The following is a 144,179-nucleotide window of genomic DNA, read 5'->3' on the forward strand; positions in this document are numbered from 1 at the left end:
GTTACAAAACATAGCATATTAGCAATTTGTATCAATGTATCCAATAATGGTAATAAAGTATTATCCTACCAGTATAGTGTCAATACGTTCTATGCAGTATACGTGTTATGTGTTAGTCCATGTATAATCCTTGTTATATCTGAAAGGAAAGGAATTTTTTTGTAAAAAGGTTCCGAAAAGCAATTACACAAACATTTGTAACTCATAGCCTCATTCATTCCACGAGGCTCCACATTATCCATCCTATTTATCCATCGTGCCTCTGTTTGTAAGAGTAGGCGTTTCTGTCACCCTGTCAGGCTTACCAGTATAACCCAGTCGTAGAAGGAGCTGGAGCAGTAGATAATGAACCCACAAGCGCCTCACACAACCACTACCCACCTGGAGAGGAACAGGGAGCAGGGTTGTGATCAAATCAAATCAGTAAGGTGCCACACTCACACAGAATCACCTTTTGCAGCGTCGGGTGCACAGCTGTATTCCTCTCTGCCCGAGGAGAAATTCAAATGAAAAGCAATAACTCCAGCAGCACTCCGATATATGAATCAAAGGTTATTTATTCATGCCATTAGCAGAGCGACGTTTCGGGCTATTCCAGCCCTTTATCAAGCTACCCTCTGGAGTGGAACAGGGAGCAGGGTTGTGGAGAGTAGCCAGTGAGACGATTAGCGAAGTACAAGGGATTAAGCAGAGTCGTGGTCAGGAGGTCTAAGGTCAGAAGGCAGGCAGCCAGATCCATAAACGATGAGGCAGGCAGATAAGTCGAGACAGGCAGCAAGAATCACAGTTCAGGTACAAGCAAAGGTCGATAACAGGAATTCAAGAAGTGTAGAACGCTAGAATTTCAGTTGAAACAACCTATAACCAGGCAATGCATCTCGGTCTGAATCAGGTTTAAATATTTTTGCTTTGGCGCCAAACTGGCGTCATTCCGCTGGCGTCGCAGTACTGACGCCAGCACGTCCGTCTTAGGCGTTTCCGCCTGCGTCCTTGCGCCAGCGACCGTCGGCGGCGTTCCGCGTCACGCGCCGGCGCGCATTAGCGCGCCCGCGCCGGACAGAACGCTGACGCGATTCCTCACATTGCCCCCCATCAAGGAGCGGCCTCAGGACGCGACAACCAGAAGGCTTACCAGGGTAAGTTCCATGGAATTTTTCCAGCAACTCCGGAGCGTGGATGTTAGAAACTGGTTCCCAAGAATTCTCTTCCGGACCATAGCCCTTCCATCTCACCAGGTACTGGAGCCGCTTGCCTCTTAACCTGGAATCCAGGATCTCCTCAACCCCAAATTCTTCTTGACCATCAACCACAACAGGAAGCGGAGGAGGAGCCGTACGCCCAGGAAATCGAAACGTTGAGGCCGGTTTCAAAAGTGCAGCATGAAACACTGGATGAATGTGCCAGGATGCTGGAAGTTTAAGCTGAAAAGCCACAGGGTTAATCTGACGGATAATAGGAAAAGGATCCAGGAAACGTTGACCCAACTTCCTACTGGGACAAGAAAGCTTGAGGTTAATAGTTGACAGCCATACACAGTCACCCACCTTGAACTCTGGGTCACCTCTCCCTCTTCGATCAGAATAAATCTTAAAATTTTGTTGAGCCTTCTTCATGTTTTCTTGGAGTTTATGAAAATTATCAGACAGGAAAGTTAACCGGTCCTTGACTGCGGGAACTAAAATGTCAGCAACAATGGCAGAGGGAAAAGTTACTGGATAAAGACCATAGTTTGCGAAGAAAGGGGACTGACTGATGGAAGAATGGTGGGAATTATTATAAGCAAACTCTGCAAGAGGAAGAAGATTCACCCCGCTTGTCCCAGAGTCAAGAATTGCTTGAAGTTCGACCCGCTTGTCTCCCCACTGCAAAGATAAAGAGACTGTCAGGAGAGGCACAGGAACATGACAACCAGTAAAGTCCTTTTCAAAAATCCTCTTACCCGTTGGGCGGGTCGGACAACCCCGAAGCAGATGACCTGCTTGTCCACAATAGAGGCAGAGGTTAAGTCTGCGACGTCTAATACGCTCCTCTGGGGTTAATGCAGACCTAATGGCTCCAATCTGCATAGGCTCTGGAGCTGCATTCAAGACGGATGGAGGAACAGCTGGAGAACCTGTGGAAGGCATTCGGATAGGAGGGGGAGCGGATGGTAACAGCCAAGTCTGAGGTGGAAGGCCTGCTTTCTCAGCCTTTTCTTCCTCTCTGCGTTCCCTGAGCCTCTGGTCCAATTGGATAGAAATGAGGATGAGATCCTCCAAACTATCAGGGATGCCAGTACGAGCTAACTCATTTTTTAACTCGGGTGAAAGTCCAAAGCATTACTGGTTCTTTAGTGCTGCTGGGTTCCATTCGGTATCATCCGCCCATTGCCGGAATTCCAGCGTGTAATCCTCCGCTGGACGGACCCCTTGCTTCAGAGCACGCAGGGCGGCCTCAGCAGTGGTGGCTCTGTGTGGATCATCAAAAATAACCGCCATTGCATCAAAAAAGGAATCCACTGTGGCCAATACAGGACTTTGACGATCCATGAGACGGAAGGCCCAGGTCTGTGGTTCTCCCGTAAGAAAGGAAATAATAACCCCAACCCGGGTTTGCTCAGTGGGATATGTGTGGGGTTTGAGCGAAAACAGCAGCTTACAGTTGCTCCTGAAGTTCCGGAACATCTTTCGATCACCAGCGAATTTCTCTGGAAAGGCCACTTTAGGTTCAGAGATTTCTGAAGTAATCACCTGGACTTCCGTTGGAGCAAGAGGAGTTGCAGCGGCTGTGGAGGGGAGTACAACTGGCGGATGGGTTCTAATATGCTCCTGCAGCTGCGAATAGCCACTTTGCAGCTCCCGAACAGCTTGCGTTAATGAAGACAGCTATTGAGTTAAGACAGCAAATGCTGGATCCATCTTTTGGGCCTGGTTATACTGTCAGGCTTTCCAGTATAATCCAGTCGTAGAAGGAGCTGGAGCAGTAGATAATGAACCCACAAGCGCCTCACACAACCACTACCCACCTGGAGTGGAACAGGGAGCAGGGTTGTGGAGAGTAGCCACTGAGACGATTAGCGAAGTACAAGGGATTAAGCAGAGTCGTGGTCAGGAGGTCCGAGGTCAGAAGGCAGGCAGCGAGATCCGTAAACGATGAGGCAGGCAGATAGGTCGAGACAGGCAGCAAGAATCACAGTCCAGGTACAAGCAAAGGTCGATAACAGGAATTCAAGAAGTGTAGAACGCTAGGATTTCAGTTGAAACAACCTATAACCAGGCAATGCATCTCGGTCTGAATCAGGTTTAAATATTTTTACTTTGGCGCCAAACTGGCGTCATTCCGCTGGCGTCGCAGTACTGACGCCAGCACGTCCGTCTTAGGCGTTTCCGCCTGCGTCCTTGCGCCAGCGACCGGCGCCTTCGTGCCCGCGTCCGTCGCTGGCGTCCCGTGTCACGCGCCTGCGCCGGACAGAACGCCGACACGAATCCTCGCACACCCCCTCGTTGGGATGTCTGTGAAAAAGAGAAGGACACAGCAAAGAACACCACTTACCCTTAATAAAATATGTTATATGAACCCTTCATTGTGATGGAAAACAGGAACAATATTGAAACTTGCTCACAAAATGAAATTGAACGCCTGTAAGGCAACAGGTGAAATATTTTCATGGCAGCTGCAGTTCCTCTGATTATTTACAGTGTAAGTGCAAAGGCTACCAGAGGTCAGAAAGAACTAGGCATGTACAAAGGCAGGGACAGATACCTGATCTTCCCCATCTATTGGCCTAGAAATGACAGACTACAGAAATTTTAAAATTCCAATGGAAAAATATTTTTGTATTTATTGATTACATGCTGGTAACATTCTTTATTAACAAAAACATCAAAAAGCATAAATAAGAACTAATGTAATAATGCACACAAACAGACCAACACCCACAAAACTCACAGCCACCATCTACACAGAATCAACATAGTAGTTGTCAGAAATCCAGGGTTATAATTTCTCTGCCCTCTATAACAGATAATACTTCACTGTACTTTAATTTCACCACAGTTAGGGTTAGTTTAGCAGAAGTGTTGAATCACATTCAAATGCACTTTCTTCCTGCCAGCAGTCAACTGGTTAATTATCATACAAATGCACAACTTTTCCCTTCAACACACAAACACAGAGTTAGGGTGATGGCACACTAGTAGATTAGTTACCCACTGTAAATCTGCACTACCAAATAATCTACTGAAAAATATGTGTATCGCTTTTGGTTTCTCAAGTGTGCCAAAGTGTATTTGCAATGCAGCTTGAAAGCTAAAATCATCATCATCATTTATTTATATAGCGCTGTCAAGATACGCAGTGCTTTAAAAATGCCCATATGTTTCCCCATAGACCATTTACATTATTACCAATGGGAAGGAAACTAGGGACATTTTGGTGCACGCTCTAGTGCAGTTTTATCATGGGCGACAAAACGTTCCATGTGCAAGGGCCCTCAAAATACACTGGCACACACTTTTTATACAGGCAAAGGTTCTTTTAGACTACAGCAACAAGGACAAAATGTATTCAATTTTATATTTCATACTACCAAGGCAAAAAAGTGCATGAATATACAAGAAAAATATTACATACAGTACATAAATATATAACTGTAAACAGTAAAGAAACTAAAAAAAAAAAAACTAAAAAACACTGTAATTGGCGTTCCCTTGTGACCCAGGACAAGGTTTCGAACCTGGGCATACAATCCAATAACTTGGAGCCTCACTCAAAGCACTGGAACACTCCCCATTTTCTACTGGGACATTCTCCTTCATTAACTTACATATTAGGCAGGATTGTCTAGGACTGTATAATTTATGGCCCCTTGTAAACTAGTGCTGGTTCCAGGCAATACTTGCCGTGGGGCTTGCTGTGGCCCATACTGTAGGTGACCCATCAGAATGATACCAAACAAGTAGGCTGTCTCATGTTCCAGTCCTCCAGAAACCATCCCTGTTGGGTATAGGATGGTCCTGTTTGGTAACATTAGGAAGCATGTGATTCACTTATAGTAAGCAATCTGTAAATTAATCTGTAAATTAATCAAAAGTCGCGCAAAATCTTTCCTGCACAAAGAAGATCGCCTTGATGATCGCCTTGACACGGCGACTTTTTAAAAATTGGGTGCAACTAATCTCCCATGTGCTCCTACCCTAAATAGTCTCATAAGCCAGATAAGTGTATCATCTGTATATAGCCTCCTGCTGGGAGTGAGTTGCAGGGAGTTTCCTGGTGAGGCAACTTCGTAAAATGAAGCACCGCATGTGCCATGCCACAGGCGACTTTTCATTATAGCCGGCACAAGACAGGGGGAAGCTGTTCAGGGAGATTAGTCGCCCCAAAGAAGAGGCGATTAGTCGCCAATTGACTAAATCTCCCCGAATCGCCAGGTGTGCCCTTACCCTAAAGGTCTCTTGTGAGACAAAATGTTTCCATTGTAACATTTATCCTGCTAGAGCACTTCTACTCTTACATGAGTAGAAGTGAATTCATGTAAATAACTTTAACATTTAACTGACTTGAGAACATTGCACCTAGGAACAGGATCTCTGGATCCGAAACATGTAGTGCAACTTATCTAATAAAGGATCACAATTTGACTGAAATGGTTCTCCAGAGTGATATGTCGTCATGGAGGTGTGGCGGTACCTTGCTTTGTTTGATTAACTGAATACATTGAGAACAACAAGGGAAGTCTTTACCTATATTTGATGTATTATTTGAAATATTGCCACCGTTCTGGGCACCACCCTCAAGGCAGACAACCTAAGATTAGAAATGAAAGAATGTGAAAAATGGCTCAACATCCTACATACCTTTACTTCATTGTGAAGCTTTTCCCATACCATCTCAGGGTAAACAAACTGATTGTATATTCTTGAATTCAAACTAATCCCCCCTTCCTTGAAATCGAATATAAAAACCAAACCCAAAAACTTTCTTGAGGTTTATGGACCTTTTAGGGCATCTATCTAACCAGGACCTCATCGCCCTGTCTACTTCCCCCTTGTCTCTGCTTCTTGAAGCACAGGGTAAAAGGGTGGTTATTTCCTCCAAATCCCAAGTACTTGTGTTTCCCTCAACTTACACTGGCTGTCATTAAACTGCTAGCAAAACCCTTATTGTTGATTCCATACCGGAAACAGCATGGTCCCCACACCTGACAATGTCTGCGCTCTATGCACTTTAAATATAAGCATCCATAAACGGATATCCTTGTGATCACATTGAGAGACTGACTGACATAAACCGCTCATCATATTCTAAACCAAGAAGTCCCTCCACACATTTGAATCAAATTATCACATGTAGTAAAACCTCTGTGGTCTCTCAACACTTTACGGAGTGCAATGGGGGTAACATTTCACAACTAAAAATTCAAGGAGTTGAAAGAATTAAACCATCAAGTAGAGCTGGAGATCTGACAGCTAAGTTTCTTCATATGGTGGTGTTTTGGATCTTCACTTTGGGTACATGTCAGCCAGCAGGTTTTAATTTGAGATTTGACTTTTCTGGTTGTGTTTAGATCCATTATACATTAATATTCCTAATAATAACATGTTTCTCTGTGGTTCAGTCTGTTTCTCTACGGAATTCTCGTTCAACATTGTCCCAATTTTCCTCTTTTTAAAATATGTACACCAATATATTAATAACAGAGAACGATGGAACTGCGGCATATTTAATGCATTTATGAGAGAGCATAGAATTTTCGTAATTTCATACTGTACATATTCATATATTGAGGCTATGGTTATTTACAAGATGGTTATTAAATGTAAAATTCTTAACACTGTATCATACTTTAAAAACAAATTAATTTGTAACAATATGAAATGACTAGTAAAGATCATGAGGTTTATAAAGAACAAATAAGTACAAGTAAATAGTTACTAGTTATACTTATATTATGTTACGGTCTCTCTCGTATTTTGACACAATATGTATCGAAATGAGAGATAAAAACAAAATGTTGCACTATGCTTATGTTTAAACAGAAGATTTTTATCTTGTATTGAAATGAATGGACTTAAGGTTTTTAGGCGAAATTGCACATTGAAATATATGTAAAGCTGTTTGTCACATCTGAGTACTATGCCTACGACTACGTATTGTGGATACGAAACTCTTCAGTATGTTTGCTGGTTTTACCTTGCTGAAATAAAGTTTATCGTTTTAACTACAAGTGGACCATGGAGAGCTTGCCGATTTTTGTCTCCAAGTCCCTCCATTACAAGTCCCTTCATACACCCTATATGCTCCTGATAGAAAGTCTAAACAACAGAGTAGATCTACCAGTGTTTCTCCACAGTCACCCTAGTCTTTACAGAAAAGGCTTGAAGCCAGTTTCCAAATGTCCTAGGAAGCAGCCTGTATCTCCTTCTGTCCTCATTTTCTTCCTTATGGTGCTCTTTACCCTTCTCCTATTCTACTTTAAAATGCTCAAGGGGAAGAAGAGTAAAGATATTAATGTTCTTCCACTTTCTGCTTCAAATGTGCCCAGAGGCCCTTTGAAGCAGATATAAGTACTCCCTTATACTGCATGAGACATCAAGAGGATTTTAGATGCCTCTTCATTCTCTTTACCCTCCTCCTTAACCTGCTTGCTTGTCCCCTCTGTAACTGCCCTACTAGCCACTGAGCTTTGTCCTTGACTTTCTATTGCCCCACTGGCTGCTTCCAGCCCTTGCGTTACCACTAACCCTGTCCCTGAGTCAGCCACCAAAGCTCCCACCCCAGAGACCATGCTAATGCTGGTCACTCCATACTTGGAGCAGACTGCTTCTGCTACTGGAGTTCCCATACTGCTGCTGGCATAGGCTGTTATTGTGATGCCCTGCTTACCATCTAGCGAACAGTTTTTTCAAAACTACCATGAAACCCCTCAAATCTTGTCCCGGTGATCCACTACCCCACCCACAATGGTGCCCTCTGTAATAGACTCACCCGCCACCTGAGATGCCACAAATGCTGCAGACAGTGTCAGACGACCACCGGGATACCAGGAAAGCTCACGGTGGGCCCAGTTGTCAGTGGGTCCTCATGCTTCTAACCATTTTGCCTATTTCATGGCTATTCCCTATTTCTATGAGAACAAATAGGCTAAATAAATTGAATAATAGATTATAGTATGTAAAAAAAAAAAAAGGGAATGGGAGAATAGAGGTTGAGCGAGGAGAGGAAAAATGGTACAGAGAGTGGGCCCCTGGTGCCCCAGTCCAACACTGGCTGCAGATGATAGTAATCCTGATACTCCTGCCAAAGTTTGCTGTATCCTGATGGTCTGCTCCCAATGTCCCACTTGTAGAACCCATTGTCCTGGTCCTGTGTGATATCTCTCTGTCCTGTGCTCCATGAATAGCTGTGGGGCATAAACACAGAACAGAATATACCCACAGGAGGTGCCGCCATACTCACTCCCTGACTTCATCCCATGTCACCAGACCAACTTGCTGCTGAGCTGATCATCTGTCTCCTTCTTCATCTCCCTCCATGCTGAACTCCTCTATTCTGCTGGCTGTCTCCCACTTGCCTGCACCACCTCTCTGACCCCTCCTCTGTGCTGCACTTGCTGGGGAAGCACTTGTGCTGCATCTCCTGCTCCATGGGATGCTGGCCAGAGAGCAGCCATTGAGGGGGATGGGACGTTCTTGTGCCAGTCGCACCTTCTGAAGGTGGAATGTTAATGGGCTACCGGCTGCTGCTCAACCCTCTGCCTGTGCTGAAATCAGAGCCTGAAGCTCCTATAATATCGCCAGAGGAAGAAACTCTCTCTCCTCTATTTTCTCCACAAAATGGATGCATTTCCTGTCACTGAGTAATTCAAATTCCCCACTAGCTCCAGCTCCACCCGCTTTACTACGTCTACTAATCCCTCTAAACGTTTAACCCCTCAGAAGCCAGGATTGTGCAGCCCAGGATTGTAACCCTGCCCATGCAATAAAGCTGTCAGTCAGTCTCTGCTGGATATCAGCTAAACCCCTGCTACCACAAAGTCCTCCTGTGTATCATTAAGTGTGGGAGGCACATGTAGTAAAGCAGGGGCTAAATAAAAGCTGCAGTGCTGTGTAAATAGAGGGGAAGCCCTCTTGAGTGCGCTGGCCTGCATCCCCCTTTCTAATAATAAAAAAAAAGAAATTATCTGGAGAGAGAGAGTGACTGAGGAGGTGGTGGGGGAGAGAGCAAATCGCGCTGCAGCCAATGAAAGGCAAGTCTCCGGCTGTGACATATGCAGCAGTAGCAGCAGCAGAGAAGCTGGAGAGCGAGTAGGGAAAAGAAAGATGGCAATGTCTCTCATCCAAACATGCCGCAGCCTCGCTCTCTCCACCTGGCTGCTGTCCTTCTGCTTCGTACATCTGCTGTGCCTGGACTTCACGGTGGCCGAGAAGGAGGAGTGGTACACAGCGTTCGTCAACATCACCTACACGGAGCCGCTGAGCCACCAGTGGAGGACGGAGAAGAGTGAGTGCGGGAGGTACGGGGAGCAGTCTCTCAAACAGGATGCCTGGGGCTTGGCGGTGCTTCCCTCTTCCCAGCAGGACAGACTGGCCTGTGACCCGGCCACCAAGTTCTCAGTGCCGGCTAATGGCAGCCGATGGGTCGCACTTATTCCCAAGGGGAACTGCACATACAGGGATAAAATAAAGCATGCCGCCTTACAGAACGCTTCTGCTGTGCTCATTTATAACGTGGGCTCCAGTAATGCCAATGAAACCATCACCATGCCACATCCAGGTGAGTTCATGGCTCCTTCCATCGTCATACACCTGTCATGTGACACCTGCTCCATGGTATGTTTACATGTCAGCTGCAGCATACACATGGGGCACTCTATAGCCTCTCCTGTCATTCACTGCTTTGTGATAAATGAAAAAGCACCAGAAACATTAGCAAACCCTTGTGCTCCATCTGTGCATTGCTCCATACCCACCCTGGGCCTAGGGACCATTTGACTTTTGTACTAAGTGGAAATACTTTACCTGTAAATTGGTTGTTACAACTTTATGTTTTCAAAATGACTGGAGTAAATCCAGGCCAGGAACCCCTCCAGTTGTTGTTGGTCCAAATGCCTTGTAACTAGGGTTGCCACCTTTTCTGGAGAAAAATACCAGCCTTCCTATTTATCTTTTTTTCCCTTTTAATAACATTGAGCTTAAGCATAATTTTTACTGGCCAGGCCGGTAAAATACTGGCCAGGTGGCAACCCTACTTGCAACCAGCAACTAATTCTGGTAGTTGCCATTCAGAAACACCTGGGGCCTGCAGGTTCAACCTGCCTGTTATAAGTATGCTTTCCATAAAGCATAGCTGTAGCTTAAAGTGGGGGTGTCCATTCTGTAGCTCTCCAGCAGCTGGAGACTGAAATGTAGCTTCTTGCTGAGAAATGTATTTAAATAAAAGCTGCAGGGGTGCTGGTTGGGCATGCCTGATATATACTTTGAACTGTGACAGTTGTTTTCTGGGCATAGTAATATATCACTCTGTGTAGATATCAATTTCTACAAACGGGATATTTTGAGAGTGAAACATTTCATACTCAGCAATTAAGACAATCCCTGGAAATGAGAGATGTTGGCACCTTTGCTTGTTACAGTGGCACGCACAGGTGCAGTGTTTTTTTTTGGGAGTAATCTACACACTACAGTGGGCTTATTCTTTTAGCCTGTACTCAGGGGGAGACCTGTTTAAACAAGGAATGAAGGGCAATTAGCCTGCCGGGTGCTAACCTTGAGGAGACTGTTATTTATATGTGAATGGACATTATGCAGCATGCAGACTAATGCAGTGCTTACTTGGCTAATGTTGTCATTATTTTTAAGGATTACTCCACTAAAACACAGATTGATGTGCAAGGACAGGGCCTTATTGACTCATTCATTGATTTATTTACTTTTAAAAAGGCAACTGTTGTAAAGTGTGTATGACCTGCTACTTTTGGCAACCCTGATTCTGCTTTTTGGTCATATAGTAGCGGATCTTATGTTTGGCTATTGCAAATCTGCCTTTTACTTGGGTGCTATTTCATTTTTATTTAAAAAATGTCTCTTTTGTAATAATCTGGCAATAATAGCAAATTCAGGGTTGCCATTTACTAACTTGAAAGACTTGATTAAGTGTAAATGAACAGAGTTTCTAAAGGGGTTTTGTTCTCTAGGGCTGCACATGCATTAATGAGCTCAATATGTTGCACTGGAAACATTAGACATCCGTATTCCACATGACTGACGATTTATGTAAGGTCTGACAGTTATTTAGGTTCTCAGCCTGTTTTATAGAAACAACTGTTTAATGGGTTAACGTTTCCAGCAACTGGACACTCAGTAGGGGTAATCTTGCAATACTATTTATTTATTATCCTGAATGTATATAGCTCTAACACTGTAAGACAGTATTTTACATAAGCATAAACATGCCCTCATGGTAAGATCAAGCATCTCAAGAGTGACAGTATCTTTGCATTGCTGGTTATAATACTGCAGGTCATTATACCCAAAGTCCTCCATGTAAGTGGCAATGACAGATAAACTTTGCCAATGAAATTATCCTTAATGGGACCCAAGTACAAGAAGTTGTAAGGCATGGATCTCATTCCAGGAGACTTTAGGTTAAATAGTGAGGCTTTAGAGGAAATCTGGGTGGTTGGCAACACTGAGTCTGCCTGGAAACTATAAACATTTGGTGCAGTGAGTAACATTGCTTCATCCAGTGAATTCCACTGATAATTTTACAGTTGTACATTGCGTTATTCTTACCCTGGATACAGTAGAATAAAGTGACATCAGGTGGAATGTGTGTTGCCTACATAAATAGACATTTAACTTAATATTCTTAGAAGCAAAAGCAAGTTCCTTCTCTGCTTTATGGGTACAGGAATGTATTGTATGTATACACTTACTTGGCTTTCTGTTTTATCTGCCACAGGAAAGGTTATTGTTTTGTGTGTGCAAGGAAAGGTCAGTCTGACTGAATAATCTGTATGTTAACTGAGCACAACCCTGTGGCATTTATAAAGGGGCTGATAAACATCTAAATGGCATCCAGTTATTAAAAAGATCTTATGTTTGTTACTATATTTAACACGACTGTAAATGCTTCTACTATAATTAGAAGGAAAGTTAGAATCTTGGTTAACACATCCATTTAAAATTCAAAAGTAAAAAAACACCTTCATTTATGCGGACAACAAATCTCCTGAAAATGCTTTCCCACTGGCAAGTAAATCACCAGTGGGAAAACATATGTGGCGCTTTGTTTTCCTGAAGTTGCCTCACGATAAATCTCACTGTCTGCCATAACCCTAAAGACAGTGAGACAGGGTGGATTCCACAGATAACAAGTGTTGTTGCTTTCCAGGTCTGCCATTCACCTCCAGTGTCGGACTGGGATGCCAGGGGCCCACCAGAAAACCTTAGGCTGAGGGTCCACTTTCCAATCTATTATACCTCCTCTCCTCACTCAACCTCTTTATTCTCCTAGTCTCTTTTTCTCTACATACTATACTCAATTTTTCTGTTATTAAGCCTCTTTGTTCCCCGAAAGAAATAGGGAATGACCATGAAATAGGCCAAATGGTTAGAGGCAAGAGGCCCACTGACAACTTTGCCCATTTCCTGGTATCCCAGTGGGCCATTCCTCCCATGTGCTCCAGTACAAAGCATCTGCCAAAAAATGTTCAGTCATTGGCAGCCTGACTGCCATTGCATAAAGTCACATGCTGGGTCTATTGAACTCCTGCCCAAGTGGTCCCAACAGTAGGGGCCAGATTAATACATAGATGGATTTTATGGATTGTTAGAATTTTGTATATAAAACATAAAAACCTACCAAATTCATGAAGATGGGATTGGATGGCAAAGGATTTTTCTGCAACAGAGAACTGGAAAAAGTTATTTGTAGCTTCTGTTAAATGTAAGCACTAGTGTTGCCATCTTTGCCAATGGCAAAATGCAGACAAAGAGGATGGACCAAAGATGTTTGGGGCAGAACTGTGGCAATATAGTGCAGTGATGTTTGGGGCAGAATTGTTATGTTGTGGGTGGAGCTATAACATTACAGGGATGTGATTGGGCTGATTTTTGTCAAGACTTCATAAAACTGAAACCATGACAGAGAGTTCTGAACTGGACAGCCCCTGGAAAAACCAAGCTGTCCATTTCAAGACCGGACAGTGGCAACCCTAATCAGCTGTAGGTCTGATTAACAGCACATGCTTCAAATTGGAAACAGCCCATTGACTGCAGTATCAAATGCACAAAGCCCTTTTTACCAAATTTTACTTTACCAATAATTATAACAGGGTGTTTATAAAAACTACAGTTTGCTTTTTAGAGATGGATTGCTTCTATGAAAAAAAGAGAGAACAATAAAATTGTGGAACTATATTCCAGTGAAGGTTTACTGCTGATAGCTGTCACATCCTCACAATTGTGTAGTGTATGGTATTGAAATAAATCTGGGGCTATTTGTATTCATGTGTGGTTAGCAGTGAGGGCTTTTTATCATAAAAGGGTTAGTGGTAATTTGTGAGTGGGACTCCACCTATCAGCCATTCAGCCATCAGCCATCAGTTTTTGATTCTATTGTCAAATTGGAAAACACAATTTAGAAAATACCTTTGAATACAAAACTGTCACTGAGTCCTAAGCTGGTTGTTCATGGGCTGATATTAGCTTTCAGTGTGGCTCCTCTGGCCTGACGCATATCTGGCTGTTAAAATGACCAGATATATCTGTCACACAGGAGAGAACCACAATGACTTGTTGATGCAGCTCTCTCCTGGTGGGTCTGCCTTGGTCTCTAATGTAATTGTTGGCCGAGGTATGGCCTATATAAGCTCCAGTGGGGCAAGGACCAATGTATATGATGTATAATTTTCATAAAGCTCTGAAAACATGCTGGCACTATATAAAGATATAATTATAATCAGCCAAAGGTCCACTTGTTTGGCAACATCACCAAACAAGTGGGCCTTTTCCTGTCCAGCTTTAGGGTTCATCACCTGAAGAGTATGTATAGAGAATCTTCCAGACTGACAGGTAAATGCAATTTATCTGTGCTTGTTGGCAGATCAGTAATCAGTTGTTTCATGTGTAGACACCTAGGGTTAACGTTTTAGACTCTTGCAGTGTTGCACAGATTTCTGAAATGCACTGAACATGGCTTGTAAGAACATGGGAACAAGAGCAGAACATGCTACAGTAAACCCTCAATTTTATGTCCCCTGATTTTAAGTTTTCCCTCATTTTACATTGTTGTTTTGTGGTCCCACCTATGGATTATGCATAATACATTTCCTTGATTTTACAATTTCCTGGATTATACACCATTTTCTCTGGTCCCCTTAAAAACGTAAAATGGGGGTTCTACTGTAGTACTGTACCCTGTATATAATACCTAGGTTGGAACAGAGCTGAGGACACTGGTGCAGAAAGGCAGTAGGGCTAAACGCTGAGATAATGTGTCTCCATAGTAGAACACTCAGTGACACCTTCCATCATTCCACAAAGAAAAATAAAGATATTTAGATCTTTTGCATGTGGCCCTCACCTTGTCATGTCTTGACACTCGCTAAACCACCAAAAACGTCTTCTGCTTTAGGGTAAGGCCCACATCTTTTGAGACAGTTTCAAAGTGTGCAGTTGTACTGAAGAGTGTGCACCTCTGTCTTACTATGGAATTCACCTCATTTAGCCAGAAGGAAATTTCACAGCTCTCTTTTTACTCTAACTTTCACCCTTCTATGGATATGCCTCTAAAAATACCATGCAATTGTGAATAAAAATTGGTAGGATTTCCATCTTAAGAACCGTTGTGTGTTCTGTTTCACCTTTTGATAAATATCCACCCTTAGAGTTGTGTTGAGAAGCACAGCAGCATAGTATTTGGCAGTGGGGCACATTTTGTAAGAAGCTGCTACCAAATTGGAGCTTGCCATGTATAGCATATTAAAGGTCCCCTGTGATGATGCTCATTTTGAGACCCCACTTGACATATAACTTAATTTTAAAAATCTGCTCCATCTGTGGATAACTGATTTGAATCTGCCTGTGCATAGTAGTGGGAATCAGTAATGAAATTGAAAGTCATATGTCAAAATTGCAGCTTCTCTAAACAAAACTGTTTTGACATTAGTTGTCTGACACGTTAAAGGAACAGTTACGTCAAAAAATAAGTGTTTTAAAATAATGAAAATATAATGCAGTGTTGCCCTGCTGTGTTTGCTTAAGAAACACTACTATTGTTTATATAATTAAGCTGCTGTGTAGCAATGGGGGCAGCCATTCAAAGGAGAAAAGGCTCAGGTTACACAGCAGATAGCAAATAAGCTCTGTCTGTCTAATGGTGTTATCTGTTATCCATTTGTTAACCTGTGCCATATAGCCGTTTTTTAATTTCCGCCATTGCTCCACAGCAGCTTGTTTATATGAACTATAGTAGTGTTTTTGAAGCAAACAGATCAGTTTTACCAGTGCAGGGTAACACTACATGATATTTTCATTACTTTAAAACACTTAAATTTGTGGATGTTACTGTTCCTTTAAAGCTCGATGACAACATGGCCTTGGTTCGAACTCTGCTAAAATCTAAATACTACTTAGTATCATGGCCTTTGAAGGATAGTTCTTTGACCTTTTATCAACTGTCCTACTTTTTAGGCAAGTTTAAACGTTGTATTTTAGGAAAAGGTGCTGTTTCTATCTGCTGAAGGATACAGTAACATGATTAAAGTTTGTTTTTACAGCAAGTTAGCCATAACTAGTCTATTGCATTTGCAATGTGAAAAATAAACTTCTGATTGGTTGCTAGTCATTAGTGGACTAAGGTAAACTTGGATCTTGTCAACCTGTAATCCCTAAACTGTCCCCTGTTGCTTATTTCTAACTTCATAACTGTGTAAGCTGCACTATAAGGACTATGGGCCATACAGTGGGTGTCACTCACCCTTAATGTTTCCTATTCAATTAAATATCAAGTCCCTCACACCCAAAAATAGCACTTGTTATTGTGCCACAACTAATCAAAACACCATGGGGCTCATTTATTAACAATGTGCATATTTGATCATGGGCAGTAACTCTTAGCGCCCAACCAGTGATTAGCTTTTCAGGCAACTGCAGGTGGAATAATTACAACAATAAACTGATTGCTTGCCTTTGGTTACTGACAGGTGCACATTTGCTTGATTATTAATTGATAAATAAGCCTTATGTGTCCCAAACCCCTAATGGAGCATTTATACTCACTGTTGGTCAGCTTACAATGTGGGCAGAAATAAGAACTGCAACATAAACAGCTTAAAAACAATATATACATAGTGCATAAAATGGCATATTTTAGGATAATAGTATCCCTTTAAATTTCAGTCACAGAGCAAAAGCATCAGCATAAATCCTCATGAAACAAGGATACAAGTCGCTTTTCCCTTTATAAATTTAATGTTTTTCTTTTGACAATAAGAAGGAGATTTTATGAAGTCTTCCCTTTGTTTTGCCAACTGTAACTGATTGTTTCCCATTTGTCTAGTCACAAGCAGACGTTTCACAAGGAATTTTGTTGCAATTTATTGCTATAGTCTTGCAGTTATAAAAAAAAAATGCTAATGGTGTCTGCAGACAGGAAAGAGTATGTGTGAATTTAATTTGAGTGGACTTCACTTGGGAGAAGCTCTGCTTGACATCTCATAAATCATATATTTATAGAACAGGGACTCATAACTCCTGCCCTCAGGACTCTCTAAGTGAGTTCTTTTTTCAGGGTAAGTTCACTGCAGCATAGGGTTTTCTGTGTAACGCCCTTATACACCAATTTAAATATCTGTCAGCTTTGATAATATCATGAAGTCTGTGTCTGAGAACCATTAATAGAGCATCAATGGATCTGCTCTTCTCCAGATGTCTGCAGAGTGCTCAGTCCTTTGATGTACCAAATTACTTAGAATAAGGTACCTTCTTTTTATGATGTTTAGCGATCATTCAAATCAGGTACCTTCTTTTTTATTATGTTTAGGGATCATTCACACCATTTTTTGTGTTTGTGGCACTTGGTGAGCACTTAGTGAGCACTTCATGGCTTCATGCTACAATCTAGACTCCTCTGGATTTTAAATTCTTCATTGCAAAGTGCCGATGGTTCAGCATGTGACTGATTGCCTTTTTCTATGCTTTCCTACAAGAAAGTCATGTTGTGCTAATGGTCTGTGTCATGTGATCAACGCAAAAACCCTGAAGCCCTCTGCCTTCTACCTATTTCTCTTCAGCTCTTGTAAGGAATATACAATCAGAGCATTGTACTTTACATGTGCACTTGAATATGTCACAAATCTAGTTCTAGTAGTAGGACTCCATGAACGATCTGACGCGCTGCGACAAAACGCATGCTAATTGTCGCATGCAACAAAAATAAGGTAAGAGATAGAATTGTCGCATGGTGTCGCAGCGCGACCCGACAGTTGTGTCGCGTCGGATCAGTGCTGCGACACCAGGCGGCAATTCTATCTCTTACCTTTTTATATCACATGCGACAATTAGCATGCGTTTTGTCGCAGCGCGTCGGATTACTCGTGGAGTCCTACCCTAAGAAAGGAACTCCACGATGATTTCATTGCGCAGGCGTAAAGTCGGATGCGATGGAAATAAGGTAAGAGATGGAAATGACGGATGACGTTGTAACATTCATCTGACGAGTCTCATGCGTTTTGTCACAGCGCGTCGGATCGCGACAAAATCGCTTGTGGAGTCCTACCCTTAAGGGCTAAACTCCACAGGAGAATTTTGATCAGATTTTGTGGGTCAGATTTTATCTGATCTTGTCATGCAATTGCACACAACCTCACACAACAGTACGAGATTTGCAGGATGCTACAAAATCTGATACCCCTATAGGACTCGGATCAGATAAAGTCGGATGGTGTAGTTTATTCATGCAATTTTCCATATAGTTTACAAATCAGATTTTTGGACAATTTTCAATTAATTAAATTTTTTATTATTTCTGGTTTTTGTGTTAGCTTTTTATTGCGAAGTTCTTAGTTTTCAATTTCAGCAGTCTGGTTGCTAGGGTCCAAATTACCCTAGCAACCATGAATTGATATGAATACAAGACTGGGATATGAATAGGGAGAGAGCCTGAATAGAAAGATAAGTAATAAAAATTAGCATTTGTAGCAATAGATGGGGTCAGTAACTCCATTTAAAAGCTGGAAAGAATCAGAAGAAGAAGGCAAATAATTCAAATATTATAAAAAAAAGAAAAAATGAAGTCCAATAGAAAAGTCGCTTAGAAGTAGCAATTCTATAACATACTAAAAGTTAAATCAAACATGAACCACCCCTTTTACACATGCGACTACTTCCGACTTGTAGGAATCGATCTGTCGATCCAACATCATCCTAAAAAATCTCCAGTGAAATGTAGCCATAACACTGAGCACTTGCTGGATACCCCTAGAAAAAAACTGTTTTGTAACATTTTGGCTAAACGGTGTTCTAAAATTTCCACTTGTAGATGGAACAGATGTACAGCATTTTCATCAGGTAGTATGCAATCTGTCATATTAAATCACCTATTCTATACCTCCCAACATTTTTTAAATAGAAAGAGGGACAAAAAGATTTGCCGCGAGTACCGAGGTGAATTTTTTTGACCACGCCCATTTTTGTGGCCGCCCCTAATTGCCATGTTCATTTTACAAAATTTGGCAGGTTATGAAAGTTTGAACACATTTCTGTGGTTTTTATGTGTTATTACAATTTTGGTAATAAGGGTGCATTGCCTTTAAGCTGCAAGCCAATTTCCACAAGAGACCTGTTTACCTTAACTTGTTACAATTACTTATTTGCTTATCTTAAATTGTTACAAAAGTATCCAAGTGCACCTGGTGGCTGTTGTGGGCTCTCTGCCAAAAGCTAATTAAGTTAGAAACTTTGTATCTTTTTCTGACTGTTCAGTGCAGGAGATAAAGAGAAATTTGGGACATTTCAGTAACAATCCGGGATATTTCAGTAACAATCTGGGACTGCGGGCTGAGCTGTCAAAATTAGGACTGTCCTACTCAAAACGGGACAGTTGGAAGGTATGCTGTATATTTTTATGAATCATATGTTGTACTCATAAGTGATGTAGGAAAGTTGCACATATAGAAGGTCTATAGAGGACAGTACCATAGAAAAGATAAGGGAATGTGCATTCCATGTGTGCAATCACTCATCAAACCGTTACCTCTGGTACCAGCCAATGTTACCGACTGTTCCTTAAACATATTTCAGTATAAATAAATATCACTTTTACTGTAGATAGCATTATAAAGTGCATGAAAAGTACAAACCTAGGATTGGCAAAGCAGGAGGAAACAGCAGGATTGTCTGTGTTCGTTTTCAGAGACTTCCGCTGACAGAAAAAAAAAATGCTGTGGTATTTCCCTTTCCATAGCCAACACTTACATGATCCGGAAAGGCACTCTCACTGAGATCATCTCTGCCTGGGCTATAAATTTTAGCATCTGTCAGTGTATTAAATTTGGTATTCTCACAGACACTGGGTTTGGCTTTGGCTAAGCATCCCAACTTGGCTACATACGATGGTATATATTCTACAAACAGAAGTACTCCTCTTATGGGTAAACAAACTGGTCTTTCATAGTCCCTGTTAGACCACAACCAAAAATATTTCAAGAGGTGTCCAACCTGTAGCACTCTACCTGTACTCAAACAGCAATGCACAAATGATACAGGATTAATTGGAAGCCCTAAATATTGATGATGGGCTGAGTTTTAGCTAAGCACCTGGGCAAAGCTCTCACAAATGATAGTAGAACATATTTATCTTTCAAACAGAAAATGGCTGAACTCGGCCCTATGTTGTGTTTTTGTTTGAAGGTTTATGTGAATAGATTGGCAAAACATGGGCATTGTTCTTAATCTAACAAGTATTCGTCATATAAGGCATCTCCCCTCAAATGTATTGATTTAGTGAATACTGTATCAGATTAAAACTAATATATATATATATATATATATATATATACTGTATATATATATATACTGTATATATATATATAGATATATATAGATAGATAGATATATATATATATATATATATATATATATATATATATATATATATATATATATAGATAGATACTGTATATATAATATTTTAATAATTATATGTTATTCTTATTGTTATTCTATTCTATAAGCTGCACATATAAAAGGTCTATAAGGGACAGTGTTATAGAAATACCAAGGCTCAAAGGCGCAAGTGATTCGATTTTTTTTGTTTGTGTGTAAATTATACTTGGAGGTTTACTTGCTTTCACTAATATAATGCTTAAATGCTAATAAAATGCTAAAATAAAAAAGTAGATGGTCCTGTTTCAGTCTTTGAAATTTTTCAATTTGTTAAAAAAAAGTCACAGTGTGCTGGTCTGATAAATTTTATAATAAAATTAGATTTTTCTGGGCATTTGAGTATAGATGCAATAATAAATGAGTGTGAGTTCGCTAGCAACTTCTGGTGCCACGTGTGCAGTTCTGGCACTCAATGGGTTAATTTAGTGATTTACTCAATGCATATGTGTTAAATACTTTTGGAACAAACATGTATTAACAAGTTGTTGAAAATGTAAGGGTCATTGACCTTGGTGGTCAACAGGGGCTCATTAATGAAGTGTTGAATAGCACTTTTCTATGATGTGGCCCTGCTCTGACAGCAGCTATTATCAGGAGTCTAGTCTCCAAATGGTATATCTTGTGAAGGACACTATGCACTGATTTGCTTAGTAGATTTCTGGCAAAACTGAAACATTGAGTCCCTTGCTGTCACCTGCCCAGGCAACCTATATTTGTCAAGCAGTTGTAGCTGCTTTAATAATGACTTAGGGGATTTGTTGTATTAATGGAATCTTTGACATTTTTTTTTCAAGCTCTGACATTGTTCAAAGAAATCTTTGGCCACAATCCCAGCAAGCGCAGAAATATAACATAATTTCTGTTTCTCCATATTACAAAGAGCATTTTCGCTGCAACACATATATTTGGCACCTGGCTTTACTAGCCCCATAACAGTGTCTTCCAAACTGTGGGGCTGTCCCCCCCATAGGGGCTTGAAGCAGTGCCATGGTAGCCGAGCACAAAGGCCATTTAGTGATTGCCTGTGGATTCTGTCTCATTTTCCTAACCGTTAGGATTTCTTTTTAAAAACCAACATATTTATTAAAGGAGAAGGAAAGTTACCTAAGCAGTTTATTGCCAATAGATTAGCCACAATAGTGCAAGCTATAACACTATATTTATTCTGCATAATGCTTTACCATACCTGAGTAAACAGCTCTAGAAGCGCTCTCTGTTTGTTTAGGATAGCAGCTGCCATATTAGCTTGGTGTGACATCACTTCCTGCCTGGACTCAGATACATCAGGGAGGGGGAGAGGAGCATACTGAGCAAGCTCATGCCGTGGCCCTAGAGGTTTAAGCTGAAAACAGAAAGTGTGATACAGAAGCCCATGTGTACACAATAGAAGGAAAGAAATGCTGTGTTTCTTTTGACAGAGGACTCAGAGCAGCATTACTTTGAGGGTTTACTAGTGTATTTATATAGACCTTTCTGATAACGCTTACTTAATTTTAACCTTTCCTTCTCCTTTAAACCTGATTGACAAAGGCTTGTAAAGTTATCCATTTTTCTAAAACAATAGCTTCATTGCAGTGTAATATACAAGTATGGGATCCATTATCCAGAAAGCTCTGAATTACGGAACATAATCCAATCTTTTCAAATGTATTTCCCTTTCTCTCTGTAATATTAAAACAGAACCTTGTACTTGATCCCAACTAAGATACTGTATAATTAATCTTTATTGAAAGCAAAACCAGCCTATTGGATTTATTTAAGGTTTACATGATTTTCTAGCAGACTTAAGGTATAAAGATCCAAATCTGGAAAACCCCAGTTCCCAAGCATTTTGGATAACAGGTCCCATACCTGTACTGTAAAGTGTAGCCCCCCTCCCAACATTTTGTACATTAAAGAAACAAAAATTGTTAAAGTCATGAAGCATATAATGTGCACATTTCTAAATTGCTTGCAAATTGCAATTGTCGTTATGGGTATTTTCTGGAATCCTAGTTATCCTAACATTCTTATACGCAAGCCAAGACGCATCCCTGTCTGACACTAGCCTAATGGCTAGGGAAAGCATGACATGTCAGACTGAATTGCCTGGTCTTGGGGATGACTTTGAGTGCCTGTCATTCATAATTTCTGTTTATTTACTCCAACAAAGACACCACATCTATAACCAGGTGCCTGGTGTAAAGTAGAGAATTTCCTTGTGCCCATAGCACTGTGCACCTCATATTACATTTTCCTCACAATATAAAGATACAAAGGGGCAGATTTATTATGGGTTGTAAAAAACAGCGGAATAATTTGCCACACATCGCAATGGAAAAAAACCTTGTAAAAATTGAGTCATTTTTTAATGCGCTATTTCTTTCCGCCGGAACTTACTTACAAAGGTCTGAAGCAGCGTAAAATAACGTTGGCAAATCTGCTGTTTGCATAGGGTAAAATAAAACATGACTTGATAAATTCGCCATTTATTTTACAAAGCTTTTTAAATCACCTGTACATCTTAACTGCAATCTGTCTACAATAGACAGGGCCCATTTTAGCCGATGATGTGTTTTGAGTTAACATTGGTGTGCATTTCTGCTTTCCAGCCTTACAGTCCTTTGTGGCACTTGAGTTATGGAATAACAGTATGCATAATATGAGTTGTGCAGCCTATAATATCAGTTGATGGATTTGGGCCTAGCAAGTAATAAGAGTATTATTTATTTTAATATTTATACTAATTCTACACTGACAGCCAGTTTCCCAGTGTAAGAATCACTTCATTGTTCTAATCTGATCAGTCTACTGTATATCCATTCATACACTTTGCTTTCTACAAGGCTTCCTTTTATAGCTTCAACCTTTCTGCTTACCTTGTCTTCCCAAGGATCTGGATGTTTACTATGGCCTCTCTTTTTAGAAATCAGTTTTTGGTGTGCGAATGTCTGACTGTTGCCTTCCTTTTACACATATTTGTGGTCACTGAGAATCACTGACTCCCATAAGCATTTTCTATTGACATCAAAGTATCACAGTGCAAACACAACTGCTTGCTTTTTTTGGTAAACTTAAAATACCACGACTGCCAGGAAGCATTGCAAACATTACTCTCTTTCTTATAGGGAAAATGTATATTTATGAGGAGGATTTTCTTGTCAGGGGTGAATGTGCAGAGCAGGACTCTTGTAATCATTGTTAAACTATGTTGCATATTTATCAACATTCAAATTTGCCTTTTTTCTCCAGTTGAATATTTTTGCTTTAAAAATCATGAATTTAAGTGTCCTAACTCAAAATTCCAGATTTATTAAGCTCAAAAAATTCAAAAACTGTGAAATAACAATTCAGCAACTGAAAGCTGGCTATGTTCATGAAGAAGTCATTGGGTCAAATGTGCAATCAATCTTGAAAATGGAAAAATATCTTGCATTTTTCTAATATAACCTCCGAAGTATCAAATGTCGTGAGTGTAAATTACATAGCAATCTTTGTACAATAAGGTGTGGTATGTAACAGTATGTGGGTGATTTTCCTTTTTGGCCAAATCAACCAATATCTTGACTCTGTTCTTAAGTGGCACCAGGCCGATACATACAGTAGTAGTGTGAAAAAGCTGACTTTTGGCTTTATAATTTCATATAACAAATCATAGGGGCAGTATAACAGCCACAAATCTGTAACTCTGTGCTTGGCAAGACCTGATGTGACTGATGTATAAATTCTGTAAAGCACCGTAGCAGGATGTAGAAGCTGTTTTAGTGACCCATAATTACTAATTAAAAGGTAGCATTTACTGGTCAGCTGTTTAAAAAGCAAACTCTTCATCTACATTACTAAATTTGGCCAAGTTTTGTGCCTCTGTATATGAATCATTGATTCTTTGCTTTACATGATAATGCCCCTATAATCTACTGTTCTTACACATTTTTAAAAATTTTCTGAAAATGTCAAGCAACTTAAAGGGGCAGATTTATTAAGGATCGAGTTGTGTTTTCCACGGAAAATGTGAGTTTTCTAGGTATCAGTTGTGGTCTCTTCAAGGAACACATTGTTAAGTTAATAATGCAACTGAACTTTTTACCTGGTAATGTATAGTACTATTTTTGGTTACAATGTTGCTTTTTTTTCCTGTTAGTAGCTGCATTGGGGTGTAACATCCCATCACTTTTGAGAATTATTTTCTTGATACAACAGAACTATAAGACAATATTGTTTTAAGAATTTTTGAGAGTACCTTGTTTCCCTGTACTGCAGACAAGCCTAAAATAGAACATTCTCAATGGGAATCTGAGACTTGGAACTTAAGAATGTTGGACACCAGTTTGCTAATTCAATCAGTATTCTGTTGGCAATCAGATAAAGCCACATAAAACCTCCAGACAAGTTCCAATTTCATTGAGTGCACTAAATGCTATGCCAAAATGTCAAAGGGGGAAGAAGATTTAGTTTGTTTTATATAATGTTTTTCTTGTGGTCTTAACAAACATGGCATGTATTTACTCAATCATTAACTCACTTGTTTAATTGGAATATGTAGAAGTGAAATAGCTTTTTATTGTCTTGTTGGCACTGATTTATCAGTATTCTGTGCCTTAATACTGGGTTTCAAATGGAAATGTGTAAGGGTCAGATTGTTTCATGTGGTTAATTAAAAAAAGACTATTCATTAGTGCTGCAAAGTGCTTAGGTCTTCCAAAAATTCCAGTTTTCATTATAATATGTGCAATGCTGTCTTGTATTAGCAATGCTGCCTTTCAGCACAGTGGTTCTAGGTTTGATACCAGCCAAGGCACTCTTCCAATTTGAACACTGGCATTTTTTCTTGATGAGGGAATTGTTTTCTCAGTTATGAAAAGTTTACTGAATATTTTTTGCCTTCTTTTTTGTGTATTTTTATTTTGCAATGCCTTTTTTCCTACTATTTCTTATAATGGACACCTATTAAAAACTTTTGCTCAGTAAATATGTTTTTCTTCACATTTTGCATGTGTAAAAAAAAAACACCACAAAAGAACAAAAAGGGAAGCTATTGTTTTCCCTTAGGGGAAAGAGATATGTTCCTCGTTTGTTTCAAAAATATGGTGAACAAGTGTGTTTAAGCCTGTTAGGTTTGTATTGTTTAACTTCAGCAAGCTTCACTTGATTAACTAGGCTGCTGAAACTGCATATTCTAGACCAGTGGAAACAGCAATATTGAAATCATATCTGAAATCCAGTATTTGGTTGTGCCATATATTCAAGTTTCAATGTTTCACATTTGCTGTGCGCTGACCATATTCTAACCTACAAACCAAAATTAAATGAGAAGCCCTTTGTACCAAATGTTAATGATAAACTTTGATCTATTTCTATAGTTTCTTTACTTCACTCTCACTTTCTCATCCCCAATAAAACAACCAAAAAGGGATGCTATTGTTTTCCCTTTTCCCATTTGGTTTAAAAATATGTTGAACAAGTCTGTTTTAGCCAGTTAGGTTTGTATTTGTTTAACTTCAGCATACTTCACTTGCCTGTTGAACCTGCATATTCTAGACCAGTGATCCCCAACCAGTGGCTCATCAGCATCATGTTGTTCACCAACCCATTGGATGTTTCTCCCAGTTGGCATCAAGTCAGGTGCTTATTTTTTAATTCCTGCCTTGAAGGCAAGTTTAGCTGCAAAGCAACCATCTGTATTGCCAAATAAGCTCCTGTAAGCTGCCAGTCCACATAGATGCTACTAATAGTCAACCATTTGGAACTTTTTGCTTGCTTTAGATGCTCTCCAACCTTTTTTCCCCCACATTTGAATGTCGCTCATATGTTAAAAAAAGGTTGGAGACCCGGACCCGTTTTCTAGACTCTACCAGTTTAAAGGAACTGTTCAGTGTTTATAGATCACATTTTTGGCTAACTAACTATATTGTAAACAGTTTTATTATCCAGTTTTGTTTTTACACTGAGCTGTTCCGTTAAGGGCATTTTCCTTAATAGCGCTTACATATGAGTATTTCTCTGAGCGTTTCCTTGTAGTGTCTCTTTTATGCATATTGAAACTAATATTTTAAGATACCCCCAAAATACAAAATTTTAAATGTATTTATTTATTTTAATGACCACACTGAGCTGAACAAATCTTTACCTATATACCACTACCTCCATCAGGTGTGTGAAATCAGTGGAATTCACAACCTGGCCTGTATACATTATAAATAGTTTGCAAGCCAATTCATGAAGTATCACAAAGGCTTTTTATAGGGACACAGTCAATGATGATGGCAGAAAAGGGACCTTGTCTAAAAATCTATACAACTTGATTTTTGTTTGATAGAAAATTTAATGTTAAAGGGGAACTCTGGCTTCCAAGCCAAAATTGAAAAAGAGGCCCATTTAACACAGAAACCCCTAATATATCCATCACAGTTACCTGTTTCTTCAAAAAGCACGAATAAATGCCATTTTCTATGCTGAAATCCAGCTGTTTAACAGTTCTTCTCTTTCTGCATCATTTGAAATCCTGGCAGGGAAGGAGGGACTAAAACACTGATGTTACAACTTCTCCACAGCTTACAGGCAGCATACAGGGACTACCTAACACAAAATGCATTGCACTGTGATGTTCCTTTCCTTATGGAAATCATATGTGCAAGGAATTGTGGGATTTGGAGGATGCAGGCTAAGGACAGCTGGCTGATACAAAGTAACAGTTGTCAGCCAGCTCAGCAAAGTAGTCAGACAGATCAGCATGAGAGCAGGGCTAGGCTTAGGGAACTGTCAGAAACCATTATAAATCATGAAAAGTCTGCATATTTTTTAAATTAAGTATATTGTAAAGTTGCTTGAAATTATATTACTTTTCATGTTTTTGTGGAGTTCCCCTTTAAGTAATGCATTTTCTGTAAGGTTAAAAAATCAGCCAAAATAGAGTGTAAGAAAATAAAGTAAAAAGTACAGAGCTGTCTGACTTCGGACTCTGTTCCTCCTTCACTCTTGGTAATTTTATTTGGTTGCCCTAAATTATCACTTTTTTGTTTTGTAATTCATAAATTATTAAATACTTTAATGTCAGACCTATGGAGTGTAAGTATAACCTTTTTACTTCATTTTTGTTTCTATAAAACATTTGTATACACTTCAGTTCTGGTCTCCCAAATTAATATTAGTGAGCCAAGAAAAGTGCTTTGTATAAACTAACTATGCTGGCAAGGTGGTTTTATGGGATATTTCTCTTTGCTAGATCTAGAATGCTGTCTATTGCAAAACTAACAGAGAAATTACTCATTGTGGGCCAACTCCAAGAAACATGGCTGCCAAATATGTAATGGAAACAACAATATTGAAATCAGATCTAAAATCCAGTATTTGGTTAAAACATATACTGTATTCAAGTTTGTTTCACATTTGCTGTGCGCTGACCATATTCTAACCTAATATTCTAACCTAGTAAACAAAATTGAATGAAAAGCCCTATGTACCAAATGGCAATGATAAACTTTGATCCATTTCTATAGTTTCTTTTCTTCACTCTCACTTTCTCATCCTTCTTTTACCGAATTTACTCTTTACTTTCCTCCTTCTCCTAAATGCCCACTGTAGCATTGCTTTCTAATATTCTTGGCCAAGTCTTTTGCACGGGACAACTGCATATTATAAAAAACTACAAATAAAGAGGTGTGTGAACGACCTCTAAATCTGTGTCTCATTCCTATTGAATAGACTCACAGACTAATGTCAATAAGCACATGTATTTAGTCTGTTCAAAAATACTATTCAGGGGGAATTAAAGATTGTGTTGGTACCAGCTGGAGAGCACTTGTATGCATAGTTTTATTGCTTGGTGGTATGAGGCAAGGCATGTTACTGATTCATAAGGGATTTGACCATTACTGGGTGTTTGGATTATAAAATAGCTTTTTAGATATTAAAAAAGAAAATTTGTTGTAAACTGGCAACAGCAATTTATCAACCACTCAGCATAGAAGGACTTCTGTATGTATGAACTATTTTATTCTATTAGGTCTTAACGTTGTTATTACGGTATAAATATTAATACATAAAGGTATAGGATCAGTTACCTGGTAAACCATTATCCAGAAAGCTCCGAAGTACGGGAAGGCCATGCCCCATAGACTCCATTTTAAACAAATAATTTATGTTTTTAAAAATTATTTCCTTTTTCTCTGTTATAACAGTACATTGTACTTGATCCAAACTAAGATATAGTTAATTATTTTTGGAGGCAAAAGAATCCTATCCGGTTTATTTAATATTTACATTTTTTTTTTCCGTAGGGGGCTTATTTACTAAACCTTGATTTATTTTCTGGTCGAGGTTTCTTTGTCAAAAACTCACATTTTTTAAAGGGAAAAAAATCGATTTTTTTTTTTTTTTTAGATTGGGAGGCACATTTATCAAAGGTTGAATTTCTAATTCATGTGAGTTTTTAAAAACTCCCCTAAACTCCCATGAATTCAAAATTCGACCAATCAAAATGTATTAAAAATCAAATTTTTTAAACTCGGATTAATTAAATCGACCCGAAAACTGAATATGATTCAAATTTAAAAAACTTGATTCAAGTTTTTTCTCCCAAAAAAACTCAAATGTCAGGAAGGCTGCAAAAAACTCAGAAATGGATCCCTGGATGTCTCCCATTGACTTAAACAGCAATTTGGCAGGTTTTAGGAGGCGAGTAGTCAAATTGGAGTCCTTAAAGGACCAGACTATAACAAATCCTGAAAATCGAATTTTTTTAAAAAAAACTCGAATTTGAATAACTCCCTAGTTGAATTTAGTTTTGACCATAAAAAAATTAGAAAATCCAAATTTTCAATTCGACCCTTGATAAATCTACCCCTGCGTATACATCGAAGATGCAAAAAGTTCATATCCTAAAATCCGTCATCTAAAACCTGTCACAGTCATCTATAAGTCAATGGCAGATGTTCCTTTTAAAACTTGAAGGTATTGTGATCTGCACATGTTGTCAGATGGTTCGAAAAATTGGGCGTTTTGGGCGATAACCTGAAAAAAAATTCAATTTGAAAACTAAGTAAAAAATTGAGCGATTTGGGAATCAAATTTGAAAACTTCGTATGATTGGGGTTTTCGCTTGGTTTTATCAATTTCTTCCCCTGACCTGACTTTTTTTAGTTATTTTATTGATAAATTAGATAAAATTGCGTATGGGAGTTTGGTTTAATAAAAATATGAGATAAATTAGATTTTTAGTAAATAACCCCCTTAAAGCGTGGAGATTCAAATTATGGAAAGATCCCTTATCTGGAAAACCCCAGGGAACCGAGCATTCTGGATAACAGGTCTCATACCTGTATTTATAAAGTTGCATTATATTCCAAAGTGCTATAAAATAGATGGGTGTATACACTGGACGTACAGATTACATACAAAAATACAACCAACCCTGCAGTTAATACACAACAAGCAGGGTTACAGTAATTTGCCAATTTTACAGAATAAAAATAGAATCAGACGGTCCTGCTCACAAGGGTGTACAATCTAACAGGTGATGTGTGGGGATGGGCAACAGCCATTGTCTGCTACTGTTTGTTGCATATGCATTCATTTTCTAAATGCCTAGTGTCTTAGTCACAAATAGCAACCCCTTGTTTTTCATCTTCTCAAAGAACTTTATAACACAGTGACTATTCTATTTTTTGATTCGTAATACTAAAGATAGTGAAGGTGTGAGGTGCAGATTTGTCATGTGGAATATTAATTTCTAGGCTAATCTTTTTAAAGCATCGGAATGCATTGATTTGTTTTAATCAGGTCATGTGATTAACAGTTGATCCTAGGCGGCTTTAAGGGGCTATTTATATTTATATTCTAACTTTAGGGCAGAGATGCTTTTGGAATCGCTTAGAGTTTATTATGGGCACAGAATGAGACACAAGTAGAGGAGGCGTTTGCAACCACTTTGTAACCTTTGCTGAAGGGTTCATACAGACATGTAAAGTAGAACATACATTTATGTATCTGGCGCAGTGAGTACATTTTAGATGCAATTTGCCATGTTTTTTTAATCACCTCATATAAAGGACCAGCAGCAGCATGGCCCTGTTTCTTTTGCTCTTAATTCAAAGCCCTTTTTGTAGAGGTCATGACCAGACAGGAGAGATTAAGGGTATAGCTGCCTTGACATTCTGTAGTTCTGAACTTCACTGTAAAGGAACAGTAACACCAAAATATTAAAGGGGTTGTTCACCTTCCAAACACCTTTTTCAGTTCAGTTGTTTACAGATTGTTCCCCAGAAATAAAGACTTTTTTCAATCACTTTCCATTATGTATTTTTTACTGTTTTTCCAAAATCTAAGTTTAAAGTTGAATGTCCGTCTCTGGTGTTTGAGTCTGGCAGCTCAGTAATTCAGGTGCAGATTCTGAGCTGTTACAATTTTGCAACATTTAGTTGATACATTTCTCAGCCGGAGTATTAGCAACTATTGTATCAATTCTAACAGCTGCCTTTAATGAAACTCAGGGATTCTGCTCAGCGGGGTCAAAGATAAGAAAAGTATCACTAAATGTATCAATTTAGAACAGTTTACAGGGTCGGCGACCCCTCCCTCCCAGAGTGGCTTTAATAGGTGAAAAATAACACTTAGCACTTCAATATTAGAAAAACGGTAAACACATAGAAAATAAAAAATAATTGCAAAAAGTAGTTATTTGTTGTGATCTATCTGAAAACAACTAGTTGTTTGAAGGTGAACAACCCCTTCAAAGTGTATTAAAGGAACGACAATATAATGTACTGGTGCACTGCACATGTAAAACTGGTGTGTATGCTTCAGAAACTCTACAATACTTTTTATAAACAAGCTGTTGTGTAGCAATAAGGGCAGCAGATCAAGCACAGGATACACAGTAGATAACAGATAAGCTGCTGTGTATCCTGTGCCTTTTATCCTTTTTCAGCTTTGAATGGCTGCCCCATGGCTACACAGCAGCTTGTTTATATAAAGTATTGCAGAGTTTCTGAAGTAAACACACTAGTTTAACCAGTGCAGCACAACAGTAAATTATATTTTTTCCTCACTTTAAAACTTTTTTTTGGTGCTACTGTTCCTTTAAAGGAGAATGAATGGTCCAATTGATGGGAGACAGCAATGACCAATTGCTGTGGGTTGCCAAATGTTAGGGCAACCCCCAAGGATTGTAATTACCTGATACCCCAGGCCGGGCACTAGTGAGTGATCCTCTTCCTTCCCTCATATTTCTTCAGAATCTAGTGGCTGATGCATGTGCAGCAGAGAGTAAACGCCGTCTTTTTATTACTGTGCATGTGACCCTGAACGAAGTAAGAAGGAAAGAAGAGTATCACTGGCTCACTTGTGCTTGGGCCAGTGCAGTTTTCTGCTAACAGGAGCATGGGTCCAGGGTATCAGGTAAGTCATTATAATCCTTGGGGTATACCCTAACAATTTGGTACCCCCATCAAGTGGAGCTTTCATTCTCTTTCAACTTAACTTCAGTAAAGCTTGTCCCCATGAAAAAAGCTTACAAACAAGCACTTCAGTTATAAAGGCACATGCCCCAGCAGATAACATCTGGGGGACATCCCCATCAATGAATTGTCTCCAAACCTACCTTGGGACAGGAGTTTGGAAACTATGGAAGTGATCTCTGCTTCTGTATCAAAGTTGACCAATTTCTAGAAATGAAGGTTGTTTGTATCACAGAAGACAAGACATGGAATAAATATGCATGAATGATAACAATGGAATGGAACACAGTGTTATATACGACTTAATGAGTCAAGAAGATGAGTCAGAAAAAACACAAAACTGGTTATTTAGCATAATATCATGCCCTTTACTTTTATATTGCAGATGATCATTCTAACAAGGCAGGAGGCATCTTTAATAAGTTGGATTGGACAATATTATTGGTTCCAGGGAATCCCATCCATACATATTACAGGTTTTACAGTTATTGCTTGTTTACATTTTTTTTCATAAAGGAGTAACACTTGTAGCTATAATTTGTAGTTATAAAATTTGGGTTGTCAATGTGTATTCCATGTGAGCAGCACAAGAAGTGACAAAATTAAAATGATCGTACTTCTCATTTCTGCATCTATATTCAGCTTGCTATTGCGAGTGCAGACTTCTATATTAGCCTCATTACAATAAAGAATTCTGTACAGCAAGCTGTAAAGTAGAAATGCAGTAAACTGTGCTCAGAAATCCAATTAACACTTCTACAGGTAGACAGGCTCAAGGGATGTGTAACAAAAATAAATGGAAGAACAAGCTGAAAGAGGATTTTAGTTGATGTGAGAAAAACAGCAATTTACTATAAATAAATTGATGCCGTCTTGAGCGGAAATATTTGTTAATTAAATCTTTGCATACTTTCTTTTTTACTTTAAGGCAGAGCAGTATTTATTGTAAATTGCATTGCAATGTATGCTGAAATATTTCAACAGTTTCCTTGCTTTCATTTATTACTACTATCTTAAAGGTGAGTAGTAAGGCTATGGACTTTTTTTTGAAAACAGATACAATAAGTATTTTGCCATTTTTGGGACATTGTGTATAATATGCAGCTTGCTTTACCACTGATAAGCTTTTTTGTTGGGACTCCAGAGCATCATCACCACTTGCTTTGATACATGCTGTAGACAAAATAAAGCTGGCAGCTTTAAAAAACAGGCATACCTGATTTGGCCACCGAATGATTGTTAGGCCAACAGACCAATAATGGAATTACAATTGGGTCCCCTTATAGACGTATTGAAATATCACTGTAAAGAATGCCAAGGATAGTATTTGCCCTCTCTTGATTGAAATCTAATTGGCCCCTCTGGGGGTTATCATTTGACTCCATACACAGGCAGATAAACTGCAGACTTGGCCAAGTTGCTGTAATGTAGATTTTTCAAAATGTGAGATCAGTGCTCACCACACAAATATTTTCCTGACTTTCTATCCATACCTAAGGGATTTTTAGAAATGTATTTATCAAATGGTGAACTTCCACTTTCACCCATTCATAAAAAAAAATTCTAAAAATCCCATAGGAATGAATAGAAAGTCCGGGGGAAATGGGAGAACTCTGATCTCACATTTTGATAAATCTGCTCCTTAATGTAGATACCATTTAAATAAAAGATCTCCCAGAAATGTGAAATATTGATTTCACACATTTTAAAAGATTTTTAAAACATTGCTATTTCTATTTCAGACTTCTGAAAACCAGGCAGGTATTTTCAAACAGGACAGCAGGTGTAAAAACTAGCTTCTCTGCTGTTCCATAAGCTTGCACCCGAATACATTGCCTCTGCTCAGGTGCAGGCAGACGCGTTTTGGCGCCAAAATGTAAACGCTCTCATTTTGGTAACGAAGTCTGGCACACAGACTAGATGAATAAGATCCACCGCATGCCTGTTATCTCAAGCACTGCACTGGTGGTGCTGGCTATCCTCTGACCTTCTGACGAAGGGAGGGTGTACCCCCCCCCAGAAATGTTGGTGTACCCCCCCCCAGAAATGTTGATACTGTTGGTGAAGCAATAAATGGGGTAAGCTCCCCAACTGCATCATTTTGAGTGTATGTGGCTCCGTATTTTTTCACACATTAGGCTAGAGCCAGACTAGTCACATCTCAGCCTGTGGAGAAACGTGTGGCCCTAGCCTTAAACCTTAAACGTGTGGCCCAAAGCCTTATTTTACTGATTTATACTGCTTTTTCTTTTTAATAAAAGGGTAACACGTTTTACTTGAGCTATAGTTGGTTAGAATGACAATTATTGTGTATTGCCTATGTACTTTAGAATAACATCAGATGCCTTCCACTTGGGCATTAAAGCTGTCTATACACAGGTAAACTTACTGATTTAAAGACAGCACAAAACAGTTACCTTTATCTCATTTGGAAGTAGAAGTATGTTTTATCAAAACAATAATGCGTCATAGAATATACCATATAGTTAGTCATGTATTTTGAGTTTTTTTTTAAGGTATACTCCAGAAAGAAAAACAGCATTGAATGCTGATGCATGCTCTCATCCTATCCAGACTAGATTACTGTAACCTTCTACTAACTGGCCTCCTTAACTCCCATCTCTCCCCTATACAGTCTGTATTAAACACTGCTGCAAGAATTATCCTACTCTCATCCAAAAGAGTACAGGCCCCTCCGCTGCTGAAGTCATTATCATGGTTTCCTATAAAACAAAGAATAACTTATAAACTCCTCCTCATAACCTTCAAAGCCCTTCATTCCTCTGCACCTAACTACATCTCATCTCTTGTCTCTCTATATGTTCCTGCCCGAAACCTCCACTCCTCTCAGAGCAACCGCTTGGTTGTACCCCCCACTACTACTGCTGTTTCCCGTATCAAACCCTTCTCTCTTGTGACTCCTTATATTTGGAATGCCATTCCTGAATCCTCCTTCAATGTTTTTAAAACAAAACTCAAAGACTACCTCTGGGAGCACCTGGATAACACCTGAACTGGCACTTATATAACAGTGTAACAAACTGTAACCCACAGCACCTTAATACCCCTCTGAATTGTGTCTGTATGTTACCCTCCCATTTAGACTGTAAGCCCTATGGGGTACGGTCCTCTAGCCTTTTGTTTTCTTGACACTGAGCACTTAATCTGCATTGTAATTATATTTTATATTTATGTGAATTGTATTTCTAATAATGCACTTATTGTTACTTTTTATTCCAATGACCCCTTGTTTGTTACTACTAATTTATTGTTATCTGTACAGTGCTTTGCCCTCAAGGAGCGCTTTACAAATAAAAAATATACATTTTGTCTGGATAAGTATAAGTAAAACATTATTGGCTAATTTATCTCAAGGATTAACAGTAAGGCAATGTAACTATTATGTTCATCTACACCCTAATGAATGCCAAATGGCCTTCTTTTTCACAGCTGAACAAATGACATCTCCTGAAGGCTATTGCACAACCATCTAGGTAATATGACAGATTTATCATATATCACTTTACTAAACTTTCAGTAGACTATGCATAATCTATTCCAGCTAAATCAACAACCAATCTGCTGTGAACAGGCCAGTAACTGGCTTGACTGGACTTTTTTTTTAATTCACACTAAATTAATTTCTATCCTGGCCTGCTTAGCACTTACGTATAGATTGTCTGTTATTAAAGCATGCCATTTGCTGTGTTAAAAACAGATTCAATCTATGGTTTGGAAAGATAAGATGTTATCCAGCCATTGCTTCTGTCTGTTTTCTCTGTAGTAAATTGATTTCTTTGATAGTTGTACATTTTAACATGATCAGTATAACATTGCTCCGCAATAATAACTATATAGCTGCACCTGTATGTTAAGGACAGAGCAGACAATGCTCCACTTGTTTGATGACGTTGTCAAAAGTAAATATTTTTGACCATCCAAGTAGGACACTAAATCAGACTGATCTTTTGAACTGATACACCATATAGGGAGGCTGAAATGCCAGTAGGGCCACATCTATAGGACTAATATATTATAAATAAAATATTAATGAATAGCAGCCGATGTAAATAAGAGAAACAGGGCAGCAAGATTTATTCCCGTCAGTGCATAAAGATCAGTGAAGCTTAACAATGTACTGCAAATGGAGCCATTGCAACAATCAGATAAGCAGCTCAGTGATTACAAACAGACTGAGCAGACTATCAGATCAATGTCCAGTGACGTCCAGTGCCACAGGCAATTTTAGAGTAGGGCACCATAGCCCTCCATTGGGATTGGGAAGGTATGATGCAGATAATGTTATAAAGGCCTAATATTGTATAAAATTGTATAATTTAACTTAGCTGAATTAGTTACAGCATATATTGGCACTCAAGTTCAAAGGGATTTTACTAGGAAAACACATGGTGGCGTGATGATTTTCCCAGTGCATGTGGTACTTATGTAACCTTGACTCCAGGGGATGAGTGACAACATCTATAACTAGAATGTTTTCTTCTGGAGCCCTCCTGAATTGCTTTTATAATCCAAGTGATTTTGGTATTGCACTAGGCATCTGGTATGCCATGAAGGTACATGCTTGTGTGAGAATTCTGCCTCACACGTAATGTGCTTAAGTACCAGGCCCATCTGAAAGATACTTGGTTAACTGAGAGAATCTAGTGACAATTTACTATTACTATTACTATTATTGAGCAAACACTCTTTTCTTCTTCTCACTGGAGTACCAAATTTTATTAAAATGATCTGCATTATGTGCCAAATTCTTAAATATTGCTTAAATATATCATGAATAGGGATGTAGCGAACGTCGGAAAAAAAGTTCGCGAACTTGCGTCAAAAATGCGAACGGTTCGCGAACGTCGCGAACCCCATAGACTTCAATGGGAAGGCGAATTTTAAAAGCTAAAAAAGACATTTCTGGCCAGAAAAAGGATTTTAAAGTTGTTTAAAGGGTGCAACGACCTGGACAGTGGCATGCCAGAGGGGGATCAAGGGCAAAAATGTATCTGAAAAATACATTGTTGACACAGCGCTGCGTTTTGTGCTGTAAAGGGCAGAAATCACACTACATTTCTAAACCTGTGTAATAAACTGCTTTAAAACGTCCGGCGTCTACATGCCAATCAAGTCGTGTAAAGGTTACAGCCTGTTCACACGCAAAGACGAAACGCGGCGCTTACTGCAACGCAAAAAAACGCAAAGAGCTTTAATGAATGATACCGTCAAGTGAGCAAATAATAGTTGTTAATTACTAGTTGAGCTTGTCACCTCCAGGATGTTCGTCCTGTTGGTGGCAATATTTCTGTATGGTGTGTTTAGCAGTCACCGTGCTTGTGCGCACGTGCACGGTCAGGCAGAGGTAATTCAATGTACAGTGAAGTGAACCAAAAAACACTGATTCTGCAGTGTGGGCCCAGTTTTGGTCTACCTGCGGTGACCATAAAAGATGCGATTTTGCCACTGTTGCAGAACCCTGAAAAATTAGGCATGTGTACTTTCCTGAAAAATTATGTTTTTTTTGTCGCAGCCACTGAAGCACAGAGGCCAGAAAAAATATGCCATATAAATGCTAACAATATAAAAAATTTTTGTCGCAGCCACTGCAGCACAGAGGCCAGAAAAAATATGCCATATAAATGCTAACAATATAAATTTTTTTTGTCGCAGCCACTGAAGCACAGAGGCCAGAAAAAATATGCCATATAAATGCTGAAAATATTCATTTTTTTTTGTCGCAGCCACTGCAGCACAGAAGCCAGAAAAAATATGCCATATAAATGCTGAAAATATAAAAAAATTTTGTCGCAGCCATTGAAGCACAGAGGCCAGAAAAAATATGCCATATAAATGCTGAAAATATAAAAAAATTTTGTCGCAGCCACTGAAGCACAGAGGCCAGAAAAAATATGCCATATAAATGCTGAAAATATAAAAAAATTTTGTCGCAGCCACTGAAGCACAGAGGCCAGAAAAAATATGCCATATAAATGCTGAAATATTCATTTTTTTTTGTCGCAGCCACTGAAGCACAGAGGCCAGAAAAAATATGCCATATAAATGCTGAAAATATAAATTTTTTTGGTTGCAGCCACTGAAGCACAGAGGCCAGAAAAACTCAGGATTTACCTGGATTCAAATGAAACCAGTAGGGTTTGCACCCTAGTTTGTAACTGTGGCGGAGGGAGGAGGACGCTAAAGGACAGCTGTGTGTGGAGTCATGAGGCGTGCAGAGAAGGACAGCTGCATGGGGAGTCAGAACAAGTCTTCCGGCGTGCAGTAACCCTCCGAGATCCACGCCTCGTTCATTTTAATAAAGGTCAGGTAATCCACACTTTTGTGACCTAGGCGAGTTCTCTTCTCAGTTACAATCCCTCCTGCTGCACTGAAGGTTCTTTCTGAGAGGACACTTGAGGCGGGGCAAGACAAGAGGTTCATGGCAAATTGTGACAGCTCTGGCCACAGATCAAGCCTGCGCACCCAGTAGTCCAGGGGTTCATCGCTCCTCAGAGTGTCGATATCTGCAGTTAATGCCAGGTAGTCCGCTACCTGCCGGTCGAGGCGTTCTTTGAGGGTGGATCCAGAAGGGTTCTGGCGCTGCCTTGGACTGAAAAACATTTGCATGTCTGACGTTACAGAGTGGCCAAAGTGCTTTGTCCTTGCAGGTGCGCTCGTGGCAGGATTACTGGCACCTCTGCCCCTGGAATGTTGATGAGTTCCTGAAGTGACATCACCCTTAAAAGCATTGTACAACATGTTTTGCAGGCTGGTTTGTAAATGCAGCATCCTTTCGGACTTGTGGTACGTTGGTAACATTTCTGCCACTTTATGCTTGTACCGAGGGTCTAGTAGCGTTGCGACCCAGTACAGGTCCTTCTCCTTAAGCCTCTTGATACGGGGGTCCTTCAACAGGCATGACAGCATGAAAGACCCCATTCTCACAAGGTTGGATGCAGAGGTATCCATCTCCGCTTCCTCGTTATCAAGGACTACGTCATCCACGGTCTCCTCCCCCCAGCCACGTACAAGACCAGGGGTCCCCAAAAGGTCACCACAAGCCCCCTGGGAAGCCTGCTCCTGTTGGTCCTCCTCCTCCACAAAGCCACCTTCCTCCTCTGACTCCACTTCTGACACCTCTCCCTGCGTTGCAGCAGGTGCCTGGGCTCGTTCTGGTGATTCCGACCAGAAATCGTCTGGTCTACAGCCTCATCTGTCACTCGTCGCACGGCACGCTCCAGGAAGAAAGCAAAGGGTATTAGGTCGCTGATGGTGCCTTCGGTGCGACTGACCATGTTTGTAACCTCTTCAAAAGGGCGCATGAGCCTGCAGGCATCGCGCATAAGCACCCAGTAACGTGGGAAAAAAATCCCCAGCTCTGCAGATCCAGTCCTACCACCCAGTTCAAACAGGTATTCATTGACGGCTCTTTGTTGTTGCAGCAGACGTTCCAACATGAGGAGCGTTGAATTCCAGCGAGTCTGGCTGTCGCAAATTAAACGCCTGACTGGCATGTTGTACCGCTGCTGAATGTCAGCAAGGCGTGCCATGGCTGTGTAGGAACGTCTGAAATGGGCCGACACCTTCCTGGACTGCCTGAGAACGTCCTGGAATCCTGGGTACTTCGAGACAAAACGTTGGACTATTAAATTCAGAACATGTGCCATGCAGGGCACATGTGTTAAATTGCCCAGTCTCAGTGCTGCCAACAGATTGCTTCCGTTGTCACACACCACTTTTCCGATCTTCAGTTGGTGTGGGGTCAGCCACCGATCGGCCTGTGACTGCAGAGATGACAGGAGTACAGATCCGGTATGGTTTCTGCTTTCCAGGCACGTCATCCCCAAGACAGCATGACAACGGCGTACCTGGCACGTCGAATAGCCTAGGGGGAGCTGGGGGTGCACAGGTGTGGAGGAGGAGGACCCAGCAGCAGAGGAGGAAGAAGAGGAAGAAGACGAGGTAGAGAGTGAAGGAGGAGTAGAGGTGGTGGCAGAACCGCGTGCAATCCGTGGCGGTGACACCAACTCCACTGTTGTTGTTGAGCCACACATTCTCTGCTTCCCAGCCATTACCAAGTTCACCCAGTGGGCAGTGTAGGTGACATACCTGCCCTGACCATGCTTGGAGGACCATGCGTCAGTAGTCATATGGACCTTTGGCCCAACACTAAGTGACAGAGATGCGGTGACTTGGCTCTGCACATGGTGGTACAGGTGTGGTATTCCCTTTTTTGAAAAAAAATTGCGGCTGGGTACCTTCCACTGCGGTGTCCCAATTGCTACAAATTTGCGGAAGGCCTCAGAGTCCACCAGCTGGTATGGTAAAACCTGGCGGGCTAAGAGTGCAGACAAGCCAGCTGTCAGACGCCGGGCAAGGGGGTGACTCGCAGACATTGGCTTCTTACGCTCAAACATGGCCCTCACAGAAACTTAGCTGGGGGCAGATGACTGGGAATGGGAACTGGTGGTCAAGGTGGAAGGCGGAGTGGAGGGTGGTTCAGACGGGTCAAGGACAGCAGAGGTAGAGCAGTAAGATGCTGGACCAGAAGGAGGGTGGCTTTTTGTTTGTCTGTTGCCTTTGAGGTGTTGCTCCCAAAGTGCTTAGTGCTTGCCGTTCATGTGCCTTCGCATAGAAGTTGTACCTATGTGGCTGTTGGGCTTCCCAAGACTCAGTTTCTGACTGCACTCATTGCAAATTACAACGCTTTTGTCAGAGGCACACACATTAAAAAAATCCCACACTGCTGACCTTTTTGAAGCTGGCAATCTGGCGGTAACAGTAGAAGTTGGCGGCGTTGGCGGCAATGGCGGGTGCGTTGGCCGGCTGACCACAGGTGCCGATACATGTTGTTGCCCTACTGTTCCCTGCGAGCTGTCCTCCCTGCTTCTTCTAAGTCTTATTCTCCTCCTGCCTCTCTGACTCTCCGTCTCTCCATCTGAACTATCCTCCTCTTGCTCTCTTCTACTGGGCACCCACAAAACATCAATCTCCTCATCATCATTCTCCTCAGATGCATCAATTTCTTCTAACAGCTCACAGAAGGAAGCAGCAGCGGGGACCTCCTCATCACTCATTATGTCCATCTCTGTTGTGTTCTCTGCCAGAATTAAATCTGGTGTAACGTCCTCATCTCCTTCATCTTCTTCTGCCAATAATGGTTGTGCATCACTCAGTTCAAGAAACTCATGTGAAAATAACTCCTCTGACTCCAGTGAAGAAGGGGCGCCGGTGGTGGAGGAAGTGTTACGTGGGGTGCCCATAGCAGTGGAGGATGAGGATGTTGTGGTAAAGTTAGAAACGGTAGAGGATGGGGTGTGCTGTGTAAGCCAGTCAATTACCTCTTCAGCATTTTGGGAGTTCAGGGTCATTGCCTTTTTAAAACTGGGCAATTTCCTAGGGCCACAGGATAGCATAGCAGCACGGCCCCTAGTGCCTCTGCGTGGCGGCCTGCCTTTGCCTGGCATTATTTTTAAAACAACAACAACAACTCAGGTGGTGTTTCTGAAGACGGTATTATTATTGATATTTAGACAGATTGTGAAAAAGCTCACACAGCTAGATGGCAGTTGTTTGAAAATGAAGAACACACTGGGCAAACAAATTGAAACAATGCCTGCAAGGTCAACGTATACACTACTACAGCAGTGGATACGGAATATATTATTGCTGCTTGAAAAACATCACTCAGGTGTTGGTTCAGGAGACAGTATTATTATTGATATTTAGACAGAATGTGAACAAGCTCACACAGCTCGGTGGCAGTTGTTTGAAAATGAAGAACACACTGGGCAAACAAATTGAAACAATGCCTGCAAGGTCAACGTATACACTACAGCAGTGGATACGGAATATATTATTGCTGCTTGAAAAACGTCACTCAGGTGGTGTTTCTGGAGACGGTATTATTATTGATATTTAGACAGAATGTGAAAAAGCTCACACAGCTAGATGGCAGTTGTTTGAAGAACACACTGGGCAAACAATGCCTACAAGGTCAACGTATACACTACTACAGCAGTGGATACGGAATATATTATTGCTGCTTGAAAAACGTCACTCGGGTGGTGGTTCTGGAGACGGTATTATTATTGATATTTAGACAGAATGTGAAAAAGCTCACACAGCTAGATGGCAGTTGTTTGAAGAACACACTGGGCAAACAATGCCTACAAGGTCAACGTATACACTACTACAGCAGTGGATACGGAATATATTATTGCTGCTTGAAAAACGTCACTCGGGTGGTGGTTCTGGAGACGGTATTATTATTGATATTTAGACAGAATGTGAAAAAGCTCACACAGCTAGATGGCAGTTGTTTGAAGAACACACTGGGCAAACAATGCCTACAAGGTCAACGTATACACTAATACAGCAGTGGATACGGAATATATTATTGCTGCTTGAAAAACGTCACTCGGGTGGTGGTTCTGGAGACGGTATTATTATTGATATTTAGACAGAATGTGAAAAAGCTCACATAGCTAGATGGCAGTTGTTTGAAGAACACACTGGGCAAACAATGCCTACAAGGTCAACGTATACACTACTACAACAGTGGATACGGAATATATTATTGCTGCTTGAAAAACGTCACTCGGGTGGTTTTTCTGGAGACGGTATTATTATTGATATTTAGACAGAATGTGAAAAAGCTCACACAGCTAGATGGCAGTTGTTTGAAGAACACACTGGGCAAATAATGCCTGCAAGTGCACTACTATTGGTGCACTACTATGAAGAACAGCAAACAGCACTGGACACGTTAAAGAACAGTAAGATAAGTAAAATAAAAAAAAAATATATGTATATTAAAAAAAAAAATTACTCGGGTTGGTGCTGCTGAACTACTAGGAGCAGCACAGTAGCACACCAGTCCCACTCCCCAACACAGCTAGACTAATAGCACTGGGCTCTTATAGTAGCAAAGTAAAAAAACAAAAAAGAAAATAAAAGCAGTCCTTACAAGGACTATTGGGTTATTACAGCAGTCAGCAGATGAGATCAGAAGAGATCAGTGCCCACAGCAGCTACATACAGAGCACTGCAGTAGAAGGTAGATTACTAGCCAGCAAAGCTACCTAACCTAAAATGTCCCTCAAATCCCTGCAGAGTTCTGTCCCTCCAATACAGAGCAGTATCAAGTAGATTACTAGCCAGCAAACTTACTATCAACTGTCCCTCAAATCACTAACAGCTCTCTCCCTACACTAGCTCTTCCAAGCACACACAGGCAGAATGAAAAAACACTGCAGGGCTTCAGTTTATATATGGAAGGGGAGTGGTCCAGGGGGTGTGGGGGTGGTCCAGGAGGGAGAGCTTCCTGATTGGCTGCCATGTATCTGCTGGTCTGGGGTGAGAGGGCAAAAATAAGCGCCAGCTAAGGCGAACCCAAATTGGCGAACGTCGCGCGACGTTCGCGAACATTCGGCGAGTGCGAACAGTCGATGTTCGCGCGAACAAGTTCGCCGGCGAACAGTCCGCGACATCCCTAATCATGAAATAGCACTCACTGTTTTTTTTTTAACCAATTCTTTTGAAATTATTCTTATTTGGACAAAATGTCAGTAACTCTTTATAATACAGTACTATATTTTTAAGGGGAGGGAGGGGGAAGCACACCAGCGCCCCCATTCCATCCCCTACCTTGCCCCTAACTTAAATATCATTCAGATCCTTTTCTATATATTGTGATGATGTTTAAAACAAAGGCAGTAGCTTAGGCAGTCAGTCTGTAATATGTTTTGCACACAGACACTTTAGACACGTTAGAGGCCATGTTTGCGTCCTTTTTGACTGATTACAGACCTAAATCTTTTCCCACAATGCAATGTTTTTACTGGAATTCCAGCATAATTTGACTCAAATCTGCCCCATAAAATGTGTAACATTACTGCAAAGTTTGCACATGCTTGTAAATATGCAGTCTTTTAAACATTTTGGGCACTGCATGGGCCATGGTCATAAACTTCCTCTAACTCCCCTAAAGGCATAATATTCTGCTTATACAATAAAATGGCAAGTGTTATTTCAATGCACATTAGCGTTATCCTTGCAATTCATTCATAGTTATACTGTACTTCATGTGTGAAGGGCTGGGGCACTTTGGCAATAAGCACAGGAAAACTTAGGCACAAGGGCTTTTTATGTGGCATTTTGGTTTGCAAACTTTAATTAGATTTTGCACCAAACGATGAAGCTTCTCACATTGATGTAGGATGACATTTCTCTTATTTAATGGGTATTATAATAACTTGCGAAAATACAGATAAGTGGAGGGCACTCTCATTTAAAGCTATATTTAAAGAATCCCCTTGACAAAGGCTGTTGCCGAAACATTGGGGCTGTTCTCATTTTGGCAGGTGTATTCGCTTCTTGTAGCTTCTTGTTTGCCTTCTTTGTACCAAAGGGTGGTATGTATACTATGATCATGTGGAGTGTTTTGTCTCTGTAAACATTATGTTACTGTCAAATTGTTCTTCTAATTAGTAAAACATTTTCTATTATACCACCTGAGTCAAATGATTTTTTGTGATTGTGCAGACCTGATTTTCTGATATATTATAATACCTTGCCAATTAAAGTCTGTGTACCCGTTTTTTAGGTCTGAACCCATAGGATAAGAAGTCTTGATAGAGAAGTGGTTAAACTGTTTATACACGTCAGGCTTAATTTTTATTTATTCATTGTGCTACATTTTGCACAGTACATTACAGGGCTCATTTGCTAAAGCATGTGCAAAAATGAACACAAATCAATATGGTTTTTGCTTACAAAATAGTATGATTTTTCTAGCTCTTGCAGAGTTTTTGCATATAGCCACTATCTGTACTGTGCAGCATGCGGCTCACTAATGCAGATACAGATTATTATTTGGAGTATTATTTGCTGTGCAAGCATTGTGCATCTGGAAGTTGCCTACTCATACGATTGTAATTAGCTTAAGATTTTGAAATGGTTGGGGCTTTAGCCAAAGATGACTATTGCTTAGTCTATGAGGCTACCAACTAATTATTTTCAGATATCTGTGATGCATACATCTAGGCTAGGGTTGTCCAGCTGGAGGCCCTGAGAAGTCTTTTATTGTCCACAATTTACCCAAGTTCTTAAAAATGTAGGGCTGGCCCCCAGGAGGCTCAGACTGATAACCAGTTAGACTGATATTTAGGTAGATGGCTATATTCTAGATACTGCTAGAAGCTTATCATGAAGGCCAAATTGAGTGGGATTAGTAGGGCTGTGTATACTTTTGGAACTACTACTGAATTGCTGAAATATCAATATTTTCATATATTTGTCATCTTGTTATGATCTATGGGGGCCCTGACCAAAGGCTGACCTTGAAGGGGTGCTTGAACTGAAGTCCAACAATCTTTGCTGTTACACTCATTGTATAAAATCTGTGTTTTTAAACAATCCTAATTCCGTATATTTTATAGTGGATGCATTTCCCACAGAATAAAAAATCTTGAACAGTACTGATCTTGGAACATAAAAGAGATTTTGATTATGATCTAGTACAGTCAAACAGTGTGTGGCCCATTTTTGCACTTCACAATAAGGCTAAATTTTCAGGCCTTCCAGCTGATTGGCCCATGTCCCCATTCTATGACTATTTTGTTTTACTATTCAGGATTGAATGTGTGGTCACTCTGTAGTGCAAATCACAGCCCAAATTTATTTGTGTTCACCACACACAGGTCAGAATGACCCCATTCTGTGACCCAGTCATACAGCTTTATTGTTTGCTTTACCAGATCAGTTGACCATACTCCTAGTTCTTTGAGTGAGATCTCTGCGATCCTGCACAATAAAATGAAAGATTCAGCAAGAAAAATGGCATTTAGGAGGTTAATTATCAACGGTCAAGTCTGGCAGGTTTTTTATACCTCACTAAAACTCACAAAACTCGAATGTTTTCTTATTTATGAAAAAAACTTGAATGCAAAAACACTTGAATCAGTGCATTCAGGGGAAAAAACCCAAATTTATTGAGTTTTCAGTGGAAAAAACTCCAATTCAAACTTGTCGAAAAAAATGCGACCATCATGAAGGCTGCAAACATCTTCAAATGGTTCAAGGGACCTCTGCAATTGACTTCCACATGACCTTGACAAGTTTTAGCTGGAGTATTTTCAGATTTGAGGTTTTTCCAGCTTCGGCATAATTTTTATTTTTTAAAAACCTAAACAATTTTAGGTTTTTTTTTTCAACCCGAATTGCTATTTTGAATATTATAAAAGCATCAGTGTCACTGGGCAGGGTGCTGGGTGCTTAGGAAAGGAGCTGTTATCTTCAGCCACAGTGACTAAGTGCTTTTGATGTGCTACAGTAGACAGTTTAATGAGCCTGTGTTTGCCTACAGGGCTATTCATTAGCTGCATCTATGGCCAGGGGCTGACATGTCCTACTCTGCAAGTTGGTAGGCAGCACAGTATAAATCCATGTCAAGGTACATATTAGCAGAGTGCCAGCAGGCAATATTTTTATCTCTAGCCCTCTCTATTTTTCACTGTTTTTGAAGGGAACACACAGAAAACTTCATATTTCTTCCACTTTTAATATTATGCTTTATTTATATACAGTATCACTGACATATTCTGCATCATTTTACAGAGATTATGCATCTTTCACACCAGTCTTGGCCCCAGTGGAGCTACACTAAGGTTCCTATCACATACACCCACTATTTTTGCCAGCGAACGATCCACCACACTTCGCGCCACTTCATCAGATGAAAATTCGCTACCACTACCCTAATTCATTAAAATGTTAAGTTGCGTCTGGTCAGCCGAATGCTGGCAAAGTTTTTCTAGCGTTAATTCATCAGCGCAACCATTTCACAGCAAACTTTCACTTGTGTTCATTTTTGCCTAGTGAAACTTCATTAGTACTCTTACGCTTAGGTCAATTTGAATAGGGTGGGTACATATAGTTCGTATATACCGTATATACTCGTGTATAAGCCGACCCGTGTATAAGCCGAGGTACCTAATTTACCTAAGAAAACTGGAAAAATGTATTGACTCGTGTATAAGCCTAGGGGCCCCATGTCAGATTTCAAAATGTGAATGTGTAAATGTGTAATCATGTTTTATGGCATAGAAATCTATCTAAAACTATTTAAAAGAGCCTCCCCATAATTCCATCAGCAGGAACATGATGGAGTCCACTTGTAGAGCTTGTACAACAAAGTTAATAAAGCGTGATGTGAATGGCAGTGTGAAAGGAGCTTGCAGGGCTTGGAAACAGATTTCAAATTCTCTTGGCAGTGCTTCCTGTTGCTATAGAGTGTTATTCCTGCTGCTATTGGCGACTTGTGGTGTGAAATGGATTTTCTCATACAAGCTGATGTTGATTTCCTTATTTTTTTACTTGAGTTTGTACATTGACATACAGTGTGTGTGTGTTTGTGTGTATATACAGTATACACGCGGGCCCTGAGGGGGTGCACCCCCCAGTAGTTCTACCCCTTCTTTTTTGATCTAAAAACATTTGCCCATTAGACTTCTTTTTAAACTACCAGTCCTGCAAGGCCTGCACATGCTGTTAGACTCCTGAATAGATTTATTGCAGTGTTGTAGTTGCATTGTGTCATGTGACTATTATAGAATATGAAGGCTATAATTAATTTCAGTCATCAAGGTCATGATATACCTGCGGCCCCAGCAGGACTGTCTGTGACTGACTGTGTCGCCGCCCGGAGCAGGTCCAGGAGCTCCGGGCGGCGCGTCCTTCCCTGCCGGCGTTCGCTCCCAAAATGGCGGCGCCCATGGCCGCCACGTGGGTAGCGGCGCCGGCCGCTACCCACGTGGCGGCCATGGGCGCCGCCATTTTGGGAGCGAACGCCGGCAGGGAAGGACGCGCCGCCCGGAGCTCCTGGACCTGCTCCGGGCGGCGACACAGTCAGTCACAGACAGTCCTGCTGGGGCTGCGGAAGGAGGTATGACCCGCGTTTAAGCCGAGTTTGAGTTTTTCAGCACATTTTGGGTGCTGAAAAACTCGGCTTATACGCGAGTATATACGGTACGTCTTTATTAGAGATGGTGCAAATGCTTGAAGTGGCCACTTAATATTAAAAATGTCCAAGGAAGCAAAATAAAGATAAGGCTAGGGCCACACGGGAAGATTCAGGGATATCGGTCGCCCGGTGACTAATCGGCGCGTCTTTGAGGCCACTAATCTCCCTGAATGGCTTGCTGGTATCTCGCACCCGCTAGCGATAAAGTCGCCTGCGCCTATTCACACACACCGCGTGTGAATAGGCGCAGGCGACTTTAGCGCTAGCGGGTGCGAGATACCAGCAAGCCATTCAGGGAGATTAGACGCAGCGATTAGTCGCCAGGCGACTAATCTCCCTGAAATCTTCCCGTGTGGCCTAGCCCTAAAAGAGATCCTAGACATGAGCCCACCCTAAAACAAATGTGGCATGCCTCTTAAATGGTTGGGAAAGAAATGTTAACACAAAAATCTTCAATAGTTAGGACTTGTGAAGGCAATCCCCTTTTAAAAAATGAAAAAACACAACTTTTATGACTTTCCGGCATACTAGTGAAAGAGTGAAACGTTCTGTAAAATGCACACTTTAGTTTAATGATCATTTGCCTGAGTGAAAATTCCCTGGCAATAGGGCCCAAATTTGCGCTAGCAAATTGTCATCTACGCCTGTTAGTAAATTGGCAATGTAATGGAATTTTCACTAGCGACTGCCACTTTGCCTTTTAGTAAATCTGCCCCATTATCCCCCATTAATAAAAAGTTTTTATTTTCAGCAAATCATTTCTTCACCCTCTCAGCCCATTTACAGGTTGGGTAGCATTGACTGCAGCACATGGGGCGTTAGTGACGGTCAAAATGCCCACTAACTGTTGCACTATTAGTACAAAGTGATATAATTTTTGGTGGTCCGTTTACTAAAGCGCGGTGAAAATATTCGCACAAAATATAGACAAATTTGTTGCAGAATATGTTTTCGCCAGCTTACTAACCTGCGGTAAATATAAATTTGCGAATTTTCTTGCCCAAGAATATGTTTTTGCAAGTTATCGCATATGCTGAAAATAACGATACATACACATTAACGCCTAGTTTACTAAACAGAGAAATGTACAAAAGACAAAATTTACGCAAGTACATTCGCAAAATTTTACCGCCACCGATGTAGTGGCGTAAAAGTATTTTTTTGCCAGAAAATTCTCAAGGGGCAGGAAATATTCCATAATACTTTTTTTTTTTTACCCATCATTCTTTGCTGACAGGAGAGAGATCTGTAGCTATTACTGATTGCAGGATGTTTTGGCTTCTGCTTCTATCTGCTGCAACAGCAGCAATTTCAGCTCAGAGTCGTATCATTGGCAGCGGGCATCACAGTCCAAGGATTCGTCAGCTTCTACACTTTTTTGTTTTATTGTGATTGGCTACATTAAACTGTGCATTTCTATGAAGCAAAGAGATTGACTGGTATGATTTCTAGCTTTGGTTGGACATAGATATCGTACGATTGCTGTCAGGGGCAGAACATTGCTGATCTGTTCTTTAACTAATCTGACTGGTAAGACTTTGATCTGAATGGTTAGTGGCGGGTCGGGAGATGGGAAAGTCCGATCGTACGATGATTCGTACGATCGGATCTTTGCATCTATGGCCAGCTTTACTCTGGTAATGTTGTTGGATGGTATTATCATCAGTCAATAAAGTTTGAGTTTTGAAGATGCATTTCTGGCCATAAATGTCACAGTAAAAACTGCCATAATAACCGCCATAAAACAAGACTATTTTATAGAATAAATATTCGCAAAAACTTAATTTGTTGGCAGAAAATTTGCAACTCCCTAAAATTACCGCTAACGTAAGCTGGCTCGTTAACGTAGTTGCCGCAAGTGATTGCAATGACTTCTGAGCACATCGCTGTTTAGTAAACTTAGTTGCTGCGGAAACTTAAAGTCAAATTTACCCCACTTTAGTAAACGGACCCCTTGGTCTATTTCGTTGATATCATTGTCAGGTAAGGGGCAGATGATCACTGTTCTGTGCTGAATTCTATGTGCTAGTGTTTCTGAGAATGTGGAAAACATTACAGTCAAAACATATATGAAATGTGTTCCATCATCCTTAGTTGTAGGAACACAAAGATATTATTTGGCAGGTAGCTGGGGTAAAGGCATTTCTTGTACATATCTGTAGCAGACGTTTTAGAAGAAGGTTTATTAGAATTCTTTAGCTATAATTGTAAAGTGCCTCCTGCAATAGATCTGTATAGTTAGGGCCTGTTTGCCAGATGTGTGCTGTACTCTCCTATTGAATGATTCCCCCGCAGAGCTTATTAAACCATTTAAAGTGTGTCACGCAGACTCGTTTGTAATTCAAGCAAACAAATGACCGAGAAAAATCCCCCAGTAAATCCAATTAACATTTTTAGCAATCAATGGAACATGTCTAATTACATTCAAGTTTACTATTATATATTTTTTTCAAAACCTTTGTACATTTGTTTTGTATCTATTTAACTCAAATGTTTCTGTAATAATGGTGTTTATATGTGACTCATGAATGTGCAGATTCACATAAAATAATGTGTTTGATAACAGATGAGAGGGGAAGATTGGATAAGAGGGCAGGCCTTTGTCTAAGGAACTGCAAAAGGAAACATGAAAGGAGCAGATCTGGGGACAGGTAGCAAGATCAGAGGAAGACAGATGTTCTAATCTCCTTTTCAGTCACGGAAAAGGAGAGGCTGGGGCGAATTCATTGATGATTTTGGGAGTGAGTCACTGGTGCTCATTTTTAAACACAGAGCAAAATAGCACCTGGCAGTAACCTATAGCAACCAATGGGTGATTAGCTTTTTTTTTTTTTCAGTCAGCTGCAGGGTGACCAATGAAAGCAATCATCTGTTTGGTTGCTATGGGTTACTGCCCAGGAGCAAATTTGCCTAGTGTTTATAAATGAGCCCCAATGAGTGCAGTAAGTTTAATTGTGCAGCTCAGTAAGGCTGGTAAAAATATGTTGCCATTTTACAAATAAATACACCATAAAAATAATGATACTGTGTGTTCTGTATATTTGTTTGTGCAACATGGCCTGGCAGTATTTGTAACTTAAATCCATTTATAACTTGAGTGCACATGTAAATATGTTGGATTGCACTGCTACCTTCTACTACTGGAGCCTTTGGTTTGATTGGGGCAGATTGTTTGACTGTACAGAGCTTCTCTACATGCGGACATCTCACTATACCAAAGAAATGTATGTATTTCATAATTGTAGAGTTTAGCATTATGGCATATTATTGGACCATGGCTGTTTAAATACAGGTATGGGACCTGTTATCGAGAATGTTCACGAACTAGGATTTTCCTGATAACAGATCTTTCCGTAGTTGAAATCTTCTAAAGTCTGCTTCATACCTTCTAAAGTCTGCTAAAAAAAAAAAAAATCATGTAAACATTAAAAAAACACAACAGGCTGATTTTGCTTCCAATAAAGATCAATTATATCTTGGTTGGGATCAAGTATAAGGTACTGTTTATTATTACAGAGAAAAAAAAAATCATTTATAAAAAATTTGGATTATTTGGATAAAATGGAGTCTATGGGAGACGGCCTTTCTGTAATTCAGAGCTTTCTGGATAATGGGTTTCCGGGAAAATTCATTCCATACCTATACCTACTTAGCAAGAATAATGCATGTTTGTTTATATTTGGTTATTTGAATTTATTGAAAAAATGTTTTGTATTATTACTTTTCTGATGACCTCCTCCTATTATAAAAACACTGCAAGACATAGCATTATTTCTGTGAGATCAGTCAATATACCTGTTTAAAGCTAATTAATGCCCACAGAATCAGTTTATGCTAGGAAGGAGTCTCAAAGCAAAAACAATATTTCTATGTTTTCTTACCATTGTTTTCAACTTTTTTGGCAGGCACTGACGATATTGTAGCAATAATGATTCCAGAGCCTAAAGGAAGAGAAATAGCGAGCTTACTGGAGAGGAACATTAATGTGACAATATACATCACAATTGGGACGCGGAACTTACAAAAATATGTTAGTCGGACGTCAGTGGTATTTGTTTCCATATCCTTCATTGTCCTGATGATCATTTCTCTTGCTTGGCTTGTGTTCTACTACATCCAGAGATTTAGATATGCCAACGCACGAGATAGGAACCAGGTGAGTAACACTCTGTGCAATGTATTGGCTTAGCTTGCTTTAAAGGACCAGTAACATCAAAAACATTTTTTAAAACAGGGCGACGATCCATCGTGCGGCACTCGATTTTCCTCCCTGGCTATCTCCTATAAGGAAGACAGGGAGGAGAAATGAAGCACCACACGATGGATTGCCCGATTGCTTTCTGAAGAGGCGTGTAAGCGGAGTTTCGGTAAGTTATTTCTTAATAAAGACTTTGTCTTGGTGTGTTTTTTTCAATGTATACTAACAATATAAAATAAATGATTCTGTCATGATTGTGTAGTTTTTATGTACACTGTTTTCACTGCAAATAATTCACTCTACAATATAAAATGTATTTATTTTTATTTATAATATTGGTGTGTAGACAGCCATCTCAGGTAATTTTCTGGTCATGTGCTTTCAGAAAGAGCCAGCACTTTAGGATCGAACTACTTTCTGGCAGGCTGTTGTTTCTCCTACTCAATGTAACTGAATGTGTTGCAGTGGGACCTGAATTTTTATTATTTAGTGCTGTTCTTAGATCTAATAGGCAGTAAAGAGTGACTGAAGTTTATCAGAGCACAAGTCACATAACTGGGGGCAGCTGGGAATCTGACAATATGTCTAGCCCCATGTCAGATTCAAAATTAAATTTAAAAAAATTTGTTTGCTCTTTTGAGAAATGGATTTCAGTGCAGAATTCTGCTGGAGCGGCTCTTATTTTTTGAAAAAAAAAATAAAACATGTTTTCCCATGATAGTATCCCTTTAAGCTACCTTAAGAGGGTTAATTTTCAAAATTCGTATTTGTGTCATTTTAAAGGGTTTTTTCTACCTTGAATAAACTCACATTTTACAAAAGCACAATTTTTTTTATTTATTAAAATATATTTAAATAAAAACATGATTAAGAAATGTGTGGGAAAATATCTTGAATCCTAGTTTACTAAGCCTTTTTTGTGAGTCTGCAAGTACTAAAAAAAAATATGAAAAGCTCTCAATTTAGATAAATATTTTACAATTTGCTAAGGACAGATCCAATTGATTTCTACATGACCGTGGCGGCTTTTAGATGCAAACGTTTTATATTAGAGCTTCTCATGCTTTATATAATTTATTGTTTGATAAATTGAAATTTGTATTTTTAACATCAGTATTTAAATGCACAATTTTTAGCACGGAAAAGTTTGATTAGGAGAAAAAAAAGATACACCTACAATACTATAATAGCTTTCAGCATTCTCTTTTCAGCAATCCGTTTCAGCAAACATTATACCGTTGTATCACTGCTCCCTGATGGTATTTGATAACATTGCTCTCTGTGAACTCTATAACATTTTAGTATTGTGTCTTTGGAACATGATACAATTGTATTACTGATCCCATGAAACTTTATAACATGGTATCACTGTTCCCTAGGAAAATGACAACATTGTAATACAGGGCTACAGAAGCTGTATACATTTCTGGAATACTATAATTCAAGTTATTTGCAAACATTTGTATCACTTCTATGATCATTGTTAGAGTGTTTAACTATTTGTATTATTATTATCATTAATATTATGGCAATTTTACTATTGCATTAGTGCACAACAGGAAGATTATAACCTTGTATCAGATCATTATTGCGCTGTTCTCCAGGAACACTACAACACTGGCTGGTAATATTATATATCTGTGTCTCTGCTTACTAGTAGCATTTTAAGATTGTATCAGTGTTCTTTGGGAACATTAATAGCTTTTACACACAGACGTATTTAATTTCAGTTAAACATACAAAAAAGCCACCTCTTGGGAATACAATGAAAGACCCCATAGTGTAAGAGACTTAAATATTTGCATTTTTAGCATTGTATCTCTGATCAATGTAAAGGTACCATATCACTTCTCCTTGTGAACAATTTAACATGGGATCACTGCTCCTCCCCCAGTAGCATTGTGAGGTTGTATATTATTTCTGCTACTTCTTAAGGAATGCTCGCCTATTGCTTAAGATGATTAGCAGAAATATTTAACTGTTTACAATGATTTTTCAGTTGCTCTGTATTGCTCAGTCCTTTTATATAAGGAATAATTGCTGTGCTTGGATTCTCTTGCTTTTAGTGCAGGACAGACAAGGCACCGAAAAGCAAGTGAAGAGACTATTTCAGGAGAAAATGCTAGAACTGTGGTGAGCTACAAAAAGAATTTTTGTAAGAATAGTCGCCAGCGGTAGCGTAGATTTAACCACAGTTAACCACAAGTCCCCCTGTCTGCCATAGCCCTTAGACAAGCCTTGAGAGCCAGTGACCCATTTTACTGAGCTGCTCCTCAAGTCAATGTGACAAATTCAACTTTGAACCTGAACCTTAACCTTTGAAAACCATTAAATACCATTAATACAATGCAATTGAAACTGAAGTCATTATTTCTGGCATAGTTTTTGGAAAAAATGCGACTGTAGGATATATTTACTGTTGATTATTTTATTCTTTTTTTTTTCTTATGGAACAGATGTGATATTTCACATGACACAAAGTTTGTCCAGGTGCAGTAACTTATAGCAATCAGTAAGTCACTAGTAAATTCTACTGCTGAATGGTTGCGATAGGTGATAAGAACTGTAGCAAACTCTGCCCCTTATATTACATAACCCCAATCTATTGACTTTAAAAGTGGGTTTCAGAAACAGCATCAGCCAGGATTGTAAGTCTTCAAAAAATGCTGGGTTTTGGCCAAATCCCAAACTGAATCCTGGATTTGGTGTGTCATTGGTGGTCAGGGTCCCCCTATAAGTTAAAAAAAACTGTGGCGCCAGGGCCCCCCATAAAAGTTATTTTTTTAAAAAAAAAAATTGGTGGTCAAGGCCCCCTTACAAGTTAAAAAAAAATAATTGGTGACCAGGGCCCCCCTATAAGTTAAAAAAAACATTGGCGCCAGGGCCCCCAATATAAGTTTTTCTAAAAAAAAAAACATTGGCGCCAGAGCCCCCCATAAAAGTTTTTTTAAAAATCATTGGCGCCAGGGCCCCCCATAAAAGTTTTTTAAAAAAACATTGGTGCCAGTGCCCAGTTAAAAAAAATATAGAATATATATATATATATATATATATATATATATATATATATATATATATATATATATATATATATATATATATATATATATTATATAATATAGAAAAAACATTGGTGGCAGGGGCCTATAGGCCCGAGCCTGGTACAGGAGGACCCCATGTGCCCTCCTGATGGTGACCCAGTGTCTGGGCCAGGGGAACTGAGATATATAAACAATTATTTGCCTTCCCCTCCTCTCCTGTCCTATTACAGCAGTTTTTGTAAAAGCTAGTAGGGCTGCGCATGCAGTCCTATCCGCTTTGGAAAGAAAAATAATCATGCGGAAATGCGAAGGGTGTCAGACGAGAGCCTGGCTGTGAGGGGGAAATGCTAGACTGTGCAACAAGACATTGGGAGTCTTTTGTCAACACTGGGCAAATTTTTCAGGTGTTTTTTTTTTAACCCGAATTTTTTTAAATTTATGAAAGCATGATGCAGCAAAAAGGCAGAATCCAAAAATCCACCATCTCAGACCTGCCAAGTTTGTCAATGGCAGAGGTACCTATCCTGTTTTGAAGTTTCTGTGGTCTGCGCTGTAATTAGCCAGAAAGTCCGACCTTATCAAGCAATTCGGGTAAAAAACATAATCGAGTTTTTACCGGAACCGATTAAATCAAGCTTTTTTGTAATAATAAATAAGGTCAAATTGTGGATTCTAGTTTCGTCTGACTTTTTTTTATTCAAAAAAACATAAAAATTCGGATTTTGATAAATAAACCACTAAATATCAAGGCATGTTTTATATCATTTGAGTCTCATCTATAGCAGTTGAGCAAATAAATAAAAGAAACTAGGTATTTATACTTTTATCATTTGGAAGTCCCTCTCAGGTATTTCACATTTCTAAACTTCATTTGTTGTAGTACTACAGTTCCTATTAGTCCCCACTTCCAGATCTGTGATTGGACACTGAGAGTTTTATTTTAGACTTTCTATAGGTTATTTTTCACCGTTCCAGAAAGTTCAAAAACATTCCAGAGCAATGGAGCCCTATAGACATGTCAACAACAAAAAAACGGTACTTACACACGACAGGTGCTCAATAGGTTTATTCATTTGAGGTTCCACTCTCCATATTAGTTTAGGAAATGTTCCCCTTGCTGGCTGCAGTTATTTGATGCCTGCAAGCAAAGTCCCTCGACAGGAAACTAGTATATGCAAAGGGTCTTTCAGACAACCACAATTGCAGTAAAACATAAAAAATCTTCTACATTGATATCAATTTTCACGGGACATCAGGTTAATTGCTGGAACTCTTGTTTGTGTATTCAGGTTTCCTACCATTGGGACTTGTGTTTTACACTGACTGAATGACGGCAGATGGACAGTGAACAATTGCTGAGCCAATAAGCTAATAAAGCCTGTCATGTACTTCAGTGTTCCACATCAGCAGATGTGTTTTGTAATGTATCTCTGAATAGGGCAGTCACTGTTTTAAAGAAGAGCAAAAACTTAACTAAATAAGTACCTTGAAATGTTGTACATTATGTTTTGAGCTTCTGTACCAGCCCAAGGCAACCCCAGCCTTTACCAGGGAAGATCTGTGTCTCCAAAGATGTCCCAGTAGCTCCCCATCTTCTTTTCTGCTGATTCACTGCACATGCTCTATGCTGCTCTCACTTACTGAATTTAGGGACAGACAGCTACTTAATTGCTAAGTTAACTGACCCAAGCTTCCATTTGTTTGGAAGCCAGAAGTTACGTTCCTGTAGCAATTAGAATAATTCAGTCTGGAATTGCATATAAATGTGAAAAAACCTGACCATAACCAGCCTTTATACTCTTTAAAGGGGGGTTTCATCTGCATGCTATTTTAGTATGTTATAAAATGGCCTATACTTAGCAACTTTTTAATTGGTCTTTATTTTTTATAGTTTTTGAATTAGTCTCCTTCTTCTTCTGACGCTATCGAGCTTTTAAATGGAGGTCACTTACCCCAGCAGAAAAAAACTTCTCTGTGAGGCTACAGTTTTATTGTTATTCTTCCTTTGTATTTCTTATCTTTCTATTTAGGCCCTCCTCTATTCCTATTCCTGTCTCTCTTTCAAACCAGTGCGTGGTTGCTGGGGTTTAAGTGATACTGACACTAAAAAACTACTTTATATTACATTAAAATTTACCTATAGGTCATGTTAATCGTTTTTTGCTGAGAGGTTTGTTTTTGTAACTTATTGATAATTGAAGTTTCTAAACCTGACTGTTTTGCCAACCTGACTGTCCCATCTCAGCCTGTCAGTTAACGTCTCTAATGCTTACGGATTCCTGCTGCACAAATATGGCAGCCCCCTCATATGGGATCATGGGGCATCAGACAGGTAATGTAAAAGCATTGTGCAAATAGTTTATGGCAAAATTATGTTACTTTCAAAGGCAATATTATGATAGATGTAAAAAAGAGTTTAAATTCTGGTGTCAGTATCTCTTTAAAGGGGACACGTCACCCAAAAAAAATATTCCAAATCCTATTTTATCACATTAGTCAAGCAAAATTAACTTTAATTACACTATATAAATTATTTGAATCTGGTTTCCTTCAGTCTGGGAATTCAAAATGATAGCAAGCAGGCAGGAGCCATTTTGTGGACACTGCTTTTAAGGAAAGCCTTGCATCATCTCAGAATCTTGTTTGTGCACCAGAATGGGGGAGCCGATGTCCATTCCCATGCCCTGGTTACCCAATTAAATGGTAAAGAGAACGGGGGAATGTGTGGAGAGCAGTGACATCTAGGAAGTGCTGAATGGAAAGTGAAAGTAATTGTCTGCCCCGCCTCTATGGCCATGGCATAGAGGAGGGGCAGACAATATTTGAGTGACCGCTGAGATTTTTAAATGAGCTTATAACAGCTATGGATGCTTTAATAAAAAATAGAAATTGGATTTCATGTTTAATTAGAAAAGGACTTTTATTACACAGATTTGTGTGTCTGGGTGACAGGTCCACTTTAAGTTGGACCCTAGTAACCAGATAACTGCTGAAAGTGGAGAGCTGCTGTACATAAAGCTAAATAATTCAAAAACTGCAAATAATAAAAACTGACCTATGGCATACAGTCTCAGAAGAGTACTATTGACATCATACTTTAAGTTGATTTAAAAGAGTGGTTCACCTTTAAGATAACTTCTAGTATATAGTTTTTGAATTATTTGCCTTCTTCTTCTGACTCTTTCCAGTTTTCGAATGGGGGTCACTGACTCCATCTAAAAAACAAATGCTCTGTAAGACTACACATGTATTGGTATTGCTGCTTTTTATTACTCCTATTCATATTCCAGTCTTTTATTCAAATCAATGTATAGTTACTAGGGTAATTTGGATGCTAGCAAGTAGATTGCTGAAATAGCAAACAAGGGAGCTGCTGAATTAAAAGCTAAATAACTTAAAACCACAAATAATAAAAATTTAAAACCAATTGCAAATTGCCTTAGAATATATCCCTCTCTACACGATACTAAAAAGCAATTCAAGGATGAACAATCTCTTTAAAGGTAAACAACCCTTGTAAAAGAGGGATTGTTTGTGTTAAAAAAGGAGAAAGTTAGGCAGACTTTTAGAGCTAATGTGATTTCCCTAGTTGATTATTAGCAGACATTATTTGGCATCATTGTGTATTCTTACAGTTACTTTGCATGTGTCCCTCCTGGGGACAATAGATTCTGTACTTCAGGTTGCTGCCAGACGCCACACCACACTGATGAAGTGGGTAACTTACTAAAGTGACAGCTACTTTAAAAAAAAGCCACTCAGTCTTGTATTTATAAGACCACTTTAGACAGAATTAAAACAAAATTATGTAAAACGTTCTGCTATTTCATGTGATTGATACTTTCACTCCCTTTTGGAATGGGACAGCAGCTGAAGAATGTGGAAGAAGGGTTTCTGCCACGTGGAGATTACTGCTGTTACTGCAATGCACAAAGGAGGAGGGCTTGCTGGAACACTAGAGGATGCTAAAAAAGATTTCCTTGGAAAAATACCTGGAATTCCTCATTTAAATGTAACACTACCTGTTGTTTATGCATGTATATTTCACACACGTTTGATAGACTTTGTGGCAAACGTAAAATGTAAATGGTAACCAGATGTGGAAGTAGGAATACTCTAAACGTGAAAAGCCATATAAAGAAATATGCATGGGATACTATATTGTAATCAATGAGTCTGCTGTCCCGTTTGAATATGGATATGATAAAGCATCTATGGGAGTTAGGGTTGGCACCTGGCTGGTATTTTACCGGCCTGGCTGGTAAAAATGATGGTTTATCCTGATGTTATTAATAGGGAAAAAATAGAAATATATAGGAAGGCTGGCATTTTTTTCCAGAAAAGGTGGCAACCCTAATGCGAGTGTGTTTTTTTTAGCTGTAACGATATCTGCTAAATAAGATATTTAAAATAATGATCCCATTCCCACCAAACTCCTAATAAAATGTACAGCAGAAGTTCCTTATATTAGCAGTACATCTCAAAGGGACAAGTTGGATATGCATGCAAGAACTTTAATATGAGCAATTTCTAAGAAACAATAGTCTTGTTGGGGGGAAAATGTGACCTCCAAATGAGCATGTTTGATCAGTAAAAAAAAGCTACTTGCTCTTGGAGGGTTAATTTTACCATACTGGCTACTCTACCCCCAGGTCACTCCCCTAACTGCTAAGTGCAACATGCTTCTAGCCAAACAGATTCTGTACTTGACTGTAGGGCTCCATCTAATTATGATGATCAGTTAGATCTAGGGAAATGTGTGCAGGTTGGATCATGTCTTCAAAAAACATAGTGCCTGGTCATCAGCCAGACAGGTTTTTCAATCACTTGGATATGAGTGCATTCAAAATTGAAGTTGGTGTGCTCAGATGCCAGCTTTACCTTATAAATTAACTTGAGCTGCCAGAACAGCCTTTAGAATAAAGCAGTATGTCAGGTGCCTTGGAGTGAATGTGCTATAACACTGATTTAAATATAGTAACAATTGTCCTTTAAAAACTTTCTCACTTGCCTGTCATTTATTTTCCTTTTTTCTGTATTTCTCTGTACTGCTTCTCCTGTATTTCCCTGCAATCCCCATGTGGTTCTCTGTTATATGTAAAGCTTTTTTCTCATGCTGTTTTTTGACCTATTAGAAGAGAATGTGAGCTCTCTTTCTTTGCTTATCTAATTAAATGTCTTTCCATATTGTCCATTGCCTAGTCAAGGAAATAGAAACTAATAAGAATCTGATGCATTTTATAAACTTTGATGCTGTGAAGATGCACTATTATATTTTGTTACATAGTAAATGGATTGCTTTCAAAAAATGTACTGTAATGTGCCAATTTCTTATATTCTTAGTTTTTAGTTTCCCCAAATCAAACTTTTTAGAGCGAAAAATCATATATTAGAAAAATTACTGTAAACCACAAACATTTTAATATTTGGTAAGTGTAAAAAGCACAAAAAACTCAAATACAAAATACATAGTAAGTTAGGTTGAAAAAAGACACACGCCCATCAAGTTCAACCTTTTCAACTTTTTTTAACCTGCCTAACTGCCAGTTGATCCAGAGGAAGGCTAAAAACTCCATCTGAAGCCTCTCCAATTTACCTCAGAGGGGAAATAAATTCCTTTCTGACTCCATAATGACAATCGTAGTCCCTTTATGAACGTGTACTTTGAGCTATCTTCCATATCCCTGTATTCCCTCACTTGCTAAACACCATCCAACCCCTTCTTAAAGCTATCTAATATATCAGCCTGTACAACTGATTCGGGGAGAGAATTCCACATCTTTTATGATCCCCTTATATATTTATAAATAGTTATCATATCAACCCTTAAGAGCCTCTTCTCCAGTGTGAGCAACCTCAACTTGGCCAGTCTTTCCTCATAGCTAAGATACTTCTTACCAGCTTAGTTGCCCTTCTCTGTACCCTCTCTAATACAATAATGTCCTGTTTGTCCTAGTGCAATCCAATTATGGGTATACAGTACGTGGCTTGGATATGTTTATAAGGTGCATGACTTTACATTTATCAACATTGAATCTCATTTGCCACTTAGCTGCCCAGATTGCCAGTTTGTCAAGATCCTGTTGCAAGGATGCCACATCCTGAATGGAATTAATTGGGCTGCATAGTTTGTGTCATCTGCAAACGCTGGTACATTACTTAATACCCTCCCCTAAGTCTTTAATGAACAAGTTAAATAAAAGTGGACCCAATACGAGCCCTGAGGGACCCCACTAAAAACCTTACTCCAAGTAGAGAATGTACCATTAACAACCACCCTCTGTACCCAATCCTGTAGCCAGTTTCCAACTCATGTGCAAACAACTTTATTAAGCCAAACAGACCTTAGTTTAGAAAGCAGATGTTTGTGGGGCACGGTATCAAATGCCCCACAAGATCCAAATAGATCACATCTACTGCCCCTCCCACTGTCCAGCATTTTACTTACCTCATCATAAAAAGCAATCAAATTTGTCTGACATTACCTATCCTTTATAAAGTAATGCTGATTGCTGCTTATAATGCCATTCATTAGGACAAAATTTTGAATGTGATCCCTTAACAAGCCTTCAAATAATTTGCCAACCACAGATGTCAAACTTACTGGCCTATAATTGCCAGGCTGAGAACATAACCCCTTTTTAAATATTGGAATGACATCAGCTTTTCTCCAGTCCATAGGTGCCTTACCAGATGAAAGCAAATCTGAGAAAATCAGAAATAGGTGCCAGTCTGAGAACCCGAGGTGTATGCCATCTGGCCCTGGCGGCTTGTTTGCATTAATTTTTATTTAAGCTTTATGAATCATATCCTGAGTCAGCCACTGACTAGATTGAGCTGAGCCATCAGTGCAGCTATGAAGTGAGCCTGGGAACTCGGACTCCTATTGTACACACTGAAGAAAGAACTGATTTAGCACATTTGCCTTTTCTGTATCTGTTACAACCATACTGGTACCATTATTTAAAAGAAGCAACACTCTCAACCTGCATCTTTTTACTATTAATATACTTAAAAAACTTTTTGGGGTTAGTCTTAGCCTCATCCGCAATGCACTCTTCATTTCCTTTCTTTGCCTTCCAGATTGCTGTTTTACAACATTTACTATAGTGTTTATATTAATTAAATGCAGCTTGGTCTCAACAGACTTGTAGTTTTTAAATGGCTTTCTCTTCTTTCCTATTAACTTATTAACTTCTATATTAAGCCACATAGGGAGATTATTAGTGCTTCTACATTTAGGGGGTTGTTTACTAAACTCCGAATGCAAAAATCATGAAAAATCCATGATTTTTTTTTAAAATCAGACTTTTAAAAAATAACGAATTTTTTAAACCCTGAGGATGGAAAAGTCAGAATCTGAACATCCGACATCTCAGACCTGTCAAGGTTGCATATAAGTCAATGGAAGAAGTCCCAAAGATTTATTTATGTGCGCTGGGTTTTGTGCAATACCCCGAAGTTTTCCGGTGAAAATTCAGTAAAAATTGTGAAATTCATGAAAATCCGTTGAAAAAATCAAAGAAAATCAAAGAAAATTTTCGAGAAAATGTAATAATAAATAAGCGTAAAAAACCAGAGCAGATTTGATCGGAGTTTGTAGCAGATGATAATGAGATAAATTCGGACTTTGATAAATAACCCCCTTACTCCTTAAGGGAATAAATTGAGAACAGTAACGATTTAATATAATTTTAAATGACAACCATTTCTGTGCTGTGTTTTTAGCTGAATGGCAGCGCTCAAGGCACTAAAATGAGCTTTTCTGAAATTCATGGTTATTGTTGCCCCAGTGTATATTTGTTTTTTGCACCAGACATTAAATGATATAACATTATGGTCACTATTACCCAGGGGTTCAATGACTTGCACATTTGCTATAAGTTCTGGGTCATTAGAGATCACTAGATCCAGAACAGCATTTTTTTCTGGTTGGTTCCTCAACAACCTGTGTCATACAATTGTCATACAACAAGTTTATAAGCTTTTTCCCATTAACTGATCTGGCAGTACTGTTGCTCAATATCTGGGTATTTGAAATCCCCCATTATCATTACTTTACCCAACCTAGCAGCCTTTTCTATTTGCATCAGGAGCTTAGCCTCCTCCTTCTCACTTACATTAGGTGGTCTATAGCATACTCCTACAATAATTTGCTGGGCACTTTACAATTGGAGAACTCCACCCATAAGACTTCTACCCCCTCATTTTCTAACATAACCTTCTCCTTTATATAAGCTTGTAAACCCTGCCAAACAAACAGACATACCCCTCATCCTTTCTATTGCTTCTGTCCACCGAAACAAAGTATAGCCACTGATATTTAATGCCCAGTCATGCGACTCATTCAGCCATGTTTTCCACTTGTAATCAAGTTTGTGTTTTTATGCCTTTGTGCTTTTTATATTCAGATTTTTTTAATAAATAAGGAGACAGTCATGCTTTTTTAATATGTGAGTTAAGTTGAGGTTGAAAATAAATCTCCAAAACTACACAAATCCTATTTTTGATAAATAAGGCCCTATGAATATTCACAAATGAACACACAAATTATGGAACCAGTTAATGGCACAGGAGACATTTTCTTGCTTCAAGGCATGAACGAGCTGTCACTGAAGAATTTCTTGTAAAATCCACCACAGGTCCAAACATGTGATGCACTGACCTCTATAATCCAGCAAAGCAAGACTTTATACCTTAGCTCCATTATTTGATCACACAGTATTAGAGCCCCTTGGAGCAAAAATGGGACTACCTTGGGATCCACATGTGCAAAATGCATGCACATAAGAGATGTCCGACCTGCAGCCCTCCAGCTGCTATATAGTCCCAGCATCCACCCAACAGCATTCTTGTTTCCCCTCTAAAGAACCCGAGGACCAGGGGAAATGCCCACTTCTCCCTAATCTATTGGCCCAGCCGCTTGTTTTGTTTCGTTGCTCACAAAAGTCTCAGTGCTAGAAAAGAAAAGGAGGATTGCATTTACAGTGGAATCTCAATTTTACATTCCCTGATTTTAAGTTTTTCCTCATTTTGTGTCCCACCTACATGTTATGCATAATACATTTCCCTGATTTTACATTTTCCTGGATTTTTCAACAAAAAATTCTGGTCCCCTGAAAAATGTAAAATGGGTTTACTACTGTATTCTATTTATCTAACAAGGATGCCCTTTTTGGCTTACTTTTATTATGAAAGGAAGGGGAAGTCTTTACACTATGTTTTTAAAGGGGAACTTCACCCAGGGCCAGAACTAGGCATAGGCAGAAGAAGCAGCTACCTAGGATGCTTGAACATAGGAGCACAGTCTGCATTGCCTCTACTTGCCTATCTATCCATACAGAGATTTTTATTTAAAGGGGAACTCCACAAAAACATAATTTAAGCTTTTTGAAAAGTAAACATAATTTCAAGCAACTTTGCAATATACATCATTTTAAAAATATGCAGACTTTTCATGATTTTGAATGGTTTCTACTGCAGGAGTGTGCTGCTCAGTACACAGAAATCGGGCGTAAGAAGCAGTTGTGCTGGTGCAATCTATATTGACAATGCATCCATATCAGGAAGAAGCACTTTGGGCTGAAATAGAAGTGGAGAGTGGCAAGCATGTGTGTGGGGGGCAATGGAATGGCATGGAGTGGAATGGAGGGTTGGCTAGCTGAAGGGATAGTTGGGCAGGTGTGACGAAGGGTGCTTGCCTTGGGTGCTGTTATTTGTTGGCCTGCCCCATTCACAGTGTATCTCTGCATAATTTAAGAAACTGTAGTTCTAAACAACTTTCCATTATGTATTAAAACATGGCAGTGCTTTTAAAGGTATTTGTAAATGCATGTCCTCCAGCCAAAACTCCATTTCTCACAATACCTCTCATATTTCTTCTACGTTGCTTCTGCTGCATTGTTTAAGAGTCAGAGCCAGGAGCACAGATAATATAAAAGGACAGGTTAATACTTCCTAAGGCTATGGGCACACAGGCTGTTGTCGGTCTGTGTATTTTTTTCAGGCTGAAAGAAGCAGATCTGCTCAGTGCCCCTGCTCCATTGATTTGAATATGATCAGCCTGTGTGCGCTGTGTGAGCTTTAAGTGGGAAAGCATATGGAAATTCAGGCTTCATCAGAACAAGCTTGTTTACCCATTGGCTATTCACATTACTACTAGAGGAAAACTAGGAGTACGCTGTTGCCTGCAGTAGATGTACTGTACCTTGGGTGACGTGGCATCACTCTAATGCAATCACATTTTCAAACAGCTCAATAGTCATTAAAAAGATTAATTAATGTGTGCTGGAGATTTGGTTAAAGGGGGAGGGATGGGGTTCCCTTTAAATGGTTCGTAATGGTTATGCTTTTTAAGTCTTGGAGGGAGGCAGCCTCTTAGTGAAGTAACACCTTCTCTCATTCACAATCACACTGAATGTTGTAGCACATTATAAGTCATGCATTATGTAGAAGACTGCAGTGATATACATAATGAATCCTTTTAATAAGCACTATACTGGTCAACCCTCCTGCCAGGCTTCCTGTTGTTCTTGCCATTATCCAGTCTCCCATCTCTCCCCTCCATATTCTACAGTACGTTCCCTCATTCTCCCTCCTAGCTGTTCAACACCTTCACCCTCTTCTGATCTGCTCTGATTTCTGTGGCACATTTGGCTTTAAACTGCTAGCAGCCTTTATTGGAGATTTTTCTCATAATTGCTCTTCATAAAGTACATTTGTAGTTAAAACAGGCATTCGCTATCAAGATAGAGACCCGGCTAGAAACAAAGCAAGTCTGTTTGGAGCTACAGGGAAATTCACTTTTAGATGTAATAAAAGCTTCATAAGATTTTATAACCGCGTGCAGGGCTTAGTTAAACATAGTACAGTATTGTGAGAGCTGAAACAGTTGATACTGTATGTGTTCACTGGAGCTTACACCAGCCTTGAAAAAAAACCTTTTTTAATGAAATCCTTAAAGTTTTAGTATACATTCTGCAATATTTCTGAATACAAGAGTCAGTGCAAACTACAAGAGACTTTAAAACACATGAGATTTTCGCTTTATAGAACATACAGTTCAATGAAAGCCAATACAAGTTACTCGTGCCATAATGAGAGGATCCTTTGATTTCATTCTCCAGCACTTGAGTACTATTGGAGGATTAGCATGACTTTTCATCCAGTTAAAAGGGATACTATTCTTGGAAAAATAGATTTGTAACTGAGAAATATTTATTAGAGTTCAATACATTCATTTTAAAATATTATGAACATCTTTTCTAGAAGAAATAATACTGTAGATAGGAAACATATTATTTGTAAAACTTCCCGTATAAAACTACCTTATAAATGATGCTTAGTGATGTCATCAATTATAATTAATGCTTAATGGTGTCATTTGTCTCCTGTAACTGTGAAATCACTGATTTCTGTCTAATAAAGGAATGATATATCCCCCTTTGTAACAATATGATGATATTAGTATATTAGAATCCTATAAAATCACTGTCTTCAGCTTCTTGCATGCTCATTAACATCCCTTTTAACATATTTTACATCAGGAGGTGCATTATTTCTTATATAACTGACTAGTTGTGTTTTAAATGATTCCTTTTTCTCTGTAATAATAAAACAGTACCTTGTACTTGATCCCAACTAAGATATAATTAAGCCTTATTGGAAGCAAAACCAGCCTATTAGGGTTATTTAATGTTTACATGATTTTCTAGTAGACTTAAGGTATGAAGATCCAAATTACGAAAAAAAAGATACGTTATCTGAAAACCCCCAGCGACAACCAACAACCCAAGCATTCTGGTCTGGTTAAAATTTTAATACCTGTACAGGTATGGGACCTGTTATCCAGAATGCTTGGGACCTGGGTATTTTTGGATCAGGGGTCTTTCTGTATTTGGATTTCCATACTTTAACAACTAAAAAATGTTTGTCACCAGTAAGGATTAATTATATCTTAGTTCGAGTACAGGTTACTGTCTTATTATTAAAGAGAAAAATGAAATCAATTTAAAAATTGTGAATTTTTTTTTATTAAGATGGCTCTGTGGGAGATGGCATTCCATTAATTTGTGACTTTCTGGATGATGGGTTTCCGGGTAATGAATCCCATACCTGTAGTTGACTAGAACAGACTCTTCTACTGAAGGTGCATGGGCCTGATGTGGCCCTTCAATGGACTTTTATAGCTTTAGGCCTGCTTCATAGACTTGTTTGTATGATCAAAAATAGAAAAGTGGTGCATTGGTAGGCACTCTTATACCAACAACATATCGCTATTTATTGGGTCCCTTTATATGGCAATGAATTGCAGGTGGCATTATATGTTAAAAAAAACTGTTATAGTGCCTACAGCTTTCAGCAGGTACTGGCACTGCTACAATTACCAACCACAAATTTAATGTATGATTTATAACATAAGTGTTTCTGCAAAGACTTCTAAAGGATGAGCTATAAAGCATGATAGGATTTTCTAGTAGAAAAATGTAAAAGCTGCCTTGAGTATCAGGAGGTACTGTACATCTCACTGTTTATAGCCTAGAATTTCAACTAAATAAATTATACTGTTACTAATAATACTGCATTCAAAACAGGAATTGTGTCTGAAACTAAAATAATACCCACCACACAGGCCAGAAAAGCATTTGGGAACTGATACTTGTACTGTACCAAGAGTTGCAGGTTCTTCCACCACAATGGACTTAGGTGCTGGATGCTCAAGTTGGCTGGACTACTGTTTATATGAGTATTGCAAGCAATCCCAGAATTTCATTGACCCCCAGGCCCAGTCTTGTGTGACAGAAGTACTGCTCCAGAACTAGGGTGCAATAAGAAGTCAGAAGCCTACTAGCTATAGCTTCACTAAACTGGCTTGTTGAGGAAGGGGATGTATAGGTAAAATAATAGTTGGGCATTATTCACCATAAGAGATTGTAAAGATAACTTCAAATGTTGGCTTCCATAACCTCCAGAGCTCATAGTTTTACTAGTTGAATGATTTCAAATGTTTAAGCCTATGCTTGTTATTTGGGCTGTCTATGATTGGTGTGCACGTAGAGGACTATTAATAAAACTTGTGATTACTTACAATAACTGTTGGGAAATGGCAGCTCAAGAACAGAATGTTCCCAGACTTGACTTTTAACACCTTGAAGTGCTGGCTTTTGCTGATATATAGTTGTTGATGAGAAAAAACTGCTGTTTTCTGTGCCTGCTTGAGATAATTCTAAGGATGCTCATCATAAGCTGTCAGAGAACATTGTATACCAAGGATATTGTTTTGTTGCGCTGTGGAGTTAAATATGATTTTGCTTCTGTTATTCATGGAATCTTTTTTATTATTTTATCATTTCTATTTATGAATAATACAGTCGTCTTGTTAAGTCTCAGTATTTATTACCTTTCCGCAAAATGTTTGGAAAGACTGTGAAACTGAACAATCTTTGCTTTTTTTGTTTGCTTTTCAGAGGCGGCTTGGAGATGCTGCTAAGAAAGCCATCAGCAAATTGCAAGTCAGAACCATCAAGAAAGGTGATAAGGTAAAAATACAACAGTGCTCTTTCACCTTTACACGAACCATAGAATGGGCATCTGTATTAGAGAGTCCTGTAGTAAGTTAAGTTTGCCTTTCTGTCAGCCGTACAGCTAAACAGTGCATAGACGCAGCTGGGTATTCTGAGCTATAGGGGTATATTTATCAAAAAGGGAAGTTAGAGATCATCACAGTCCGCTAGAGTGAAATACCGCCTCTCTACATTCATTTCTATGGGATTTTGAAAGGCCTATTTATTAAAGGATAAACTTTCACTTTCACCCTTTGATAAATAATCCTTAAAAATCCCATAGAAATAAATGGAGAGAGATGCGGTATTTCACTCTAGCAGACTTCTTTGATAAATATACCCCATAGACTTTTGAAGCGAGACTGAACTTCAGCAGAATTGAGATGTGTTTACTAATGCACCGGTATCCGCTGGATCCACTTCATCTGCCAGCTTTGTGCTGAAGTGTTGCATTTTGTTCATTCTTAACAAAATTGTGCAAGCTTTTTCAAGTTGCAAGGGGCTAATTTGTGCACTGCAGCCTTTCAACTTTTGCCAGATATTTCCTACTGGATTGTTTGAGTGGGCTGCTTAATGGTATTCATTTGCTTCTTGCAGGGACAATTACTGGTTTTGTGTTCAATATCATTGTCCTGCTGAAATGTGATACCTATTAGCAGTGCTGGGGCAAGAGGTACTTGCACCTAAAACAACCTCACTCCCACTTGCCACTCACTGTTACCTTGCTTCCCATTTTTGTACCCCGCTCCTCCATTTTCCCACTGCTGCAGACTTTTTAGAGTTGGCCAGTGTGGACAGGAGCAGTGTGTATTATGCAATTTCCTTGTCTTCCTACACCTAGTTCTAGCCCTGCTGATTAGAAATTATTATATTTCAGTATGTGCCTGCATTGTCTTCCTACCCCTAGTTCTAGCCCTGCTGATTAGAAATTATTATATTTCAGTATGTGCCTGCATTTGCTGTATATATGACCCTATGTTTAATAACCTAGACCCCAGTGCTACAGAGGATCCCCAATACAAACAGTTGTGGTAGAGTAAGGGCAGTCATGTATTGTCTATATACTTTATTTACAAGCAAACATTTCCACCTTTGTCTTATAAGGCCCACCCAACTTTCCAATATAGGCCATAGCAGGCCTCATTCTCCAAAAAAGGCATGGTTCAGTGGTTAGGAAATTGGTGTCAAGCTTTTTGCATTTTACATCTCTGTAGGCGATGCTGCCTGTGGTCTGCAGTGCTGCATACAAGAGGGATTTTCGGTGGGGAGCACATGGGTCTGGGGACTCAAGGTGCTGGCCTGGGAAGGACTGTACTTATTACCTGATATGACAGCCATTAAGTACAGGGATTCTTTGCTCTGGTCACAACTGTCATCTGCACCTTGTGCCAATAAGGGGCAGAGCACAAATGCCAGTGATTACAGGACTAGGCACAAGTGTTTTTTGCATTTGCTACAATTTGGCCACCCTTAGTTGTATATGATATATGATTTCTCTCAGCCACAGATTTGTGCTTGTAAAGTCATCTTTTTTTCACATTTTATTAAATAAATGCCCAGTGCCTTGGTGGGGATAAGACAGATTTTCCCAGCGTTCCTCTAGGAGAGAGTTCCTTCAGATTTATGCCATGCACCCAAATAGTCGCCGAAGTTTGGTTCAAGGGGAATCCCTATTGCCCATCTATTACAGTAGCTGCAAATCAAACTATCCCAAAATGTTTTATGGACTTTTTTTGTGCAGTATATATAATATACATTATATATATATATATATATATATATATATATATATATATATATATATATACTGTATATATATATATATATATATATATATATATATATATATATATATATATATATATATATATACAGTATATATATGTATATAGATTTTTTAGACGACTGTAATTGTTGCTTCTGATGGGTGAGGTCTGGGAGCTGGATATGATTATAAAGCTGTTGCGATGTGACACTATCGCTCCTATTTTTCAGGCTGTTACAGGGTTATAGATTGCATGGCAGACATTAGCACAACCCTAATATGTTTGTTTTCTTTTTAACAGGAGACCGAGCCAGAGTTTGATAACTGTGCCGTTTGCATTGAAGGTTACAAGCCCAATGATGTTGTCCGAATCTTACCATGCCGGTGAGTTGATCTAAAGTTGGCACGACTTCCAGGAGCATATGTCAGACTGAAGGAATTCCAAGCCTTACTATGTACAGTACTTACTGATACAATGAGTTCATTGTAAATGGATTTAAGTGGCTGCAGACTTTCTTTTTAATATTTGCTAACTGATTTGGCTCCAAGCATATTATTGATGGATAGCAGCTCGTCTTATGAGAGCACCATTCATAGCCTTGTAGCAAAATAAGCTGGGTTTTATAACCATTCCTGTTTCAATCAAAACATTCTTTCCCACTTAATATAGTATAACCTTATATTTTATCTACAGATTCGGAACACACGCACAAGGCATATATTTGTCCAGGAAATATTTATTGCAATGAGACAGATAAAATAAATCTAGGTGTTTTGATGTTTTATTTCTCATTATCACAGATTAAACATTGTTGGGGTTATATAACAAACGTTACGTTATCACTCATGAGATGACTGCCCTCCATTAACACAGATTAGAGCCCCTCCCTTTCAGAAAGCCAGCTAGCATTAGCTTTACTCTAAATGTGAGCTCTAATCCACTGTAGTCATCTTTATCTCTAACACATGAAAATCACTGCCACAGGGACAAATTAGCCAAGTGCCCTAGTCCATCAGACTCACTGATCAGATGTGAGCTTTCTGCTAATGTGCCCCAGAAATATATGAAGGGAAAACAAAAACGTCCCCAGCAGCACTGATGTTTGAGTGGATTTATATCTTGGCAACTATACACAGTAATATGTGCAGCTGTAATTTTGCTCTAGAGATAGATACAAATCTCCTTTTATTCGGGGCGACTAATCTGCACGAACAGCATCCCCTGCCTTCCTGCTAGCTAAAATGTAAATCGCTGGCGGGATGGCACTTCGATCGATTTGTTTTCCGAAGTCGCCTCATGAGGAGACTTCAGGCGAAAAAACGAATCGCTCCGAGTGCCGTCCTGCTGGCGATTTACATTTTAGACGACGGGAAGGCAGGAGAGACAGTGCTGGGAGATTAGTCACCCCGAAGAAGAGGAGATTTGTCGCCTGGGGGACTAATCTCCCCCGAATCTGCCTGTATATCCTGACCCTAACACTGCTGTGCATATAAATGTCATTGTTATTAATACCACATCACTGCTACTGCAACTAATACAAGATTTATCAAACTGGCACCAATCCAGAAAAGCTTGAATTAAAAAAACACGATCAGGAAGGCTGCAAACATCACCAAATTGATCCCTAGTGGCATTGAGGAGGATAATACAAATCTGTCATTGCTTAAAGGAATCGCTGTGGGTATAGACAGAAGACAAACTGAATTCATCTCTAGGTAAAACCACACACATGTCTTTTCTAGACGCTGGCATAATAATAATATCTTCATTTAAAGGACAAGTAAAGTTAAGCTACAACAGTAGGTAGAAATTTGTACATGATGTTTTGTGCTTCTGTCCCAGCCCAAGGCAACCACAGCCCTTTAGCAGTAAAGATCTGTGTCTCCAAAGATGCCCCAGTAGCTCCCCATCTTTTTTCTGCTGATTCACTGCACATGCTCTGTGCTGCTGTCAGTTACTGAGCTTAAGGACCAACTCAAAATATACAGCACACATAGAATATAAATGTCACAATATAAGGCTGGTTAGTAATTAATATAGATAATTACTACATGGCATCATAGAAACCAGTGCAACTAGAAACATCATTTAATTATCAGCCCTGTACTATCAGCTTATATTACAGACCAACTTCATTTTCTGCTGGATAATTAGAGACAACCCCTAAGCTTAGCTTCTCAACAGCTGCTCAGAGCCCACTGAGCATGTGAGTGTCGCAGACACTTTCCAAGTTGGTGACCCCCTGTGAATAGTTTGAAGTCCTGGTTCATTGCTGCTACTGACAAGCTGAAACTTTAGGCGGGTGCAATAAGTTCAGTATATAAAACATGGCAGTTTTAGCCATATTCATTTTAGGGTTTAGTTCTTCTTTAAGATCCAAGGTGGAAAATTACTGGCATTTTCAAATTCTACACTCTATGCTACAAATATAAATTATTTTTGAGCATTACATGGCAATATCTAAGTGAATTATTGGCAGAACCCAGAGACGGTAATAAAATAGCTTTCACTAGGACATTAGAAAGAGTTGTGTCATGTGTGGAACTGCCAGCAAGGCATTATCTATATGTTATAAGTTCAGCTGGACCAACACACTCTCTTATAGTGAAAAAAACAGCAACATGTGTTTTATCGTATGTTTTTTTTTTTTGTATGTCCAATGTTTTGGTCCTCATAAGGATTTTTAACAAGGTTATAGTGGTATATGTTAATTATCATCATCATCATCATTTATTTATATAGCGCTGTCAAGATACGCAGTGCTTAATTACAATACTAAACTTCATTAAAGAAATGCTTCCAGACTTGAAAAAAGAAGAGCTCCTGTTCACTGTTTCTGAAATGCTCTGCCTCATGAAATGGTGTGTGTTGTAGTATTTAAATGATATTTTATAATGTTAATGTCACTAGAACAGCAAAAGCTAAGTGCTGATTGGTTAATGTTACTAGCAATGTGGGTCATAAAACTTGTGCAGATGCTTGAAAGGTGGCCTATATACGCACCGATAATATTGTATGAAACAAATTTTTGTAGGATATTCAGTGTGTGTATGGTGTATGATTGGGTGCCTTTGAAGGCACCCCAACATCGGCCACTGTTAGTGCTGAATTCTATTATTTCTACCTGTGTGTCTGACAATTCAGCTCTACGTGTGTATGTATTGAAACAAACGGTCTTTCCTGCAAAGATCTTTTCCAGGACAGATCGTAATTGTTATGTCTATGGTCTATAGACACAAGCTCAGCTAGATACTGTTTTTTTGGATGAACTTTAGGGAAATATATATACTAAGTGCATATGAAAGTAAATTATATTTCAGTTATTCTGGTTGTATGGTGTGTTTGTAATAGATTGTGAGCAAGATACATGCAGTTTGGAGGGTGCAATAGCCGTGAAACTGTTAGATTTCTTTTATGTTTAGCTAAGGAAAGTCACCCAAAACAAAATCAATACTCCCAAACCACAGTGGTGATATTGTGGGCCCTAGGGCCCAATGATCGGATTATAATGCAGGAGTACAGGCGGGCGGATCATCAACGAACAGATGCGGTCCACGATCCAACGGGATTTTTAGCCCTGCCCGATCTAGATCTGCTTGACTTTCGGCAATATATCGATCAGTGAAGCCAGTCAGAGGGCCCCATACATGGACCAATAAGCTTTTATCAGCCGTGTATAGCCACCTTAAGTCCTACTCCTGTCTGCTTCCTGGCTTGCCTATAACTACACTGGAAAAGAATAGAATTGCATCAGAGGGCTAAAGTGAAGCATGAGCCAGTTAGAGCTAATAGTGAGAGGAGCCTGAAGCTCAGACATCCACTCACAGTCTAAACGCAGAGGAGGCACAACATATATTGTTTAGAGTTTTTACAAGACAGCTCACCACAGAATGTGGTGTATTCTTTTTTCCTATTTACTTTTATTGTAAGAGAAAGTGTATTATTAAACATTTTTTTCAAGCCCCCCACCTTCATTTGCAATGACCATGCCATAATAATAAATTGCAACAAGATGTGGGATTATTTTATGTAATAGAAAACTGTATCACTGCTCCCTGAGACATTATCGTATTCCTTGCATTATCGTATCACTGCTCAATGGGAACATTATAGCATTGTGTCACTGCTCCTTGGAAACATTAATGCCACACTGCTCCCACATGCATTACATTTCCCATAGAAGATTGTAACATTGAATAACTGCTCCCTGGGAACTTTCTAAAAACCATATTTTATGGCATAGTCATTACATTTTGCCAATAACTTATTAAAATATATTTTCCTTCAACCTTTGTCTATAACATCCTGTTCTTGTCTTTTCTTTGGGCCTCCAAATTCATAATTTGTAAAATTTTTCAATGTATTTAGTGTCTGTTTATTAGCATAAAGATATAAAGGGTATCAAGCTGGCTCTATTTTATTCTTGGTGACTTGTAATAATTTTCTTTCATGGTGGACAATAACATATTACTTCATTTACGGCTAGCCGAGCTAGAGTACAAAAGTTCACCTTCAAGTTTTAGTATGTTGTAGGAGTAACCTTTTAATTGGTTTTCATAATTTATTTGCTTATAATGCTCTGTAAGGCTACAAATGTTTTGCATACCTCCCTACAGTCCCGATTTTGACAGCTCAACCCACGGCCCCGAATTGTTATTGAAATGTCCCAACTTTCTCTTTGATCTCTTGTACGGAACAGCCAGAAAAAGATACAAAGTTTCTATACTTTTGTAACAATTTAAGATACGCATCTCTTGGGGAAACTGTGACTTGCAGCTTAAAGGGCAATTCACCGTCATTAGCAAAACGGTAATAACACATACAAACAACAGAAATGTGTTCAAACTTTCATAACTTGGTACATTTTGTAAATTTTTGTAATTAGGGGGTGTGACCACAAAAATGGGCATGGTCACAACATTCCAACGAGCTCTGGCGGCTAATCTTTTTGTCCCTCTTTTTATTTCCAAAATGTTGGGAGTCTAGTATTGTTATTGCTTCTTTATATTATTCAGGCCCTTCTCCTATTCATATTCCAGTCTTTTATTCAAAGCAGTGCATGGTTGCTAGGGTAATTTGAACCACATCCGAACTAGATTGCTGAAATTGTAAACTGGAGAGCTGCTGAGTAAAAAGCAAAATAACTCAAAACCACAAATAATAAAAAATGGAAACCAATTGCAAATTGTCTCAGAGTTGCTGACACAATACTAAAAGTTAACAACAACCCCTATTGTCACACCAGGGTACCTCTATATAAGTAGGGCATTGTCCAGGAGTCCCCCTAGGACACACTTACATACTGCTGTACTTTCCTTTTTTCATTATGTAGTAAAGTAACTACAATGAATCCAATCCCTTCCTGGGAATCTCTCCTCACTGCTTTGGTGCAGCAGGTACATCATGTCTCCTTGTAAGTATGGAGAAACTTGAATTCAATTTTCCACTTTGGTCTGTGCACAAACTTTAGCAAAGAACTTCCAGTCTGAAAATTAGTGCTTGCTTTTCCATTTGTGTAAAATGTTTAATTCTGCAACATTACTACCAGTTCATCAACTTGCCTACAGCCTCATACAAGTTTGCATATCTGCAAAAATAATTTATGCCCCATTTATCAAGTACTTATATACATAAATATTTGCACTGAAATGTCAGTAAAATAAAAACTTTTTTAAAATATTTTACATTCTACACTCCTAAACAAAATCAGTGGATTTCATAAACTTATATGACCGTGACCAGCATCTGGTGATTTTCAGAGCCAGGCATAATATGAGAATTTGCTAAGTAATACTGGAATCATAGCCATTTCACACCCCACCACTTTTACCATTTAGTTTTGCATAGTTTATACTTGTTATATGTGCCAAATATCACACACTATTAAGATTTTGCTTTTCTGTAGCAATGCCTAGGAATGTGTATGCAGGTGAATGTTGCACAGATGTTGTCCCTTTCTGATTCACATATTTCCCTTATCTCTTTGCTGAATGCAACTGAATCATTATTAGGTAAATCATTTTCACAGTTTCCTCTCTGAACATGTAACATATTAAGTAAGGTTGAAAAAAAGACACACGTCCATCAAAAAGATAAAAATAGCTAAAAGCACTTAAAAACCCAATGGGTAATTCAGAGGAGGTAGTAATGAACTTACCTCCTCCAAGCAGACACCAATGAAAGTGGTAATTTTCAATAATAGTTTATTCACAAAACAGTATTGCAACGCGTTTCGCAGGCATTTCCTGTTGACAGAGGCGCCTGGCGTGTTTATACAAAGACACTGTGGTTTTTGCTCCCGTTCCATATTGCCTGATGAAGCAGGAAATGCCTGCGAAACGCGTTGCAATACTGTTTTGTGAATAAACTATTATTGAAAATTACCACTTTCGTTGGTGTCTGCTTGGAGGAGGTAAGTTCATTACTACCTCCTCTGAATTACCCATTGGGTTTTTAAGTGCTTTTAGCTATTTTTATCCTTTTTGCGCCTCTGTTTTGTCTTACTACCATATTGAGTCCACCCCGAGTGGAGGGGTATTATCCCCGTTTTCTTCTTCTACAGAGAGCGACGTCTTATTCCTGAGTGGGGTCAGGATAATTTCCCCACCTGCCTATACAGTGGTTGCCTATCGGTAACCCTGGTTTGTGAGTATTAACTTGTTTACTCTACCATTACTCCTTGTAAAAACATATTACACTATTGGGGCTCTTGGTGTTCCTTTTTGTCTACACGTCCATCAAGTTCAACCTTTTAAAATCCTGATTTTAGTATAGTGGCATTTGGCACACAATTGGATTATGTGCATTTGGCCTACCAAAGTGTATCAGTTTAGTGCAGTATCTCTGCACTAAAACAAAATCTTTCCCTAGGTCTTCCCTTTGGTGTTCTGCAGTGGCCAGACTCCAAAATCCAACCTGTATGCCTCAGGCCTAATACAGAATTCAAACAATAATTACATCGCACCATCTTTTATTGATATTACAACTAATGTTCCCATTTCAACAAACATAGCTGCTCACTATCACATCTTACTCAGAATATGGCTATTATAATACATAATTCGTATTGTATCATACTACAGGAACTGGGAAACATTTGCCCCTGTCTTATAGGCTGCATAATAGGTGGAAAAGCAGGTGTTCAGGAAAAGTCTGCTAAACCCAACATTTGCAGTCTTCTAGGTAAATCCATAGGGTTTTTCCTAGGGATGCACCGAATCCAGGATTTGGTTTGGTATTTAGCCAGGATTCGTCCGTTTCCAGCATGAATGGCACAATGAATCTGAATCCTTAAAATCATGTGAATTTTCGTCAAGTAAAAAAATTCTTAGCCAAACGATGCGGCTCTCTTTTTCTCTCCCCCTCACTGATTTGCATATGCAAATTAGAATTTGGATTCAGTTCCGTATTCAGACGAATCTTTCACAAAGGATTCGGGGGTTCGGCCGAATCCAAAATGGTGGGTTCGGTGTATCCCTAGTTTTTTCTTTTTAAACAATACTGACAAGGGAATAAAAGATCTCTGTCTAATGCAGAAGTGCCACCCCAGGACCCAGTGGCCTCTGTACGGCCCTATAGTTTTTACATTATGCAAACAGGGAGCACCAGAGGCTACCACTTGCCTATCATGGGTAGTAAGTACATGACTGTCTTGCACAAACCTCAGAAGCAAATGAGCACTAAGGTACACACCTTTTGAGATACACTTTCCCAATTCAATAAAATAGACATTTATTGAATGCAATTAGCATATCTTACCTGTAGCCTTTCTACATTGTGCATTTAGTCCCCGCTCTTAAGCGATTACATAGGAACGTAACTGTTACCTTGGTTTTGCTCACTAATTCACTGCCAGATCTCATTGTTTGTCATGTCCCTTTGCACGCAAAGATCCAGGAAAGTATTTCCTTATACAAGATTTTTAAATCTGACCATCTGCAATTAAAAATAGTAATTGTTCCAAGGACTAGAAAGCACTTCTCAACATGTTCTCAGTAACACTTAATGAAATAACATTGCTATTAATAATGGTTATTGCATGGCAGTCCTGATGCCCCTTACTCCCTTTTTGATATGACCACACAGTGTATACAGTCGAAGGAGCTCTTTACAAACCCATTGGACTTTTCTCTTATCTGAAAATAACCAAAATTATTTAAATTCAATGCTAAAATTAAAAGAACAGAAAGCGAGGGAGGAAAAGCGAATGCTCCCATGCGCATAAGCAAACTCTGAGAAATTCTAACAATGTTATTGCCTAGTTACTAGCAGACTAATAAAGGTTATTGCGGGATGCAGACAAACTCGTAATTCCCTTGCTAGGCAGTCCCACATAGTTTGCAAATTAGAAACAGATTTGGTAGTGTAATGGAACGTTTACTGTAACCTCCTCCATACACATTTACAGCTTGGCTGGGAGACATGGCAAAACACAGGAAGTCTTTACAAATACTTGGAATGTGAGATTTCAATAGACGTGTGCTCTTTCCCGCTTATACAATGCTGGATTCTGCTCAGAAAATGTATTATAATTAAAAACCTAACAAAATGGAATATGGTTTCTGAAAGCTGGAAATGGTGCATGAAAATAATGTCACTTTCTTAGTTCAGCTGGAATTAAGGAAAGGGAATTCAAAGAGGAAATGTGTAAGTCTGGTATTAGGGTAGTTAGGATGAATAAACACTGAAGGATGTCATACAAGGTGAGGTCATTTGTTCCTTGTCTTTTCAAATGTGTGTTTCCTTTGGAACACTACTAGGCGCATAGATCTTCTAGCAGATACCGACGTGTGTGTGTATATATATATATATATATATATATATATATATATATATATATATATATATATATTCTTTTATGTATTATATATATGTCTTGCAAAACCAAAAGAAAGCGTGGTCTCGGCTAATTCATTGATTGGATATGTGACTGGCTAACTGTGACTCCTACATGCATTTCATTTCCGCTCACAGCAAGTGCATACATTGATTAAAAAAAACCCCTGAAATTTAGAATCTTGCCCCACTCACCTTAGTTATTGTATTAGGTTTTCCTGGTTATTCAGCCTAGAAACACTTTCGTAATAAGCATAACTAATTTAATATTGCTTTAATAGATGATGGCAGTCTGTCCTAGAATGACAGAGCAGCAGTTCCTTGTATGCCTCAGACTTCATGCTGGCAGTTTTCCACTGAGACCTCATGCTAATACTTTAAAAATGTGATGTATTGGCAGTTCTTATGGGGCTTAGCATTAAAGGGTTAGTATACCTTTGAGTGGATTTCCATTGTAAATCCAGTGAAAGATCTGGGGGGGAGGGGTAGAGTGCGGGGCTGGTTGGTTGAAGTGATGTCACGAGCACACTGTGTGTGACATCACTTCCATGATGTCCCTTCATGTGATATCATCCGCGCCACCTAGGGGGCGTGTTTAGGTCCAGTGCCTAGGGCAGCATCGGACCTAAATACAGCCCTGCTTAAAGAGCATTTGTTTTTAGATGGGTCAGTGACCCTCCACTTGAAAGCTGGAAAGAGACAGAAGAAAAAGGCAAATAATTACAAAAAAATTATAAAAAAAATAGATAAATAATTACAACCAATTGAAAAGTTGCTTAGGATTGGCCATAGTAAAAGTAAACTTAAACATGGCCCACCCCTTTATTATTATTAGTGTTGACAGTTATCTCTGGGGGGGTTTTCCATCCACAAACTGAAAACAAGAGAAAACATTTTCTCCACTGAAGGAGGAGAATTTCCCATAGCTTGCCGTAAAATGTCAGTGGGAACTTATTTTGGCAAGTTTTCAAGTGTATATTTTGATATGATGTTTGAAACTTTGCAACAAATTTGCAGTGTATTATAATGGATTACACAAACTCAGAGCAGGCAAAAAAAATATACAGATTTCATACATAGAAGGAAAATGGGAAAATAATCATGACTTCTTGAAATCAACTTCAGTAGAAAACTATGCAAACTATGGAAAATAAACACTTTTTACCTCTATTGGGATCACCTGCATCCATATATATATACATTAAACTACAGAACAATTATTTAGTAGTAAGGCCAATCAGAGAAGGGGATTGAAGAAAGAATCTCATGGGGGTGAGGCATATGCATGCACCTTTTAACTAGACACACTTCATATGCTCATATTTTTTAAATATTCAGGATATTGGGATTTATTTTATACAGTTTAAACACACATCTAAGTATACACAAGGGATATTTTTATAAACCCTCCTTAAATTCCTGCATTCTCCTCTGTCTCTCTATGATAAGGAATTTCTGTACATACTTCCATTAATTCCAGCTTTCGGTTGTTTTTTTTTCACCCAGAACATTGGAGTTTGTGGATGGATTTAAACTCCTTAATAGCTTCCACATCATTGCATTTCTGACATGGGTTTGAGCTCTTTAATTACATTAATCATTTTAGAATACCAGATTAAGCTAAATGCTTAAGACTAATGTTATTACATTGAAATCTGCTATGCAATCCATGTTTTCATTTTAATCATGAAAAAGCACACCGGCACACAGGATTTGAAGCTGCAGGGCAAGCCCTTGCAATTTTTTAATGCAGTGCAGGTGCAACGTTTCGGGGTCACGCCCCTTTGTCAAGCTTGACAAAGGGGCGTGACCCCGAAACGTTGCACCTGCACTGCATTAAAAAATTGCAAGGGCTTGCCCTGCAGCTTCAAATCCTGTGTGCCGGTGTGCTTTTTCGTGTCTACTTGAGAGGTTTGCCGATTCCTCCATCACCGGGCACCAGGTACTACAATATTGGACGGGTGTCGTGGGTGTGCGATTTCCTCTACAGCTACCTGAACTTCATTTTAATCATGCCAAACCATTAACTATTTTTTACTTTTCTTTGTAATGCAGTCATGCAACATATTAGCATAACTGCAAGTGATATATATATATATATATATATATATATATATATATATATATATATATATATATATATATAATATATATATATATATATAAAAGAATATTAAGAAATAGAGATGGTCTCTTTGGATGGTAAAAGAAAGTTAGATTGCTATTAAGGAGTGCTAGTCATACAGAATGGTCATGGTCATTAAACTATAACTATAAAACTCTCTGCATAAATTTAATCCGATTTTCTCATGGTGATGGCTGTCATACTGCTAATATGTTCCACTTTGATACTGCCAGTGACCTGGTAGGTGTTAGACATTGCTTGGATGTTTTGTGTTGTGAACCTGGACGTGTGACCAGTCTACATTGCTGGCTTTGTTCTTTAATTCCCTGTCAGTTCCCTGCTTACACAGGGGATAACACACAAAACAACCCAGTTAGAAAGAAATGTGAGAGTGCAATAGGTGGAGTCTTCTTTCCAACTATGGCAGATTATAGTACAGAGTACAAATAAAGTGGTCTCCTATGCACAGAGTTTAAAGTTGGGATGATCCATTTGAACACCAGACAAGCCACCTAGTTCTGGTTGAAGGCCAAATAAGTTGTCCAAGCAAACCTGATCTAATACCTTTCAACCCTACCAGTTGTGTTTTCTGTTATCCAGAGATACATGTCCTCAACTGAATTTACTCTTTACATCCGGTGCATTAGTTTCATGGGTAAGTTCTGTGGTCAAGTAACCATATTTATCCCTAGTAGTATGAGCTTGTTTTCATTGTTGAGTCTCTTTGTTTCTTAATTCAGATTCTTGGTGTGATGGTGTCAGTGTAGTTAAAAATTATATTTTTAATCATCTAAAGTGAATTAAGCTTGCTGCCCTGCAACCTATGCAAATAGCTTATGTGCATAAGTCTGTTTTCACAGGTATATTGTCTGTAAATGTGTTTTCAGAAAATAGTAAAATGTTTACTATGAGACACCAACCCAGTGTATAATAAACTGGGTACATTAGCAACATCTCCTTTCACCCAAGCCACACCTGTTCCCAGGGGGATCCAGGGCCCACCGGGGCTGCAACCTCTGGGGTCCCCCAGCCCCAGTTGAGAAGTCTAAAAATAAATATAGGGACTGCACACTCAAATTTAAAAAGGCAAAATTTTATTACATTTACAAAAATACACTTACATTTTCAGCTATGGCCCAATATTGGCCATGGGCCAATATCGGGCCATAGCTGAAAATGTAAGTGTATTTTTGTAAATGTAATAAAATTTTGCCTTTTTAAATTTGAGTGTGCAGTCCCTATATTTATTTTTATACTGAATTTTTGGGAGACTTTACTTGGGCGGTCTTCATGGGACAAGCACCTCACTATTGAATTAAAATTGGGTGTGCGCCTTTTAAAAATCTAACCAGTTGAGAAGTCCACCTGATGCTGCAGCCCCCCTTATATTCTACCTTACAGTGCGATCACAGGGGAAGTTAGGGTATATTGCCCAGGGTTTCAGAGTGGGGTGAATCTGGGTCGGTGGGGCCCATCTGTTTTTTTCCCGGTGTCCTGCTGGCCCAGACCGACCCTATTAAAACTAATACTAAGCATGTTAGTCCCTCAAGATTTTTCTCCTGCCGATCTTCTCGCAGTCTCATGGCTGTATATAGTATTCCACATTTCAAAAATAGATCCGCACCTATGGCAACAGAGAAACCAGGAGCTCATATAATGAAGTATTTTCAGTCACTTAAATCAACACCCAGGGCCAGATTGATTAAGGGTCGAATTGAAAATTCTAAATTTCTAATTTTTTTTATGGGCTAAGCTGTCAAATTCAACTAGTGAATTATCCAAACTTGATTTGAATTTTTTTAAAAAAAATTTGAATTTGATTTTCGAGATGTATCAAACTTTGGCCAATTTGAACATGTTACTAGCCTTCCTGACATTCAAGGGTTTTTTTCGGAGAAAAAACTCAATTCGACTTTGGTTGAATCAAATTCGATTTCAGTTTTCGGGTCGGTAAAATTAGTCCGAGTTTGAAATATTAGATTTTTTAACAAATAACACCCCAGTCAAATTTCGAGGTAAATCAAATTTATTTGAGTATAAAAAAAACTCACATGCATGCGAAATTCGACCCTTGAGCCTCTTAGGGGGTTATTTACTAAACTCCAAATGCAAAAATCACAAAAATTCATGATGTTTTTTTAAATAATCAGACCTTTTAAAAATCACATATTTTTTGGAATTTATTAAACCCTGAGGATGGAAAAGTCCGAATCTGAAAATCTGGCATCTCAGACCTGTCGAGGTTGCATATAAGTCAATGGGAGAATTCCCTTGCAGCGTGTTGGCAGACTCCAACCCAGACAGATATGCAGAAAATCCAAATAGTAAAATACCTTTTAATATGTATAACATTTTTGTTAAAAACTATTTGCACTCACATTTCGTTTCTTGGGGTCAGTCACATATACATATAGAGATTTGCATGATTGCTCTTTAATTCCACAGAAGGATTCTGCTGGTGTGTGCGCCTGGCCCTTCTGGAAAAAAAAACTTCAGAGGGGCATGGCACGCTCCGATTCCCATCCTCCCGCACACTTCCTGCCCCACCCATGCCTGCCCCAACCCTGCCCACATCCCGCCCAGACTTGTGCCCCTTCCTATGTCAGTAAGAGAGCAGCTGGGAAGATGGAGGGTTTTTTTTATTAGCTACAGAGGAAGCAAAATAAAGTTCTGGAGTGCTTGTTTTTTTCTGAAATAAGATGAGTACAAGCAGTTTGCCATACTTTTTCTGTAACAGTGCTTGAATGATTTTTAAAGCATAACCTGTGTTTGCAGAGGCTTTTTTAATCCTGATCTCATTAGGTTTTTTCTTATGGGAAAGTAGAGAAACAGCATTTTTCTAATTACTCTATAATTAAAGTTTATCAATGTTCTTCTTGCTTTCTGCAGACACCTTTTTCATAAGTCTTGTGTGGATCCCTGGCTTTTAGATCATCGCACGTGTCCAATGTGCAAAATGAATATCCTCAAAGCTTTAGGAATTCCGGTAAGTTTGTAGATAATCGCTGCTAATTTTCTGTAAGATAGTTTCTTAAAACTTTGCATGATGTCCCCGAGCTCTGATTTCACTTGGAGAGGCCCTTCATGAATAGGGTGAAATAGAGAAACGCCAAGGGCTATATAAGTAGTATAAGGCACAATGTTTAAATTCATGAGCATAGCATTTCATACACCCTGAAATACATGTATAGGACTTTAGAACTGATAGTTCTTTGTATTTTATACTGGGCTCGAGATAATAAATGAAAGGAATTTATCAGCGTGAAACCATGCAATTGACATTTACCAAGTGCTCCTTTATACATAACCTTTTTTCCAAAATGTTAGTTATAAAACTACAGTTGACGTGTACAGCAGTGCACAAGTGATGGATCACATGCCAGAGCCATGGGGGGAAATGCTCTTTAGCATAAGGGAAAAAATTCTGCTTTCTTACATCAGAGCCAGGCATGGAATGACCTGTGATTTCACCCTGGTGAAGCTCATTATAGGCTGGTTATGTCACTCTGTTTTGCTAAAGCAAAGGATCAGGCAAGTCACTGAGAATTCATCTGGTAGAGGATGCCCCAGTAGTGGAAAAATTGCATTGCACGTCTAAGCTCTCCCTCCCTGTGTGGATAAACTGGATACACAACGACAACTACACTGCTAAAGTGCTAAAGGACAGAAAAGCTAATAGTACCATTCACCAAATCGACTTGCATCCAGCACCATCACCTAACGTTTTATCATAAAATACAAATCACACCACTGCACCACAAAATGAAACTGCATTTTATTGTATGGTTATTACAAACCTGACAGGAGTGTTAACTCAGTAGTGACAGCTAAGCTCCAATTAGAAATAATCACTAAGTTCTATTTTTCAGGCTAAGCCACAAAAAGCCAGTTTGTGTCCAGTGCATAAAGACACATTTCAGATGTCACTATTGATCTTTCAAGCAGACCAGTATTGGTTGTGGAAGTTGTTATATCATTTCAGATACTAAATGGCCCTTCAAAACGTTTGGCCACAAAATGAAAGTAACTTTGGCTCAGTTTATGTGACAGTGCCCAAGTTTCTTTTTTCAAGAATTTTAACATGCTTTCCAAAAGACAGTTTTAAATAATTTGTATAATTAATGCATTGTGAAGCTTAATGGTCTCCTCTCTTTCAACAGCCAAATGCAGACTGCTTAGATGATATCCCTCCTGACTTTGAAGGGTCTGTTGGGCCACCCACCAATCAAATTACAGGAGCCAGTGATGTGACTGTGAATGAGAGTTCAGTAGGAATAGACCCCTCAGTCCGCACTGTAGGAGTACTACAAGTCATCCAAGATGCAGAATCTCTACCGCAGGTTGGGGAAGTCAGCTATATAGCAAACAGTAAGTTTATCCAATTATCAAAAATGGATGAAAAATACAATTGAGATTTTTTTGTTGTGATTGTTGACAGGGTTTGACTTAATTTAGACACAAAACTAAGCAAGGACTGCTAGATCCATGAGAACCCACCTTCTGCTCTCTAGACCAATACTTTCATTCAGGGTGCTGGGCCGTAAGATACATTTTCTACAGTAATGATGTGTAGGTCGAGTTTTACTCAACCTGCAACTTGAACCCAGCACAGGCTGCTCTATTGCCTCTATTTATAGACCCGCGCCCATCCAGCGGTGACGTCAAGAAAGGGCAGGTGCTAGTCTATAAATTGATGGGCCCGTAGCCAGGTGTGAGGACCCAAAGATGATTTGTGGTAGCTGGCCCGAACACGCCGACCTACGGGTCCAGCGGGTTTGGGGGCAGCCTGCACATCACTATTGCACAGGATGAATTGAGCAAATTCTCCAGGGCTTTCCACATTAAGGGCTTCATATTTGCCTTTCATTGCTATTTTAATAATAATTTAAAAATACCATTACTCTGTGGGAATAGTCTGTACAGCTACATGTAGAGTACAAAATACTAAGCAATGGAAGGAGGACAAAGGTACAATTACTGTAAGGCATAAAAACTTCCCTTTGTCTGAAGAACAAAAAGAAGTCTTAGTAACAAAATTACACAAAAATTAGAACAATAACAGCAATTTCAAGCTATTATTTTATTAACATAAAAAACACCAACATATTGGCAGCATTGTACAATTAAATTGTACATTAAATGGATGTTTACATTAAACATACAAGAAAACATACAAAACAACCAATACAAAAGGGTCCTCTCCAAAGAAGCTTACAATCTATACACCATTTCACATGCAAGGCTTTCCCATAATATTAGCAGCAGATAAATGGGATCTTTTCTTTACTGATATACTATACTTTCAGAGTTGCAAAATTTTTGTATAGCAATCATAATAATATTTTATTTAAAGGGCATGTGAAGTCTAAAATACAAAAAGGCTAGAAATGCTGTATTTTGTATACTAAGTATAAACATGAACTTACTGCACCACAAGCCTAATCAAACAAATAATTTATGCTTTCAAAGTTGGCTACAGGGGGTCACCATCTTGTAACTTTGTTAAACATCTTTACAAGACTAAGACTGTGCACATGCTCAGTGTGGTCTGGACTACTTAGGGATTGTCATAAACAAAGCTGCTTGAGTTCAGCATGGCTGGAAAGTAAGGTGGGGGGCTCCCCCTGCTGTTCATAAGTATGATTGTTTCCCTGCTCAGCAGTTAGGGACCATCTGCCAATTCCTATCCACAGCAGTAAATGAATGGAGAATTTCACTGCATATAGTCAGGTTTCTTATAAAAACAGTAAACATTTTTTGATTAAAGTATATTGGAGATAGGTTTCTTTTTCATTCAAGAAAGTAAAAATGGGATTGTATTTTTTTGCCTTTACATGCCCTTTAAGCAAATGAAAGTGTTTACATTTTTAGCTGATGAATGGATCCTGATGTGTAGGAAGCAGCCATTTATGTCTGCCAGTATTTGCAGAGATCTCAAACACTCTATGTAGGTCATGCTCCCTGCAGTTGATGCCCTTTAGTATTCATGCAAAGGGCACATCTGCCCAGGGACTGGCGGCACTCTGCAACTACTGCCCAATAATGGGACACAACAAACCTGCATCACTTCAAGGAATGAAGAAGGCAGAGTGCAAAAAATGTTGGATTGTTTTGATTATTTAACTTTGAACAAAGCCTTCACAATCATAAATGGGACCTATGCTATGGAATCAGAGTATCCATTAGTGAGTGACAAATCAAAATGGTTAGTTGGTTATCTTTTTTTTGCCACTTTGTCAGCAGGATTTTCTATCCTGCCCAATTTTTAGTAGCTATTAGTCAGGCAGACTGTGGAAAATAACCTATACACAGGCCAAAATGTATGGTATTGCTGGGACTCAGGAATTCTACACTATTTGGTTTATTATTCCCAAGATCACAGGGTTGGCTTCTTTAGAAAACTCTCAGGTACAGTATCTGTACTGTGTGGGGGAGGAAGGCTTGATGTGCTGAGTTGAAAATTCTTGCTTTTGCAACTGACACATTTCCTCTGTTTAATTAAAGATATCTTTTGAAGTGATTTTCACACATTTGGAAAGAAAAAAACTGATGTATGAGGTTATTCATGTACAAACCGGAACAATCAGTGGAAAGCATATTTGCATACTGTAAGCAGAGATTTCATCTGTGTGTCACTGCTTGTATCCCACAATTTACCCAGGTCTGCTTACAATGGCCCTTTTACTCTGTGTCACTTTCATGTCTGAATACTTTACTGTATACACAGATATACATCTAAGGGCCCATGATGGCTTGTAACATACATAAGCTTACACACATTTACTACTACAGGGCAATATGTTTTTCAAACAAATACAATTGATGGTCAAGTTTTTTTCATTCATGAAATTTTAACCAAAATTTCAACCATTATAATATATAACCAACATTTTTGTCAGTTTTACAGAATTGTACAGGTGTGGCATCTGTTATCCAGAATGCCCGATACCTGGGGTTTTCCAGATAACGGATCTTTCTGTGATTTGGATATTCATACCTTAAGGGGCAGATTTAAGGGGCAGTGAATTTAGAACTTAATAAATAAAAACTCACCCACATCCTATTCATTCCTATGGGATTTTTAGAATTGTTTTTATCAGTGGGCGAAAGTTAGTAGTCACCATTTTATAAATACAATTCTAAAAATCCCATAGAAATGACTACAACGAGGGTGAGCTTTTATTTATTAAGCTCTAAACTCACATTTTGATAAATCTGCCCCTAAGTCTACTAGCAAATCATGTAAGCATGTAGGGGCAGATTTATCAAAATGTGAGTTTTAATTTTAATAAATAAAAACCCACCCATGTGCTATTCATTCCTAGAGATGTCGCGAACTGTTCGCCGGCGAACTTGTTCGCGCGAACATCGGGTGTTCGCGCTCGCCGGAAGTTCGCGAACGTCGCGCGACGTTCGCCATTTTGGGTTCGCCATTGTTGGCGCTTTTTTTTGCCCTCTCACCCCAGACCAGCAGGTACATGGCAGCCAATCAGGAAGCTCTCCCCTGGACCACTCCCCTTCCCTATAAAAACCGAAGCCCTGCAGCGTTTTTTCACTCTGCCTGTGTGTGCTGAAGAGATAGTGTAGGGAGAGAGCTGCTGCCTGTTAGTGATTTCAGGGACAGTTGAAAGTTTGCTGGCTAGTAATCGTTTTGATACTGCTCTGTTATTGGAGGGACAGAAGTCTGCAGGGGTTTGAGGGACATTTAAGCTTAGGTAGCTTTGCTGGCTAGTAATCTACCTTCTACTGCAGTGCTCTGTATGTAGCTGCAGTGGGCAGCTGTCCTGCTTCTGATCTCATCTGCTGACTGCTGCAATAACAGTAGTCCTTGTAAGGACTGCTTTTATTTATTTTTTTGTTGTTTTACTACTACTACTACTACTACTACTATAAGAGCCCAGTGCTATTAGTCTAGCAGTGTTGGGGAGTGGGACTGGTGTCCCTGAAATCACTAACAGCTCTCCCCCTACACTATCTCTTCCAAGCACACACAGGCAGATTTTTCAGATACATTTTTGCCCTTGATCCCCCTCTGGCATGCCACTGTCCAGGTCGTTGCACCCTTTAAACAACTTTAAAATCATTTTTCTGGCCAGAAATGTCTTTTCTAGATGTTAAAGTTCGCCTTCCCATTGAAGTCTATGGGGTTCGCGAACCGTTCGCGAACCGCTCGCATTTTTGCGCAAGTTCGCGAATATGTTCGCGAACTTTTTTTCCGACGTTCGCTACATCCCTATTCATTCCTATGGGATTTTTGGAAACTTATTTTTCTAATGGTGAGTTCTAACTTTCACCCATTTATTAAAATCTAAACTCACATTTTGATAAATCTGCCTAAATAAACCCAATAGGCTGGTTTTGCTTCCAATCTTAGTTGGGATCAAGAACAAGGTACTGTACAGAAAAAAAACGTTATTTTAAAAAAAAAATTGGTTGTTTACATGTTTAAACTGCTTTATGAACTGGCAGCCAAGGCAAGTCTAAAAACATTATTATTATGCGTTATTTTTATAGCGCCGACATATTCTGCTGTACTTTATACTCATTTGTCCCTGTTCCAGTGGAGCATTCACACACGCTATAGTCCGCTTTATCAGGAGCAGATTCATCCTCCTGGATGTTTTTCGAGTGTGGATTGAAACCAGTGCACCCAGAGGAAACGCACACAAGCACTTTGTCTCAGTAACACTTTATATAGAAGCTGGGATAAGATAAGAAAGAAATAATTGCACAGGCCCCTCTAAATATTCCCATTAGCAAAAAAAAAAGAAGTCAAAATTAGCATGTAGTGGCCCCTTATGGTACCTATAAAAAACTTGACAATTGCATCTTCTATAATATATTGGTTTTTTATGCTTGGGCGTCCATATGTCTCTTTTTTGTATTATTTGTAACATTTACACTTGGCTGCTGCCTGATCCCATGACCCTCACAGCTCTTGAGACAGAAGTGGAGTTTGTCCTGCGTTAACATCCTCCCTTTATCTGTAACGGAGGAAAAATGTGTGCAGAGGCGCTTGGGAATATGCGTTACTCATCTAATTACAGTGCTTTGTGTGGAGACAGCCATGGAAGCACAATCCATTTCCTGATTAAATGCGAGGGACCCAGATGTGAGAGAATGCTTTTCGCTTTATTTCTTTATTTTATTTTGCAGCCATAAGTAAACATTCTGCTCAGTTTATACAGTCCTTCTTCAGCAAATGTTTACGGTACAAGGCAAACTTAGATAAAGAGACTGCTGTTCAATCTCAAGGGGAGTGACTGAAATAAATATTGTGTATCTAATCTACTGCGAGGCCCTGCCAGTGAGCTCTTACATTCTGCTAATCTCATTTATAAGAGTCACAGTTTGATATGCCAAATGGTGTACCTTACCCAGGCCAGATATGTGATATTTCATGTCCTGTTACTCAGCAAGCTGAAGGGAATCATTGTGTTTTTACTTTTTACCTTCCCAGTCAGCAGTGTAGACAGGGGCACAGTAATAAGGAATGCACACCCCAGGAGGCTCAGGAGTTCACAGGTCTTTGTGGTGCTCTCGCTAATGCAAAATGCTGATGCCTATATGTTTAAATGGATTCTATCATGATTTTTATGATGTTGTTTTTATTTCTAAATTACACTGTTTACATTGCAAATAACTCACAGTACAATATAAAATTAAAAATCGGTGTGTAAGCAGCCATCTCAGGTCATTTTGCCTGGTCATGTGCTTTCAGAAAGAGCCAGCACTTTAGGATGGAACTGCTTTCTGGCAGGCTGTTGTTTCTCCTACTCAATGTAACTGAATGCGTCGCAGTGGGAACTGGATTTTACTATTGAGTGCTGTTCTTAGATCTACCAGTCAGCTGTTATCTTGTGTTAGGGAGCTGTTATCTGGTTACCTTCCCACTGTTCAGTAAAGTGTGACTGAAGTTTATCAGAGCACAAGTCACATGACTGGGGCAGCTGGGAAACTGATAATATGTCTAGCCCCATGTCAGATTTCAAAATTAAATATAAAAAAATCAGTTTGTTCTTTTGAAAAACAGATATCAATGCAGAATTCTGCTGGAGCAGCACTATTATCGCAAGACAGTATCCCTTTACAAAATATTTAATTCTCCCCCAAGGATAACCTATTAAGGGAAATAGTCACTGTTTATTTAAGGCAATGCTGCAGCTTAAAATCAAAACATAGTAATATCCAGGCACATCCTTCTGCTGCCTGAGGCAGCTTTCCTGCTTCCAAACCCCTGCGCTCACCTTTTTGGCTCTAAAAGGGATCCAGGGGGGTCCCATCACTATTGCAGAGAGTACAGTTGTGCTTTCTGCAGCAGAGGAGCCGAATTTCTGGTTCGAAAACCAGGAATTCAGCTCTTAAAGGGATCCTGTCATCAGAAAACAAGTTTTTTTCAAAACACATCAGTTAATAGTGCTACTCCAGTAGACTTCTGCACTGAAATCCATTTCTCAAAAGAGCAAACAGATTTTCTTATATTCAATTTTGAAATCTGACATGGGGCTAGACATTTTGTCAATTTCCCAGCTGCCCCTGGTCATGTGACTTGTTCCTGCACTTTAGGAGAGAAATGCTTTCTGGCAGGCTGCTGTTTTTCCTTCTCAATGTAACTGAATGTGTCTCAGTGGAACATGGGTTGACTATTGAGTGTTGTTCTTAGATCTACCAGGCAGTTGTTATCTTGTGTTAGGGAGCTGCTATCTGGTTACCTTCCCATTGTTCTTTTGTTTGGCTGCTGGGGGGAAAGGGGGGGTGATATCACTCCTACTTGCAGTGCAGCATTAAAGAGTGATTGAAGTTTATCAGAGCACAAGTCACATGACTTGGGGCAGCTGGGAAATTGACAATATTTCTAGCCCCATGTCAGATTTCAAAATTGAATATAAAAAAATCTGTTTGCTCTTTTGAGAAATGGGGTAAAACTCTCCTCTTTAAGTCCCACGTCTGCCCCCATAAGCATTACATAAGGCAGTTCAAGCTATAAAAATTGTAATATAAGACCCTCAAAAAGTGGAGCTATCAAAATGTAATAGAAGCTTCATGCAATCTTTGTAAAATTAAATACAGGTATGGGACCTGTTATGCAGAATGCTCGAGACCTGGGGTTTTCCAGATAAGAGATTTTTCCATAATTTGGATCTTTATAACTTAAGTCTATTAGAAAATCATGTAAACATTAAATAAACCCAATAGGCTGGTTTTGCTTCCAACAAGGATTAATTATATCTTGGTTTGGATCAAGTACAAAGTACTGTTTTATTATTACAGAGAAAAAGGAATTAATTTTTTAAAAATTTGTATTATTTAAACAAAATGGAATCTATGGGAGATGGCCTATCCATAATTCGGAGCTTTATGGATAACTGGTTTCTGGATAACAGATCCTATACCTGTACTACATTATTTTTTTTTTCTCTTTAAAGGGATCCTGTCATCGGAAAACATGTTTTTTTCAAAGCGCATCAGTTAATAGTGCTACTCCAGCAGAATTCTGCACTGAAATCCATTTCTCAAAGGGGCAAACAGATTTTTTTATATTCAATTTTGAAATCTGACATGGGGCTAGACATTTTGTCAATTTCCCAGCTGCCCCTGGTCATGTGACTTGTGCCTGCACTTTAGGAGAGAAATGCTTTCTGGCAGGCTGCTGTTTTTCCTTCTCAATGTAATGGAAGGAGTCTCAGTGGGACATTGGTTTTTACTATTGAGTGTTGTTCTTAGATCTACCAGGCAGCTGTTATCTTGTGTTAGGGAGCTGCTATCTGGTTACCTTCCCATTGTTCTTTTGTTTGGCTGCTGGGGGAAAAGGGAGGGGGGTGATATCACTCCAACTTGCAGTACAGCAGTAAAGAGTGATTGAAGTTTATCAGAGCACAAGTCACATGACTTGGGGCAGCTGGGAAATTGACAATATGTCTAGCCCCATATCAGATTTCAAAAAGGAATATAACAAAATCTGTTTGCTCTTTTGAGAAATGGATTTCAGTGCAGAATTCTGCTGGAGCAGCACTATTAACTGATTCATTTTGAATCTGCAGGTTGTTACTGCCTGAGGTGAGTTTTTCAACCACCCCTGGTTATTTCTTTACTTAACTTTAACAGTCGGATAGTAGTGGTACCAAAGTCAATTGGGAGGCTTTGAAAACTGAGCATGCACACATATATATATCCTATATATATATAGGGAAATTCAGGCAGCAACCAGTTTCCTATGCCTTCTAAGTTAGTTGAGAGACTGTACCTTCATATATACATAACTGAAGTTTCAGTACTGTAGGGACGTTTTCATTTTGAGTGTCTTTAAGTTCTCTAAATGTAAGTACTTTGTGTAAATATTAAAGGGGTTGTTCACCTTTAAGATAACTTTTAGTATGATGTAGAGAATGATATTCTGAGACAAATTGCAATTGGTTTTCATTTTTTATTATTTGTGGGTTTTGAGTTATTTAGCTTTTTATTCATCAGCTCTCCTGTTGGCAATTTCAGCAGTTTCTAGGGCCCAAATTACTCTAACAACCATGCATTGATTTGAATAAGAAACTGCAATTTGAATAGGAGAGGTCCTGAATAGGATGCGTTATCAAGTAGCAATGCCAATAAATTTGTAGCTTTACAGAACCCTATTCAGTGACTCCTATTTGAAAGTTTGAAAGCGTCCGAAGAAGGCAAATAATTCAAAAACGTTAAAAAGGAAATAATAAAGACCAATTGAAACGTTGCTTAGAATTGGCCATCTATAGCATAATATAAGTTAACTTAAAGGTGAACCACCCATATATATATATATATATATATATATATATATATATATATATATATATATATATATATATATATATATATATATATTGTAATAAGTGTTCTTAAGATTATTTAATTTGTACAGTTTGATCACTTAAAAGGGCCTAACTTAAGTCCCATAATAACATGTTTTCATCATTTATGAAAAAACACTTGTATAACTGAAGCCAAATGTATATGGAACAGAAAAAGGTGTAAAACAAATAGAACTTTTTTTCCTAAGGGTTATTTACAACCAAAGAGTCTACTGCACTAGCTCTGCCCATCTTTCCGCCCATTAATGTCCTATGATTGTGTGTAAGGGTCACCGTTTGGATCACCCACTACTGACTCTGGTCAGAGTTACAGACTGCACTTGGATTAGCACATGGATTATACTGTAAGTAAAGATCATGAGCCTGATTGTTCTATGAAGCTGAGATACATTGAAGCATAAATCAAATGGAATATTTTTTAATTAGACACAAATTGGTGGGATGGCATGTATACCTCCCAACTGTCCCTGTTTTTAGAGGGACAGTCCCTCTTTTGACAGCTCAACCTGCAGTCCCTCATTTGTATTGGAAAGTCCAGTTTTTCTCTGCACTGAACAGCCATAAAAAGTTAGAAACAAAGTTTCTAACTTAATTGGCTTTTGGCAGAGCCCAGAACAGAAGATAAGATTCATTTGTAACAATTCAAATGTATCTAGATTAGCAAATAAGTAATTGTAACAAAATAAGATAACAGGTCCCTTGGGAAAAGTTAGACTCACAGCTTAAAGGGCAACTCACCTTCATTAGCAAAACTGTAATAACAAAAAAAAACAGAAATATGTTCAAACTTTTATAACCTGCCCAATTTAGTAAAATGAACATAATTAGTGGGTGTGGCCACAAAAAATGGGCATGGTCAAACAATTTTCGCCACACTACACATGGCAACTTTTTTGTCCCTCTTTTTATTTCCAAAATTTGGGAGTTATGATGTACTGTGGCACATTTCTGTTTCCTTTTCAGCTGCATCTGAAATCTATTTCTTTTTTTTTTTTTATAAATTCTTTATTTACGTGTTTTGCAAAATACAAAAAGTACAATGGCATGAGATTCCTGCAATAAAGAATTCAAGTAGAAGATGCATTGTTTGAGCATACAGTATCGCAAAATAAAGAGTATAACAAGATACCAGCAGGTTACATATCACATAGTCGTACTTTGTGTGTAAGAAACCATTGAACAAGAAAAACAAAAACAAAAAAAAAAAACAAACTATGTTGGGCACATCTACAGTCCTGTATATAGTAGCAAGACGGTGTGTGGAGGGGTACGCACAGAGAGGGTACGGTGATAAGCATCATGTATTAACTGAGTGTCGTGATCTTATATCAATGAGGTACCAATTGAAGATCAATTGAATATCAATTGAATATCAGGGGTCTCTTGTAAGCAATGGACCAATAGTGGCCGTTTCAGGAAGTAAGGGTCCGGTATTCCTGCGATTCGGTGAACTGGAGCCAGTAGAACCATTTCTGTGTCAAGTTTTCCAGGCATTGCGGATTACTCGTCTCTGTCTTGTAGTGTTCAAATTGGTAAATTTCGTTTACTTTAAGCGCCCAGTCCTTAAGCGTAGAGATTGTTTTAGATTTCCAAAATAAAGGTATCAAGGATTTAGCTACTGTAATTAAAGTTGAGATGAGCGATTTGCGATAACGTGCGGGAGACATTTCGTTGCAATGCAACAAGAAAAATGACGCCGAATCCGGTATTGCCATATCAGTGAATTTGGGCAGTAACTGTTTTATTTGAGTCCAGTACGGTTGTAAGTTGGGGCAATGCCACATAATATGGCTAAGAGTTCCATTGGATTGACCGCATCTCCAACAGGTGTCAGGAACAGTTGGAAATATTTTAGATAGTATGCTTGGCACCCTATACCATTGCGAAAGCAATTTATAGTTGTTTTCCTGTAGCCTGGCACATATAGTAGATCTATAGGAGTTTGTGACAACGGTCTGCCATTCCGAGTCAGTAAAGGTGCGTTGCAGTTCTCTTTCCCACTTACGTTTGAAATCATTTGCCGGTGTAGAGGGGCGACTTAGCAACAGTTTATAGATTAGTGCAATTGCATGTGGGGTGTGTTCAGTTCTGATGAACAATTGTTCAAACAAGGTATCTTCGGATCCTGTGGCGTCAGTTATCATTCCAGTATCTAGGAAATGCCGAATTTGATGCAATCGCAATCTCTCGAGCGGTGTAATCTTTTCTGGGGGCAAGATATCCGCTAACGGTTTGATGGATCTGCCATCGAGCAGTTGAAAAGCCCATAAAGTTTCCGTTCGTGTCCAATGCTTAAAATGTATGGGCAGTAATCCTGGAGGAAAGTCCTTATTGTACAATATCGGGGTTAACCTGGAGTGTGGATTAAGAAGGCATTTTTTATATTTCAATGCGTCCCAAGTGTTGGCAATTTCCTTGATAACTGGATTCGGAAATGTTGGTTTGCAACGGCTAGGTTTGGGCAGCCACATGTGTATGGCCAGTGGATAGTCATAGCCATCTTGTGCCACAAGTGGCCATAATTTAAGGGTCGTAGGCTGCGTTAAGTCTATCATCCGTTGCAAGACCGCGGCTTTGTAATACGCCCAAAAGTCCGGCAAACCTACACCCCCTGCCTCTTTCGGTTGAGTAAGGGAATCAAATTTCTGTCTAGCTTTCTGATGCTTCCAAATAAACTGAGAAATGAGAGAGTGTAGCTCCTTGAAAAACGGTCTGGGTATCTGGAATGGGATCGTCTGGAACAGATATAGAAAACGAGGAAGTATATTCATTTTAACAATGCTGATACGTCCGAACCAGGAGAAGCCCGGTTTGTCCCATTTCTGCAAGTCGGCTTTCACTGTTTTGAGAAGTGGGTAAACATTCAGGGGAACCCCATCTGTAAGTTTAGCCGAAATCTTGAGACCCAGATAGGTGAAACATTTAGGTTCAATCATAAACGGGCAATTATGTCTTATATGTTGTAAGTCCTGGGGAGACAGAGATATGTTAAGGAGGCTGGATTTCTGTTGATTTATTTTGAGATTGCTTAGAGAGCCATAGGCATCCAGTTCAAGCAGAAGCTCCGGTAACGTGGTTCTTGGCCGTGTTATAAAAAATAACAAATCGTCCGCGTAAGCCGCCGTTTTATGTGAATGACCGCGTATATGTACTCCTGGGATATTCGCATTCTGTCTAATGCGCTGCAGGAATGGTTCGAGTGTAATGACAAAGAGGAGGGGAGAAAGCGGACATCCCTGACGTGTGCCATTATTAATATCAAACGGTTCAGACAGCATCCCATTAACTCGGATACGTGCCTGTGGTCGAGCATATAGGCTGCGGACATATCGTTGAAAAACAGGGCCAATTCCAATCCACTGAAGACATTTGAATATCATATCCCACTTCACCCTGTCGAACGCTTTTTCCGCGTCGGTAGATAATAACGCCAGGGGAATGGCCTTCGTCTTGCAATAATGTATGATGTTATACACCCGGAGAGTGTTGTCCCTAGCCTCCCTTGTAGGGACGAATCCCACTTGTTCGGGGTGTATGATTCTTGTCAAAAGAGGTTTTAGCCTTTCTGCCAAAACTTTCGCATATAGTTTAGTATCCACGTTGAGAAGGGATATCGGCCTATAGCTCTTGACGTCTAAAGGGTCTTTCCCTTTTTTATGAATTAGTACAATATTCGCTTGTGTTGCGTCTATGGGCAGTTGACCCCCAGCTATAATCTCATGGACATGTTTCTGGAAAAATGGCATGAGAGCCTTGGAAAATCTTTTATAATACAGACTAGTAAATCCGTCGGGGCCTGGAGCCTTGTGGGTTGGTGTGTGTTTCAGAGCAAATTGAAGTTCCTCTAGGGAGATAGGGGATTCCAAGTGTTCGAGATCTTCTACCGAAAGATGAGGCTTAGGGACAGTTCGCAAATAGGCGTCAATCTTGCCACATTGAGCGGACTCTGCGGGCTTAACCAGTTCCTGGTCAATATTATATAGAGATTTATAGAAATCCCGGAAAATATGGCTGATTCGACCTGTGTCATGTGTAAGTGTATCAGTACTGTCCTTGATGCTCGTAATGTGATTTTTCCGTTGTTTGATTTTCAAGGCGGAGGCTAGTAGACGGCCGCATTTGTTCCCATGCTCGAAATAAAGTTGCTTCTGATAGAAAATGGCTTTAGTAGTATAGTTATTTAACAGGGTTTTTATTTCTTTTCTGATTGCCGTAATCTGATTAAAGGTGTCGTCTGAGTGTTGGGATTTATGTTGTCGTTCCAGAGCCATTAGAGTCTGGAGCAGCTGATTATATTTCTGCTGTTTTTCCTTCTTCTTTTGCGTGCCGAGTTTGATCAGTTCCCCCCTTACCACACATTTATGTGCTTCCCAGACCATCTGCGGATTCGAATCGTGGGTAACATTCTCCTTAAAATATTGGTCAATGACCTCCGTAATACGGGTAATCGTAGAAACATCATCAAGTAAAGTTTCATTGAGCTTCCATTGCCACGATTTTTGGGGTGGTCTCTGCCTCAGGACGAACAGTATAACTGGTGCGTGGTCCGACCAGGTAATAGGTCCGATGGTGGCCCTAGAGCACATAGGAAGAGTATTGTGTGATGTGAGCAGATAATCTATTCTGGAGTATTGTTGATGTGGGTTGGAGTAGAAAGAATAGTCTTTAACTTCAGGATTTAAGATCCTCCAAGTGTCGATTAATTTGTACTCCTGCAGCAAATGCCTCAGTTGAGCCAGTTGATACGTCGGTAAGCTAGAATGCTTAGCAGAGCAGTCTAGAGTTGGTTCCATAGGAAAATTAAGATCGCCACCTATAACCACAGTGCCCTCTGTAAACTGTTCAATTTGTTGAAGTAGCAGTGTAAGACGGCCTAGTTGTCCCACATTGGGAAGGTACAGCGATACAAAGGTATACATCGTATTATCAATAAGTCCTTTAATAGCATTCATATGCCCCATTTTATCCACAGTCTGATCTATATGTGTCCATTGTAGGTGGTCTGCGAGAATAATAGCTGTGCCTCTAATTTTAGTCGGTTGTGGTTTGCTAGTGTAGACATTGGAAAAGCCTTTAATACATATCCTGGACGTCGCCTGTTGCTTAAAATGTGTCTCTTGTAGCATGGCAACGTGTATCTTACTACGTTTCAGCTCCAATTTAAGGCTATTTCGTTTTTGTATCGTATTGAGACCCCTGACATTCAATGACATTATGCATAGGTTATCACTCATTAGTAGCGTTTGAGAAGCGTAAGCTAATGCAATCATAATGCCTCTCCACCGCCCATCCAGCGCTGAGTAACAAAGTAAAGAGATCCGCCCAACATAGAAAATAAAGCTGTAACTGGTAACATAAACAAAATTTCGTATACATATCAGGTCCTCCCTGAGAAGACTCCTATATCAATGTGCAAGTAGTCAAACGGGTAGGGGGGATACGGTATAGGTACTCCGTGGGTTCCCTCGCCAAAAAGTGGGGGGAGTGATATCACAACGGAGAAAAAGGTAGTGGGGGGAGAGTCCGAAACCGATTAAAGGTACGTGGTATCGACAGCTCCCAGTCTCCCTTAAATATAAAAATATAAGGCATTGTAACTAGAATATGTGAAAGACCATACTGAGTACAACATGAAATAGGGGTGCATAGGTCAGGGCTGTCACGACCGAAGAGGGAGAGAAAGAAGAAAAAAGAGAAGAGAAAAAGAGAAAAAAAAAAAAAAAAGGGGGGGTGTAGAAGGGAAGAGAGAAAAAAGAAAAAAAAAAAAAAATATAAGAAAAATAAAAACTCTAGGGAAACGAGGCAAGGACAGAGATCATAAAGAGGGAGACAGTCATCCTGCAACAGCCAATACGCATTATTCATAGCACTAAAATTCAAACCTAGTACACATCAAAATGAAGTGAAGCGTGTAATAAGAGTAACAGTCATGGTAGGAAAAATTGCATAGTATACACAACCAGCGTAAGCACAATAAGCATAAAAAATCTGAGGGAAATTTAAGGGGAAAAAAAAAAAAAGGGGGGGGGACAGTGGGGGGGAGGGAGGGGATGGAAAGGGAAAAAATAATTCTAGTGAAACGAGGTAGGGATGGAAAGCTAAAAATAGCTTAGCATAGAAAGGGAGATAACCACCCTGTATCCCTCAAACAGCATTCATCATAACAGCAGGATGTAAGTGTGCACCAATATGAAGTAAAACATGTAATATGAGTAACAAACGAATTAGGAGAAATTGCTTAGTCCATACATCCCACATAATCGCAAAAATTATAAAAAGACTGTGGGGAAGGAAAAAAAAAAAAGGGGTGATAGGGCCTACGAAAAGAGACAGATATGGGAATCCGGGGGTGGTCAGCATGGGAAGGGCAGGTCGTATCCCACAGTAATCGAAAAGTCACATAACTAGCCACAAAAGTCCAACTGAATAGATAACAAAGTTAAAGTAGGTGCAGATAACAGTGCGAGTAACAGCACAAAAATAGCAGGGTCCACAGAACTACTTCAGAATGCAAAAAAAAAACATGAATAGTCTGAGGGAAAAACATAGTTCACAGGGCCCCAAGGCTGATAGGCCTGCAGAAGTGAGGTTATAGTTAACCTCCCAAGGCAGCGAAGACAAGGATCACCAAAACCCGAGCATACAGCCCTCTTCATTCGGTAGGTTGTTTATCTGTACCTCTGCGGCGCTTGGTAGGTGTCGACCAATCTCTGGAATCCAACTCCGGCAGGTCATCTCCATTATAAACGAGCGATCTCCATTCTGCCAGAACAGGCGGAGCAATTTCCAGTTGATTGCAGAATTGTGGGAGGTCATCTGGCTCTTTAAGGCTGATGAATCTGCCGTTAAGATTAACGATAAGTGCAAATGGAAATCCCCATCTGTATTTCACATTCTGTCCCGTAAGTAAAGATGTCAGGGGACGTAGTGTGCGCCTCTGTTGTAGGGTAAGCCACGCTAGATCCTGGTAAACTTCCAAATCACGGCCTTCAAAAGTAAGCTGCCCAGCCATCCTTACTTTTTTCAGAATGTCCTCCTTCAACTTGTGGCTGTGGAAGCAGCAAATGATATCCCTAGGTTGGTCTCCTCTTGGCGAGGCGTTAAGAGCCCTGTGTGCTCGGTCAAAGTCGATGACTTTGTCTAGTAAAGGGTTAAAGATCCCACACAGAGTCTGCTCGATATCTGCCTGCTTAACGGATTCTGGCACACCTCGAATGCGCAAATTGTTACGGCGACCTCTATTATCAAGATCTTCCATATGGCGTCGCAGCAGATAGACATATTTATGGTGCGCGTTTACTCGGCCCATGGTTTTTTTAAGCGCCTGCGAATTGTCGTGGAGTTGCAAATCTATCTCCTCAAGCCGTGACCCAATGTCTTTCAGTGCAACTTTTATGCCAGAGAGTTCCGCCTTCTGGGCTGCTTTAATAGATTTAGCCAATTCCAAAAGGTCTGCTTTGGTCGGCATAGCCGCTAAAATTTCGTGCAGTTCTTGTCGGTGTGAGCGAGGAACATCGCTACTCACTGAGTCAGCAGGGCTGGGGCTGCAGTGCGGCGCGGCCGCCATCTTGAGTTGTCTCTCGTCGGACCCAGAGTCCTTCTCAAAGAAAGAGGACACTGACGGGGTTTTCAGCTTCGCCGGAGTCGCTGCTGTGGACGGGTATTGCTTCTTTTTATTGTCTTTGCCCATCGCCGTCGGATCTCAGGTCTTTATGCGATAGAAAGCTGGATTAATAAAGCTTAGAGACGGGGAGCTGCTGTGTCGCACGTCTGTTCAGCACGGCATGCGGTCACGCCCCCCCTGAAATCTATTTCACCTATACTTCTGTGAAATCTTTTTCTTCCAGTCCCTGTGTAGCTACACTGTGGCTTTACTAATAATCTGGAAAACTCATTAGGTGGGACTTTTTCCTCCAATGGGGCAGAGATGAGTTGCTTTTTGCCGTAAAATGTCAGACGCACCCAGTTTTCCTGGCAAGCTCTTCATTCTGCATTTTATGCAAGTATGAAGCTATATGAAATATTTTTAAGATGTTCAATGAAAAAAAAGTTTAAAGCTTAAAGTCACTGTACATTTTTATTGTACTCTCGTAAGGCTTGATATGTATTTGATGCTCCAATTCGATAAAAATCAGACTATGTGAAACAACAAACTTTATATTGTATATTTACATGTGATGTAAATAAAAAATAAGCATTACAAATATACTTTCAAACTCACATTACAGCTCAGGAACAGAACTAGCTTTCACTTCAGACATTTTGTGTGTGTCACAAGCACGGCAATTGAATAAGGTATCATCTGCACTCCTTCTCCTCAAGCTTTCAGTGGTGTTCCCGTTCCTTGGACATCAATAGACAGCACATCAATAACAGGCAGTGCTTTTTACTTTTATTTTAGCCACTGTCAGTTTTATTAAACCACAGGCTGTCAATCAACATTTGGGGTGGTGACCCTGAAACAGAGGGAGGGTAACCCCCCAAAGCATTGATTGCCTTCACATATCAGTCTGGGGCTTAATAAAATTGGTGCCACTGAAAGTCAAGGAGAAGGAGTTCAGGTGTTACTACATTCACAGGTGCAGTAGTCATGCTTGCCCACCCCATAACTGTAAATACTATTTCTCATAGCCTTTTACTTGAGGCAACTTATAGTATTTTGTCTCTCTAACTTATTCTCAAGCAAAGTTACTAACACCGTAACCCTGTTTGATCCATAAGCCTTTCAGCTGTAGAAATGCAAGAAGATTATTTGACTGCCAACAGCCGTGCCAAATAACACAGCCAGACTGTATGTCTTTTTCTGCATAGAATACAGAGTTATTCAACAGCACCTAGCTGAAGTTTTAAACATTTAAAGGGTCAGTTCACCTTCAAAAAATGTATTATTTTCAAATAATACACCACAAATAATGTTTTTTCAGTTGCTTCCTATATTTTATACTGTTTTTCTAAATTTTGAGTTTAAAAAGAGAATGAATCTTATTTCCCAGTAGCAACTCACTAAAGGGACCCATACACGAAAAGATCTGCTTGAATAGCGAGGTCACCAAAAGAGAGGATCTCTGCACAATATGCTCACCTTTAGGCGGGCAATATTGGACTGATCTGTTCGTGGGCCCATTGATTGGATCTTAACATTGGTAATGCAGGCGTTCAGACTGACCTATATGGTCTTCGATCCAATGGGAATTTTAAGCCTGCCCTATCGTCACCTGCACGATTTTCAGCCAGATATCGATCATGGAAGCCCATAGAGGGCCCCATACACTGGGCAATAAACTGCCAACTTTGTCTATTGGCACATTTCTCAGCCTGTGTATGGCCTATAACCTCTGACTTTCTGTATAGGTGTACGGTTACAATTTGATGTTCGCTGATCCATTTCTCAGAGCTGCCCCTACTGAACATGCTCCCTCACCTTTACTAAAAGGAACAACTCTTACAATTGATACATTAGTTGCTGCCATTTTTCTGATGCTGGTTGGCAAGCTAGTTTACTGAGCTAAGGAGATGAAAATAAAACTCATTTTTAAAAACAGAATTTTCATGGTATACTATTTGAAAACTCTTGCCCCTTTAAGAGGAGCTGTCAAATTTAAGAATTTGTGACCGAAAATGTGTTGGCAACCCTCTTAGCTCTTAAACCCTACAGAATTTACAAACCCTCAATGATTTTGGCAAAATGAGCACAGAATGATAAAGACCATGCCTGGGTTTCCCCACAGCATTCTTCCCCGAAGATATAGAAAGGAAAATATAAAAGTCCTGATATGAAGGAGAAACATGCTGGGGGTTCTCACGTAGACTAATGGATTGGAAATTGGATTAGAAAACCGATGGAATTTACATGGGACAGCTACCTTTGGCAGCAATTCAACATAAAATCTGTCAGTGAGTAGCTGTACTGTAAATGTGATGGATCATGCAGCTTTATGATGATCTGGCTCCGTTTTCGTGAACAGGATTCTCCTCATTCATCGGGAGCATGATTGCTGTATTTTCCAGTTGACTCCTACTCAGACATCTGTCTTTGATCAGCAGACGGCAGATTTCAGTTTGTCACAGCTCCCACTTTTAATTTCTGTTCCACATGTGTTTAACATTTTGTTACATTTGAGGCTTTTTTACTTCTGTTCTATTGTATGTGCTAAGACGGCATGTGCTTTACTGTTAGTGAATTATACTCATGTTTAAATGTATGAATATGCTTATTCTTCACTTTGAATAGCAAGGACAAACCATGTTCCATTTGCAGCCAGCTAACTACCTTATTAGGCAGAAAAGATTGATACAGCATGTGCTCCACTTTATGGGCATTAACTGAACCCATGGGGAAAACAGTAGTAAAAGTATGGGTATGTGGTTAATACCTTGACAGAGTGCGCTGGCTGGTTGGTAGCTACAAATAAAGGCACACTTGTATTCCATAATACAGCATTAAGTGTTTTAACCCAGCAGATTCTGCATTGGAATTTGATTTATGGTTTCATATTATTCCCAAACCAATATATTAGTACTGCTGTTGTCTTACTGTCTGCTGATTCTTTCACTGTCAGCCTTTCTGTGTTGCACAGCTTGGCCCCATTTGTTACAGAGAAAGATGCTGACAAACAACTTTTGTAATAAAATGGTATTCTAAGAATAACTTCCAGGAATTAGATCTCTCTAGGATCAGGTCTGGCTGGTAAGGCCGAAGCGTATGGCTTGCAAACCCTGCTATTTAGGGACACTAGGGGCATATGAATAGAAAAGCAGAATATTATATTATTTGGCTGCACCAATAACAAAGGCTCCATAGAGGTGGTATAATATCTGAGGGCTTCATTCATAGTTCTGGGTGGCTAAGACGGTGTACATAACTAGCCCAGGGTCACAAAATCCTTGAACAATGCAGATATGTGCCTCTGAAAACGGTACCAGTAGCTCCCCATATTCTTTGATGTTGTTTCACAACATGCTGCTTTCATCTACCTGAGCTTAGGGACCAACAGACAAGATACAGTATCAGGGTCAACTTGGCCTGCAGGACGCTGGGAAAAAAACCCAGACCTGCTCCCCGCCACAAACTACTGGAACTACCCCCCGATAACCCAATCACAGCCATAAATGGAGCTGTCTAAGGTATGTGAGGGTGGGATGTGAGGGGTGGCAGGTATGTGGCAACGGATTATGACTGGGGCAAGGGGGGCGTGGGGGCCCCTGAAGTGGGAGCTCCAATGGGCTCCAGACACCTCAATCTGACTCTGTACTATATATATTTATATATATATATATATATATATATATATATATATATATATATATATATATATATATATATATATATATATATATATATATATATATATATGAGAAGATAGTAATGAATATATTTTCAATCTAAGGGAGGCAGATTAAGGTTATTATTTATTAATACTTATCTTTCTATTCAGGTTCTATTCTGTTTATCTTCTAGTATGTTGTTTAAACCACTGGCCAGTTGGTAGGATAGCAACCAGTGAATCATTTAAATGGGATTTACAGTCATCCAATTAAGTAAAGGGATTCTACAAGAGTTTCTACAATAAATGATTTTATTTTTTTACTGTTAAAAAGGTAAACAGTCTTCTGCCTTCTTCTGCCTCAAGTCAAGCCAATAGAAATTTAGTATGCATGACACCTAAGCCTGATGTCACACTTCCAATCACTTCAAATTGACTTTCAGCCTTCTCAAAGGCTCCTAAAATTTTTTGTATAAGATCATGATGCTTTTCATAAAGTCTGGTTCGCTAGCCCACGACACAGGGCTACATCAATCTAAATGGTCAATTTAGGGTGAACATTCCCCTGAATTAGAAAGTATTACAGGTTACAACTGTGAATTGTTCCCCTATTATTGTGGCAATAACAACGCACATCAGCCGAGCAATACTGATCATGTCTCTTCTTTCCTAAGGTGAACAATTGCCAGCTGTCAGCAGCGACTCAGACATCTCCTTAATCATGGCAGTAGATGTGGGGCTTTCAGATGTGGATCTTTCTACTGACCAGGACTGTGATGAGTCAAAATCATGAGCTGGAGCATTGTTGCTGTCTGTAGGAAAGTAATAGGAGAAGAGGACAAAAGACCAGCTCTCCTGGAGTTTGGACAAATCCAAAAATTATAAACCAATCACCACCACCATAAATCTCCAGCGCACTCCATCCTGGTCTGATCATGAAAAGCAATAGCGCCCAATGCCTGCTATGTGCTGCACAGTTTCTTCCCGTTGGGCTCCCAGTTGTGTTGAACAGAGAGCAGAGAGCTCCTTGGTTCCTCACCTGTGCAAGGCTTCCGGATGCAGGCTTCCCTGGTGTGGATGGTAGAACAAATGGAACACAAATGAAATCTATGATGCTGTTAAAAAGAGAGAGCATAAAATGATATATTTTTATTGTATCCAGTTTAATCAGTATATTCAGTACCCCTGGCTTTTCATTGTTTGGCAAGTAGAGAGGTCATAAGTCAATACTGTGCACTTAGCTAAAGAAAGCTATGGGCAGACTTCCCAGATGCACTCAAGATGAAAATGTCATTTAATAACACTGCCCAGCTGCATGTTGAACTGCCATTCTCCACTGACTACACACAGAAAGTTTGCTATTTCTCTGTGTTCTCTGTTTCCCTGTGTTCAGTTATTTTGCTAGGAGAATCAATTGTATAAAATATGAATATCTTCCAAACTTTTACACTGTCAGAGGATGCCTATAAATTAGGGGAAATTACAAAAGATACAGTACAAAGAAAACTAGATTTCTGCCCAGTCCCTTCATTCATACCCACTCCAGATGAAAAGGAAGAGTTGGTGTTCTTAGTAAACAGTAGAAAGGATTCATATACAATGCACAGTTTCCTTCCAAACTGTGTATATATGGAGTGTTGCCAGATAATGCCATTTCAGTGTGACCATCATTTACACAGGTAAATAGGACAATAAAAGAAATGGCTACTGTATGAAGGTAAACATTAGATAAACACAACAGGACTAAATGTCATGTGGACCTTTGATTAAACATATCAATATTGTAAACACCAAGCCTATACCCACAGGGCCACCATCAGGGGGGGGGGGCAGGGGGGGGAGTTGTAGGGGGCCCAGAGGGTAAGGGGGGCCAGGCCATGCCACACTTACTTGATTAGCCGGGCCCCCTGCTTTTTGAGAGCAGCACCCATCAGTGCACCTACCCAGGGGTGTTTTTGCAAAATAGAAACTTTGCTTGAAGCAGCACCTTTGCCTCACCTGGTAACTTTAAGAGCCATTTTAGTGCAAAAGCGCAATTGTACTCCCTTCACTAGAGAAATGTCCCTGGGCCTACTCAACATAAGACTTGCTCTCAACTCCCTCTATGCAGGTGCTTACTCTGTCTCCCATTATTTAACAATGAACATTAGCTACAGGCAGGATGCAGAGGGTTAAAGCCACCCCATTCCTTCCAAATATTAGATGGACAACAGGAGGTACAGGAATGACAGGAGTTGCAGTGAGGGTTACAGAATATTTTGGCAGATGCGATGGTGTATAATAGGTTTATTTTTTTTTTTTTTGTAACTTAAAATTTTTTATTATGGAATAAAGTAGACATACACAATCATGAGCCTTACAGCATAAAACAGCATATCGTAAGCAGAAATAAACAATTGCTATTTGCGTAAGGCCTCTTCGATAAAGAAGGTAGGTTAAAAGGAAAAAAATAAAGAAGAAAAGGAAGAAGAGACAGACGGGAGGGTAGGAGGGGGAGTAAGAAAAGAATATAGACTAAAGAAGAGGGAAGGAAAGAAGGGACAAAGGTACAAAATAAACAGCCGAGGTTAGTCAACTCCAACGTAGCTAATATCAGCAGGGTATGAGTAAGATTCCCGCATAGATCATGTCAATAATCAAAGACATTCTCGGGCAAACTACAAAACAAAAAGTCTCAATGTGCCAGACCCTCGAGTACCCAAACAGTCCAGACCCTCAAATGTTGCTGTGATTTGTTCTGAAGGAAAGCAATCCTCTCTTCAAAGAGGCGATTATGGTTTACCCGGGTAATTACTTCAGCCAAAGACGGGGGATCTAAAGCTTTCCATTTGGCTGCTATAGCCAATCTGGTTGCCGTCAAGATCTCATGAGATGGTACCATACACCTGATAAGCTTCACGCGCTCTTTCCAGACCATTCGGACCTTTGTTGGAGGCAATGTGGTGAAGTTGGGACTTTAATCCATACTTTTTGGTCTTGCACTAAACTGCAGCACTTGTGGGATGATATTGAGAAATTACTAACCAGACTCACTAACCTAACCTTACCTAAAGATGTTTTAACGTTTCTTTTAGGGAAGCCATTTCCTCGGCTGCCCAGACATTCCCAGACCTTAGATAATAGGTTTATTTTTATGATTACAATGAATTTGATTTTATTTCAGTGTTATTTTACCTTCCTATTTTGCACAGCTGGAAGATGCTCCTGGTCTCCTGTTGCAGGGTTACTGTGAAAACTTTGAAAGTTTTGCTGATCAGCCACTCATGAACAAAACATGTACCTTTTAGGCTATGGACACACAGGCTGAGAGAAGCAGATCTGCTCAGTGCCCCTGCTCCATTGATTTGAATCTGATCACAAAACAGCCACTGACAACTGCCTGTGTGTTCATAGCCTAATATTATAGTATAGCAACTTTCAGAATCAGGTTTATGAATGCTACAAAACACTCTTCGTTGTCAAAGAATGTTATATGTGGGTTTGATGCCAATGTAACCTCTCCTGCACCTTTAAGGCCGTGGCCACATTAGAGCAGTGATGTGTTGCTGTCTGTGTGTTTGTGAGCGTGTAGTGACGAAGACTACAGGAATGCTGGTGGGAAGAAGCAAATGCATTAATGTCATTCACAGGAACTGGCTGGTGTGTTAAAGGGAGAATGCTGTGATACTTGCTTCTTACTTGCTATAGGAATTATGTACACATTTCTGTCAACTTTTAAAATGATTTTAAAACCAAAATGTATTTGGTGCATAGCTCCCTAACAGAGTCACTGCTTTTCTAATCAATTCACTATGTATATTGGCATTTCCGTTTAATGGCACAAACTGCACTTAACCCTTTATAAACCAGACATTTCCAACCCAGGAAGCTCAGGCTAGTGCCTAGTGTTGATCTGTAATTCTAAGAATGTTCTCATAGCTAGGGGTTTCAGGGTATTCTGGGAGTTGTCATTTAACAACTGGTAGATAAACATTTGGGTTTTCTTGATTTCAAAACTCATTGCCTCACCTGCAAATCCATAATCCCTATGCGTGTTGAGATTCAGAGGGCTGTGCATGGCATCTGTGTGGGAGGCTTGTAAAACAGTGGCTCCGTAGGAGGCTTGTATGACAGTGGGTCAGTAGGAGGATTGTATGACAGTGGGTCAGTAGGAGGATTTTATGACAGTGGGTCAGTAGGAGGTTTGTATGACAGTGAGTCAGTAGGAGGTTTGATGCTCCCATTGCAAATACATCCTTCCACCCCTTCCTTTTTGCACCATTGCAACCACACTCCTGCTGTTGCATAAGCCGCAACCATTAGAAGAGATATAGGCACATCAGGGCGTTTAGATTTAACCCACAGGAGGAGAGAAAGAAACAAGAGCCATTATGATCTATTTGTCATCATATATGGAGCAGCCACAGAAAGCTATAATATGTTGTGCAGTCGGTATCTAAGGAACCAGGCTTTAACCATTAGATTAGAACTGAAAGCGTGGGCTTGTTGATAACAGCATCATCTTTTCTTGTTCTTTACATTATCACTGGTATATGTTATGGTAATGGTTTCTGAACGGATAGCTAGATATATGCCATAGCTAACAAATATCTGTACGCTTACCCTTGAAAGTCAGCCAGAGGCATAACTTGTGGGGCCTGGGGCCCTTAATGAAGTCATGGATGACCCGTGATGCTTGCAAAGTCAGACGTGCACAGGGTGGCTGCTGCTCATTAGGCAAAGGAAACACTAGGTAGGTCAGAGCTGAAATGTTATAGGGCATATTTATTAAAGGTGGAAGTAAATGTTTTTGTGATACTCAATTCACTCACAGATAATGTCTTAGAATCCTCTGCTGCCATTGCTTTATATATCCTAGATCGTGATATATCCTAGATGAAGGAAGCTGTCTCTTCCCAGTCTCCCACTGTCTGACTAGGTCAGAATGCTGCATGTTCGTGGAAGAGGTAACCAGCCACCCCAACTTTGCTGGTCACTAACATGGGTAGCTTTATTCAGCTAACACAATTATCTACATGCGTGAAAGCCAGTGCTACAACATGCTCCTCTGCAAGTACATTGTGATGTTGTCCATCTCATTTTACAGCTTTGACTTGTATGGGCAACTGTGGCCTTACTTACACACTTGGTTTGTGTGTATGTGAGGGTGTTGTATAGTGGTTCTGTGAAGCAATGCTGCTAGCAACCTTGTCACTGACATAATGCATAGAGTGCTGCTTTAAATACCAATGATATCCTCTCTAGTTTCTCATTCTGGAAGATACCCTAGATACCAGTGTATTTGGAACTGCACCTTCCACTGATTTCAGTGGGAACCACCTGTAATTGTAGGCGGCAGTGGTGATAGCGTGTGCTTCTCCACAAGTAGAGAGTACTGCCCATGTGCCATCAGCCTTAAACAATTCCTTCATTATTCTCTTCCTTATAAACAATGCCAATATCACTATAAGCAAGGACTTGTTTGGGACTCTCCATTTGTTTTACTACTACTTTCATTTTACTGCTCGGAATGCCTGGGAACCAAATAGTCTTTGCCCATATGAGATGAATTACATGCAATCACAGGGAAGGTTTCATTGTTTCTTTCCCACTTAGTAACTCATAAAGGCTTTGGGGTATATTTATCAAAAAGTGAAGTCAGAGATCACCACAGTCCTCTAGAGTGAAATTCCGCCACTCTACATTCATTTCTATGGGATTTTGAAAGGCGTATTTATCAAAGGATGAATTTTCACTTTCACCCATTGACAAATACTCTTTTAAAAATCCCATAGAAATGAATGGAGAGTGGTGGAATTTCACTCTAGAGGACTGTGGTCATCTCTAACTTCACTCTTTGATAAATATACCCCTTTGTGTTTGGTTCAGTATTCGGCCGGTTATCATTTTTGGAACATTTGCTATTTGGCTAAATCCTAACTTAATAAATTTGGTGCATCCTCAGTCACCAATTCAGAGTTGTCTAAAATGCATTCTATTTCCAAACCAATTTTACATTTCATGTTATATTTTCTAGATAGTGTTGTACTATACCCACCAGCGTCCTTGTCAAGGAATGTTAGGAGTTGCTAAAGACAAACATGGTGCCTGTTATTCCTATTTTACCGACTTAAGGGCTTTATTTACTTTTATAATATATGTTGCATTTCTGTAAGTCAGGTATTTGCTCCTGGTTGTGTTCTGTATGGCAGTGGGGGGGGGGATTCTGCTGAATGGATGAACATGAAAGAGCATGCTGGAATACTTATATAGATGTTTTTATGATGCTTTCTTTATTGCCATGTATCATGCAGGGTTTCGGAACACTTGCCTCTGATATCATGTTTCCCTTGTCTGAGGATGTGGAGAAAGTTTCTTCTGTCTGGTAAAAAAAAAATATCTTGTACATACTGTATGGGGAAGCCTTTCTGTGCATGTATATATATACAGTATACACGTGCCAGTCTTCCATCCAGAGTTTAACATGATTGTTGACCCAATAACTGATATGTTTATCCTTTATCAGCAGTAGATGGCATCTGTTCTTTTATATATAGTAGGGAGAACATATGTCACATCATATGGCATATGTTGGCCCAAAATTCCCCAGGGCACACCCCTACTCTGAAAGGGAAGAACAGAGCTTTATTAAATGAGAATTGACCCTGTTGGGGAGGGTGCAGTTGAGATCAGATGGAGGGACTGTGAGTCTGACACTCTCAGTACGTGAGCAGCATATCCAGCTGGCTGTCCTCTGCTTTTTTCTGTTGCTCCCTGAAAATATGACATCAAGTGAAAAAATTGACTATTTGATTAGGAAAGCTATGTGCCAGCAAACGTTTCACTTCTAAGGGCAAAGAATTATGATCATTGAGAGCTTTTCAGTGTACATATTACTGTATGTATGATCAGCCGGTGAGGAGTAATGCATTTGTATTGGGCGTGTCTGTTCTGAGGCTGCAAAGTCTGGTGCATGTTTTCTTGTACCATTGTGCTTTTGTCAGCATGGAATCATGACACTTTTGCACTTCTGAGAAGCCTCTTCATGTTTGTGCTAACCATAAAAACCCAGCAATGACTGTTTTTTTTTAAAAAACCCAAATAAATTATGTGCAGTTAATCTATGAGTAAATATGAATTTGTAGCTAGAAGAGAAGTCTCACCTACTCGCATAATGGAAGGGATGGCTTTGCTCTCCCCCCAATTGTACGACTGTGTAATATTTTTATTCTCTCAAATCACGCAGCAAGAAAACAAAGAAAAACGATATTTGTATAATGCCAAAGATTTTTGTTAAGGTGAAAAAAGTAACCATACATGTCTACATGTCTACATAATGTCTAAATAACTGCGGCTGCACTAACGCAAAGGCAATTTACAGTAAAAAAAAAAATGCTGCACAAACCATTGCAGCCACATCACATTTCAAAAAGCAAAAGGATTCATTGCAACCGACTGAGTTGAATGGCAACACACAAAACCGCATGCTCATGTTTCATTGACAATACATAGACAGAGAGTAAGAATATTGAATAAAAATGAGCATTTCAGTTTTTTGTTGCCTTCCAGCTGGTCGTTAACTTGATTTATCTACTGCATATTGCAGGCCTACATGTACAATGCTTTGGTTTCATTAAAATTGCAGCTTGCTCAGGGTCAGACCTAGCTATAAGAATACAGTTTATACAGCTTGGGACAAAGAAAATGCAGAATTCAAGTGAAACTAAACGTGTGATAATCCATTGGTATGTCCCTTTACTCTGCAGAGCCTCTGAGTGTGACAAGTGAGCAGTAAACTCACTTTGCAGAGCACTGAATATTTTGACTTAATCCATCAGGTGAAGTGATGCATGCAGTCAGACGGACACAATTTAGCACTTACTGAAAAGATGTAGTTGTTAAGCAGCAGGCCAGAGACATAATAGTGTACTTGCAATGGTTGTGCAAATGTTTCCTGTGGTCATGCACCCTGTCCCTAGCCTTATTGCAAGTTGTAGCATCTCACTTGCAATTTGTAATGAGAACAATTGTCAGGATTCAGTCTGATCAGAACAACATCCTACATAGACTGTAACTGTGTTTTCACAAGTACAGGTATGGGGCCTTTTAACCGAAAACTGGTTATTCAGAAAGCTTCAAATTATGGGAAGGCCTTTCCCACAGAGTCCTTTTTTAAGCAAATAATCCACATTTTTTTTCCTCTGTAATAGTAAAACAGTACCTTGTACTTGATGATCGCTACGCTACATGAATCTGTATTGGGTTTATTTAATGTTTAAAGGAGCACACTCCCCACAACTTTGCTTCTAATGTTTGTCTGTGGTGCAGCTCCCTGATGTACAGTCATGTCTGTCAGGACAAACAGCCACAGTTGCTGCACTGGATATTAGATTGCATTGCCCTTTACTTTACTATAAAAATGTGCTGTCTGTGGCAGGCTCAGGTAGGGATGAATCAGGATTGTTCCTAAGCAATCCCCACAGCCAGCAGAGGTGTCTGCCACAGAGCGCACGTCCCCCAATCAGATGACTGGAAAGCAGCTTTCAGCTGTCTGGAGCTTTGGTCACTACAATTCTCCTTAAAGGCACTGTGAGGATCTAAACACTCATGTGCAAGGGGTTCAAAAGCTTTATATTTATCATTGCTGGAATCTGTTTGTATAATGTTGCTTCTACTAATTACCGAAACACTATCATTGTTGTAAAAAAAAACTATATGTCAGTATAAAACTGATTTGGTCAGTCCATTTGGAAGACTTTTTGGAGTCACTATAAAAAGAAGGTGCTTCTGCTAAACAATCGATACATTCCAATAACGGCATTAAACGCATAGCTTGTATGAGCTCCTTCTCCTATATGTGCTTTGCCATCACACTCACAGTTATACTGGACCCCTAAGCGTGCATAGGTAAAGTTGGAAGAAGATGTGAATTAAGGTTATGGTTAGTTGAGTAAATATGAGTGAGCTGATGGAAGCAGAAATGAATGAGTTGGTTGAGTAGATACAAAATATGAGTTGGTTGAGTATATATGAAGGAGTTGGTTGAGTATATATGGAAAATAAGTTGGTTAAGTAGATATAAATAAGTTGGTTGAGTAGATAGAAGTTGGTTGAGTAAATATGAATGAGTTGGTTGAGTAGATATGGGATATAAGTTGGTTGAGTAGATATTGGTTGTTTGGTGAGTTGGTTGAGTAGATATGGGATATAAGTTGGTTGAGTAGATATGAGATGAGTTGTTTGAGTAGATACGGGTTGGTTAAGTAGATACGTGATATTAGTTGGTTGAGTAGATGTGAATGAGTTGGTTGAGTATATTTAAATGAGTTTGTTTGTGAATTGATTGAGTAGATATGAGTTGGTTGTGTAGATATTGGTTGGCTGGTGAGTTAGTTGAGTAGATACGAGATATGAGTTGGTTGAGTAGATATGGGATATAAGTTGGTTGAGTAGATATGAGATACAAGTCGGTTGAGCAGATATGGGATATAAGTTGTTGAGTAGATTTGGGATATAAGTTGATTGAGTAGATAAAGTAAATTAGTTTGTGTTTTTTTTTGAGTAGATATGAATGAGTTGGTTGAGTAGATATGAGTTGATTGAGTAGATATGAACGAGTTAGTTGAGTAGATATGGGTTGATTGGTTGGTTGGTGAGATGAGTTGATTGTGAGGTGAGTAGAAATGAGATATGAGTTGGTTGAGTAGATACGAATGAGTGGTTGCATTACAGGGGATCATGATTCTGGAAAAGCATGTGTATGATTCTTAGAGTCCAATGGGACAGCTCCTTTTCATCTGCTATAATGTAACACTGCAGATTATTACCAGCAAGTGACAGTACAATGTGAAAAGATCATTTTTAAGCTTTTGTAGATCTCTGAAATACACTTGATTTCTTTTGTGCAGTGTTTTTGTACTATTATTGTGTCATTTTCCACAAGTTCCAAACTCTCCTCCTTCTGCTTTCTCTTCTCCTGATTGTCATGAAAGCTAAGATGGACGTTATTTAGGGTAAACTATAATATTGTATTTCATATACTCCATTATGGTTTCTTTATATGACTCAGACCTAATCAGTTACCCTGTTAAACTCTTTTTGTTGTTCTTGCAAAAAGAATCTATAACTCAGATAACATACCATTGACCTTCTGGACTGTCATGTGTTTAAAACAGGGATCCCCAACCTGAACTACTGAACTACTACTACCATCATGCCCAGCCACAAAATGGCTGAGAATGGTGAGAATGCAGTTCAAGTAGTACCAGTTAAAGGAAATCCCTGACAGAGAACATTCTGCATGCCATTAAGAAGACACAGCTTTTCTATTATCCAATGTGTTCCATTCAGGTTTCAGCTTCTATAACAAACACCCCTCTGGTGATATAGAAATGCTTCCCATTCTTTATATGTACAACTGTTATATTGTCATTCTCCTGTTTTATACATTATATTATCCCACCACGCCCCCCCCCCCGATGCACTTTATATCTCTTAAAAGAGCGAGAGAATGAGAAATACATTTATATTGTTTTTAAAGGGATTACTCTGAACTAAGTCACACTCATTTCCTTTTATATTGTACTGTGCCCCACAAGCATAGACAGGCTTAGTATGGGAAAGCCAACCAGTTCTCCAGCTGGTCTCTAGAAGCATTAGTCAGTATTTTTGTTATATAGAGAATTATAATGTAAATATGTGCAACTGTGTTACTATGTACTAGTACAATAATGCAACTATAAAGGATTGTGAATATGAGTAAATTTTATTGCAAGTTTTTTTTTTAAATAAAAAAATGTAAATTAAAATTTGCAGATGTGATTTTTTTTAACCAAAAGCTTGAACAGCTGGATATCATGTTGATCTTCATCTTTGTCAGATACACAGTACTAATACTACTATGGCTGATGGTAAGAGCTCTTACTAGTGATATGTGAGTCTCAGGCGTTCGGGCTGACTTCAGCAGAAGATAGCTGGCTGAGCTCTTCCTTCCACAGTCCCCGTCTGTGACCTCACACTGCAGGCTTCCGCCTCCATCAGCCTCTATTTATAGGTGTGCCTCTGCCCCTTTCATGATGTCAGAGATGGGCGGGTCTGGTATGGATCTATGAATAGAACTGCTGTGCCAAGTTAGGCAGGTTCAGGTTAGGATGGCTTGGGTTAGGGTTGTGTGCAGATTTTTTGTAGACCCGCACATCACTAGCTCTTACACATGTACATTTCACTGCTCCATTTCCTCTCCTGAGGAGCACTTACATTGTAGGTTTATGACAATGGTTCAGCATCCTAGTCTTATAAAAAAAATTCTAGAATTCAGCAGAATCCCAAAACCCATTGCAGGATGCTGACCTGTTAAATTGCAAAATACAATTACCAGCTGCAGACCGGTTGGCCATGTCAGGCTCCACCACCACCCAGCCCCTATTCCAATGCCCCCCCCCACCCTGTGCATATCTTTCTTCCTGCAAGATGCAAGGTGGTCGTTGCCCAGGAGGAGAGGTCAGGGAAAGACACAGGAGCAGGTCTGGGCTGGAGGAGCCCACCTTGTTTTTTCCCTGTGTCCCGCCGGCCCAGTCTGACCCTAGCAGTTGCCAATAACAATTCATTTTGAACAAGGTAGAAAATGAAAACAAAGATCTAATTGGTTGTTTTTGCCGACCAGCTTAGCTCATGTGCTTGTAAATCAGCCCCTCTATTTCTAAAAATGACTGCTTTTTCTGGTGCCTGTATAATATCTACATGGGATTAATTAACTAAAGTCTCAAAAATAGATTTTTGGAATTGGCCTTTAGAGTACAAACAACCAGTCAGTGTGGGTGTTAAAACACCAAGCACCCTAGCTAGAAATGGTCATTAGAGTATTTCCAGAGCTGTCTCAACCACATATATTGTTCATGCCAAAACACCTCTAGGCTGCAATACCCAACGGCTAAGCTCATGGATGTGAGGTGGGCTGCTGATGAGTACCCCTGTCTGTAGTGCTTGGGAGGAAGCAATATTTACATTTCAGCACCAGGCTGTTGGCGGAATTCTGTCTCCATGTTCATTGTACTGCTGATAACGGTTTTCCCCATGTAACCAGATCCTTGACCTTCATTTTAACCAATTATGTTTTCACGGTTTTCCGTCTGTCAGCATCTCCTTTCCCCTGCATTTGGTTAATGGATAGTAATATGAGTAAGCGGAGAGACGTTTCCCTGGAACGCAGCCATACTTCCCAGTTGCTATGTATACTGTACACACAACACAGCTGCCACTGATCTTATAGATCTATTGGGAACGCACATTCCCAGGTTCCTACAAAGGGTAATCCCAAGCCGCTATGACTGCCATCAATATTGGCACGTAAACAACTGACAATCATTTCTAATACAACATAAGCAGAATAGAAATGATTGTCATGGCCGTTAACTCTCAAGATATGCTTAAAGCTACAACAGTTCTTCTATTTCTCTGGAATACCTACAAACAACGGGGGGAAGAAAGAGCTACAAAATCAATACAGAAGACAAATAAAATAGGATTGGAGTACCATTCAAAAATGATGTCCAAATAAACATGTAGTATGCAACAAAACAACATAAAACCTATTACAGGTATGGGATCAGTTATCTGGAAACCTGTTATCCAGAAATATCTGGATTACAGGAAGGCCTTCTCCCATAGACTTCATTTTATCCAAATAACCCATTTTTTAAAAAACAATTTCCTTTTCCTTTGTAATAATAAAACAGTAGCTTGTACTTGTACTCCCAACTAAGATATAATTAATCCTTATTGGAAGTGGGTTTATTTAATGTTTACATGATTTTCTGGTAGACTTAAGGTATGGAAATTGAAATAATGGAAAGATTTGTTAGCCAGAAAAACCCCAGGTCCCAAGCAGTCTGGATAACAGGTCCCATACTGGAATCATTATTATCTACAGGAAAAGTTACTAGGTTCTTTCCCAGGAACATGGTCTTGCTTTTTAGAGATATTTCCCATAGTGCCCCAGAGCCATGTTCATATAACTTAATTTTTATATATATATATATATATATATATATATATATATATATATATATATATAATATATATATATAATGTGTTCATGATAAAGTCATATTTGTTACATAGGGTCTAACAACAGTTTTATGTATTAAATTTGACTTGCACCCCACTGCATAAAATATTTTTTGGTATTTGAGTGCGGACACTCTAAGGACTGACAACTTGAAATCGATCACTTTGGAGTCACTCAGCTAACATTTTAATATTATTTTCTTCTCTGTGCCAGTATGTAATCAATCACAGTCTATCAATTGCCTAAAGCACATTAATGCTGGAGACAGGCTTTAGACCAAACAATTACCAGTGCAGGATTCCACTGAGCTAATGTCTCCTACATGCTGAAACCAGCTGCATCCACACCACAACATGAGTTACATGCTCTATGTACAAGAGCTATAAATCCTGCTGCCTTGTTGTGCCTGAGCACGGCAGTACTTACTGTATTGTGCACTGCTGTCACCGCATGTAATGCAAGTAAAAATAGCACCTGGAAATAAGTGTTCAAACACGAGGGATTATGTGATGGACTTAATTATGTTAAGCTTTACATAACCGTAAGACCAGGACTAATACTTGCTCACCTACAAAATCTTGTTTTAACACACGTGTTGGTCGTTAGCATCAATCACATGTATTCGGCTAAACTGTGATCACTGGTGCACAAATAATAAACACGTGGTCCTTAAATCATATGTAGCACACCCGTGGGTGAGCCTGAGAATGGTGTTTAAGTAGTGTGAATTGCTGCCAGTGTACCCCGGATACCCTTTGGCTTTGGGCAACTCCCAGCAGTGTGTGTTGACCCTTTTAAGCACCTTAACCTCAGGTTAAACCTGCTTGTCTCCTGGTGCACAGATCAACCAGGTTGGAAGTAACAGTAGTCCAGTGAGTTGCTTCAAGCAACTTTATTGAACAAATGGAAGTGGATCTGTTTACATCATTCAAGCAATATACATCTTCAGATACATTCAAGATAATCAGTGTAAAACCTTCATAATTTAAGATATTGCAAGTAGGTCCCTCTTAGGGGGTAGTACAGCCTGTCTTGGTGATTTTCCCAGCTCTAGGAGTCCCACAAGGTATCTTGCTCCTTGGCACTTTCCCTGCTCCTGAGCTCCCCATTTGTATCCCTGTCTGGCAGCTTGATCACTGCAAGGGTGCTAACCCCAACTACTCTCCTTATTGCTCACTAGATATACTGCCTCTAAACCTCACTTATAGAGCTAACTAACTAACTAACTCCTCTATTACAAAATTTCTGACACTAAATAAAACTGTCCCTAACCAGGGCCTGTCACCATCTCAGACCCAGTCCTGTACCTACCTCTCCGTAAGGTGGGATCCAGGAAAAGAGCCCTGAGCTCTCCATTTTATACTGTTAAACACTGCCACCTACTGGGCAAGCAATGAACCAGATCAGATTACTGATACATTACATTCAGGAAAGTGTCTTACACCAGGGCTCACTAAGGACCACCTTACTATAAGATATTACATAATAATTTAGTTTTTTTGTAGTAATAAGGCTGAAAAGAAACACATCCATCATGTTCTACCTTGATGTGAAACTGTAACTTGCCTAACTGCTAGATGATCCAGAGGAAGGCCCCAAGATGGCAATCGGACCAGTCCCATTCTAATTGCTGATTTGTACTGAGTTCATTTCAGCAGCCTTGTATTTTTTTCACTTGTTAAAAAGTCATCCAATCTTAAAGCTAGCTAATAAATTCTGCCAGTACAACTGATTCAGGGAGACCAAAACTGTACATCATATCAAGTTCAACCTTTTGATTTTTTTTTTTTAACCTGCCTAACTGCCAGTTGATCCAGAGGAAGGCAAAAAAAAAACCCATCTGAAGCCTCTCCAATTTGCATCAGAGGGGGAAAAATTCCTTCCTGACTCCAAAATCGCAATCAGACTAGTCCCTGGATCAACTTGTACTATGAGCTATTTCCCATAACCATGTATTCCCTCACTTGCTAAAAAGCCATCCAACCCCTTCTTAAAGCTATCTAATGTATCAGCCAGTACAACTGATTCAGGGAGAGAATTCCACATCTTCACAGCTCTCACTGTAAAAAACCCCTTCCGAATATTTAGGCGAAACCTCTTTTCTTCTAAACAGAATGGGTGACCTTGTGTCAGTTGGAAAGACCTACTTGTAAATAAAGCATTAGAAAGATATATATTTATACACAGTCTTTCCTCATAGCTTAGATTTTCCATATCTTTTACCAGCTTAGTTGCCCTTCTTTGGACCCTCTCTAATACAATAATGTCCCATTTGAGTACTGGAGACCAAAACAATATATTCTAGATGGGGCCTTACCAGCGCTTTGTACAGTGAAAGAAAAACTCCTCAACTCTCTCCTCCTGTGAATCTATGCTTCTTTTAATAAAGACAATACTTTGCTGGCTCTTGCAACTGCTGTCTGGTATTAACATGTGATAGATTGTAAGCTCCTCTGGGGAGGGACTGATGTATTAACTATAGCTAATATTATGTCTGTCATATACAGTAGTTACCATTCAATGTATTACATGTATTTATTCCCTTGTATTTTTTTAAACCCCTTATGCAAAAATGCATATGTTTCCCTTTGATCAAATGGATAATACAATAAAAACCCCTGTTGTTGGAATCCCTACTTGAGATGCATTTAGTGGCCCTGGAAGGCAGAAATGCAGCAGCTTCAAATTGCAGCCCAGCACATACAGTATGTGGGTTTCTGAAATCCTTGTTCATATCACTTCCACTGACTGCTTAGGTAACACTGGAGCTGGGTACATCAGGCACCATCTGTAAATAAGAGGCTGGAATGAGAGGAAGGAATACTAGTTGGTCAGAAGAGCTAGCACTGTGACTTGGTGTAAGAGAGGGGGTCAGAGGGGCCCTGTCAGGCCTGGACTGGGAGTCAAAATAGGCCCTGTCATTCCAAGTACACAGAGGCCCAAACAGCCTCCTACCAGCCCACTTTATGGTAACTTTCTATGGAGCCATACAGCAGCCCCTCTGGCATTTGCCAGAACCCACAGATTGCCAGTCCGGGCCTGGGCCCTGTGCTTCTCTATAGTTGCCACATGTCAAAGATGTAGTATCAAGCTGGACATTTTTAGTTGCCACATGTCAAAGATGTAGTATCAAGCTGGGCATTTTTTTCAGCACCTTACGTAGTTACATAGTTAATTTAGGTTGAAAAAAAAAAGCAAAGTCCATTAAGTCCAAACCTTCCAAATGAAACCCAGTGTGTGTGTGTGTGTGTGTGTGTGTGTGTGTGTGTACACATACACATACATACACACACACACACCCCTATCTATACACTCCCATATATAAACTATATATACCAACATCTATACTAAATGTAATTGGTTGCTATGTTACTGCATCTGGACAAAGTTGGGTCAAATGTTTTATCCTCTTTCCATTTAAATAACATTGTTCCATGTATAACATTTTCAGCATTGGTGAACGCATTATTATAGATAAAATATGAGTATATTCACAGCTTGTTAAATAAATCTCAGGAGTCAGTATAGGCTGGAATCAGCATAACAAAATAAGGATCTAGCACCATCTAGTGTACAGACAGATAAAAACACCTGCTGTGGTCTTGCGAGATCACTCGGGGGCAGATTTACTAAGCTCGAGTGAATAATTAGAATGGAAAAATATTAGAATTTCGAAGTATTTTTTTGGGTACTTCGACCATCGAATTCGAAGTAAAAATCGTTCGACCATTCCACCATTCGATAATCGAAGTACTGTCTCTTTAAAAAATACTTCAACTTCATACTTCGCCACTTTAAACCTCCCCAGCACTTTCTACGTTTTTTTGATCTAATTAAAATCCTTCGATCGATCGCTTAAAATCGTTCGAATCGTTCAATTCAAACGATTTCGTTCGATAGAAGCTTTTGCTCTAAAATCCTTCGAATTCGATATTCGAATTCAAGGATTTTACTTTGAGGGTTTTTTAAGCCTTGAAATTCGACCCTTGATAAATCTGCCCCTTAATGTAGAGGGGCTATAAAAACAGAAGTTCTAGTACTCGCGAGACTATACCCTCTTCATTCTCATTCAAAGCTTTTCAATACATGTATTGCTATTAAAGGGGTAGTTCATTTAGGTTAACTTTTAGTACATTATAGAATGGCCACTTCTAAGCAACTTTTCAATTGGTCTTTTATAGTTTTTGAACTTATTTGCCTTTTTCTTCTGACTCTTTCCAGCTTTTAAATGGGAGTCACTGACTCCATCTAAAAAACAAATGTTCTGTAAGGCTACAAATGTATTGTTACTGCTGCTTTATATTACTCTTTATATTTAGGCCCTCTCCTATTCTTATTTCAGCCTCTTATTCAAAACAGTGCATGGTTGCTAAGGTAGTTTGGAGACTAGTAACCACATTGTGTAAATCGTAAACCGGAGAGCTGCTGAATAAAATGCTAAATAACTCAAATAACAAAACATAATAAAAAATGAAAACCAATTGAAAACTGACTCGCAATATCACTCTCTACATTATACTGACAGTTCATTTAAAGGAGAACAAGCCCTTTAAAGCATTATGTATAAACCAAATACAAAGGATTTAATGAAAATTTCAGTTTAAAACTCAATGGCTTGCCATAATGTGGGCCAGATAGCATACTGGTTTGTAAATTAGGCTGTGTGTGTTTTCTATAGATGAAAATCTGACAAGTGTGGTAAATTATGTTGTACTATGAATGAATATTTGATGTTGTGCATTTGCCTCAGAAACCCCAGAGTACATTCTAGAGAGCTGACTACTATTTTCTATTGAGAAAGCCACACTGATTGCAAATTGTAGCACTGTCTGTCCCCCCAGGAAAGAATGCAATCTCATATAGCCTGCTTTAGTCATAGCCTGTTAGGCTGTTACGAGTGAAACATATGGCAAGGCCCAAGTGAAATGCATATCTGTTTCTCTGCATATATGAGCATACTGTACATCTCCATAAAGCTCTTGGTGGAAGCAGTTCTCCAACTTTAGGCTATAGGTCTCCATGTTTGAATAAAAGTACAACAAATGGGGTTTACTGGTAACAATTTACATATATGCAGAAGAGTACAGCTTTTGATAACCCTTCATTCCTTTAGTCCCCAGGAGGGTTTTGTCCAGTAGGGAGGTGGGGGGGGGGTATGTCCCTTGGCAGTTAAGTGTTTGGCCATGGGGTGTCAGGATTCCCCTAGTTTATAAACAGGGAAGTCCACATGTGCTTGGTCCACACTTGCTGGAGGGGGTGGAGTGTGCTGAAGGGCCTGGAATGGAGGTAGGTTCCAGTAGGTGCAGTAAGTGCAGGGTGAGATTTGTAATACAGTGAAACCTCAATTTTACATCCCCTGATTTTATTTTTCCCTCATTATACATTGTTGTTTTGTGGTCCCACCTATATATTATGCATAACGGAAAATTTTATCATACTTACCGTAATTTTCGTTTCCTGGTTACTGTGGGCAGCATCCACACCTATGGGTTTATCCCCGCCCTCACTTTGTTATAGGACAGAAGTTAATTAGATTAATTAACTACTCTATATGACCCACTTCCCCCCTCAGCTCACTGTCTTTTGATGTCCGAGATTATAGTGGGAGGGTTTGGTGTGGATGCTGCCCATAGTAACCAGGAAACGAAAATTACGGTAAGTATGATAAAATTTTCCGTTTTCCCTGGTCACTATGGCAGCATCCACACCTATGGGTCAGTACCTTAGCAGTCCGAATAGGGTGGGTTCATAATATAAACACTTACACCACTTATATGCATAACTGAAAATTTTTATTAATCGGCCAACTGGACCGTTTCCAGTATCTTCCTACCAAAGGAAGTCTTTTCTGAAGTAAATAAATTTACATGATAATGATTTAGAAATGTGTTTGTTGAAGACCAAGATGCAGATTTGCAAATCTTTTCCAGCCCAACATTCGCCTGAAAAGCCCAAGAAGTACTCAAGGATCTTGTGGAGTGTGATTTAACCCCTTTAGGAGATTGTAACCCTTTCGCCTTGTAAGCCAAATGAATACATTTCACAATCCATCTGCTCAAAGTAGCCACTGAAGCTGCTTGTCCCTTCCTGGCACCATCGGGAACCACAAAAAGTCTGTCTGACTTTCTCCATTCCATTGTTTTTTCCAAATAAATGGAAATACAGCGAACTAGATCCAACATATGCCACTTCTTTTCCTGTTCTGATACAGGATCTGGGCAGAAAGCTGGTAAAACTGATTCATGATTGACATGAAAAGTTGATACAACCTTGGGTAAATACCCTGGCACTGGCCTTAATATTACTTGATGAGGTTGAATTACAGTAAAAGGCGAAACCGACGACAAAGCCTGCAAGTCACTGACTCTCCTTGAGGAAGTTATTGCTGTAAGGAACACAGTCTTAATTGTGAGAAACATCTGTGATATTTCCTTAAGAGGTTCAAAAGGTTCTTCTGTAAGAGCCTGTAATACCAACGGCAGATTCCAGGTTGCTGACAGTGCTCTTACTGGAGGTCTGAGATGTAAAACTCCAGCCATAAATTTTGAAATGTTTTTATCCTTTGCGCACTGAACTCCTATGAGAGCTGAAATAGCAGACACCTGCAACCTTAGGGTTCTCAGACTTAGACCCTTATCAAAACCTGCTTGTAAAAAGTCGAGAATCTGCATAATATTTACTTGCTCTTGAATTATTTTCCTTTCTTTACACCAGTCTGAAAAGATGCTCCGGATTCTATCATACGTTCTGTTTGTAGAAATCTTTCTAGCAGACAGCATCGTATTGATTACCTGATTAGAAAGGCCCTCCTTACTTAACCTTTCCCTCTCAACCTCCAAGCTGTGAGGCATAAGACATGAGGATTGGGATGCCTGACAGGACCCTGACTCAAGATATCTTCCCTTTGAGGCAGTCTCCAGGGGCTCCTTATTACCAAGGATCTGAGCATTGGGTACCAACTTCTCCTTGGCCAATCTGGAATTATTGCGATTATGTCCGCTTTCTCTGCCCTGATCTTCCTCAGTATGTGAGGGATTAGAGGTGTTGGAGGAAAGATATATAGGAGACCTACACTCCAATCCTGCTGGAGAGCATCCACTGCTGCTGTCTGATTGCAGGGGAATCGGGAAAAGAACGTGTCGACTTTCCGATTGTTCGTCGTGGCCATCAGATCCACATCCGGCAGACCCCATTTCTGTACAATCTGAATAAACACTTTGGGATTCAACTCCCATTCGTGTCTGCTTATCCTTGCACGACTTAGAAAGTCTGCTAGCACATTTTGTTTTCCTGGGAGATGAATGGCTGATATGTCCTGTAAATTCGACTCCGCCCAAGTCATGATCGGATACAACTCCCTTATGAGACTCTGGCTGTGAGTCCCTCCTTGTTTTCTTATATAAGAAACTGCTGCCATGTTGTCTGTCTTGACTAACAATGCTGCTCCTTTCAACTTGCGACCACATTGCTGAATCGCCTTCCAAACTGCCCTGAGCTCCAACACATTGGCTGGCAGTAACTGCTCCTCCGTTTTCCACGGACCTTGTAGACAATAACCTTCCACATGTGCACCCCATCCGTACGGACTGGAGTCCGTTGTTATCACCTTCCATTTGACTGCCTCTAAAGAAAGTCCCTTGGACAGATTGCTTTCCAACATCCACCATCTTAATTTGTCTTTGGTTTCTACTTGCATAGCAATTCTTTGATTCCAGTCCTGCGCAATTGAATTCCATTGATTCAAAAACATGCTCTGTAGTGGTCTGATCTGCCACCGTGCCCATTTTAACATAGGGAATGTCGAAGTCTGGAGACCTAATACACTGCTCACTTCCCGAGCTGAGCTCCAAGGCCTCTGCATCAGATCTCTGACTGCTGCCTTTATCTTCTCCTTCTTTTTGTCTGGTAGAGTTACTAAACCCTGTACTGTTAGAAACCTGGCTCCCAAATATATCAGATCTTGGGAAGGAACCAGCTGACTCTTCTCCAGATTTAAAACCCCAGCCATGATCTTGAAGGATCCTGATGACTACATCCCTTTGTATTGTTAATACTTGTGGGTCCTGCGACTTCATCAAAATGTCGTCCAAATAATGAAAATTTGAATTCCTTGTCTTCTGATCTCTGCGATAAGTGTCTGTAGGACTTTTGAGAACACTCGTGGTGACGTTGCCAGGCCGAATGGAAGACAAGTAAACTGGTAATGTAGATCCTGACTTAAAGCGAATCTTAGGAACTTTTGGTGCGAGACAGCCACTGGGATATGAAAATAGGCATCTTTTAAATCTAAAGATAGAAGCCAGTCTCCTATCTGGATTTCTTTTATTATTGAATAAATGGATTCCATCCTGAACCTTTTTATTTGCAGAAACACATTGATTGACCTTAGATCCAGTATTGGACGAAAATCCCCTGTTTTCTTCATCAACATAAATAGGACTGAGTAAATCCCTTGTCCCTGAAACTCTCTGGGAACAGGCAAAATGGCTCCATCCTTTAATAACTGTTGAACATAACTTATCATCACTTTTCTCTGGTCTGTTGCATTGGGAATCTTTGATAGCACAAAGTGATTGTACTTCGGCACTTCCTTGAATTCCAGGTAATAGCCTTGACTTAGCGTTTGCAATACCCAGCGATCGCTTATCGACTTTGTCCACACTTCTACAAAATATGTTAGCCTCCTGGGTATCCCTGAAGCATGGACTGTCAAGTATTCAGAATCTTTTTGTTGATTTAACCTCTGTTCCTCTTCCTCTTTGATTTTTAAATAGTGAAGATTGACCTCCTCTCCACTGAGTTGGTTGTCTTGCAAACCTGAAATTTCTTTGTTCTGAAAAATTACTTTTGTTCCGAAAGGATGATCTGTCTGTTCGGAAATCCGTTGGCTTGAATCCTTTCCTATCTTGAGGTAGAAAAACACCTTTTCCCCCTGTCACCTTCTTAATTATATCTTCCAATTTTGTTCCAAAGAGCATCTGCCCTTCAAATGGTAGGTTGCACAAATTCATTTTAGAAGCCTTATCAGCATTCCATGCCCTTAACCACAGTGCTCTTCTTGCAGCAATTGACAGGGCCATAGCTCTAGATGATGACCTAACCATGTCTACTGAGGCCTCCGTGACAAAATCTGTACCCAATTTTAATTCGGCTAAGGATTCGATTATGTCTCTTCTATTGACTCCCTCTTTTAAGGCCAGTTCCACATTTTGTAGCCACATCTGCATTGCTCTGGCTACTGAAGTCAGTGCTAAAGCTGGTCTGCACGTAGCTCCTAATGCCAAATAAGTTTTCTTTAAAGATGACTCCATCTTCCTATCCATTGGGTTTAAGAAGGACATTACATCTTCCACCGGTAAAAGTGTTTTACTGGAAAGCCTGGACACTGCTGCATCTACCTTAGGAGTCTTCTCCCAAATAATCTCCTCTTCTGCTGTAAAAGGATATAGTTTTTGTACCCTGGGAGGGATAGGAAATTTAGCATCCGTCTTTTCCCACTCTTTTAAGATAATTTCCTTAATTACCTCATGTAAAGGGAAAGTCGACCTTTCTCTTTTTAGAAATTTAAACGGATTTGACGAGGATGTTTGTTGCTCCGCCTTTTCAGGGAGTTCTAGCTGTGCTCTAACAGCTTTAATTAAAGGCTCTACTAGAGACATATCAAAGGTTGAACTAAGTTGTTCTTCTTCAAGTTCATCTTCAGCAGACTCTGTAGGTGACTGCCATCCTGCAGACATCTGACCTCTCCGCGAAGTTGAGGCACCATTATCCTGCATTATATCTTCATTATTACGCTTTGTAGCAAGAGTAACTCCTTCTATAACTGCCTCTCTGATCCATCTCATAACATCAGCAGTGTCTGCAGCTGCATCACCAGCTAATCTTCTTGTGCATCGCTCACACAATTTTGAGTGTTTTAAGGCTGTGTTATCACATGCCACACAAATTCTATTCTTCTCTTTTGATAAGGATTTTCTTGGGGCAGGCACACTGCAATAAAGCCAGTAAGAGAAGAATAAATATATGCACTCTTTTTTTCCATAAATAACACACTTACCTAACATGGCTCACCTCCTAATGTCTGTGGCAGCATTTTCTGGGCTACTAGGCACTTGAGGATTAATCTCCATATCTATAAAAGGTAAAAAACATAAAAACGTCTTACCTCAAAGAAAATCTAAGCAAAGGAGCTTCCAGGCAAAATAAATACCTGCAACAGCTGAACGCAACTGCTAGGACTCTGAGGAGAAAGAAACTAGCTATCTGCGCGACTTTTTAAAAACACTTCCGTGTTCGCGCTATGTGAAAAACCGGAAGTGACGCGTACCCGGAAGTGACGTCATGCGCGCCAAGCTGGAACGCATCGGTGAATAGCGTACTTCCGGAACTCGCCTAGCTAAGTGCCGCCCGAAACCTGGTCTTAGACGCAGGAATAAAAACTCCCATAGAATATGGAGCATGATACCCCGGGCTGCCTAGTAACGGGGGTGGCTTGCCGATCTCCTCTGAGAGGAAATACTCCCGCAAAGCCCTACCAGGAAGAGAGGCCAACTTCCCAGGTATGGGATCCCAACCTTGGGTCCATGTGAGCCATAAAAGAAAATCTTGGCCCCAAAAAGGCCCGAAAAAAGCGAGGACAGAAAAAAGACAGTGAGCTGAGGGGGGAAGTGGGTCATATAGAGTAGTTAATTAATCTAATTAACTTCTGTCCTATAACAAAGTGAGGGCGGGGATAAACCCATAGGTGTGGATGCTGCCATAGTGACCAGGGAAAATACATTACCCTCATTTTACATTTTCCTGGATTTTACACCATTTTTTTCTGGTCCACTGCAAAAACGTCAAATGGGGGTTCTATTGTAGTTCCCTCTAGGAGTGAGATGCAGGATCAGGGTAGATAGTAGAGCAGCCAGAGGCTCCAATGAGGAGGCTAGCAATGGTTAGGACCCTGCAGTGTCAATGCTGCCAGTATAGGGACGCAGTGGGCTCTGGAATAGAAAGATTCCTGGATTAATATACCACTGTGATCTTAACCTAGCATTGGGGATTATTTAACCAAGACCTGTCCTCTATTTTCCCTATTTTCCCAGGAGTTACCCAGTTTACGACTCCCTCCCAGGTCTCCAATTACTTTACCTCAATCCCCCCCCCCCCGGTTTTGTACTTTTTCTCTCTACCAAAATTTATTGTGCGCAGAATTCAGTCAAAATAACAATGTGCACATGCGCAGTGAGCAACAGTGGCATCTGATAGGCTTGTGCGCATGCACAGTGATGTCATTTCTAGTGAGGTCACTTCCGGGTTGCACATTTTTTGGCAGCATGCTGTGGACACCAGAATTCTCCCAAGTGTTGTACATAAAAGTCAATAGCTCTGGGGGTGTTGTGAACGTATTTTTATGAATAAGAACTAGTGATAAAGTACTTGAAGCATTTACTGATTTAATGCTATTGTTACTGAAGATAAATCAGGTGTCGTTATTGCAGTCAGATAATGGACCAGATTCAATTCAGTGAGAAAAAGGTTTATCACATGGAAACTCATGGACGAGATTACATTATGTATGAATCCATATTTGGGGTAACACAATCCTATTGGGTTTATGTCATGTTTAAACATTTTATTTATTAGTAAACTTAAGGCATGGTGATCCAAATTACAGAAAGATTCCTTATATGGAAACCCCCAGATACGATGTGCAAATAACAGAAACCGATTTTACTGCAAAACTGCATTTTGAATAACTCCAAATCTTTTTAAATGGTGTATATTGGATAGTTGCTTAGCAATACCTATTGATTCCACAATGTTGAGTTATTTCAACGGTAAATGTGCCTTAATTTAATTTAACTTGAAAAATTGTATGGTATGAAAAGAAATAAGATAAGAATAGCCACAAGGTGTCAGTGTTATACTGGCAGAATGTATACAGTTGCTCGACTGTGTCCTTGGACATAAATTTTAAGGGGCATAGGGGACCACAAGATGGACGGCAAAAATCTGGATAGTCCTCCATAAAGCAGGACAGTTGAGAGCTACGTATGTTATTGTTGCTTTGTACCAAGGGCATTTTGTCTAAGCACAAGGCAACTTGCTGTTCCATTTCCATTGCTGGGATTTGTAATTGAAAAAACATTAGGAAGCTTGCAGGTTGCTTATTCCGTACTATACAACGAGTATAAATAAGTAAAACAATTAGCACAAAATGCAATAATATAATGATTGGACTTGATGGTCACAACGGCTATTATGGATATTAACTGTATATATACGTTATTCAAAGAAAATCATATTTTTCCAAGAAATTGCTACAACCTAAATGATTGGCAGGGATAAAGGCCACAGCTAATTTATTAAGTCAATGCACAACCAAATTATCTATAACCCATGTTCATATAACTGATTAACTTACCAAATGCTGACATTTCATAGCACCAGCCGGCCCCTGATAACAGATACCCAGCGGGCTGCCATATTACCATAAAAATCTCAATATATACCAAATATATATATACCAAAAAATCTCAAACATACCTAACCAGCTGCAACAATATCACATTTCTTTTACATTTGATTTTATTAAAATTGAGAGAAACTCATGACAAGGGTGGGTGTGTGATTTTTCACCAAGGCAGACCAGCGATGTATCCTGCTATACCCTTCCTTATATACCCTGCATTTCCCAGGCTTTCCTGTTGCTAACATTACAGTGTAACCTTCCAGCCAATCACTACTTGTTTTTCCTCATCCTTCTACACACCCCTTCCCTGCCTAGCACCCGAGGTTACCCTATTAGCCTGACCCTATTAGTTGCCTGGGTATAGGGTTGCCACCTTTTCTAAAAAATTTTACAGGCCGGTGGGGGCGGGAACAAAAGGGGGTCCGTGATGTTAAAGGGGGCAGAGTCACGCACAGTGATGCAAAAGGGCGGGGCGGAGCAATACGTGCGATGGCCAGAAGCCTGTAAAAAAAGTACTGAGTGAATTGGAGGCGGGCCAAGGGGTTTTTCCTAAGGGTATTACAAATTACCAACAACTGCATTGCCGGTAAATTTGTAATACTGGCCCAGGCCTCGGCACCCGGCCGGGTGGCAACCCTACCTGGGGTGCCCAGCTGGCATTGCCTGGCACTGCTTCTAACTCTGAACTGTTGCAAAGTTACAGAACTCGCTGTCCTTCTACCTCTCAGTTCCATTTCAACAGCTTAGGCTGCAGACTAGGTCTATCTGTGTTGTAGAATGTGATATGGTGATTGACATTTACTATTCACTAATGGTGACAGCCACACTACAAACACAATATCTTCACTTGGCACGCACAAACTTTAAAAGATGTAGTCAGTTAGTGTGTGTGCAGTGCTGTTATGATTTGCTTCCAGGGTCGAACCGGGCCCCACCAACCCAGGCCTGCTCCCTGCCGGATACTTTATGTGGCCTCATCATGGCTAGATGAAGGGTGGGTGCACATGGGAGAGGAGGCAGGCAGATGGAACCCATTTTGTTTTGACATCACACTGCACACAGCTCCAAATTGAAACATATGTCACAGAATTCATGTCAGGGGTGTGATAATGATCTGTTTAAATTACATGCAAAGATGCATAGCCTTGGCCCATCTTAAAGATTTCATAAAAACTTCTATTGCATTCAAAATGCTGAATTTAATTCATTTCTATTGCCTGGTTTCTGTTCCAGTTTTATGTGTTCCCAGAATGCCTGAAATGCCTCCCAAGCTACCAACTCTAAAAATAGAATGGGCAAATGTCAGCTGAATCAGCCAAGGCCTGATTAGTAAAAATCCTTATGTGCTTGGCAGCCAACAACACTGGGGACTTCTGTTCTTCTCTTAATAATACTTTATGCGACTGTCAGGATGCCATGTCCATGTTTACTCACATTAAATCCAGCCATTTATTCTTCAATTTCAGCACAATCAATGCAAGAATATAACTCAGGCTTGCTTGTTAGAGTAGCACAAAGGAGGATGGGTATATATATATATATATATATATATATATATATATATATATATATATATATATATATATATATATATATATATATATATATATATATATATATATATATATATATCTAATATATATATATATATATATATATATATATATATATCTATATATATATATATGAACAATGATTGCGGCACTCACAGGGTTTTAGTGAAAAAACAAAAAAATATGGATGTTTGTTTGTTTTTGCTCCTGACAAAGATCCCTGTGGGGGATCGAAGCGTTGAGGCTTAATAATAAAACATTTTTTTGTTTTTTCACTAAAACCCTGTGAGTGCCGCAATCCTTGTTCACTGTTATTTCCCATGCTGGCACCCAGGTATTAATGCTGGCACCATTCCTTTGGTTTTATATATATATATATATATATATATATATATATATATATATATATATATATCCTTGAGAAAGGCCCTAATGTGGGCCGAAACGTCGGAGCTATGTACGAAATAAAACACTTTGGTTAAATGAAAACTTTGGTGTGCGGATCCTTGCTGACAAATCGTTATATATATATATATATACACACACAGTATATCGGAATATTGGACTGTTAATGATAATGATTGTATGATTTTTAAAAATATTACGATAATATGGCACAGCCATTCAGTCTGAAAAAAAGAAAAGGCAGAGGTTTTTAAGTAGATAACAGAAAAGTTCTGTAGAATTCCATTGTGTTCTACAGGGCTTATCTGCAATTTCCTACATAAATCTGAGCATTTTTTCCTTTATCCACTTTGAATGGCTGCCCCCATGGCTACACAGCAGCTTGTTTATGTAAATTGTAGTAGTGTTTCTGAAGCAAACACACCAGTTTTACCAGTGCAGGGCAACACTACATTATAAATGAATCACTTTAAAATACCTTCGTTTTTTGTGTGCTACTGTTCCTCTAATGCATACTATTTACATCAATGGAAACAAATACTTGTAGGACACAAGCCTTAAGAGAGATGATGCTTTGCTGCACTTTATATGTATACAAGCATATTGGACTGTTAATATAATGTTTATATACTTTTCTATAATGCGAAGATTGAACAGCACCATCAACTCTTGAGTTATTTAAAAAGCCTTTATTTATGCTTTTGTGGGCATCACCGCAACGTTTCAGGCCATAGGGCCTTTTATCAAGCTTACTGACCAATTCTAAGTACAACAATTTATACCCTTTAACACCATCTAGTGGTCAATATAGTGAACAAATTATTTTAACAAAAAAACAAAAAAAAAAAACAAAACAAAAAAACAAACAAACAGGACCAACTGCAATAATCAATAATATAGTGTCAATTAACAATTACGTCAATCAAGTGATACCAATATGCCCACAAGGGCATTTAATTATATATATGGCACACGTTGAACTCACCTGTTGGGAGAAGTTATTTTTCACCCTAGGAAAGGATATCCCATAAGGATCAAAGATCGATATTCCTGTAGTTCAATGTGTGCCATATATATAATTCAATGCCCTTGTGGGCTTGCGTATGTGGGCCAAACTAAGAGAACAGTTTGTGAACATATGAGAGAGCATAAATCAGCAATTAATACGGGAAAAAGAGACCAAGCAGTCGCAGACCATTTTATTGTGCACTCACATAGAGTGAACCAATTGAAATTCCAAGTGTTAGAGACAGTGGAAATGAAACAACGAGGAGGTAATAGACATAAGGATCTATTATACCGAGAAGCATTTTGGATTAGAAAATTGGAAACTTTAGAGCCATGGGGATTAAATAAAGAATATGATCTAGGTCCCATTTTTAGATGATCACGGATGGCTTTTTTAACTTTATATTAAACTAATTATACAGTTTTTTAATTATGATCTATGTCTTTATTCTTTTACAGATGCACTATGTGATTTTTTATCGTGTCAAGCTTCTATCTATTGGTATCACTTGATTGACGTAATTGTTAATTGACACTATATTATTGAATATTGCAGTTGGTCCTGTTTGTTTTTTGTTTTTTTTTTGTTAAAATAATTTGTTCACTATATTGACCACTAGATGGTGTTAAAGCCTTAAAGGGTATAAATTGTTGTACTTAGAATTGGTCAGTAAGCTTGATAAAAGGCTGTTTGGCCTGAAAAGTTGCGGTGATGCCCACAAAAACATAAATTAAGGTTTTTTAAATAACTCAAGAGTTGATGGTGCTGTTCAATCTTCGCATTATACTGTTTGCCAATGGGAAGTGGCCATTGCAGAACGTGCACCATCCCTAAAGAATATTTGGAGAATCCATGTGCTGACTACTCTTTCTTTATATACTTTTCTACAACAACAAAAAGAATCCAGTAGTACACTGAAAGCAGTCAGTTAGTGAAAACCTGTTTATTCAGCCCAATGTTTACAGAGCCAGGCAATGTTTCAGGCCCCCCCCTTGGCCCTTAAAAAGAGGTCACTAATTGGCTCGACATTGGACACCCTGAGTATTTACTATTATCTCTGCATATGGTGATGTGTCTCAGCAAAGTGATGAATACAGTATGCTGGGAAGTCTATAATGTGTCTCAGGTATTTCAGCTGTAGATATAGATATACAGTAGATATATGCAATTCTTACAAATGGACCCTTTATGGACTCATTACTATTCAAGTTGATATTTTCACCCTGTGTCTCCGTGGGTTTCCATTGGGTATTCCAGTTTCTTCCATACTCCCATTGCATACAGGAAGTTTAATTGGTCCTAATAAAATTGACCCTTGTTATGAATGAGACTGTCGGCTGAAGCTCCACTGGGGCAGGGGCTGACGTGAAGAGGAACAATCTCTATAAAGCTCTACATAAACATGTTGCTGTAACAGAAAAATGATGCTACTCATACTGTAAATGGGCTTGTGAATAAGCAAAGGGACTTGTAAACTAAAGAGAATCAAAAAACTGAACCAAAAATACTAAGAGGCAGCCTCTCTAGGTGCACAGGGCTTCCACATACTGTATCAGAAAGTTCCCAGTTGTAGCCAAGATAAGGTAGGAGGGGGGAAAGTACACTGAGATCCAAACTACCCCCTTAACATGATCCTGTGTATAGTGGTTGAACCCTACTGTGCATGGAGTCCTGTCTCCCAAATGCTTTGTCTTGCTGAGCGAGGTCCTTCAGATACTCTCAGAAGTGAAGTTTTACAGTAACAGTAACTCATTCTGGTCAGAGTTACACATTGTTCTTAGTATAGCTCCTCCACCTTCTCAGATTATGGCAATAGACTAGGGAAAAATAAACTGGCATGGAATACTTTCAAACCAAATATTATTTTATTTGAAAATTATGGACAAGCTGAAACATTAAAAGAGGCTTTATAGTTAAACATCTATTCAGGTACGGGATCTGTTAACCAGAAACCTGTTATCCAGAAAGCTCTGAATTACGGAAAGGCCATTTCCCGTAGATTCCCTTTTCTCTGTAATAATACAACAGTCCCTTGTACTTGATCCAAACTAAGATATAATTAATCCTCATTGGAGGCAAAACTTGCCTATTGGGTTTATATAAGGTTTACATGATTTTCTAGTAGACTTAAGTTATGAAGATCCAAATTACAGAAAGGTACAAAAATCCTAGGTCCTGAGCATTCTGGATAACACGTCCAATGCCTGTACTCTACACTGATGTCATCAACACACAGCTTAAAGGTCAATCTTTGAGCAAGTTTAGCAAGAACCTTTTTGTCATTTAATCTTTTTTAAACACTTCTTTTCCTCTTACAGCCCCTGCACTAAAGCTTGATAAAGGGCTGGAAAAGCTCGAAACGTCGCTTAGCTTGAGGCACGAATAAAGTACCAATTTTTTCACCATAATCGGAGTGCTGCTGAAGTATTTTCTTGTATGTGAACCATACCTGGGCAGACATGGTCACAGACGGCACCCGACGCTGCAAAGAGCGGTGAGAGTGTGTGTGTAGCACTACTTTGTGTTTGTGCAGGTTAAGAGTCTAAATCCAAACAGAAAATGCTACTCACAGGTCTCCGATTCACTCATTCGGGTTATTACTTGCACTAATACATTTACATGACACAAGGTGAGCCCAGTTGGAACTTTCTAAAAGACTAAATAGTAACCACATGCATGTTACACTGCGCCTTTATGAGACCATAAATATTCGAGTGAAAACTGTTTGCATTGTGACACAGATGAGGCATATGAAGAAAAGAGCTTTAATACATCACACACTGAACAACAGAAAGGAATTGTGGCTAGGCCCATGGGTGACCAGATGATGGGGAAGCAATAAAAATAACATAAGAATGAAAAGGGAAATGTTTGTTTTTAACAGAAGTGAAAAGGTTGAATCTCTTCAAACCATAACCATGAATGACTAAACAGGATGCATAACATATGAGTTGATCTATAAGATATGAACCACAACCTCATTTGTTTGCAAAACTGTTCATAAAAACACATTTAGATGTACTTATTAGTAAGCTTTAGTATCAGAAATCCATCTCTGTTCTGACCTATCAATAACTAATAAAATAATGATGTAAGTTATCCATATAGGTGGTTCACCTTCAGGTTAACTTCAGTATGTTATAGAATGGTGAATTCTAAGCAACCTTTCAATTGGTCTGCAATTCATATTCTAGTCTCTCATCCAAATCAATGCATGGTTGCTAGGGTAATTTGGACCCTAGCAACCATATTGTGGATATTGTAAACTGGAGAACTGCTGAATTAAAAGCTAAATAACTTAAAATTACAAAAATAAAAAATGAAAACCTGTTGCAAATTGTCTCACCATAAGGTGGCCATACACAGGCAGATTAGAGCTGCCAATATTTCTTCTTTAGACCAATTTGGCAGTTTATCTGCCCGTATATGGGGTGTTCCGACGGGTCTCTCTGATCTATATCAGGCCACAAATCTGGCAGATATTGCGATCGGCCAGGTTAGATTTTTCTTGTTGATCGAGGAACGCATCGGCTAGTTGATGAGGTCCTCATGTCGACGGCGCCCATTTCCTTCATTGTAAAAGTTCAGGTCTACCAAGAATCCAGAAGGGCCAATTGTTCAGCGATTTGCTTACCGTATATACTCGTGTATAAGCCGACCCGTGTATAAGCCGAGGTACCTAATTTACCTAAGAAAACTGGAAAAATTTATTGACTCGTGTATAAGCCTAGGGGCTGATTGAAAATCAATCTGTACCTGCACCCACTGAATAACAATGAAAGGTAGGCCTGCCCACAGTTTAAAAAAAAAAAATTGTAAGCACACCAGTCACAGTAAAATAACTTATAACTCAACCAGGGGCAGAGAGATGGAAAGATGCAGCAACTACATACGAGGCTCCTTCTGCGGCCCCAACAGTGTGCAGGACACATGTAAATGTTTACAGTCCGCAGCAAGAGCTTTGAAATTCCTCTGCTTATTTTGGTCACAAACTCTTCTAGGAGAATATGGCCTGGATGGGGGAAGGGGGTCCAATAATCCCATTATTATAAATAAAACCCTGTTTAGCAGTTGGTGCTGCCATGCTGGTTCCTGTAGGGAGAAGATAATCCATATAGAATACAGGGCTAGCAGTGGGTGCTGGGAAATAACACAACACTTTATACAAAAGGGCCCTGGTCCCCACACCCCATTTTGTGAGCCTATGAATATCAATGAAGTGAGGGTTACTAATGACACACCCAGGTGCTGAAAGTAGGGGTTATTTTCTTTCAAATACCGTATATACTCCGTATATACGCCAATCCCTCACCGGATCCCTCACCTCCCTCTCCCATATATACTCCGTATATACGCCAATCCCTCACCGGATCCCTCACCTCCCTCTCCCATAGCGCATCAGGACTCTGTGACTGACTGTCACGATCGCCGCCCGGAGCAGGTCCAGGAGCTCCGGGCGGCGCGTCCTTCCCTGCCGGCGTCGCTCCCAAAATGGCGGCGCCCATGGCCGCCACGTGGGTAGCGGCGCCGGCGCCTCTACCCACGTGGCGGCCATGGGCGCCGCCATTTTGGAAGGACGCCGGCAGGGAAGGACGCGCCGCCCGGAGCTCCTGGACCTGCTCCGGGCGGCGATCGTGACAGTCAGTCACAGAGTCCTGATGCGCTATGGGAGAGGGAGGTGAGGGATCCGGTGAGGGATTGGCGTATATACGGAGTATATATGGGAGAGGGAGGTGAGGGATCCGGTGAGGGATTGGCGTATGACCCGCGTATAAGCCGAGGTCGAGTTTTTCAGCACATTTTGGGTGCTGAAAAACTCGGCTTATACGCGAGTATATACGGTACGTTATTCTAGTATTCCATTGTTAACAGATTTTTATTGAATGAGATACTCTCCATATAGTACTTACACTTCAGTTTAATAGTGGTTTTCCTATAATGGATGATCCAATGGCTCATGCTATGAAAAAGATAGAGACCTGCAAGGTTCAGGGGTATTGTTCCCATTAAGAAAAAGAGAAGCTAATCCCTTTACCCCAACACTTTAAATGCCTTTTGTAGTAACCTGCTTGTGTGAATAGGGCATTCCTGCTATTTTGCCATTGCCTTATGATTTATATTCCTGTTCTGGCCCAGATTGGTGGAAAGGCCACCAAGGCCCGGGCCTAGGGCGGCAGGATTTCTAGGGGCAGTATGAAGCCGAACCACATTGGTTCTGAAGCTCTGGGGCTGATCATAAGATACAATAGTTACAATCCCCACTGCTCCTGATGAAAATTTCTGCATGTGCACAAATGAAGGGGAGGGGACAGAGGTAACAAACAGTAGTGGGCCTAGGGGCACCCGTTATGTAAATCCGGCCCTGTTCCTGTTTCTTTCTTCCTGTCTAAGTATGGAGCAGGCTAGACCTACCTGCCATGTTCTTATAAATACACCAAAAAGTTCCTGTCCCTTTAATCCCCTTCACAACAAAAGGTTTGGAAGGTGCACAGCCAAAAATGAATGCTGAGGTGCTAATACCTGGGGGGGGGGGGCGCCCAAAGAAGCCTCCTAACATATATCAGCTCAAAAATTAAAGATTGCACACTCAGTCTTAAAGATACAAAAATGATTTTATTAGACACTTACATAATAGCAGGTCAACCTACGCGTTTCAAGTACATGAGTGGTCTTCATCAGGGGCCAAATATTATACAATTACAAAAAGTATAAAAAGGCATTTTTATACTTTTTGTAATTGTATAATATTTGACCCCTGATGAAGACCACTCATGTGGTCGAAACGTGTAGGGCGACCTGCTATTATGTAAGTGTCTAATAAAATTATTTTTGTGCCTTTAATCCCCTTCAACTGGCATGTGGCAAGTAGTACCGTAAGTAATACAAAATGGACAAAACATGGTTTATCTTTGTTGATCAAACTCTCTGCCCAAGGGGTTGTAAGACCACCCACAGCTAAAATATTAAAATGTCAGATTACAAAGACATAATAGTATAGTTGGCAACACATAATTTCCTCTTGTTTTGCAGCTGTGATATCTGTACCATAATAAATAGCAGTCACTATTTCCAGTGACATCTCTAAAAGCAGTTTATGCAGAAAAAACACTACGTCGTTTAAGCAAGCTGCACCATATGTCATTATAGAAGATGAAAGAAAAGAATGTCACTAAACTATAATGTCAGAAAGCTAAAGGTGATCTCAGTGAAGACAACAAATAAACTGTCATTATTAGTTATTTACTCTTAAGAAGGCACAGGGGGATTTAAAAAGGGTGGAGAAGTTTGCCTTTATGTTAAGTCAGAATTGGGTAGAGATTTTAGCTGGGCTAAAGGATACAAAGAAAATTATCATTGCTGTATACTACAAACTACCTTGTATATACTGCAAGTCAGGAGAATGAAGCCCAAGTACTATTACAAATGGGGGGAGGGCTTTACAACTAGGTCAAGTTGTTATTAAGGGAGATTTCAATTATCCAAATATTGAGTGGGGTAATGGGGGGGGCAAGTCAGAAAAAGATCGCAGGTTTGTAAATATGCTGACACAAAATTGAATTGTTAAATAAATGGAAGCGTCAACTTGGCAATTTTAAATGTAAGGGGCAGATTTACTAAGCTCGAGTGAAGAATTCGAATGAAAAAAAATCGAATTTCTTAGTATTTTTTTGGGTACTTCGATCGAATTCTATCGAATCGAATTATTCGAACGATTCGAAGTAAAAAACGTTCAACTATTCGACCATTCGAAAGTCGAAGTACTGTCTCTTTAAAAAATACTTTGACTTCATACTTCGCCACTTTAAACCTACCGAGCTGCAATGTTAGCCTATGGGGACCTTCCCCAGGACTTTTCTATGCTTTTTTTGATCGAATAAAAATTGTTTGATCGATCGCTTAAAATCGCCCGAAACGTTTGATCAAATGTTTTTTATTCGATCGAACGAAGCATTTGCGCTAAATCCTTCGAATTCGATATTCAAATTTGAATGATTTTATTTCGAGGGTCGAATTCGAGGGTTTATTAACCCTCGAAATTCGACCCTTGATAAATCTGCCCCTAAATGTTAATTTTATTGTTTTTGTCTGTGCAAAAGATAAATAAACAGAATTTGACAAAAATAAATATGCTGAATGACAACTTTTTCTTTCAGCGAATTACTCTCTTATGGATCTTGTAATAACTAATAATACCAAACTCATCTCTAGTATTTGTGTGGGTGAGCATATAGGGAATAGTGATCATAACATGGCTTTAGTGATGGGCGAATTTGGGCCATTTTGCTTCACCGAAAAATTTGCGAATTTCCCGCGAAATTTGAGAAACGGTGAAAAATTTGCGAAACGTTTTTAACGCCAGCGTTTTTTTGGATGTCGGCGCACATTCACCGGTGAATTTGACGCAAATTCGCGCCTGGCGAATAAATTCACCCATCACTACATGGCTTCCATCGAGATTCTATTGCAGTGCCAACTCTATAAAAGAGTAACTAAAACACTAAATTTTAGTCGTGCAAACTTTGCCAGTATAAGGGCATCTTTGCAACATATTAACTGGGAAAGGCTTTTCACAGGGTTAAACATCATACAAAAATGGGAAGTCTTTAAAATGCTGCTTAATAACATATACATGTCAGTATATTCCCCTTATAAGCAAGGAAAGACATCGCAAAGTACAATTTTTTTTAAATTGGTGGTTCAGATTTAATTTTACTTTCAGTATGTTATAGAATGGCCAATTCTAAGCAACTTTTCCATTGGTCTTCGTGATTTATTACTGAAGAGCTGCTGAATAAAAATCCAAATAATCTTAAAACATTTTTTCTGGAGCAAGGAGGTCAATAAAGCATGTCAAAAACATATCAGACTAGCTAAAATAGTGATGGGAATGGGTATTGCATTGAGGAGTAAAATTGATCCAAAATTATTTTTTAAATATAAAAATAGTATAAAAATGAAGCAAGAAGGGGTGGGACCCTTAATATCAGAGGGAGTCAGTTGGTTTATGAGAGAAGAGAAAAATCAGAAATTTGCAATTTTTCGTCTGTCTACATAAGTAAGGAACCAACTAATGAAGCCATTTCTAATAATATAATTATTGATTGATGGGTCACCCAGGAAGAAATTCAAAAGAGACTGTAAAGGTAAGCAAAGGTCCAGGACCAGATGGTATTTATTTCAAGGTACTAAACAAGCTTAGCTTAGATTGCCAAACCTTGTTGTTTCATTTTTCAGGATTCATTGAGGTCTGGCATGGTGTGGAGAAACTGGAAAATTGCTAATCTGGTGCTACTATTCAAAAGGGGTCCAATGCTCTGCCTGAAAACATACATACCTCCCAACATTTGAAAAATTAAAAGAATGATAAAAAAAATCAGCAGTATAATAGCCCGCTAGTAAGAGATCTATTTTATCCATAAAGAGGATCGCCGCACCAGAGGCCATCCCTTTAGACTAGAGGAAAAAAACTTTAAGTTGTAGCAGTGTGGGTGGTTCTTCACAGTGAGGACAGTGTGCATTGGGGTTCATTTGGAGGGGTGGACTACATGGGCTAAGGCCTTTTTTCAGTCCAACTTAACTATGTAGCTATGTAACTTGAATTTCTGTATTGGAAGTATTTTAAATTGCAGTTGTAACCTTACCTAAGCAGCTGTCTCTCTGATTGACTGACAACAATCCTCCTTATCATCACCCCATAGTCTTGCTATTGCATTATAGTCCTTCAAAGAATTAAAAAGGGGCTGTAGCCTAGTAGTCAGTAGATCAAAACTGGCTGATTGAAAGTGAACGTGTAATGTATATTGTGCTACTAGGATATGCAGCACTGTGCAATTTTACAATATAGAAGAGTACACACAGGGAAGATAACATCATAAAACATAATAGTAAATAGTATATATATATATATATATATATATATATATATATTATCAAATGCCATATGATAAAACACACAGTAGGAAGGAAGTCCCTGCCCCACAGAGCTTACAGTCTGGGTGGATAACATCAGGCACAAATAGGACAGAATAAAGGTTTGGGCATCCAGTACTTAGCATGTAATGTTTTAGCGCTCCAAAAAGTAGGCTCGGGTTTTGTTTTTGATGGTGTTCCTACGAAAGAATTCAGTGTTGAATTCAGGGATGTCCTAGCGGTGTCATAAGCTTTTGCTGTTTCTGAAACATAATCCTTCAATGCATATTCCTTACAATACATAAAAAAAAACAAAGTCTTGCACTGGGGTACTTAAATGTCTATTTCCACTCCTGGACAGTAGACTTTTTGAGAAACTATGGAGCATACCGTACTTTCTAGGCTTGTGGTGTAGAAATGCAGCTGTGTTTCCTTAGCAATTTCAATGCCAAACCAATGATAAATGTTTACAAACATGAATAATATGCAGGTAAATTACACACAGTGTGCAAAATATTCTTTTCCAATAAGTTTTACTAAATATTTAAGGCAAAAAATGCCTTTATAGGGATATGTATGCTGGTGCTGTAAAAATACGTTATTTTTATTATTAATTCTAACTAGGGTTGTATCCTAGCTAGTACTTTCCCAGTCTTGCCAGTAAAAATTATGTTTGCTGCTCCCTATTTCTAATAAATAGCTTAATAAGTAGGGCTTGTACTTCACATACCTTTTCCCTATTGTCTTAATTAGGAAATATGTATGTTTTTGTTACTTCTGGCAAAATGTAAAAACTGAAAGTAAGGTCACATACTACATCCTGGTTTTTATAAGCAGAGTTGGAACAAATCAGCTATCCAATGAGATAGCCTAACAAAGGGTACAGATAAGAATAAGTGCAACTCAGGGGGCTGCTGATGTGTTTTGAAGTATAAGTAAACCTTAAAAAACTTAATGTAAAATTGCTAAGGTGCTTTTCTAAGCAATTTTGTAATTTACATTTATTATTGTTTTGCCATTTCATAACTATTTCCATTAACTCCTAGTATAATTACTTTTGTAACAACAGCACAACCTGCTAGTTAGTTCATGTAACTGACCAGTCAAAGAGATATACGTTCAGAAGGAAACAGAGAAATGTTCTGATGTTGCTCTGCTCAGGAAAGAGATCAGGAACTTCAAATGCCCTTTCCCATCACCTTCCTGAGTACAGCAACATCAGAAAATGACTGTGTTTTCCTTCTGAGAGGGAGGAGAGCAGCCTGTGCCAACTTAGTTTAGTGCCATTAAAGGGCATGTAAAGGCAAAAAAATAAAATCCAATTTTTTATTTCTTTAATGAAAAAGAAACCTATCTCCAATATACTTTGATTAAAAAATGTGTACTGTTTTTATAAGAAACCTGACTGTATGCAGTGAAATTCTCCCTTCATTTACTGCTGTGGATAGGAATTGTCAGATGGTCCCTAACTGCTGAGCAGGGAAACAATCATACTTATGAACAGCAGGGGGAGCCCCCACCTTACTTCCCAGCCATGCAGACCTCAAGCAGCTTTGTTTTT

At 39.4% G+C, this 144,179-nt stretch overlaps 1 protein-coding gene across 1 annotated transcript; it reads left to right on the forward strand.

The window, feature by feature from the left end:
• Positions 1–8,061: 8,061 nt before the first annotated feature.
• rnf150.L (ring finger protein 150 L homeolog) lies at positions 8,062–107,054 on the forward strand. Its single transcript, XM_018231629.2, has 7 exons — positions 8,062–9,756; positions 51,512–51,762; positions 68,312–68,383; positions 70,474–70,556; positions 84,023–84,119; positions 85,294–85,501; positions 105,911–107,054. The coding sequence occupies exons 1-7, from the start codon at positions 9,303–9,305 to the stop codon at positions 106,027–106,029; spliced, it is 1,284 nt and encodes a 427-aa protein (XP_018087118.1). The 5' UTR covers positions 8,062–9,302; the 3' UTR covers positions 106,030–107,054.
• The last annotated feature ends 37,125 nt before the right edge of the window (positions 107,055–144,179 follow it).

This window comes from Xenopus laevis, chromosome 1L (assembly GCF_017654675.1).
Source record: "Xenopus laevis strain J_2021 chromosome 1L, Xenopus_laevis_v10.1, whole genome shotgun sequence".
Lineage (NCBI taxonomy): Eukaryota > Metazoa > Chordata > Amphibia > Anura > Pipidae > Xenopus > Xenopus laevis.

Bases quoted from the DNA above. Each gene is read 5' to 3' on its own strand.
- rnf150.L (XM_018231629.2), top strand. From the start codon at position 9,303: ATGGCAATGTCTCTCATCCAAACATGCCGCAGCCTCGCTCTCTCCACC. The intron at 9,757-51,511 runs GTGAGTTCATGG...CTTTTTTGGCAG, and splicing joins CATCACCATGCCACATCCAG to GCACTGACGATATTGTAGCA. The intron at 84,120-85,293 runs GTAAGTTTGTAG...CTCTTTCAACAG, and splicing joins TCAAAGCTTTAGGAATTCCG to CCAAATGCAGACTGCTTAGA.